At 46.3% G+C, this 116,074-nt stretch overlaps 7 protein-coding genes across 9 annotated transcripts; 1 reads left to right on the top strand and 6 right to left on the bottom strand.

The window, feature by feature from the left end:
* Positions 1-2,356: 2,356 nt before the first annotated feature.
* slx1b (SLX1 homolog B, structure-specific endonuclease subunit) lies at positions 2,357-9,443 on the bottom strand. The gene is made up of 5 exons (XM_056300724.1): positions 8,979-9,443; positions 8,705-8,756; positions 8,274-8,606; positions 7,944-8,153; positions 2,357-2,971 (listed from the first exon to the last, which is right to left on the bottom strand). The coding sequence occupies exons 1-5, from the start codon at positions 9,152-9,154 to the stop codon at positions 2,942-2,944; spliced, it is 801 nt and encodes a 266-aa protein (XP_056156699.1). The 5' UTR covers positions 9,155-9,443; the 3' UTR covers positions 2,357-2,941.
* A 412-nt stretch (positions 9,444-9,855) lies between these two features.
* On the top strand, positions 9,856-13,101 carry zgc:112271 (uncharacterized protein LOC553698 homolog). The gene is made up of 3 exons (XM_056300514.1): positions 9,856-10,054; positions 10,744-10,841; positions 10,944-13,101. The coding sequence occupies exons 1-3, from the start codon at positions 9,992-9,994 to the stop codon at positions 11,041-11,043; spliced, it is 261 nt and encodes an 86-aa protein (XP_056156489.1). The 5' UTR covers positions 9,856-9,991; the 3' UTR covers positions 11,044-13,101.
* Positions 13,102-20,023: 6,922 nt separating this feature from the next.
* LOC130130529 (protein C-ets-2-like) lies at positions 20,024-27,731 on the bottom strand. Its single transcript, XM_056300237.1, has 8 exons — positions 27,590-27,731; positions 25,994-26,119; positions 22,683-22,886; positions 21,872-21,961; positions 21,592-21,783; positions 20,794-21,018; positions 20,387-20,505; positions 20,024-20,239 (listed from the first exon to the last, which is right to left on the bottom strand). Exons 1-8 carry the CDS (start codon positions 27,729-27,731, stop codon positions 20,024-20,026), a joined length of 1,314 nt encoding a protein of 437 aa, XP_056156212.1.
* A 460-nt stretch (positions 27,732-28,191) lies between these two features.
* Positions 28,192-32,951, bottom strand: LOC130130287 (zinc finger protein 853-like). The gene is made up of 3 exons (XM_056299942.1): positions 32,308-32,951; positions 30,501-30,836; positions 28,192-29,829 (listed from the first exon to the last, which is right to left on the bottom strand). Exons 1-3 carry the CDS (start codon positions 32,867-32,869, stop codon positions 29,249-29,251), a joined length of 1,479 nt encoding a protein of 492 aa, XP_056155917.1. The 5' UTR covers positions 32,870-32,951; the 3' UTR covers positions 28,192-29,248.
* An 8,224-nt stretch (positions 32,952-41,175) lies between these two features.
* Positions 41,176-45,732, bottom strand: LOC130130288 (zinc finger and SCAN domain-containing protein 5B-like). The gene is made up of 3 exons (XM_056299943.1): positions 44,808-45,732; positions 42,983-43,318; positions 41,176-42,564 (listed from the first exon to the last, which is right to left on the bottom strand). Exons 1-3 carry the CDS (start codon positions 45,367-45,369, stop codon positions 41,984-41,986), a joined length of 1,479 nt encoding a protein of 492 aa, XP_056155918.1. The 5' UTR covers positions 45,370-45,732; the 3' UTR covers positions 41,176-41,983.
* A 7,290-nt stretch (positions 45,733-53,022) lies between these two features.
* Positions 53,023-89,589, bottom strand: LOC130130285 (glycogen phosphorylase, muscle form-like). Of its 2 annotated transcripts, XM_056299940.1 has the most exons (20): positions 89,202-89,589; positions 85,353-85,454; positions 78,245-78,323; positions 77,962-78,065; positions 77,583-77,714; positions 75,462-75,573; positions 75,228-75,310; positions 74,904-75,047; positions 74,589-74,681; positions 66,179-66,325; positions 64,808-64,971; positions 63,936-64,050; positions 63,678-63,779; positions 61,870-62,017; positions 61,726-61,784; positions 59,889-60,030; positions 56,301-56,508; positions 55,500-55,634; positions 55,319-55,385; positions 53,023-54,228 (listed from the first exon to the last, which is right to left on the bottom strand). In XM_056299940.1, exons 1-20 carry the CDS (start codon positions 89,442-89,444, stop codon positions 54,079-54,081), a joined length of 2,529 nt encoding a protein of 842 aa, XP_056155915.1. In that variant the 5' UTR covers positions 89,445-89,589; the 3' UTR covers positions 53,023-54,078. The 2 variants fall into 2 exon arrangements, with proteins under 2 accessions (XP_056155915.1, XP_056155916.1); XM_056299941.1 differs by lacking the exons at positions 78,245-78,323; positions 85,353-85,454; positions 89,202-89,589 and having other exon boundaries at positions 77,924-78,013.
* A 6,033-nt stretch (positions 89,590-95,622) lies between these two features.
* sf1 (splicing factor 1) lies at positions 95,623-108,524 on the bottom strand. Of its 2 annotated transcripts, XM_056299995.1 has the most exons (12): positions 108,133-108,524; positions 107,675-107,806; positions 105,772-105,847; positions 103,392-103,544; positions 101,845-101,934; positions 101,567-101,750; positions 100,647-100,762; positions 100,344-100,451; positions 99,991-100,186; positions 97,265-97,487; positions 96,859-97,023; positions 95,623-96,631 (listed from the first exon to the last, which is right to left on the bottom strand). In XM_056299995.1, the coding sequence occupies exons 1-12, from the start codon at positions 108,389-108,391 to the stop codon at positions 96,300-96,302; spliced, it is 2,034 nt and encodes a 677-aa protein (XP_056155970.1). In that variant the 5' UTR covers positions 108,392-108,524; the 3' UTR covers positions 95,623-96,299. The 2 variants fall into 2 exon arrangements, with proteins under 2 accessions (XP_056155970.1, XP_056155971.1); XM_056299996.1 differs by lacking the exons at positions 105,772-105,847; positions 108,133-108,524 and having other exon boundaries at positions 107,675-107,798.
* Positions 108,525-116,074: the final 7,550 nt, after the last annotated feature.

Raw genomic sequence — 116,074 nt, 5'->3', positions numbered from 1 at the left:
CTGAGTTCCAGTATACGGTATGTTCCAAAATGTGCCAAGTGTGGGCGTCCAGGTAGCGTAGCGGCCTATTCCACTGCCTCATGTTACCGGACGTGTCGCCAGTTCGAATCCCCGTGTTACCTCCGGCTTGGTCGGGCATCCCTACAGACACAATTGGCCGTGTCTGCGGGTGGGAAGCCGGATGTGGGTATATGTCCTGGTCTAGCGCCTCCTCTGGTCGGTCGGTGCGCTTGGTCGAGAGAAAGGGGGAACGCGCTACGTCCCCCTGGTGAAACTCCTCACTGTCAGGTGAAAAGAAGTGGCTGGTAACTCCACATGTATCGGAGGAGGGATGTGGTAGTCTGCAGGCCTCCCCGGATCGGTAGAGGGGATGGAGCAGCAGCCGGGACGACTCGGAAGAGTGGGGGTAATTGGCCGGATACAATTGGGAAGAAAAAGAGGGAGGGGGGGATCCCTAAAAAAGAAAAATGTGCAAAGTGGCTCGTGCGTAATTATGTACATGCGTACTCCTGCTTACCAAAATCCACACAGAAGAGCTAGTAGCTAGCTAGCTAGCTACTAGCGAAGGGTCAAGACTTTGCACAGTAGAAAGCCTGCAATGTGCCTGTGATGCAAGTAGAACTTTCTTATTCATTTGACTAATAATCAGCCTATACACTCGAGTTTTGTGTTTATAAGACCTATGCACAGACATAAATAATGTAACGATCACAAATGACTAGACTTGCTAGCCCTTAGTTGCGATGGGGTGAGGTTCACCACTTTGTGAACAACTGCGTGAGCAAACAGTCCAACAGTTTAAGAACAACGTTTCTCAACGTACAACTGCAAGGAATTTAGGGATTTCATCATCTCCAGTCCATAATATCATCACAAGATTCAGAGAATCCGGAGAAATCTCTGCACGTAAGCGGCAAGGCCGAAAACCAACACTGAATGCCCGTGACCTTCGACCCCTCAGGCGGCACTGCATTAAAGAGCGACATCATTGTGTAAAGGATATGACCACGTGGGCTCAGGAGCACTTGGGAAAACCATCGTCAGTTAACACAGTTGGTCGCTACATCTACAAGTGCAAGTTAAAACTCCACCATGCAAAGCCAAAGCCATGTATCAACACCACCCAGAAACGCCGCTGGCTTCTCTGGGCCGAGCTCATCTGAGATGGACTGACGCAAAGGGGACAAGTGTGCTGTGGTCTGACGAGTCCACATTTCACATTGTTCTTGGAAATCATGGACGTCGTGTCCTCCGGGCTGAAGAGGAAAAGGACCGTCCAGATTGTTATCAGCGCAAAGTCCAAAAGCCAGCATCTGTGATGGTATGGGGGTGTGTTAGTGCCCATGGCATCATGGGTAACTTGCACATCTGTGAAGGCACCATTAATGCTGGAAGGTCCATACAGGTTTTGGAGCAACATATGCTGCCATCCAAGCGACGTCTTTTTTAGGGACGTCCCTGCTTATGTCAGCAAGACAATGCCAAGCCACATTCTGCAGGTGTTACACCAGCGGGGCTTCGTAGTAAAAGAGTGCGGGTACTGGACTGGCCTGCCTGCAGTCCAGACCTGTCTCCCATTGAACATGTGTGGTGCATTATGAAGCTAAACATATGACAACGGAGACCCCGGACTGTTGAGCAACTGAAGTCGTACATCAAGCAAGAATGGGAAAGAATTCCACCTACAAAGCTTCAACAAGTAGTGTCCTCAGTTCCCAAACGCTTAATGGGTGGTGTTAAAAGGAAAGGTGGTGTAACACCGTGGTGAACATGCCCCTGTCCCAGCTTCTCTGGAACGTGTTGCAGGCATCAAATTCAAAATGAGGGAATATTTGTAAAAAAACAAAGTTTATCAGTTTGAACATTAAATATCTTGTCTTTGTAGTGTATTCAGCTGAATATAGGTGGGGAAGGATTTGCAAATCATTGTATTCTGTTTTTATTTACATCTTACACAGCGTCCCAACTTCATTGGAATTGGGGTTTGTATAATACATGGTGTTTTAACCCCTTGCAACATCAAACATACATACACATAATAAGTTAAAATATGCAAAACAATTCTGAGAATATCTTAATCTCAACAAATCCTAACGGTGGTGTCACACCATGTCATGGAGAACCACATGTATGCATGCCTTGATGCATGCTCAACAATGCAGGTAAGAAAACAGAACGGTGAATCAGTTCATGTGGACACAACGTGTACTGACCTGGTAACCTGGTGAGTCTCAGCTGACTGTAGGTGTCCCACCCTTACAAACAATACAGTACAATACAGCTCCTAACGATGGAAACCAACGGCCTATTTCATATGCAAATATGAGCGTGAACATGCCTGAACGGGGGGGGGGGCTAAGAGTTCAATTCAGTGATGCTTTATTGGCATGACTGCATTAATTACAATGTTGCCAAAGCAAAACAGGTCAACAGAGTAAACAAAAGAACAAAAAAAAGGAAAAAGGAAGACATAGATCTGGCAGAAACATAGAAAAGCAACTGACAGTAACTGACAGTGTTCTGGTCACTCACTGACCCTTAGGCTACGAGTACGTGTCGCCATCCTACAATGCTGTGATTACAACTATTCCCCAACCCTCTGTGAACAGTACACATGGTCAATGGTCACAGCCATATTTGCACATGAAACTGTATTGTTTATAATGGTGGGATACCGGCAGTCAGGTGACCCTGTATTGTTTATAAGGGTGGGACACCGGCAGTCAGGTGATCCTGTATTGTTTATAAGGGTGGGACACCGGCAGAGGAAGATGCAGAGGACAGGAAGAGATGGAAACGGATGATCCACTGTGGCGCCCCCTAACGGGAGCAGCCAAATGTAGTAGTAGTAGTAGTAGTAGTAGTAGTAGTAGTAGTAGTGGTAGTAGCCTCATCTTGCACTGCAGTTGATTCAGGAGGATACGAAGTTCACAAGCTCCACTTAGATCTGCAGCTCATCTGCCCAGTGGTCCTGTGGAAGATGAACATAAAGAAAACATCCTGAGTAAAGCCCAACAACCCAACTTGACACTTACATTTTTGCGGAGTATGTGCCGCCATGTTTCATTGGCGAGAACAACCTCCAAAAGAACACCAAAGCACAACTGTAAATGTTTTGTATTGTACCGGTGCTCAGGCGCCCCTCAGACGACGCTGAGGAAAGGCAAACCTTCTGACCGCCTTTTAACCCACCACGAAGCAACATCTCGCTCCCATTTCCTCGCGCAGGTTTGACCGCTTGCCTGAAAAATGAACAAGCGAATTTCGTGCCACGTCACAGGAAGCATTTCTAACTACCCCACCGCTGCTAGCAGGTTTGCTAGGAGACCGCTGAGCTTCAGTGATGGAGTCCCAGCTCCTCTTACTGAGCCGGCTCGTTTGGCTCCGCTCAATAAGAGCCAAATGATGCACGATGTTAAAACATCAAACACCACTGAATGTTTTATTTACATTGAATTTATCTATATTTATGTACTATTCATATGTATTTATACAGAATTTACATTTTGTAAGTTGGTGACCAGTGCAACACACACGTCTCACCATGCTTGGCTCTTCGTGTTATTACCACAGTCAGAAGATTCTGGATCGTTTTTAACAAACACGTTATAGGATCATCCTATTATTTATTCCTTTTGTCCATCTTCTGTTTTTAAGTCCTTATCCAGCCACTGAACACAACAGCAAACAACATACAATGGCACAAGACTAGACATCAGACTGATGAACCGGTGCAGGCTGCTAGGACACCGAGTTGATGCTGCAGCTGATGCTGGAGACAGAACGGAGGACATTTAGTCGGCTAAATGTCAGAAATCCAGGAATTGTTATACACCAAAATAACGTTAGCTGTATTTACAAATGACTGTTCTTTGTGGTGGTAGGATAATTATGATAATAATGATGATGATAAACCACTTGTACACCACTGTGCAAAACAAATCTCTACAAAGTCCTTCATACAATACAAAGAGTAAAAGCACGGACAGAACAACAGCAGAGCAACAGCCACACTGATGAGTAGAATAAGGACAGTGAAGTAAAGATGTCCATCCATCCATCCATCCATCCATCCATCTGTTATCCAAGCTGCTTATCCTGCTCTCAGGGTCGCGGGGATGCTGGAGCTTATCCCAGCAGTCATTGGGCAGCAGGCAGGAAGACACCCTGGACAGGCCATCAGGCCATCACAGCCCCCCCACACACACACATTCACACCTAGGGACAATTCAGTATGGCCGATTCACCTGACCTGCATGTCTTTGGACTGTGGGAAGAAACCGGAGCCCTGGAGGAAACCCATGCAGACACGGGGAGAACATGCAAACTCCACACAGAGGACGACCTGGGATGACCCCCAAGGTTGGACTACCTCAGGGCTCAAAACCAGGACCTTCTTGCTGTGAGGCGACCGCACTAACCACTGCACCACCGTGCCACCGAAGTAAAGATGTGAAGGTCATAATAAAAAAGAATATAATAAAGAAATGATAAAAGGCTTACAAAGTAACGGGGAGTCCAGAAGAGAGGTGAAGAAGAGAGTGCAGGCAGGGTGGAGTGGGTGGAGAAGAGTGTCAGGAGTAATGTGTGACAGAAGGGTACCAGCAAGAGTTAAAGGAAGGTTTACAAGATGGTAGTGAGACCAGCTATGTTGTATGGTTTGGAGACAGTGGCACTGATGAAGAGACAGGAGGTGGAGGTGGAGGTGGCAGAGATGAAGATGATAAGATTTTCACTGGGAGTGATGAAGAAGGACAGGATTAGGAACGAGTATATTAGAGGGACAGCTCAGGTTGGACGGTTTGGAGACAAAGCAAGAGAGGCAAGATTGAGATGGTCTGGACATGTGTGGAGGAGAGATGCTGGGTATACTGGGAGAAGGATGCTGAATATGGAGCTGCCAGGGAAGAGGAGAAGAGGAAGGCCAAAGAGGAGGTTTATGGATGTGGTGAGGGAGGACATGCAGGTGGCTGGTGTGACAGAGGAAGACGCAGAGGACAGGAAGAGATGGAAACGGATGATCCACTGTGGCGCCCCCTAACGGGAGCAGCCAAAAGTAGTAGTAGTAGTAGTAGTAGTAGTGGTAGTTGTAGTTGTAGTAGTAGTTGTAGTTGCAGTTGTAGTAGGAGTAGAGATAAAAGGCTTACAAAAAGGCCAATCTAGAGTGAAAAATTGATACAGATTTTGATGGTCTGAGCTCCACTTGAAGTATGCTGTTGAATTTAGGGGCCAGCAAGAGTACATTCAAATTCATGGAGAGTTAAAAGACTCATTGTGTGTCCATGGGCTGGATCTAGACAAGCTTTAAAAGTAATAAAATGATTAAAAAAAAATCAATAAATAACTATACAATTGGTTTTGGTTTTTTTTTTTGGTAAAACATAACTGATAAAAAATGACCATTTGAAGATGGGCCTGTAGTTAAGGGGATTTAAAGGATGGAGGTTGAGCTTTACAGGTGGTGCTTATCTGCACCCTGCATGGGCAACTTAGGTAGCCGAATGAACAGGTTTCCTTTGCAGCACACGGGCCGCTGAAGACTACCGTCACGCAAAGCAGAACTTGTGCGATTGCATATTTGAAGCTAGACTGAAAGGAAGCAGCTTCCTGTAGCTGATGAACCATAAATACTAGATAGGCTAGTAGGCAGGGGAGTAGACTCAAGTCACATGACTTGGACTTGAGTCAGACTCGAGTCACATGACTTGGACTTGGGTCAGACTCGAGTCACATGGCCTGGACTTGAGTCAGACTCAAATGAAGAGATTGTCGGTATTTTAATTAAAGGTATTTGAAATACACATTTGAATTTGTACCGTTTGAGTACTGTATCGTTTGTATTTGATCAGTCTGGAAAAAAATAGAATGTAATTTTCAGATGTTGCTTGTAGGAGCAGTATTTTGTATTTGAAAATACTCAAAAAATACTTTTTGGCAGAGATCAGACTTCAGGTCAAAGATCTTTTTTTCAACCTATAGTCTATAAATCTGAGTCAGGGTAATGAGAACGATACAAAGACAGTTAACAGGGGGCACCCGGGTAGTGTAGCTGTCTATTCTGTTGCCTACCAACACGGGGATCCCGGTTCGAATCCCCGTGTTACCTCCGGATTGGTCGGGCATCCCTACAGACACAATTGGCCGCATCTGCAGGTGGGAAGCCGGATCTGGGTATGTGTCCTAGTTGCTGCACTGGTGCCTCCTCTGGTCGGTCGGGGCACCTGATCAGGGGGGAGGGGCAACTGGGGGGAATAGCGTGATCCTCCCACGCCCTATATCCCCCTGGTTAAACTCCTCACTGTCAGGGGGAAAGAAGCGGCTGGTGACTCCACATGTATGGGAGGAGGCATGTGGTAGTCTGCAGCCCTCCCCGGGTCAGCAGAGGGGGTGATTGGCCAGGTACAATTGGGGAGAATGGGGGGGATGGTTAGCAGAACCACACACGATGGCATGAGTCAGTGCTGTGATGTGGGCTTTCCTCAGCCTGCCCGACGAGGCCGAAGGCAGCCTGTTGAACGGCTGACTGAAAAACAAGCACGAGTGCTCTTCAGTGCTGTCTTTAACTACGTCATTTACCGTCTCATTGTCAAACCCTGCCACACTCACCTGACAGGTGATAACAGCCCTGCAGATTGTTGGCTAAAAGAATGTCAGCCTACATTTTTTAGGAACACCTCAAGTACCTTCTTAAGTACCTTCTTAAAACCCTTATCTTATCTTACCTTACCTTACCTTGTTAAAAACACTCAGTACCTTTCTGTGCAGAAGTGGTCTTTGAAGAAATTCTAGCACTCCAGACACTAAGAATTGTTCTTTTTTTTAGCATTTCAAATACAAAATGTGTACTTTAATTAAAACACATTTTGGACACCGATATTATGTAGTTTATTTTGACACATTTGAAAAATATGTAATTGTATTTTATAACATATTAGATTATGAAGAATATTTGTCAATTTTTTGGTCAAGTCACAAATTTGATGACTTTGGACTGAAAAAGACTTGCAACTCGACTTGACTTGAACATTAATGACTCATGACTTTGCCTGGACCTGAGCCTTCTGACTTGGAAGACTTGATATCCTCTCCAAGCCCAGAGATAAAATGCTTTCAGAAAGTGTGCATCCAATCAACTCTTCATTTCCATAATTGCAGATCCACTTCGAATCATCCATCCATCCATCCATTCATTATCCAAACCGCTGACAGGCTCCAGCACTTTGAATCAATCCGTCATAAATACAAATTTTAAAAACGCATTCATGACTCATGTGAATTTAGTATATCAACTGTTACTCTGTTGTTAAAATGATGACTTGGCATTATATTTGATGAAGACCGCATAATGACTTGTATAGGACTTGAAACTCAAAAGTTGAGGACGTTTAGGACTTGCGACTTGGGATTTGTCAGTTTTGACTTGAGACTTTATATGGAACTGTTTTTTGGGACTATATTTTGACATGTTTTGACTTGAGACTCTAATGCTAAGACTTGAGACTTACTTGTGACTTGGTTCCATTACTGCTACTAGGCCTCATATAAACTCTTTAAGGGAATGAGTGTGAGGTACAACTAGGGGGCATGTTGGTTTCATGTGCTTTTTTGTATAAAGTTATTTCTTTTGTAAAGAAATCGCATAACATACACCTGGCAACAAATGCATCCCTTAACTTCAGCACTCAGAACTTGTCTTGTTTAATGGACAATGGCTATAAAATGTGTCCACCCTCATGCCTTTGTGCAAATTCTGCTGTGTTACAATATGTTTTTGGGGGCCTGAAATTTATGCAAAGTAATGTTTTGGATGAGATGAATATCTAAAAGTCAAATGAACATAAACTGCCTTTACCTTTTGACTACTTTAGAAACATCCCTATACCACCATGATACATACAACCGCCCCAAACACACAGTACATACACACACTCACACACACTCACTTGGGAGGACGAGCTTGCGATCTCTTCTTCAAAGCAACCATTTTTATGACGGATCAGGCTCCCCCACAGCAAAGACTGATGACAGACTGGACATTCCCCCTCAACAGGAAGGAGGTAGGAGGGCTCAGCCTTGAGAAAGTGCTTGGCTAAGCATATCAGATGACTGGTCATGCGACAGGATGAGTGGAAGCATGTCAGCTTTTCCACAGGCTGTAAAGAAACGATCTTTAGTAGTATACAAGCCAAGCATCTTCACTTCTAAAGAAGTTAATATCAATGTCAGGTGTTTTCAACCTAAGTTACAGAGTGACGTCGAAGACATTTGACTACCTTGACAGGCCCTTGACAGAGCGAACACCTCTCCAATCCCATTTCTCGCCCTTCTTCCTCCATAGACGGAGGCTGTGGCTGCAGTTGCTTCTTTGCTCTGACGCTTCCAAAAGCTATTGGGATGTGCAGCGGTGGCTGCAAAGTGGGTTCAAAGTCCATCCTATACTGTTGTTTGAGCCAGCGAGCAGTAAGTGGCAGGCGGCTCCACGGTGGCACACGGAGCATATTTGACACAACGCGCCAGTGGAACTGAAGGCTGGACTCCTTTCTGGAGCGCAGAGAAACGTGAGACAGGCGCCTGGAGGAGTGAGGGTGCTGCCACGCCCATTCAAACTGACATGACAAATAAAATCAAACACTGATGGGGGACTGGGGGATAATTATGCTGAGCCTGCAATAACACTCCAGTATCGGCTGTGGATCTTACTTACCCTCAAGGCAGCAATATCTGAAGGGAAGCCATGGATGATCAGCACCATCTCCCTGTGTGCAAAAAAAAATGAACATATAGGTCACCTCCAAAAAGCATCTATTGCTGCTTTTTTTGTTCTGTTTTGTTGTTATTTATTATTGTTGTTGCTGCAGTGTTGAGAAGCCAAAACACAAGAATGTCACTCTCTTGTACTTGGATAATGAGACGTAACAAATAAAGCATCTTGAAAATTGGGTAATATACGTTGCAGAGTGTCAAAGCTGATAAAATACCATGGTCCTCTTCCACTCGTCCTCTTGGCGCCCCCTCTCCGCAGGCCGGCGTTGTGTTGCACTATCCGCCGCTCGGGGTTGACAGTAAACCCAACGTAGACGCGACCTTTAAACTTAGGATTGGTGCAGTACAACATGTACACGCCAAAAAAGCCCTCCACCTCAACTACCATCATGCATTAAAGGAACCGTCAACCTAACGAGAGATTAATTCCTCATTAACAACCGATAGATACCCTTTATGTCGCTTAATAACGTCCCTTTCATAGCCACACATCAGCTGACCCAACACGTACAGGTACGTTAGGCAAACCCAAAACAGACAGCTCCGCTGGAGAAAGCTAGCAAAAGTTAGACTAAAGTTAACCTAAGAAACAATTAAAATGTACACATAATTACAATTTAATTACTCTAATGTTACGGAAGTATATGGACCCTTCACACGCCGGTTTGAAACGTTCACACACACACACACACACACACACACACAGCTGACAAAGCGCAGGGGCGAAGCTAACAGCTGTGAACGGCTAGCCGCCGTCACGCGGAACAGCGCGGCCTGTCCGCCGCTCTGCCCGAGGCAATCTCACGACAAACAAACATGAAACTATGCTCAAATTAAATATAATGGTTAAAATAAACCGTCAGTAACTACGTGAAATGTGATTTCATAATGTCAAAGAGAATAAACTCATATTGCACAGTTTCTCTTTATCTTTATTATTCAGGCAAAAATCGTTGGGTTCGCCTTGTCGTCAGGACCCCCAAACGCCTCTGGTGATTGGCCACTTCAAAAAAAAGGTTCGGCCCTCCTCTTCTCAGATTGGCCAGACTTGCGGGTGCTGTTTTACGATTGGACGTATTCCCTCCTGGTTAACGGAACCCGTCCCCTCTTGCGCAGGACTATATATATATATATGTGTGTGTTTTATTGGCAGCGGAACCGAAAGTCGTCCCGGTCTGCATGAACGACCGATTTGCTTGAAACAAAGAGCTCCCCTGTCCAAGTTAGCATGGCCGTGACGGCGCAGCACATCCGCGAGAAGCTCACCGAGGAGCTTGAAGCGAGCCATGTGGTACGTTGCTAGCTAGCTGCTGCTGGAAGCGCATGCTTCCCCAGTGCAGACAGGCTGTCGTGAGCTGCAGTGAGGTAACGACAGTATACAACACCAGACATAAACGTTAGACTTTAACAGAAGAGGAGATGTAACTTAGCAACGTGGGGCCCTGTTATATAAAAAAAACTGCTTATATTAACCAATCACATCCTCTCTGCAGAAATCGGCATATTTCAAATTACTCCCCTTTATTCTTGTTTGAATGAAAAAGCTGACCAAATAGCCTGCATGCCCAGGGCTGATGGCATCCCTTTTGCTTGTCAGGATTTAAGAGCTCATAAATGTGAACTTTTCTGGCATTCTTTCATTTAAGTGGCTTTAAATGTCCATCGGTCAACTGAGGTGACAAAATCAACCAAAGATAGGGTGGGATGTAATGTCATCATCTCCGGTCTGGAATTACTGGGTGTGATGGAAGTAATGGTTTTCTTGACTGGAAAGCAGACTGTTTCAAATGAAACTGAATTAATTTGCTGCTATACTCAGTGCTGGGAGGAAAAGACATACTGCTGCAAAACGTGTTACCACCCTGATGCTTTAATAAAGTACCACCGTGAGGTAACCTTGGTCTCCTCAGTGTTGTGCTCTGAGAAAGGTCATGTCACCTGGCACCGGACTGTACCAACATTTAAACTTTCCCTTAACAGGACGTCGAAGATACCTCACCCAACAGATGTGCGGCAAGTTTCAAAGTGTTGGTCGTGTCGTCCCAGTTTGAGGGCAAGCCTCTTTTACAGAGACACAGGTACGTAGTGTGTGGGGAATCTCGCAGGTGAATTTCGCATTGTGGGTTTGTATTCAGACTGAAAAATCCTTCCGAACCGAACCTTTTTCTCTGCCTCGTCAGGATGGTGAACAGCTGCTTAGCTGAAGAGCTGAAAGAGATCCACGCCTTCGAAATGAAGACCCTCACACCGGAGCAGTGGGAGAAACTCAAACCACAGTGACAATCTGACACGGGCTGCAAGAAACGCACGTCAATCTGCAATGACATGAAGAGGCGTTGACAAATGCATCACACTCCTCAGCTGATAGCTTATTCTGAAAGAAAGTAAGCTGGCGCTTTCTTTCATTTTCTATATATATATCAGCAATATGGGAATACATGTGACAGGAAATGTTGGCAATAAAACTCGTGCAGATTAGGGGAAACTCAAAAGCTTCTTTATTCTGCTGGTCTTGAAGATATACATGTATGCCTCTGTCTATATTCATGTTTAGTACTCGAGGTTACCTGAAGTGGGCTAAGATCATTGTAAGTGTGTCCTAACCCATATTGCCTTCATTTGGAAGCTGTCTGTTCAGTGCTGGGTTGTTCTTCGTGACATGTATGTAGTGTGCAGCGAGCTGGGCTGTGAGCCATTAGGTCACCTGTTATAGCCGAGGCATCTGTGGCAGTAGCTCAACGTCATAATTTGAATAAGCCCAATGTCTTCACGATGTCTTAAAAGTGTTTATGTAATTGTCAGACAAACTACAGTGATTTTAGTGACGTTTTATACGTAGTGGTTTTTATAGCACCACATGATGGCGCCCGCAGCAAGTATGATGGGTATTACAAACGAGGACACATTTAAAATGCTCCTGATCTTCCACTGCAGGGATGCACCGATACTGGTGTTGGGTATCGGGCTGATACCAGGCTAAAATGTAGTATTGGTATCGTGAGATTTTCCCCAAGACGTGTAATAGAAAAGCCACGCGTAACATGTCGGATAAAAGCAAAGTGGTGGGATTTAGTATGTTTTGGGACATGGAAGCCCGTGTTTCTTAGATGATAGGAAAAAAAAATGCTTCCGTCTCTTTTATTTTTCCCATTGATTCCAAACTCACGGTCTGTGTCTGCACAGTTCAGCAAAAGTAACGGGTCGGATTGGTACTCGGTATCGATCAATACTAAGATTCGTACTTGATCTCGGTATCAGCGCTGAAAAAGGTTATATCGGTGCATCCCTGTAGAAACTGAGGGTATATTCTTGAAGTGTGTAGAGGAACCTGCTTCATGTATTTCCATGTAGAGATTCTGTGCTTTATAGCCGTGTGTTATGTAAAGACTCCGCTCCTGCAGTGCTCACAGTACATCTCAGAATGTATTCACACTACTCTGAGATCACAGCCTGCTGTTTCCTGTGCAAAACCAGTCCCCGAAGCCACGGCGCCCACTTCATGAAGACTTTAGACGTTAGCTCAGGTCAAGAGTCGTCATACGACAGTGTTGGATGCTGGATGGAGGAGATCGCCCAAGAACTCCCGGAACCGTGCAAGACGTCGAGAAGCAATCGGTTCTGTCATTTTATCGCCATGGCGCTGCCAATTTTGTCATGTGGATTGCTGTGTGATTTATGTGGTGGTGTTTTTTTTTCTTCTTTTTTTTTTCTTGGCTGGTACCCAACAGAAAGGGCAAAGGGTGACGGGGCATGTGTGAGATTTGATTATGCACCATTTTAAAGATGCTGACTGAATTTAAATGACATGAATAATTCACTGAGCACATTGCTACCAATTCAATAAACATGCAGATAGATGCACATGTGAGTCCGCAGAGCAGACGGTGTGTTCTTGGGCGTGCGTGGACGGTTGGTGCAGACGTGCACGGAGGCGCTGGCGTTCCCATCGAGTGGAAACAACACAGCACTCTCACCCGGACCTCCTGCCTGCAGAACTTTCAGGCCAGCTGCTTTTCAGGAGGGCAAGTTAGTGGCGCTCCCTTTGATCACCGAGCCTACATCACCACACACTGTGCAGCCATTATTGTCAGCGTATAGATTTATTCTCCAACACCCCAGTCATCACTTAAGGCGCCGGTCATATTAATATTCCTCTGAAGTGTCAGTGACTGATGAGACTGTTTTATTTTAGAGCTACAGTCTTGACAACTACTTGTTAAATGTCTGTATGTAATCTGTTTGTATGAACAAGCCAAAACCCAATCATCGATTTATAATTGACAAATTGGATCGATCTTTTTTTTTGATAATAATGATGAGTAATATACATATACTATATAAATATATCTGTGTGTGCGTGTGATTTGATAGTATATATAATATCTATATAATATAATATGTGTTCTATATCCATCTTATTATAATTATAATAATATATACAGTAGTATATAGTATATACTATGCATTATATATAATATATATTACATAATAATATATGAGTAATAATGTTGTAAACTTTATTTATATAGCAACTTTCATACATGAAATGCAGCTCACAGCACCTAACATTAGAAACAAACAACTCAAAACAATCACAAGCAGAAAAAAATACAACCTCAAAAACAATTTAAGAGCATTTAAGATAATAAGATATTACAAGACAGGTGAATGTATGAAACATTAGCTAAATTGAATAATGATTTATTAAATCCAGCGAGTTCCGGGTCTACCCCGGGGTCTCCTCCCAGTTGGCTGTGCCTGGTAAACCTCCAAAGGAAGGCGCCCAGGAGGCATCCTAATCAGATGCTCGAACCACCTCAACTGCCTCCTTTCGACGTGAAGGAGCAGCGGCTCTACTCCAAGCTCCCTCCAGATGTCTGAGCTCCTCACCCTATCTCTAAGGCTGAGCCCAGACACCCTACGGAGGAAACTCATTTCAGCCGCTTGTATCCACGATCTCACCCTTTCGGTCACTACCCAAAGCTCATGACCATAGGTGAGGGTTGGAACGAAGACTGACTGGTAAATTGAGAGCTTTGCCTTCCGGCTCAGCTCCTTCTTCACCACAACGGTCCAGTACAACATCTGCATTACTGCTGATGCTGCACCAATCTGCCTGTCAATCTGCTCCATCCTACCCTCACTCATGAACAAGACCCCGAGATATTTGAACTCCTTCACTCGAGACAACAACTCATCCCCAACCGGTAGGGAGCAATCCACCATTTTCCAGTAGAGAACCATGGCCTCAGACTAGGAGGTGCTGACTCTCATCCCGGCCATTTCACACTCAGCTGCAAACCGCCCCAGTGCGCTGGAGGCCACGTTCTGATGAAGCCAACAAAACCACATCATCTGCGAAGAGCAGAGATGCAATGCTGAGGTTCCCAAAACGGACACACTCCTCACCTTGGCTGCTCCTTGAGATCCTGTCCATGAATATCACAAACAGAATTGGAGACAATGGACAACCTTGGTGGAGTCCGACACCCACTGAAAACATGTCTGACTTTGTACCAAGAATGCGGACACAGCTCTCACTATGGTTATACAAGGACCAGAAGGCTTGTAGCAACTGCCCCGGTACCCCATACCCCCACAGTACCCTCCACAGAGTGTCCCGGGGTACACGGTCATAAGCCTTCTTCCGAGTCCACAAAATACATGTAGACTGGCTGGTCAAACTCCCATGCCCCCCTCAGCACTTCCACAAGGGTAAAGAGTTGGTCCATTGTTCCACGGTGGCCAGGACAGAATCCACATTGTTCCTCCTGGATCTGAGGTTCAACAATCGGTCGGAGCCTCCTTTCCACCACCCTAGAGTAGACTTGCCCAGGGAGGCTGAGCAAAGTGTTTGTCGTTTGGCCTCTAACAACAAACAATCCAAATACCCCAGTGACAGGGGCACTGCTGTAGGAGACGCCGTCCTTCAGGTGAGACGTTAAACCGAGTTCCTGACTCACTCTGGTCATTAAAGATCCCATGGCACTTATCACAAAGAGTAGGGGGTCCCCGGTGTCCTGGCAAAACTCCCAGCCTGCCTCTCTCCATCTGGCCCCCTAACCATCCCCCTGTGTGATTGGCTCAATGGTTCCTCCCTCTCCGCCTCAAGCTGGTGTGTGGTGAGCGTTCTGGTGCAAAACGGCTGCCGTGCATCACCCAGGTGGTGCTGCACATTGGTGGTGTTTGAGGTGAGTTACCCCCTTCACTGTGAAGCACTTTGGGTGTCTAGATAAAGCGCTGTATCAATGTAATCCATTATTATCAATATGGGCGCCCCTGGTCTTGTTTTCTGAAACCTGTAGGAAGACCTCTGAATCCGTTCTTCCCCATAGAGAGGCTTTGTTACAATTTACCCCCTTGTTGTTTGGTTTTTGTTTTTTTATTTCCATGTCGTCCATCCTGACGTCCATGATATTAAGCTCAGGTGAACGTTTTGCCACCACACAGTGACGGGACCGTCCATATTGCAAGATGCATTTGAACGTACACTTGGACAAGCCACACAAAGGGGAGATTTTACGTTTGATTACAAATGTCTTCAGACAAAATGGTTCACTCAGGTAACGGGAACGGGTTCAAGGATTTCAGACCCCGTATCAGATTATCAATCAAATTATCGGTCAGAAAACTTTGCCCAACCCAGGTCAAAAGTGCAGCAGACTGTGCAAAACCAGTTTTCCAGGAAATTGTTGATGCATTTTCCCAGGACTAGCACACACTCGGTGGTTTATACTGGTCCCGGACGGGGATAGGGGTCTGTGAGAAACCGTTTTGGAGCTGGGAGAGCACAGCGACTAATGCTTGTGATGTGTCGTCACTGAGGCAGGTATAACTGGTTTAATGAATGAATTTAAGCATTTTTGAATGCCGACCCCGAGCCAGTTACGGTGTATGTATCACATCCACTCACATCGGGGTTGTTAAAATCTCCTTTTTCTTCCGCTGAGCCTTCCAGTGTGGGGAAGATGGCAGCACAAATTCACTTTTGCAACGGCCTCACCCAGTACCAGTGTGGGAAGATGGCGGCACGAAGTCACGTGTGCGGCGACCTCACCCAGTACCGCCCATGCAGTGTTTTTGTCCACGTCTGTGTCTAAATTTGTCTTCGTTTGATGGCTGGGAGAGCTAGTGTTTGATCGGCTGAGGGGGCTTGGTCTGCTGCGTTCTGTGGGCCTGGGGACCACGGCCCTGACTGGAGCTGCACCCAAAGAGGAAACACCGAGGGTGGTCTGACAGGACATGGAAGCGGGGCAGGCATAGCTAACTGTTAGCCCATGTTGACCGGTAATTCCGACAGTCATCTTGGCTGGTGTTCGTTCCCCTGGACAGTGATTTTTTTTTTAGTGTGGATATATGTGTTAGTGTGGATATATGTGTTAGTCTAGATATATGTGTTAGTTTGGATATACACTCACTGGCCACTTTATTAGGTACACCTTGCTAGTACCGGGTTGGACCCCCTTTTGCCTTCAGAACTGCCTTAATCCTCCGTGGCATAGATTCAACAAGGTGCTGGAAACATTCCTCAGAGAGTTTGGTCCATATTGACATGATAGCATCACACAGTTGCTGCAGATTTGTCGGCTGCACATCCATGATGTGAATCTCCCGGTCCACCACATCCCAAAGGTGCTCTATTGGATAGAGATCTGGTGACTGTGGAGGCCATTTGAGTACAGTGAACTCATTGTCATGTTCAAGAAACCAGTCTGAGATGATTCGAGCTTTATGACATGGCGCGTTATCCTGCTGGAAGTAGCCATCAGAAGATGGGAACACTGTGGTCATAAAGGGATGGACATGGTCAGCAACAATACTCAGGTAGGCTGTGGCGTTGACACGATGCTCAATGGGTACTAAGGGGCCCAAAGTGTGCCAAGAAAATATCCCCCACACCATTACACCACCACCACCAGCCTGAACCATTGATACAAGGCAGGATGGATCCGTGCTTTCATGTTGTTGACGCCAAATTCTGACCCTACCATCCGAATGTCGCAGCAGAAATCGAGACTCATCAGACCAGGCAACGTTTTTCCAATCTTCTATTGTCCAATTTTGGTGAGCCTGTGCGAATTGTAGCCTCAGTTTCCTGTTCTTAGCTGACAGGAGTGGGTGCTGAGAGGTGTGGTCTTCTGCTGCTGTAGCCCATCTGCCTCAAGGTTCGACGTGTTGTGCGTTCAGAGATGCTCTTCTGCATACCTCGGTTGTAATGAGTGGTTATTTGAGTTACTGTTGCCTTTCTATCAGCTCGAACCAGTCTGGCCATTCTCCTCTGACCTCTGGCATCAACGAGGCATTTTCGCCCACAGAACTGCCGCTCACTGGATATTTTCTCTTTTTCGGACCATTCTCTGTAAACCCTAGAGATGGTTGTGCGTGAAAATCCCAGTAGATCAGCAGTTTCTGAAATACTCAGACCAGCCCGTCTGGCACCAACAACCATGCCACGTTCAAAGTCACTTAAATCACCTTTCTTCCCCATTCTGATGCTCGGTTTGAACTGCAGCAGATCGTCTTGACCATGTCTACATGCCTAAATGCATTGAGTTGCTGCCATGTGATTGGCTGATTAGAAATTTGCATTAACGAGCAGTTGGACAGGTGCGCCTAATAAAGTGGCTGGTGAGTATATGTGTTAGTGTGGATATATGTGTTAGTTTGGATATATGTGTTAGTGTGGATATGTGTGTTAGTGTGGATATATGTGTTAGTGTGTGTATATGTGTTAGTGTGTATATGTGTGTTCTTGTAGTTCTGGGATGTGTATGTGTCTTTGTGTTGCACTGCTGTGTGCTGGGGAAACAATGTTTCGTATCATTTCATGTGTGCAAAGTGTTTGTGGTTGTGATTCTTCGTTCTCAGAGACACCTGCATACTAAAACACAACGTGTCTGGAATTCAACACTCAACACTTGGGCAGTCATTTACACCCGGGATCAGCAGCCCCGCAGTAAGAGTCCATTTGGAGAGGATGGATGATTGATTGATGATGTGCTTTTACTCTTCAGTGAGTTGGTGTTGGAGAAAGGGAGCGAGGGAGCAATGTGCACTGTTTGCACCTGCAGGTGTGTGAGGATTACTTCCGCCACTTTCCCTCCCGTGGCCGTGCTGCTAATGGAAGACCCAGTGTGGGGGCGAGGAGAGGAAGGTGTGTGTGTGTGTGTGTGTGTGTGTGTGTGTGTGTGTCTGTGTGTGTGTGTGTGTGTGTGTGTGGCGGTACACTTGTACAAACGGGTCGAGTAGAACAAACATTTATTTCTCAGGTCAGCTTCCGTTTTGGACAATAGTCCGAGAGCTAAAAAGTCGTGAGACGCTTCAGCTGACTTATTTCACCTGTCACTTATTTCACCTGTCACTTATTTCACCTGTCACTTATTTCACCTGTCACTTATTTCACCAGTCACTTATTTCACCTGTCACTTATTTCACCTGTCACTTATTTCACCTGTCACTTATTTCATCAGTCAAGTTATTTCACCTGTCTCTTATTTCACCAGTCACTTATTTCACCAGTCACTTATTTCACCTGTCACTTATTTCACCTGTCTCTTATTTCACCTGTCACTTATTTCACCAGTCACTTATTTCACCTGTCACTTATTTCACCTGTCTCTTATTTCACCTGTCACTTATTTCACCAGTCACTTATTTCACCTGTCACCTATTTCACCTGTCACTTATTTCATCAGTCAAGTTATTTCACCTGTCACTTATTTCCCCTGTCTCTTATTTCACCTGTCACTTATTTTACCTGTCTCTTATTTCACCAGTCACTTATTTCACCTGTCACTTATTTCACCTGTCTCTTATTTCACCTATCACTTATTTCACCAGTCACTTATTTCACCTGTCTCTTATTTCACCTATCACTTATTTTACCTGTCTCTTATTTCACCAGTCACTTATTTCACCTGTCACTTATTTCACCTGTCTCTTATTTCACCTGTCACTTATTTCACCAGTCACTTATTTCACCTGTCACCTATTTCACCTGTCACTTATTTCATCAGTCAAGTTATTTCACCTGTCACTTATTTCACCTGTCTCTTATTTCACCTGTCACTTATTTTACCTGTCTCTTATTTCACCAGTCACTTATTTCACCTGTCTCTTATTTCACCATTCACTTATTTCACCTGTCTCTTATTTCACCTGTCACTTATTTCACCAGTCACTTTGTACGGACAACGTTCGATTCTCTGAAGCGTACGCTTGCTTTATTCATTCATGGTTTATTCACAAGACAGCTGGAATTCTTGGGGTTTTTCAGGGGAAACCGCGTCAGACTCGAGGGCAGCTGAAGTCCACCGGAGTAGAAAGAACGCTCCCTGCCGGACGGTGGGCTAGAAGGTATTTAATCAATAAACAAGCACCATGTGGCGTCGGACATGTGAAATGGGAATGCTTGATTTGTCTACGGGGGTCCGTCCAACAGCTCCCCGTTCACACGCCTTGTGAACTGCAGGGTTGGATGAGCGCGTCTGTTGGTTGCCAGCGAGACAGCCGCCAGCTGCTCACCTCCTGGAGTCCGTTGGTCCGGGTGAAGCACACCAACACCAGCATCTTGTCCTGTCCCATTCAGCTGAACGGACCGTATATTTATGTGTGTACATAAAACAAAGACACAACTTGCTGTGATTTCGTGGTAATCCCAAATCATCCCATCCCGAGTGCTCCACTCGCTACTCAGGATCACAGAAGTACAGCTAAACTGTTGTGCGTCACACGCACAACCTTATCCGATGGCCAGGGGAGCCGTTTCAAACACACTTCTTTTCTGACCCTGTTTTTGTTGTGATTTCTCCCCCCTTTTTCTCCCCGACTGTACTTGGTCAATTACCCCACTCTCCCCGAGCCGCCCCGGTCGCTGCTCCACCCCCTCTGCTGATCCGGTGAGGGATGCAGACTACCACATGCCTCCTCCCGTACGTGTGGAGTCACCAGCTGCTTCTTTTCACCCGACAGTGAGGAGTTTCACCAGGGGGACGTAGCGCGTGGGAGGATCACGCTATTCCCCCTAGTCCACCCCCCCCCGGACAGGTGCCCCAACCAACCAGAGGCGCTAGTGCAGCGACCAGGACACATACCCACATCCAGCTTCCCACCCGCAGACACGGCCAATTGTGTCTGTAGGGACGCCCGACCAAGCCGGAGGTAACACGGGGATTCGAACCGGCGACCCCCGTGTTGGTAGGTAACGGAATAGACTGCCACGCTACCCAGACGCCCCCTTTCTTGCCAGAGTCTGCGGATGTCACTCCTGACCCTTTTTACTGACGTCCAGCATGGCGTGCAGCTCGCCGGGCTCGTATCCCAGCAGCTCTTGCAGGTTGCAGACAAAGTGGTAGACGTAGCGCTTCCCCGCCGTCTTGTGGATGATGTTCTTGTCGTAGTAGTAACGCAGACCACGGCTCAACTTCTCATAGTTCATCTTGGGTTTGTTCTTTCTTCGGCCCCACAGCAGAGCTACCTTGGGGGCAGAACCATAAAGGGACATGAGAAAATTCTGCGGCAGCACTGTATGCCCACTAGGGCTTCGTTATTAGTCGTTCCCTTTATCAAGTGACAAACAAAAGTCATATTAACAACTTCTGACACGTAAGCCTGTCTGATCTACCTCATCGGGGTCTGTCAGCTTGAACTCCCAGCCGTTCCCTGTCCAGCTGATACATGACTGACAACTTCTGTCGGTCAGAAGCTCCAATAGAAACTGCCATAGTTGAATGGGGCAACTTCCTGTAAAAAGATAATGGAGGGATTAGCTTTGATACCAGCTGAATAGACCTCCAGATGTCTGAATAGAGCTCCAGATCTCTGAATAAATGTCCAGATGTCTGAATAGAGCTCCAGATCTCTGAATAAATGTCCAGATCTCTCATTAGAGCTCCAGATCTCTGAATAAATGTCCAGATCTCTCATTAGAGCTCCAGATCTCTGAATAAATGTCCAGATCTCTCATTAGAGCTCCAGATCTCTGAATAGAGCTTGGTGAGCGTTGGCCTCATGTATATGACCACCACTCACCAGTGTAACCAGTTAAAATGGCTGCTGGGATCGCAGCTCTGCCCAGATCCACTTGGTTCTCCACAAACTCTTTGGTGCTCCTGTGTGGCTGCTGTAAGGCGAAGGGCTCTTCACATAGGGTCTCCTCCACCCTTTGCTCTTTATCCAGGAGTGGATCAGGCCAAGACAGCAAGCCTGTGATGTCAGAGTCTTCGTAGTGCATAATCTCTACATTGGAGCCGGTCTCTGGAAGAGATAGTAGGCATGGAGACATGGGGTTTGGGTTACAAGACAAAGCATAATTACAGGCAGAGAATTGGGGTACCGCACGATTTTTTTCCGCCCCCCCCCCCTTTGTTTCCCCCAATTGTACTTGGCCAATGACCCCACTCTTCCGAGCCGTCCCGGTCTCTGCTCCACCCCCTCTGCTGATCCGGGGAGGGCTGCAGACTACCACATGCCTCCTCCGATACATGTGGAGTCGCCAGCCGCTTCTTTTCACCTGACAGTGAGGAGTTTCACCAGGGGGACGTAGCACTTGGGAGGATCACGCTGTTCCCCCTCCCCCCTGAACAGGCCCCCCGACCGACCAGAGGAGGCGCTAGTGCAGCGACCAGGACACATACCCACATCCGGCTTCCCACCCACAGACACGGCCAATTGTGTTAATAGAAACGCCTGACCAAGCTGGAGGTAACAGGGGGATTCGAAGCACCGATCCCCCTGTTGGTAGGCAATGGACTAGACCACCATGCCACCCGGACACCCCCTATTTTGCTTTTAAAAGTGTAAAATTTGTGTCGAATCTAGTCCACTAACCTCTGGTTCCCACTGGCAGTTGGAGCAGAGTAGCAGAGGCCATGTTCACATGAGGGCCCTCGGGCTGGACGCAGCAGTAGTCCTGATGTTGGACGGTCACGGGGTCCATGGTGTAAAATGGCGTGCTTTCACAGGGATGACTGGCAAACTGAAGGAGGAAGCGCTGCTTGTCTGAACATTGCTCAACGTAGTCTGGGTACGCACAAGAGAACCACGAGATCAGAACAAGCCACGACACTGGTTTTGATATGAGAGTAAAACGTAGGTTGGAGTCGCTCACCTGAGCTACAGTTACCTTTGTTGATTGGAGACTGGCAGTAAGACGTTATTGTGCAGACGGCGAAAGAGGAATCGGCGTCATATTCGCAGTCTGTATGAAAGTAAAAAGAAATGTTGAGGAGATGGTCGAAGTCAACAACAGCTCACAGATACGCAACCATAATTTTTCAACCAGTCTTAAAAATGATGATGAGCATGGTAGACATGGGGGATGCTGCCCGCTCCCCATTATAGTGACGAGTCTTCATGGGTTATACACCGTCCTCTCCCCCGCATCCCAAATATGATGAGGGTCCCCACTCTGTCTCTCTATTGTAGATAATAAGATGGAGTGTAAGGAATTAGCCAGTCTAGGACAGAACCCTATAACATATGGGGGGCCCGGGCAGTGTAGCGGGCTATGCCGTTGCCTACCAACACGGGGCTCGCCGGTTCGAATCCCCGTGTTGCCTCCGGCTTAGTCGGGCGTCCCTACAGACACAGTTGGCCGTGTCTGCGGGTGGGAAGCCTGATGTGCTGCACTAGCGCCTCCTCTGGTCAGTCAGGGCGCCTGTTCGGGGGGGGAATAGCGTGATCCTCCCACGCGCTACGCCCCCCTGGCGAAACTCCTCACTGTCAGGTGAAAAGAGGCGGCTGGTGACTCCACATGTATGGGAGGAGACGTGTGGTAGTCCGCAGACCTCCCCGGATCAGCAGAGGGGGTGGAGCAGCGACCGGGACAGCTGGGAAGAGTGGGGTAATTGGGGGGGGGGACCCATAAGATATGGGAAGCCGGACAGTAGTTGTTTTCGAGTGTTCATTTGCGGGTTTACCTCTTCGCATGGTGTCCAGGTGTTCCCACAGGATCTCTCCAGCAGTGCAGTCAGAGGTCAGGGCCAGAAAAGACTCTCTGTCTAAGGCACAGAGTTCTTTCCCTTGCAGGCCCCTCAAGTCAGGACCCAGGCTCAGGAGGCCAAACTCCGCCTGGCACCAGTCAAGCCAGTGGTTCACCTCCCAGTTAGACCACAAGCTGGGGTCTAAACCAACAACAAAGAAAAAGAGATGCACAACTCCGCCGCTCACTCGGCCATCCGGTAGTTTATCGTCATACACATGTTGTTGCCTGTCCTCGCTGGGCTGCAGGCAACAACATCTTACACACACATTTCCGTTGCTAAGGAGGGCGTCTGAAAGATTTAAGGACTCTTGTGTCCAGAGGGGTGCGCTCGGCACATCACACGTGGAATAAATCAAAATATATAGGATAACGCAATGAGATTCATTTTGTAAATGCTTCCTGATATATATTTTGTGTACTTCCATTACGTTCGAGCCGCTGCAGCTGAGTTCGTGTGATCTGAGCCGTGCAGTCGCCACGCCGGGTATCGTGCAAGAACGGGTCTCTCGGGTTTCTCTCCCGTGTTTTTGTAAGACCAGGAGAGTTTCTCGAAACCTCAGAAACCTGGATTTGATTCCTTCTGCTTTTAGGTCCTTCATTTGGCAGGAAGTCTTGACTTTTTTATTCGTTGCACGCGACACACATTTGGGGGATGGGAACTGAGGATGAGCACGTAATTGATGCGATTTTCGTTTGAGCGTCCGTGTCACGTGTTGCCTTGTGAATCACCGCCGCTCTCATCTTCCATATCTTTGAGAAGAACAAATAGGACCACGAACGGCGAGGAATCAGGAACATTTATTCGTCATCTCATTTCAAATATTGCTTCCCCCCAGCCCACAGCAGTGCAACACAAAGACACAAACACATATCCAAACTACAAAAACACACAACATATCCAACATATCCAACAATAATTTAAAAACAGACATTTTCACTGTTCAAGAGAACGAGCACCAGCCAGGATGGCTGTTGGAACCGCCGGTCTGCATTAGCTAGCAGTTAGCTTAGCCTGCCCCGCTTCCGCGTCCTGCCAGACCGTCCTCGGTGTAACACCCCCCCCCCCTCAGCCTCAGTGTTTATCTCTTGTGTGTGTTGGTTGCAGTGCGCTCCCCTGACTCGCCGTGCAGTTTCCCTTGCTTCCAAAGCAGCGGTCAGCATCTGATCTCTGTTAGGTTTGTGTTGCATTCGCTGATATCGTACGCAAACATGCACGTGTGTTAGGGTTGTCCTCCAGCACTTTACTGATGATACATAGGTTGCATGCAATTTTAAGGTTGAGCCCCAAGTTAAGTTCACGCATGCTAGGAATTTTTCGGTCATGTGTTTTATATAGAGTCAAAAAGGCCAGAGACACGTTTTTCAAAACCAGAAAATCAAAACTTTAGATCAACTAATTTAAAAACACAGTAAAAGGACACGTCTCAGTATCTAATTTGCAAGTACTTAATATTTGGGAGTAGATGGCTTCCTATACCCTGCAAAATGTAAACATAATACTTTTTTTATATTAAGTTGTCTTCTCTTACTGGCTACTCCCGTTAGGGGGCGCCACCGCGGATCACCCGTTTCCATCTCTTCCTGTCCTCTGCATCTTCCTCTGTCACACCAGCCACCTGCATGTCCTCCCTCCCCACATCCATAAACCTCCTCTTTGGCCTTCCTCTTCTCCTCTTCCCTGGCAGCTCCATATTCAGCATCCTTCTCCCAGTATACCCAGCATCTCTCCTCCACACATGTCCAAACCATCTCCATCTTGCCTCTCTTGCTTTGTCTCCAAACCGTCCAACCTGAGCTGTCCCTCTAATATACTCGTTCCCAATCCTGTCCTTCTTCATCACTCCCGGTGAAAATCTTATCATCTTCATCTCTGCCTCCTCCAGCTCCGCCTCCTGTCTTTTCATCAGCGCCAGTGTCTCCACACCATACAACATAGCTGGTCTCACAACCATCTTGTAAACCTTCCCTTTAACTCTTGCTGGTACCCTTCTGTCACACATCACTCCTGACACCCTTCTCCACCCGCTCCACCCTGCCTGCACTCTCTTCTTCACCTCTCTCCTGCACTCCCCGTTACTTTGGACAGTTGACCCCAAGTACAAGATGATCAACATTATAATAAATATCAACAGCACAGCCTGTATCTAGGATACAAAAACTGTAAAGCTAATTCCTTATTCTACAGGATATCTGTGACACTGCCACAACTGCCAGTCAATTTACAATCATCTCCTGGAGGTCATACGAACATTGCACTCTATGCTAGAAGGCACATTGGATGTTCTAAGTATTTAATTGACTACTTAATTAGTTGATAATCTGTATCAATTAATTAGTCCAACAACTGCTAAAACTGAGGCAAATCTGATGGCAAATGTTCGATATTTTTTTTGTAAGTGATCCTGAGCAGACGTGAATAAGAGCCGGCTGTATTTTGAAAACATCCTGCAGAAGAATCTGCGCCCTAACTTCTACCAAAGAGGTTCACGAAAGGAAAAAACTGATTGACAGCAAGAAAGGACCAATAGAGAGGCCCGCTTGCAAAGCACTCTCCTGATTGGCTGGCTGACAAGGCGCGGCGTACAGAGAACGTGTTCTGTCTGTTTTCAGCGTCCAGGGCGGCAACGGACGCCGGGTCTCTTTCCTCGGTGCGCCTACTTACTTGACAGCTGCCGGGATGCGGAAAGAGTTTGACCAAATATTTATAAAAACTTTTTACATTTGAATCACTGACAGCCTCTTTAAGATTCTCCCGGTTGCTGTTGCCAGTTCTCTAGGGGGAAGAGGTTGTTTGGGCCGTTCCACTTCTAACAGCCTGATTCTCAGTTCCCATCCCCCATGCACTCACGTCATTAAAGAAGGGTTCACTTATTAGTGAATCAAATATCATCGCCAGAAGGTTCTCGAAGGAAGAGGGCTAAACCATAACTGAATGCGGCTGCACAGCATCCTCAATATTTGCAGCAGGGCAAGTTCCCACGCTGGCACTTCAGCGGTTGTGAGATGCTAGTGGAAGTGTTGCTACAGTGTGCACTAATTTTATCCACCAGCGGTATTCAGCATAATTAGAGGCACGTGTAAAAAGAGACGAGGACGTCTCGGAGCGCTCAAGGAGCCGATGTTGATATCTCTTATGTGCTTCTTGAGAAAAACTAAGGAGAAATCACAAGAGAAATGTGGGAGCGCGTTGTTGCATTAGGCCGCATTTTTGCTTTTTGAATATCCTAGAACCCGACCGTCCATTACCTTGAGGGAAGTGCCTGCTGTTTCTCTCCTGGGCAAAGCCGGCGAAGGTGGCCCTCACAGCCTGGCTCAGGACTTCTTTACTGGTCGGGGTGAGAGGGGGCACCTCCAGGGGATCTACCTCTTGGCCTGTGACAACATAGGAAGAAGATACACAAGTGGATATCCAAAGTCTTCACACCGGGGTGGGGGGGGGGGCAGGCTAAGCTAACTGCTAGCCCATGCAGGCCGGCGGTTCCGGCGGTCCTCCTGGCTGGTGTTCGTTCCCTTGGACAGTGATCTTTTTTGTTTAGTGTGGATATAGTATATGTGTTGTTGTAGTTTTAGTCTTTGTGTACGTGAGGTGAAATGACCAAGTGCTCCTGGCTCGTGATACGGCTGTGGGCTGGGGAAACGACAAAGTGTTCTGGTCCTGATTCCTGATGAGGGTTACATGAAAGAAGATTTTAGACCAAGGCCAACGTTGACTCGGAAACGACTGCATCCGTCCGTGGTAGAGCCATGCCACTCCATGTGTATTTATAACCTCCATGTGCTGCACTCTTCACATTTCTGGGCTGTTGGATCAAAAGGCCAGATGCAGGCAGTTTGGGACAAAGAGCAACATCCAGCTCTGTCTGGATTATACACCAAAACACAGCCTTCCAAGACCAACTGAGAACGTGGTTTATGCCATGAAACTGACGTACAAATGTTTACTCTAAAACCCAAAGGACAGTTTTGTTTTCTAGATAGAACCCAGTGCCCCCTACCACCAAAGAAGACCACCTACTATCATCACGGTCGTGTCATTGATCCGTTTCTCAACCTGAGGCGTTATTCATGGTCGCTCGAGTAGCTGACTTGTGCAACACAGGACCAGTAGTCGTTCCTTACAGTCTTGTCTAATAAGAAAGTTTAAAAGACGAGGAGAAATGAAACCGACGGAACCCGTGGAAATCTTTGGTAATACAGTAACAACACAATCCATCCATTATCTGAGCCGCTTATCCTGCTCCCAGGGCTGCGGGGATGCTGGAGCCTATCCCAGCAGTCACTGGGCGGCAGGGGGGGGGACACCCTGGACAGGCCGCCAGGCCGTCACAGGGCTACAACACAATCCGCATCGCACAAAATAAGTCAGACCGGTAATTCCAAGGTCAGCCTTCTGTTTCGATAAAATTACTTGACGTTTGCATCAGTGTGCATCGACTCTTTTGCAGCAACCATGGTGGACAGTTCCCAAAATCCAGGTCTTGCTTGCCTGGGAGAGACTAATCCAGCCATCCCTTGTGCTGTTCTATGCAAGCTGAGTTTTATTTGTCCACATCTAACACACTGTCAAAAGTGAGCCGCCGTGTTAATCTAGAATATTTTGGGAAAAACAAATTGAAAGTGAAGTCCAACACACTCGGCTTGCGTGCCAGGCCTCGGTGCGTTTAAAAGTAGATGATCTGAAAAGGTGAAGTTTGACATCCGCTGTCAACAGACCTCCTTTACAGCTTCCACCGAGTTCGATATCTAACACCCAACGCTAACAAATGTGAAGAAACGGGGAATCCTTTGGAAATGACTGAGTGCTGTCATCATGTTAATGCAACAAAGAGATACTTGTCTTACCGTAGGCACTCCCGTCCATCCCAAGGCCTTGGGGAATGGTGATCAGGTGGCATAAACTAAGCCGCCGGGGGAGGAAGGGGGCTCTAATATAATGGATGGCCACGAAGGAGGAGACAGGCTGTGACGGATACGTGTCAGTCATGGCTGCATGGGTAGGGCCGTGGCCCCTGGTTTGATGGAAGCACCTCAGGAACCTACTATTGGATGAAATGAGAAATGATCTCACTCATAGGGGCTGACTGACAACATGTGTGACGAGGACTGGCTGAGGCAGAAGTACTTGCCTACACATGGAAACGAGGAAAAGCTACCCCGAGAAATCCCTTTAGCCACCATAACACGGCACACATGACAGATTAAAATGGCATGTGCTGTGTATGATTCAAGGACGGCATCCCTCTCTATTAAATTACATAATTAGATCCACAAAAAGGGCAATAAATGTTAGGGTATCAGAACTAAAGATGGCCTTCAGCATTTCTGAAAGACATTCTCATTTAAGAAAAGGTTTTTAACAATTACAGACTACATTTACAAAATGATACCTGAAATGGTGACCCTTTCTTTCACATGACAGAGATGAATAGAAACACGTGGCTTGTCAAAAGACGTTTATTAATAGCTGCATACTACAACACGTAATAAAGCGATGGCCCTTAATAACATTTTACAAAATAGCTCCACAAACGACTGCGTTCAAATTAATACAACAAAACACCGGTACCATCGGCTATTTGGAAAACTAGTAAGCGGGAAGCGGCACAGTGAGGAAATCCAGCCAGTACTTTTTCCCCTCCGGTCTTTTCCGCTTATCCTCCCATTTTTGTCCTTCGTACTGTGGAAAGGTCCACTCATCTTTTTTTTTTCTTTTTTTCATAAATTTATTTCTGATTTTTTTCATTTTCTCCCAATTTAGTGGCCAATCGATCCCTATTTTAATCCAAACACCCACCCTCGTACTGCATGCGTTCGCCGCCTGCACCTCTCCGGCCGGCAGTCTCGAAGGAGACGCCTCGCCACTCATCTTTAAAGTCAAGTCAGGTTTAAACAAAACAACTCTGCACACTTTTCTCTTTTTTGAGCCCACTTGAGTCTGTTCCAATGGTAGGCCACTATGAAAGAGGCCTTCTGATTTTGCTCTTACTCATGACTAAATATTAAGTTCCATTTCATTTTTCTTTTCTTTTTTCTGACATACGTTACTGATCCCCGTAGGGAAATTACGCTCTGCATTTAAGCCCCCCCAGCTGTGCAGCTAGGAGCAGTGGGCAGCCGCCTTGCAGCGCCCGGGGACCAACTCCAGCTCGTCTTGCCATGCCTCGGTCAGGGGCACAGACAGGAGTATTAACCCTAACATGCATGTCTTTGTGATGGTGGGGGGGGGGGGAACCGGAGCACCTGGAGAAACCCACCGCAGACATGGGGAGGACATGCAGACTCCACACGGAAAGGAACTGGGATTTTAGTTTATACACATTGTTCAACCGCTTTCTTGACAAGGCCGCTCATGAAAAGAAGCCCTGTAATAATCTCTAATGGAAAAACCTTATTAAAGACAAACTAAAAAAGACTTAAAATGTTAGATTCAACATCATGGCTTGCCACGACTCTGTGAAGATCGAATTCTTCCATTGCTCTCCATTCAATTTCCAGGCGTTGTCATTGGGGGCAGTGGGAACGCTGGTGGAATTTAAGTCCTCCGTAGTTCCGAAAAGCCTTCCCACACTGTCCACACGTGTAGGGCTTCTCCCCGGTGTGGATGCGGAAATGCCTGGTCAGAGCCCCGGAGTGCCGGAAGCGCTTGCAACAGACGGAGCAGACATAAGGCCTCTCCCCTGTATGGATGCGCAGGTGGGTCTTAAGGTTCTCAAAACGGTTGAACTCCCGGTCACACTCTGAGCACTGGAAGGGGCTGCATCCTGGTGCGAAGAGCTGTCGCTTATTCCTTCTCATGCCCCCCACGGGCTGCTGGCAGGACTGCTGGAGCTTCTGTTGGCACTGGCTGTAGTGCCGGCGCAGCATGCTGGGCTGGTGAAAGGTCTGGCCACAAAACTTGCAGGTGCTGAGACCCCCAGACGGGTGGCTGGAGTTTTGAGTAGTCCTGATGTGGACTCTACATGCCTGAGGTGGCGCTGGGATGGTAGCTGGCTCCTCTGGCTGGTAGACGTGCGGGAACACCGAAGAAAGGGGCTTTAGAGCACCGACTGATGGAACACTGTTGTTCACTTGTGAAGGAGAAGCTGTAGGAGAAAATCAAAGACAATTCATTAGTGAGGTCCTTTATGTTACTTCCCTACCGAGGAACCACACTGAATGAGTTGATATATGGGGACATCATGTGCCTGTTATCATTTGGCTTTAAAGGTGAAATTCTGCAATCTGACGTTCATCTGGACATGCAGATTGCATGCACACTGAATGCAGACTGGATGCACAAACACTGACGTTCACTCTATTGTACGCCAGCAGGAGAGCCCACAAGTATCTCACTAAGACTGAACTTCATACTGATCCACCTGTGGGTGAGTTTCAGTGGCTTCATTAGTGTATGAATGTGTTGTGTGCATGAATGGGTGAATGAGGCATACACTGTAAAAGAAAGAAAAGTGCTTCGAGGGCTCGGTAGACTAGAACAGCACTATATAAAATGCAATCCATCTGGACAACACAGAAAGGAAGGTAGGATGGGATTTTGTGAGGGGAGGGAGTTTGATTTGACTAACAGCCGGGTACCAGTTTGGTGGTAGGAGATCATTCATAGTCATCCTAATCACTATTCCAATTCACTGTTGTACGCCTGCAAGTGCAGGGTGACATTAACTTGAACATTTTTGTATTTTTCCAGGAAGGGAAAATATTTTTTATAAGCTTAAAAAATAAAATTTCATGTTTGTTTTTTTCCCTCACTCACCCAGAGCAAGGCTGCTGAATGGAAGCAGACTGTCTGCATCTCGGTTCTGAATATCCAACAGCGCTGGTTTCCACTCCTCCAGGATTTTGGACTGGACTAGAGGCAGACTGTCAGGACCAAAATCCTCCACTCTGATGGACTCGTCAAAGCAGCAGTCTGGACCGTCTCCCACTTCAAAAGCTTCCTCTTGTTTTACTCTAACTTGCTCCGATGCAGGGTTCTCAACCCCACAGCGAAGGGATGGCGAGTCGCTGGGCTGAAGTGTCATGTCTCGACATGGGTGCTGAGGGTTTTCCATTTTGACCACACATAAACTGGAGACCTCTTCATCCGATTCTTTACAGAAAAGAAAGTCAGAGTTAAGGCCAGCCCCATATGTGACCCCATTTCAGAGAATGTTACGAATTGATGGGGTAGCTTCCCGTTGACAGAAGAGCTTCCCATAGACTTAAGAGCGTCCCATAGACAGAAGAGCTTCCCATAGACAGAAGAGCTACCCATAGACAGAAGAGCTTACCATAGACAGAAGAGCTTACCATAGACAAAAGAGCTTCCCATAAACAGAAGAGCTTCCCATAGACATAAGAGCTTCCCATAGACATAAGAGCTTCCAATAGACAGAAGAGCTTCTCATAGACAGAAGAGTTTACCATAGACATAAGAGCTTACCATAGACATAAGAGCTTACCATAGACAGAAGAGCTTACCATAGACAGAAGAGCTTTCCATAGACAGAAGGGCTTCCCATAGACAGAAGGGCTTCCCATAGACAAAAGAGCTTACCATAGACAGAAGAGCTTCCCATAGACAGAAGAGCTTCCCATAGACAGAAGAGCTTCCCATAGACAGGCATGAGGAACAAAATTTTTAGCCGTTTTCAATAATTTATTGCATCTTTGAAAGTAAGCCCATGTTCCCAAGGTCTCTGGAGTCCTGCCAGCGGGGTAAAGTGTTTAGCAAGGGTGAAACAGATCTTAAATCACGTATTTCGACAGCCTGTGCTACTGATGAAGATGGCTCCGCCTGCTGCACTTCTTCGCTGGTTGTTATGGTAACGTACAGCAAAGTTCGAGGACAGTGTTGTCTGCGGCACTTACATTACCTTAACATACAGGGAAGAAGTGAAGCAGGTGGAGCCATCTTCTTTTAAAAACAGATTTTTAAAAAAGGGGGACTTTCTGCTTTATTCCTCATGTCCGTCTATGGCAAATTGATGTGACTCCATCTCAGGGCAACACATTATGAAGAGGTGGGGTCACAAATGGGGCTGGGTACATGCAGGGTCTGTCAGGGATTGGTTCAACAAAATAACAATGGGTCACTATCTGTGACATACAAGAGTTAAAGGGAAGGTTTACAAGATGGTAGTGAGATCAGCTATGTTGGACGGTTTGGAGACAGTAGCACTGATGAAAAGACAGGATAAGATTTTCATTGGGAGTGATGAAGAAGGACAGGGTTAGGAACGAGTATATCAGAGGGACAGCTCAGGTTGGACGGTTTGGAGACAAAGCAAGAGAGGCGAGATTGAGATGGTTTGGACATGTGTGGAGGAGAGATGCTGGGTATACTGGGAGAAGGATGCTGAATATGGAGCTGCCAGGGAGGAGGAGAAGAGGAAGGCCAAAGAGGAGGTTTATGGATGTGGTGAGGGAGGACATGCAGGTGGCTGGTGTGACAGAGGAAGATGCAGAGGACAGGAAGAGAACAGGAAGAGATGGAAACGGATGATCCGCTGTAGCGCCCCCTAACGGTAGCAGCCGGAAGTAGTAGTAGTAGAAGTAGAAGTAGATTATCTGTGACATACCTTTAAGCAAGTGATCAAAGGCAGTTGTGTTTTTGGAGGCATGTTTGGAGTACCCCTGAGAGACGACCGGAAGGTTTTCCTGAGGGCATCCATCTCGCTGCTCTCTTCGCTCTTTCTCTAGATCCGATGAAGCGTCTCGGCCAGGCGGCCCCATGGCTTCCTCCTCGGCGGCTTGTCTGGGATCTCTGGCGGGGTGGCGGTCCGGCTGACAACTTCTGGACGGCTGAGTTGTGTGGCTTTCGTCGATCGTGTGTTGTGTCGTCGACGCACAACTATCGTCTCTCTGGCCGAGGAACTTGCGCACCGAGTCCAGCTTCTCCTCCGCTTTCAGCAGACGCTGTTTGAGGGACTGGTTCTCGCTTTGGTTCTCCAGCATCTGGCGGCGGAGGTCTCCCATCGCCTGACCGACCAGCTTGGTCACCTCCAACACCGCGATGTCCACCGCCACATCAAACGCTCCGTGGATCGTGGCCGCCAGTTCGTCCCTGAAGGACAGAGAAACCTCGTACTCGCCGGTTTTGGCGGCGGCAGGCAGCGTCTTACTCTTGGCCGGGTGAGACATGGCGAGCTGGAAGTAGTCCGTCGACTCTTGGCGGAGCGACGTAACCCAAAATAAACAGATCGCTGCGGCTTCAAGTTGTTTCTGCTTTTGTTTCTTCTTCTGCTTTTTCTGCCGCCTGCCTTTTCTTCGTGTTAATTGGCGGAGCCCAAACCAACTTTAAAGACGCACACCGCCACCTGCTGAATGGGAGTGTGTAGATTCACGGCCTTGGATCGTCAGAATGCAGATTGTCTATTTTTAAAAAAAAAAGGAGGGGGGTGTCACGTCCTGTTTCCTAACCCTGCCTGTATTATATAACGGTAGAGGCTAGTTCCCATCGATGCAGAGAACGGTCAACTGAGCATGCGCAAGTACTCGTTGCCTCCGTTGTTTGGGTAGGTTAAGGTTAGGGTTAGGGTGGGGTTAGGGTTAAAGTTCGCTAATCAGACGCAGAGTAGGGGCGGGTCTTCCTAGAATCCCAGCGCCTGGATGCTACGCGGGGCGTGCGGAGGCGTGGTGGAGGCATTTCGCGCATGCTCAGTTGACCGTTCTCTACGCCGTTTCCGTTCTCTGCATCGATAGGAACTAGCCTCTACATTTATATAACCTATCAACTCCCTTCTAGTTTCCTTTACATCCTGCCCTGTCTCACCTGCTATGTTTCTTAACGTCTCCCTCTCTGAAGTATAATCACTACAATGCACGATGACGACTATTACACCACGGACACAGGTTTGATGACCTTTCTGCATTATATGTAATGTGGAGTGAAAACCTGCATTCCCGAACCGTGTAATGATTACTTCCTCTCTGCAGACACGATATCCTCCTTTAAAGTGTTCAACATGGACTGACTCCTGTGTATTCTGATATAGCGAATTCGGGGGCAGTCCGGGAACCGCCACAGTCGGGACGCGAACCCGTGTCGCACACTCCGCAAGCGACAACGTTAACCAAGTCGACTAAAGCGTCCGACCCGTTAGTCAACGACCAACGTGTCTACTTATCCATGCACGTTACAATAATAATGTCTCCCTTTATCGTCTGTAGCCCCTTCCTTCTGCCAGGCATGTTCTCATTAATGATTTTGCCTCTCCCATCCACTCCTCCTTTGCCAGTTTATCTGCTTGTCCGTTACCTTTAACACCCACATGAGCAGGAGCCCAACAAAACTGCACTTCTGTACCCATCATTTGTAATCTAAAGAGACTTGGAAGAGACGACTCCAGTTAACTCTTTTTTTAACAATATATTTATTGGCTTTCAGTTCGCAAATCACATCAGATTATACAATGAGTAACAGGTATATAAGACACAGCAAACATTCTTCACCCTGTTGTCCCTCCCATAGCTCATCCCTGTCAACTGAGTAGAGGCGTAAGAAAGAGGGGGGGGGAATAGTAAAAAGTAAATCGATAAATAAATAAATAAAGGGTGTTTCTTATATCAGTGTACAACATCTCGATGGTACCCTCCTCCCTCAGAGCTTGTTCCTAGTGAAACAGGTTACCAACATTAACATTATGCCTTAAGAAGTACATAAAAGGTCTCCAAATATCAAGTTTACGTCTAAATACTACTACTACTCTCGGCTACTACAGTTAGGGGGCGCTACAGCGGATCATCGGTTTCCATTTCTTCCTGTCCTCTGCATCTTCCTCTGTCACACCAGCCACCTGCATGTCCTCCCTCACAACGTCCATAAACCTCCTCTTTGGCCTTCCTCTTCCCCTCTTCCCTAGCAGCTCCATATTCAGCATCCTTCTCCCAATATGGTAATAATAATAATAATAATAATAATAATACATTTATTTATAAAGCACTTTTCTAAAACAATGTTACAAAGTGCTTTACAAAAAATAAATAAATAAAACCAGACAAGGCAAAAATAAGAGCCAGACCAAACAAGTAAGAGTAAAAACGGGTCAGACCCTTTAGTCGACTGGTTAACGTTGCCGCTTGCGGTGTGGGAGCCATGAGTTCGCGGCCCGGCTGTGGCGGTTCCCGTGGCTGCCCCCCGAATTCGCTGCAGTATAATCAAATAAAAACAAACGTTTGTTAAAGCTTTCATAAAAATAAAAGTTTTAAGACGAGACTTATAGTAGCTGGAGACTTGGTTTGTCTCAGTTAAGTATGAAGAGAGGTCCATAGTGTGGGGGCTCAAACAGCAAAAGCCCCATCACCCTTTGTGACAAACCGAGACCTGGACTAACCAGCAGGGCTCCATCTGCAGATCTTAATGGTCATGTGCATCTCTCTTCCACACATGTCCAAACCATCTCAATCTTGCCTCTCTTGCTTTGTCTCCAAACCGTCCAACCTGAGCTGTCCCTCTAATATACCCGTTCCTAATCCTGTCCTTCTTCATCACTACCAGTGAAAATCTTATCATCTTCAACTCTGCCACCTCCAACTCCACCTCCTGTCTTTTCGTCAGTGCCACTGTCTCCAAACCATATACCATAGATGGTCTCACTACCATCTTGTAAACCTTCCCTCTTGCTGGTACCCTTCTGTCACACGTCACTCTTGACACTCTTCTCCACCCACTCCACCCTGCCTGCACCCTCTTCTTCACCTCTCTTCTGCACTCCCCAGTTGGCCCCAAGTATTTAAACTCATCCACCTTTGTCACCTCTACAATTCAATTCAATTCAAGTCATTCTATGTATTGTCATTAAAACAATGTGCAGGCACATGTTAAAAATGAAATGAGGGTTGTGGCTTCACCAAACAGTGCAAGACAGACAGACAACACAACAAACACAGTATAAGATATACACAGATGAAGACCAAAAGTGAAAAATAAGTTAAAAAAGAGCAAGAGTACAAAATATTTAAAAATATCTAGACATTCAGTGGGTGGCCAGGTTCAGGTGAGCAACAGCTTGGGGAAAGAAGCTGTTTTTGAGCCTGGTAGTGCGGGCTCTGAGGCTCTTGTAGCTCCTCCCAGAGCGCAGGGGGGAGAACAGTCCATGGTTGGGGTAGGTGGGATCTCTGCTGATGCTGAGACCCCTTCAAAGGCAGCGTTTGTGATAAATGTCTCTTATGGCTGGGAGCTGGGTACCGGTGATATGCTGGGCCGCCTTGACGACCCGCTGCAGAGCTTTCTGGTCTACTGAGGTGCAGCTGCCATACCACACTGAGATGCAGCTAGATGCTCTCTATGGTGCAGTGGTAGAAGTTAGTAAGAATTTTGGGGGAGAGACGGGCGCTTCTCAGCCTCATCAGGAAATGCAGGCGTTGTTGGGCCTTTTTCACAAAGGCCTGGGTGTTGGATGTCCAGGAAAGTTCCTTGCTGATGTGGACTCCAGGGAATTTAAAGGTGGAGACACGCTCCACTTCCATCCCACTGATGTGTATGGGGGAGTGGCTGCAGCTTCTAGACCTCCTGAAGTCCACAATCAGCTCCTTCGTCTTCTGCACACTGAGAACAACATTGCTGGTAGTGCACCATGATGTGAGGTGCTGAATCTCGTCGCTGTAGGCCGTCTCATCATTGTCAGTGATACAGCCAATGACTTTGGTGTCATCAGCAAACTTAACTATTACATTTGAAGGGTGAGTTGGCAGGCAGTCGTGGGTAAAGAGGGAGAAAAGGAGGGGGCTCAGAACACAGCCTTGAGGGGCACCTGTACTGAGGGTCAAGGTGGAGGAGGTGTGGTCACCTAACCTAACAAACTGCTTGCATCCTTAACATTCTGCTGTCCTCCCTCTCATTCACGCACAGGTATTCCATCTTGCTCTTACTGACTTTCATTCCTCTTCTCTCCAGTGCATACCTCCATCTCTCCAGGCTCTCCACAACCTGCACCCTACCCTCTCTACAGATCATAATGTCATCCGCAAACATCATAATCCATGGAGACTCCTGCCTGATCTCGTCCCTCAACCTGTCCATCACCATTGCAAACAAGAAAGAGCTCAGAGAGGATCCTTGATGTAATCCCACCTCCACCTTGAACCCATCTGTCATTCCAACCACACACCTCACCACTGTTGGTAGGGTCACAGCACCTAGGAGTGACCCAACGTTTATGCCAGCCCCGGGAAGAGGAAAGGACAAGAATGCGAAGGAAACACATAGTCTATACTAGGTACACAAAATACAGATGACTGACAGGATCTAAAAAGAGCAGTCCGTGCTTGACAAAGTCTTGGCTTGAAAAGTCGCGCTTGCCGTTGTTCACTCTAGCCTTCGTTCAACCTACGCTTGTTTGCCTGATGGTTGGAAGCTAATGCTTCTAAGTAGCAGCAGTGATTTAAAGAACACTGATTGCTAATTGTCTGCCATGAGTGCAGGCCACACCCTGGCCACTTAACACCCAATTGGCCAAAGAGGTACACTGAAAATAGGCTTATTGCCCAGAAACTGGACACTTATGTAAAACTCTATCAAAACTCACACGATACTATTAAAACTGCAAACAGCAAGTTACCAAGGAATATATTTATAAGCTAAAAGGATAGCTAAGTCAAAACAGTTAGGCAACAAGAAATATTTAAGGGCACACTAGGTGAAAAAAAAGAAGCTACAGCTAGATTAAGTAAATAAGACCAGTAAGTAAATAGAATAAGACAGCTACAGCTAGAATAAGATCCCACTAGGAACCAGCAGCAGATTTATAGAGAAAAGGACTAATACTCAATCAGCTGGAATAAGACTAATAGCAACTTGTTAAGCAAGAAAGGTGATACTTACTCTATACTAGATGAACCAGCAATTCAGAATCACTCCAGAAGTTAAAATGCACACTGGATTGAAACTGAATGAGGCCAGACTTATAAATCCCTGTGATTTTCTGGCCACACCCTAGCCACTTAACACCCAATTGGCCAAGGGGGTACACTGAAAATGGGCCTATTGCCCAGAAACTGGTCACTTATGTAAAACTCTATCAAACCTCACACAATAGTATTAAAACTGCAAACGGCAAGTTACCAAGGAGTATATTCATAAGCTAAAGGGATAACTAAGTCAAAACAGCTAGGCAACAAGACATTTAAGGACACACTAGGTGAAAAACAGCTACAGCTAGATTAAGTAAATAAGACAAGTAAGTAAATAGAATAAGACAGACATATTTGGCCAATTACCCCACTCTCCCGAGCCGTCCTGATCACTGCTCCACCCCCTCTGCTTTGCCCCAAACCCGATGGAGCTTCATCCAAGCCTGCACCCCTAACTAAAATGGCTACAGCTATTAATAATTTCTTTACACAATATGGAATGGTAGAGGCGTGGTGATTACATTTCCCTACAGGTCGGGCTTTTTCCTTCTTTTCTTCTGTTCGCCATACTTTCTCTAGAATGACTACTTTATTTTAGATGCAAAATGTATACCTTCTTCTGGTCCGCTCACCTATCATAGCATAGTGATTTCTGATCACAGCACTTTGTCCTTTGAATTAGACTTCCCTGGTGTACCCGCCCCATACAAAATATGGCGCCTGAACCCGCTCCTTCTTTCTGATGGTACTTTTGTGAAATACATTCAAACACAAATATCACTTTTTATAGAGACCAATGCATCTCCGGAAATATCCCATAGCACCAAATGGGAGGTGCTAAAAGCATACTTACGTGACCAAATTATTGGCTATGCGTCAAATACAAAAAAAAAGAAGTGGCCAAATTAAAAGGACTCACAGCTCAAATTTCGCAACTACCAGCATGCCTTGAATCCTTCCCCGTAATTATACCAAGAGTGTCACGTATCAGGAAAGAACCCAAAAGCAGACGGGACAACCAGGTAAGGGAAGAATCAAGTCTTTATTGAAGTAACCGATCTCAGGGGTAGAGCAGGAGTTGGCTCAGTGGCAGGTAGACAGGCAGGCAGAAGTCCATGAAAGGCGACGTTCCAGCGAAGACTGGTCCACAGTGGAGGCTTTTTAAGGGTGATGGCGATTGCTTGATGGCCAGCTGGCGTGCCGGGGTGAAGGAGGGGTCAGCAGGTGTCAGCTGGTGTAGCAGGTGTAGCAGGTGTCAGCTGGTGTGGCAGGTGTCAGCTGGTGTAGCAGGTGTCAAGGGCGATCGCTTTGATGTCAAGGGCGAGAGGCTGTGACAGTACCCCCCCTCCGAGGGGCGCCACCGGGCGACCTACGAGACCCATCAGGGTGCATCCTGGGGAAGTCCCGGATGAGATTCGCGTCCAGGACAAGGCGACGAGGGACCCAACACATCTCCTCCGGGCCATATCCCTCCCAGTCCATGAGATACTGCAGGCCGCGACCGCGGCGACGAGAGTCCAGGAGACGACGAACGGTGTAAGCCGGATGATCGTTGATCATACGAGGAGGTGGGGGCGGGGGGGCCGGAGGAACTTGAGGGCTGGTAGAGACAGGTTTGAGGCAGGACACATGGAAGGAAGGGTGAACCCGGAGAGTGCGGGGCAGCTTCAGACGGACCATAGAGGGGTTAATGACTTTGACAATGGGAAAGGGACCAATATACCTGGGGGACAGTTTTTTAGCGTCCGATTTCAAGGGTAGGTCCTTGGTAGAGAGCCATACCTGGTCACCGGGGGAGTAGTCCGGAGCAGGGGTGCGATGACGATCCGCCAAGCGCTGAGCAGTGCAGCACGGGCTCGCCGCCAGGTCCGACGGCACCGACGGACATGGGCCTGGACCGACGGAACCGGAATGTCTACTTCTTGAGAAGGAAAAATGGGGGGGCTGATAGCCGTAAAGGCATTGAAAAAGGGACAACCCAGTAGCAGACGATGGCAAGGTGTTATGGGCATATTTTACCCAGGGAAGTTGTGAGGACCAAGAGGATGGGTTGGCAGACACCAGACAGCGGAGAACAGTCTCCAATGCCTGGTTGGCCCTCTCGGCCTGGCCGTTGGTCTGAGGATGGAACCCCGATGACAGGCTGACGGTGGCACCGATGGCAGAGCAGAAAGCCTTCCAGACAGCAGAAGTGAACTGGGGGCCACGGTCAGACACTATATCACGGGGAAGACCGTGGACCCGGAAAACCTCCCTGACCAGCAGATCCGCAGTCTCTCGGGCCGAAGGCAGTTAAGACAAGGGCAAAAAGTGAGCAAATTTCATCCTATTTAGGATTTAATACTAGTCTCAAAGGTACCATCTCCTGAATATATGATGTAATTAACACTATTAACCCACAATCTCTAAACAACCTAAGGACAATTTGGGAACAAGACCTGTCTTTTGTAGAGGACCGGTGGACTTCAATTCTCGACCTAGTACACTCCTCTTCTCCTTGTGCTAGACACGGTCTAATACAATTCAAGATAGTTCATTCCCTTCATCTCACTAAGGAGAAACTGGCAAGGATATACCCAAACATTGACCCCACCTGTGACCGATGTAAGACTACCACTGCAAAGTGGTTGCACATGTTTTGGTCATGCTCAAGCCTTCAGACTTTTTGGGAAAAGGTCTTCGACTCCCTTAGTGAAATGTGTAATGTGACAATTGTACCTCAGCCCATTATTGCCCTGTTTGGATTGAGGCCAGAGGATGCAGTGTGGTCGACTGAAATGTGCAATGTGGATGCCTTTACTACTCTGTTAGCATCGACGTCTTATCCTCCTCAACTGGAAGAGAGCGGTGCCACCATCCCATACAAGATGGCTTAAAGAGATTATGTTTTACCTGAAGCTTGAAAAAAAATCAAAATTTATATTGAAGGGGAATGCAAATCCCAGTGATGGCCTGGCGGCCTGTCCAGGGTGTCTCCCCACCTGCAGCCCAGTGACTGCTGGGATAGGCTCCAGCATCCCCGCAACCCTGAGAGCAGAATAAGTGGTTTGGATGATGGAGGGATGGAGTCTGGAGGCCTTTTCTTACCTATGATAATCTAACCCAAATAAGAGACTGGGACAGTTCATAACCAAATTCTTTCTTGGTTGGAGAACTGTCGCAGTCTAATTAAGAATCAGTTTAAAAATATAAAAATTTGTCTGTGTTTATGTAAGTGAAGTCGTTTTATGTCTGTCTGATATTTATTTGTACTTGACGTCATTTCAGGGGATGTTGGGGGGGAGACATGCTAGGGAGCAGGGGAGGGACGGGGATAATACTGATAATACTTATTTAATGTGTTGATTCTGTGATTTGTAAAATGCAAAATTCCAATAAATGTAAGTTTTTAAAAAATTACATAATTAGATCCACAAAAAGGACAAATGTTATGATGGTATCAGAACTATTGATGGCCCTCAGCATTTCTAAAAGGCATATTCTCAATTAAGCAAAGGTTATTAACATTTACAGACTACATTTACAAAATTATATCTGAAATGGTGAAACTTTCTTTTACAAGACAGAGATGGATAAAAACACGTGGCTTGTGAAAAGACATTTATTAATAGCTGCTTACTAAAACACATAAAGCGATGGCCCTTAATAAAATTTTACAAAATAGCTCTACAAATGACTGCATTGAAATTAATACAACAAAACACTGGTACCATCAGATATTTGGAAAACTAGTAAGCAGGAAGCAGCACAGTGATGAAATCCAACCAGTACTTTTTTTCCTGTCTTTTCCGCTTATCCTTCAGTTTTGTCCTTGGTACTGCAGAAAGGTCCACTCATCTTTAAAGTCAAGTCAAGTTTAAACAAAACAACTCTACACACTTTTCTCTTTTTGAGCCCACTTGAATCTGTTCCAATATTAGGCCACTATGAAAGAGGCCTTCTGATTTTGCTCTTACTCATCACTAAATGTTAAGTTCTATTTAAGCTTATATATATATATATATATTGTTCAATTGTCCACAGGGTCCATAAAAAGTCCATAGGGTTAGCGGTTGTGTCAGGTAGGGCGTCCAACGTAAAATTTTGCCAAATCATTATTCAGCTTGACAAGACTGCCATGGGTGCTGTGCCCTCACAGGATACCAATGGAAACTATCAAATCCACTCCGGGGACCCCTGGGAAAAAGGCAGCAAGCCAAAAGAAGAAGATATTCTTCAATTGCTTTCTTGACAAGGCCTCTCTTGAGAAGAAGTGCTGTGATAATCGCTAATGGAATACCGTATTAAAAACAAACTGAAAAGGCCTTTGAAATGTCATCATGGCTTGCCATGGATCTGCAAGGGCTACTGCTGCCAGCTGGATCAAATTCTTCCATTGCTCTCCCATTAAATTTCCAGGCATTGTCATTGGGAGCAGTGGGAACGCTGGTGGAATTTAAGCCCTCCGCAGTTCCGAAAGGCCTTCCCACACTGTCCACACGTGTAGGGCTTCTCCCCGGTGTGGATGCGGAAATGCCTGGTCAGCACCCCGGAGTGCCGGAAGCGCTTGGAGCAGACAGAGCAGACATAAGGCCTCTCCCCTGTATGGATGCGCAGGTGGGTCTTAAGGTTCTCAAAACGGTTGAACTCCCGGTTGCACTCTGGGCACCGGAAGGGGCTGCATCCTGGTGCGAAGAGCTGTCGCTTATTCCTTCTCATGCCCCCCACAGGCTGCTGGCAGGACTGCTGGAGCTTCTGTTGGCACTGGCTGTAGTGCCGGCGCAGCAAGCTGGGCTGGTGAAAGGTCTGGCCACAAAACTTGCAGGTGCTGAGACCCCCAGACGGGTGGCTGGAGTTACGAGTAGTCCTGATGTGGACTCTACATGCCTGAGGTGGCGCTGGGATGGTAGCTGGCTCCTCTGGCTGGTAGACGTGCAGGAACATAGAAGAAAGGGGCGTTAAAGAACCGATTGATGGAACACTGTTGTTCACTTGTGAAGGAGGAGCTGTAGGAGAAAATCAAAGACAATTCATTAGTGAGGTCCTTTATGTTACTTCCCTACCGAGGAACCACACTGAATGAGTTGATATATGGGGACATTATGTGCCTGTTATCATTTGGCTTTAAAAGGCTTAAAAGGCGAAATTCTGCAATCTGACGTTCATCTGGACAACACAGAAAGGAAGGTTGGATGGGATTTTGTGAGGGGAGGGAGTTTGATTTGACTAACAGCTGGGTACCAATATGGTGGTAGGAGATCATTCATAGTCATCCTAATCTCAATTCCAATTCTCTGTTGTATGCCTGCAAGTGCAGGGTGACATTAACTTGAACATTTTTGTATTTTTCCAGGAAGGGAAAACATTTTTTTTTATAAGCTCAAAAATAAAATTTCATGGGTTTTTTTCTTTTCTCTCACTCACCCAGAGCAAGGCTGCTGAATGGAAGCAGACTGTCTGCATCTCGGTTCTGAATATCCAACAGCGCTGGTTTCCACTCCTCCAGGATTTTGGACTGGACTAGAGGCAGACTGTCAAGACCAAAATCCTCCATTCTGATGGACTCGTCAAAGCAGCAGTCAGGACCGTCTCCCACTTCAACAGCTTTCTCTTGTTTTATTCTGACTTGCTCCGATTCAGGGTTCTCAACCCCACAGCGAAGTGATGGCGAGTCGCTGGACTGAAGTGTCATGTCTCGACATGGGTGCTGAGGGTTTTCCATTTTGACCACACGTAAACTGGAGACCTCTTCATCCGATTCTTTACAGAAAAGAAAGTCAGGGTTAAGGCCAGCCCCATATGTGACCCCATTTCAGAGAATGTTACGAATTGATGGGGTAGCTTCCCATAGACAGAAGAGCTTCCCATAGACAGAAGAGCTTACCATAGACAGAAGAGCTTCCCATAGACAGAAGAGCTTCCCATAGACAGAAGAGCTTCCCATAGACAGAAGAGCTTACCATAGACAGAAGAGCTTACCATAGACAGAAGAGCTTCCCATAGACAGAAGAGCTTACCATAGACAGAAGAGCTTACCATAGACATAAGAGCTTACCATAGACAGAAGAGCTTCCCAGACAGAAGAGCTTCCCATAGACAGAAGAGCTTCCCATAGACAGAAGAGCTTCCCGTAGACAGAAGAGCTTCCCATAGACAGAAGAGTTTGCCATAGATTTAAGAGCTTACCATAGACAGAAGAGCTTCCCATAGACAGAAGAGTTTACCATAGACAGAAGAGCTTCCCATAGACAGAAGAGCTTACCATAGACAGAAGAGCTTCCCATAGACATAAGAGCTTCCCATAGACATAAGAGCTTCCCATAGACAGAAGAGTTTACAACAGACAGAAGAGCTTACCATAGACAGAAGAGCTTCACATAGACAGAAGAGCTTCCCATAGACAGAAGAGCTTCCCATAGACAGGCATGAGGAACAACATTTTTAGCCGTTTTCAATAATTTATTGCATCTTTGAAAGTAAGCCCATGTTCCCAAGGTCTCTGCAGTCCTGCCAGCGGGGTAAAGTGTTTAGCAAGGGTGAAACAAATCTTAAATCACGTATTTCGACAGCCTGTGCTACTGATGAAGATGGTTCCGCCTGCTTCACTTCTTCGCTGGTTGTTATGGTAACGTACAGCAAAGTTCGAGGACAGTGTTGTCTGTCTAACATATGGGGAAGAAATGAAGCAGGTGGAGCCATCTTCTTTTAAAAACAGATTTTAAAAAAGGGAACTTTCTGCTTTATTCCTCATGTCCGTCTATGGCAAACTGATGTGACTCCATCTCAGGGCAACACATTATGAAGAGGTGGGGTCACAAATGGGGCTGGGTACATGCAGGGTCTGTCAGGGATTGGTTCAACAAAAATAACAATGGGTCACCATCTGTGACATACAAGAGTTAAAGGGAAGGTTTACAAGATGGTAGTGAGATCAGCTATGTTGGACGGTTTGGAGACAAAGCAAGAGAGGCGAGATTGAGATGGTTTGGACATGTGTGGAGGAGAGATGCTGGGTATACTGGAGAAGGATGCTGAATATGGAGCTGCCAGGGAAGAGGAGAAGAGGAAGGCCAAAGAGGAGGTTTATGGATGTGGTGAGGGAGGACATGCAGGTGGCTGGTGTGACAGAGGAAGATGCAGAGAACAGGAAGAGATGGAAACGGATGATCCGCTGTGGCGCCCCCTAACGGTGGCAGCCGGAAGTAGTAGTAGTAGTAGTAGTGGTAGTAGTAGGTGATCCGTGACATACCTTTAAGCAAGTGATCAAAGGCAGTTGTGTTTTTGGAGGCATGTTTGGAGTAGCCCTGAGAGACGACCGGAAGGTTTTCCTGAGGGCATCCATCTCGCTGCTCTCTTCGCTCTTTCTCTAGATCCGATGAAGCGTCTCGGCCAGGCGGCCCCATGGCTTCCTCCTCGGCGGCTTGTCTGGGATCTCTGGCGGGGTGGCGGTCCGGCTGACAACTTCTGGACGGCTGAGTTGTGTGGCTTTCGTCGATCGTGTGTTGTGTCGTCGACGCACAACTATCGTCTCTCTGGCCGAGGAACTTGCGCACCGAGTCCAGCTTCTCCTCCGCTTTCAGCAGACGCTGTTTGAGGGACTGGTTCTCGCTTTGGTTCTCCAGCATCTGGCGGCGGAGGTCTCCCATCGCCTGACCGACCAGCTTGGTCACCTCCAACACCGCGATGTCCACCGCCACATCAAACGCTCCGTGGATCGTGGCCGCCAGTTCGTCCCTGAAGGACAGAGAAACCTCGTACTCGCCGGTTTTGGCGGCGGCAGGCAGCGTCTTACTCTTGGCCGGGTGAGACATGGCGAGCTGGAAGTAGTCCGTCGACTCTTGGCGGAGCGACGTAACCCAAAATAAACAGATCGCTGCGGCTTCAACTTCTTCTTCTTCCGCGTTTGCTGCCGCTTCTTCTTCTTCCTCCCTTTTTTTCCCCCCTTCTTCCTCGTGTTCATCGGTGGATCCCAAACCAAAGACGCACAGCGCCACCTACCGCACGTGTGCAGTCATGGCATTAGATCGTCCGAACGCCGATCGTCTTATTTCAAATAAAAGGCAAAAATCCCACCCTGTTCCCCAATGCTGCCCGTATTATATAACCTCTCGACCCCCTCCTGGTTCCCTTTTACGTTTATTGACAGATACGTTTCATCACTCATCCAGTTAACTTTTTTTGACGTAGTGACGTATCTGTCAATCATCCAGATGACCTGATTCAACTTCCTTTGATTTTCCTACCTGGATTATGGAGCATGCATAAACACATCTAAGTCCTGTCCTGTTCTCAGTATAGTGATTTTAAACTCCATTCCTGCCTGTCTCATGTCTAGACGCCTTAACGCAGTGTTTCTCAACCCAGTCCTCAAGGACCCCCCTATCCTGCAGGTTTTCATTGTAACCCTGCATAGGTAGCCCTGCTTGTACTTACTCGACCAATCATCTCGCAGCACTTAATTATGCAAGGTGTGCAACGTCTGACAAAATTCATTGCTGATTGGTTGAATAACCACAAACAGGTACCTATTCAGGGTTGCAGAGACAATATGCAGGATAGGGGGTCCTTGAGGACTGGGTTGAGAAACACTGTGACTTAACGCCTTCCTCTCTGGATGATAATTACTACTACTACTACTACTACTATTGCTGCTGCTAGTACTTCTACTGCTACTACTACTTACTCTTATTCCTGCCTTGTCTGGTTTTATCTGTTTTTTTTGGGTGGGGGTTGTGAAGAACTTTGTAACATTTTTTAGAAAGGTGCTGTCGTGAACACAGAGACTGGCGGACGCAAATGCAGGCAGGCAGACGGCAACCAGTTCTCAGGGTCTTTCATTCGGTCCAAAGGTCAAAATCAGGACAGGCAGAGGTGCAAAATCGGCAGGCAGAAGACTTCAACAAACAGGCGACGGTACCAAAACAGGAGACGGAGACTCGGAAAGCAGGAACGAAACAGTCAGACACGGGGAGACTCTCCAACATGAAACGCTGGACTGCTGCTCTAGGAGACTAGACAGGGGAGCACTGGTTAAATACGCACAGGAGGGGAGGGATAAGGAGGCGCAGGGGAAACACATAAGGGCGGGGACAGGTAATCACATGGGGAACAGGACGTGAACACAGAGACAAGACTATCATAATAAAATGGGAAACTGACACATGACAGACCCTGACAGGTGCTATATAAGTAACATTAGTAGTAGTAGTAGTAGTACTGCATCGGTTGCTCGCTCCTGCAGATTTCTCCTCTATAACATCAGGAGGATTTGCCCATTCCTCACCGACGAGACGGCACAGGTGCTCATCCAGGCTCTGGTCATCTCCCGGCTGGACTACGGCGACTCCCTCCTTGCTGGCGCCTCGGCGTCGGCCATCAGACCTCTGGAGCTTGTTCAGAAAGCTGCAGCTCGTCTGGTGCTCAACCGCCCTAAGTTCTCCCACACAACTCCCCTTCTCATGTCCCTACACTGGCTCCCAGTAGCTGCTCCCATCCGGTTTAAGACTCTGGTGCTGGCCTACAGGGCAGTGAAAGGAACAGCTCCTTCCTATTTCCAGGCCATGGTCAAGCCCTACACCCCCGCCCGACCACTTGGCTCTGCTGCCTCGGGACGCCTGGTTGCCCCGTCGCTCAGAGGCCCCTGCTGCCGATCGACCCGGTCACGGCTCGGTTCTGTCCTGGCCCCCCAGTGGTGGAATGAACTCCCCACTGATGTCAGGACAGCCGAGTCGCTTCCCATCTTTCACCACAGGTTGAAAACTCAGCTCTTTAAGAACTACTACCCTGTTACTTGTTCTTAGCACTTGTTGTATTCACTCATTTAAAAAAAACACAACTCTTTCTTGCACTTTTACTTTAGCACTGGTTTTGCTCTTAGATTCTTGTTTAGATGAACTTATGACCTCTGATGACTAGTGGTTCTCCTGATGTCCTACGTTAAATGATGCACTTATTGTAAGTCGCTTTGGATAAAAGCGACGACTAAATGACTGTAATGTAATGTGACGTAATGTACTACTACTCTCGGATGCTCCCGTTAGGGGGCGCTACAGCGGATCATCCGTTTCCATCTCTTCCTGTCCTCTGCATCTTCCTCTGTCACACCAGCCACCTGCATGTCCTCCCTCACCACATCCATAAACCTCCTCTTTGGCCTTCCTCTTCTCCTCTTCCCTGGCAGCTCCATATTCAGCATCCTTCTCCCAGTATACCCAGCATCTCTCCTCCACACATGTCCAAACCATCTCAATCTTGTCTCTCTTGCTTTGTCTCCAAACCGTCCAACCTGAGCTGTCCCTCTAATATACTTGTTCCTAATCCTGTCCTTCTTCATCACTCCCAATGAAAATCTTATCATCTTCATCTCTGCCACCTCCACCACCTCCAGCTCCACCTGCTGTCTTTTCATCAGCGCCACTGTCTCCAAACCATATAACATAGCTGGTCTCACTACCATCTTGTAAACCTTCCCTTTAACTCTTGCTGGTACCCTTCTGTCACACATCACTCCTGACACTCTTCTCCACCCACTCCACCCTGCCTGCACTCTCTTCTTCACCTCTCTTCTGCACTCCCCGTTACTTCAGACAGTTGACCCCAAGTATTTAAACTCATACACCTTCATCACCTCTACTCCTTGCATCCTCACCATTCCACTGTCCTCCCTCTCATCCATGCATAGGTATTCCATCTTGCTCCTACTGACGTTCATTCCTCTTCTCTCCAGTGCATACCTCCACCTCTCCAGGCTCTCCTCCACCTGCACCCTACTCTCGCTACAGATCACAATGTCATCCACAAACATCATAGTCCACGGAGACTCCTGCCTGATCTCGTCCGTCAACCTGCCCATCACCATTGCAAACAAGAAAGGGTTCAGAGCTGATCCTTGATATAGTCCCACCTCCACCTTGAACCCATCTGTCATTCCAACTACACACCTCACCACTGTTACACTTCCCTCATACATATCCTGCACCACTTCTACATACTTCTCTGCCACTCTCGACTTCCTCATACAATACCACACCTCCTCTCTCGGCACCCTGTCGTATGCTTTCTCTAAATCTACAAATTCACAATGTACCTCCTTCTGGCCTCCTCTATACTTCTCCATCAACATTCTCAAAGCAAACATCACATCTGTGGTGCTCTTTCCTGGCATGAAACCATACTGCTGCTGCTGATCATCACCTCTCTTCTTAACCTAGCTTATATGACCAGATGTTACATGATCTATATTGACACCGTGCTTGCCTATAAAATAACTCATTACACTAACATAGCGTCTTCTGCAGCCTGTAGTTCCACCAGATTTGAAAGCAGAATATATGGATATCTGATGAGCCCACTGAGGTAGCATCATTCATAATAGTGCAATATTTGCTTTTGCTGTTGTCTTGTTTCTTGTCTAGTAAGCAGCAGGATTATGAGGGAAATGTTAATGTTGAAGAGTTCTGGGAGTCTTTGTCATTAGAAATGGTCAGTCATGGATCGGTGCCAAGTAAGTATGAACTAAATCCAGAACAAGAATTTGTCTACATCCAGAATTTGCTTGGTGGGACATTCATGATATTACTGTATGTGCTGCAATGGGGGGTAAGGTATTGCATACTACTATTTCTGAAATGTTCCTACAGGTAATGGGCAGAACCCATTTGTGGTAGGCCCGGTTACCATAACTGGGCATCATGGATTGGTCTTGGTTTCAATGTGGTCTTAAACACAGAACACTGCAAAGTCCATATACCAAGGGACCCAGTTGAAGCATCTGACTTGTGTATTACAGAGGACGGCTCACTGATGAGGTTCTGAAACTTAAGGTATTTGCACACTGTGGTGTTATTTGTATGGGTTTTCTCATGATTGAATCCATCAGGTCTGTAATGTTTGCTACTGGACATCATAGATGGAAGCTGTGTGTAGTCTCTGCAGGGAGCGTGGCATAGACTCCAAGGGCTCCAGGTTGGACCTAATTATGAGGCTCCGCCAAGAAATGTAGAGCCGGTCAGCATATGACAAAGTGTTTGAAAAGGTCTGGGGGGCTTCTGGTGAGTAATAACTTTTAGAATGAATACTTCTTACTTTAAATACTTACTGATAACGGTTACAATAACTTTCTTTCACCAGGGGGGGTGGGCTGTGGTCACATGTTGTTTATGGAGTTAAATTTAACCTAAGGGCCGAGAGCCCGAGAGACTTTGCTGATCAGCTGCTATCAATGAAGCATTTCCCCAGCGTGACCTTGTGTGATTTTGCAGGGGGACTGGCAACACATATAAACATAAGAGCGCCACAGGCCCTGCCCTCCAGCCCTCATGAGGGCAGACTACTGGATCCTACAGATGAGAACATCAGATTGGCCTCCGCAGGGCAAGTGAAAGTCAGCTTGCCTTGGCTAACTACAAAGAAGCCAGTGCCTGATGAAGATGGCCGCCCGGTGACAAGGGTCATCAGAGCATTATGCTCTTTATGACCACTTTCACGAGGCAAACACCAAAGACAAAAAGGATCTGTTGCGGGTAAGATAGACCTTGTTCCTGAGTTATGTGGCTGGGCCAATAGCCAGTGTGCCGAGCAGCTCTTCAGTGGGATGAGGAAGAGCGACCACTTCTTAAATATGACTCCCTCGTCCCATACATTTTTAATGGGGAACATGTTGCACCATTGTGACAATGGCTGCAATTCAAAAACGACTGACAACATGAAGAAAACATTGGGGAGTGGACTGCAGATCCAGTTGAACTCCCAATGAGCAGACAGTCTTAGGAACCGAAGCAACCACAACCCCTGGTATCGCCACAAGAGCGGGCCCTGTCATAAACACAGCAGCTGCCTTCACCACACCATCGGCCCCTGCCTTTAATACCATCGGCGCCTGCCTTCACTACACCATTGGCCCCTGCCTTTACACCATCGGCCCCTGCCTTCACTACACCATTGGCCCCTGCCTTCACTACACCATCGGCCCCTGCCTTTAATACCATCGGCGCCTGCCTTCAACACCATCGGCCCGTCTTCACACCATCGGCCCATCTTCAACACCATTGGCCCCTACCTTCAACACCATTGGCCCCTACCTTCACACCATTGGCCCCTGCCTTAACACCATTGGCCCCTGCCTTAACACCATCAGCCCCTACCTTCACACCATTGGCCCCTGCCTTAACACCATTGGCCCCTGCCTTAACACCATCAGCCCCTGCCTTCACACCATCGGCCCCTGGCTAAGTAAGCAAGTATCTCTATGGATAGAACACCGCCATGCCAATATTTTTTAATGTGGTAATCCTGTGGGTCTACTCTGCGAACTCGCATGCTGGCTTCTACAGTCACTTCTGCTGCCAGCTATGTGCAGGGTCCGCAGAGTAAATGGCCCATGTCGTTACATCATGCACACCTTACACTCCTGATTCCACTGATCCCCACACTCCATGTTTAACAAAACACTTTTCTTAACCGTTCATATGGTGCGTCTCCCTAGTGTCCTGCTATTCCTTATGGTTTGCTTTCTCAAGGGCCGAGTGGAAGTGCTGTGTGTTCATGTATGCAGTACTACCAGTAAACATATACACGTGTGTGTGTGTGTGTGTACACGGTAACATGAGTGCAATAGCTACATTTACGTATCCTACCTAATACAGAGTGTGGTAGTAACTGCTATAAAGCAGTCCTGTTTATTGTTTCGGGGCTGGACCTGTGTGGTAAAACTTCCAATCAAAAGCACGGTGAGTAATCGATGTGGGCTGGGGAACGAAGCACGGTGACGTAATTAATGTGGGCGGGGCTGGTCGGGCTGGATGGTCCTACTCCGCCTTCCCCCAGGCTGCAGCCGATACTACTTGACCTGGGATGACCCCCCCCCCCCAATGTTGGACAACCCCGGGGTTCGAACCCAGGACCTTCTTGCAGTGGTTGCCGCACAGCGTCACCGTGCCTTGTATTGATATTTCATCTCATAAAAATGCATACCGGCATGTACACAGCTCAAAAACATCCATGGTTTATTGAGACATTGTGAGGGACAACAGAAGTCAGCTCCTCAGCAGCAACGGCTGGTGTGATGGTGGACTGCAACAGTTCACATAAAGACTGCTGGAGGTCCGTTTAGATTCACCGTGTTGCATGTAGACAAAGCTCTGAGAGGTGTTTGCAGTGGCAGATGGCAACTGGACACCGGGGCCTGGATCATCAGTCACGCTTTTTTATAGTCATCAAGATGGGCAAGTATCCAACCAGATGGACCAAGGATGGCCAGAGACAAAACAGTCAGGGCAACCAGAGATCCCTGCAATGACAATACTTTTGTTAGCTTATCGTTCATTTCTCGGGGGAAATTGGAGGAAATCCACTCTGTGCATAACTGTAGCCTACTGACTTCCGGTTTCTACTGCAGCGGTCATACCAGTTTCCTGTTTATTAAAAGTTTCAAGTTGTACATAAAGTCCACGTAACTTGATATTGTAGCGAATTCGGGGGGGGGGGCAACCACAGGAACTGCCGCGTCCGAGACGCGAACCCATATGACCCGCAACGCAGGAGACATCGCTAACCGCTCGACTAAAGGCTCAGACCCTTCAGCTAGCGGCCAGCGTGTCTACTTATCCATGCACGTTACACTACCCCCCTCCCTCCTTCGGGAAAGCGCGCCCGCGCGTATCCCACTTCTGACACCAATGTAACGAATTAGGGGGGCAGTCCGGGAACCGCCACAGCGGGGACGCGAACCCGTGTCTCCCGCTCCGCAAGCGAGACGTTAACCAGTCGACTAAAGGGTCCGACCCGTTAGCCAAGGGCTAACATGTCTACTTTCCAGCCGTGTGCTGGCAGGTGCAGGTGAAAGTGTGTGGACAGTTGTGTGCATGTGGTTGACATGTATCCATGGTAAATCTTGCAGGCATCGCCAAAAAATACGCCAATGTCAATAGCACGCGCCAACAAACAGGAAACTGGTATGACCGCTGCAGTAAAAACCGGAAGTCGGTGGACTAGTTATGCACTATAGTACTAGAACCAAAAGAAATAAGGTAAAAAGGTGCATTGAGCCGGTCAACTTACCAAAGCGCCAGTTTCCTCTTTGGGTGGCTTGCCGGTGACGTTCTTTGCATGTTGCTGAAACGTCACACGCCCTCTAGTAGCACGAGCCCATCGCAGCCTCGACAAGCCCCGAAAAACCCCACTCATGTTTTAGCACCGGAGGACCACAAAGAAAGCGCACTACCAGTACAGAGGTCCAGAAGGCTTCCGAGAAGTAGTGGCGGGGCAGTAGCTTTTAACCCAGTTGTGGAGCAGCAGGTGGAGGTACACTGCTGGTTTTCTAGTTCATTGCGTTCAGCCGATGTTGCAGGTGGAGCAGCGGGTGGAGGTAATTAACCGCCTGATGGATGGCCGCAGGCGCCTGTGTTCGCCCTGAGAACTGCGCTGCCACGCGTCACTTGGAACCAAAGAAAGAAGCAGTGTCCTCGTTTTACCTTTATTCTCATTTGTTTATTGACCTGAAGGAGTGACTAAAAAATAACATGTCAAAGAACGCTCAACACGGTGATATAGCAAGACTCGTCAAAGTGCACCCGAACCTATCCGACCGTCCGGAGCCTTCATTAAACACCTCTGCAGTGGCGGTGGAGCACAGTGATGCAGTAGTTGAACACAAAGGCAAGTTAGAGTCACAACACAGCGATGCTTTGCTTGGGGTTAAACACACACACAGCCGCACACGGGTCAGGGAAAGGCTCTGATCTCTTCTAACTAAAGAGCTCTTCCGGAACAAGGAAACCGAGACACGAGTCATGCTGGACAGAACACGAGTCAGGAGACGGTGGGTCAATAGGTCACAGCTCTGCACTGCTACGGCGACCACAAATGACGTCACACAGAAATGAACACGTCCAGAACACACCATAGAACAGTTGTCGAGACAACCTAAATCATCACCTAAACCGAGACGTGATGATGACCTGTGAGCCGCGCAGCATATGAACGACGATGGAAACATTTAAAGGCGTTTCTTCTTCTGCAAGCCGACGCCAGCTGATCACAGTGCCCTGGTGAGAAGGTGCCCATCTGGCCACCTTCAGTTGAACCACACTTGAACTTGGTGTCTGGTTCATGGAAGACCTGTTTTGTTTAGTTTTTTTTTGGTGTCGTAACAGTGATGAGGTTTGTATGTTTTCGCAGGTTGTTTGCATGTTTTCGCAGGGTCCATATAAGCTCATAGGTGGAAGGGGAATGTATGCAGCCTGTCAGAACAGCAGCCGTGTCGGCCGCAGCTGGGGCATATGCGTTGCTGGTGCAGGAAAGTCCAGATTCTGAATAGGCCCACTTTTGATGGAAGTCGTTACCAAGCCACTTGGGAAATGATATGGGTGAATGGTCGTCAAGATAAACAGGGGTTAAACTGTTAAATGATCTCCACAAATACTGCCACGTCTCACACAATGAACAAGTGATGGGGTTTATCTGATCATGAACAACATATCATGCCGAACTGGAAGTGGTAGAACTTCATAAGGCCATGATCCTTAGTGGGGATCATCGGGAGCTCCGATTTTCTCCAGGCTGGGCTCCATGCCCCAGATTTCCCTGGCGTACTGGGAAATGGTGCGGTCGCTGGAGAATTTACCACAGGCGGCAATGTTATGAATCACCATCTTGGTCCACTCTTTGGGATTCTGTCAGCAGAGAGAAACGGGTCATTACACAGTAGATAAGGAAAAGTAACCCAAGTCTACGCTCAGACAGAACCTTAAACCCAACATGATTTTTTTTGTAATGTGACGGATCGGGGGGGGGGGGGTTTCCAAGCAGTGTGAAAACACACACACACACACATAAAACACAGGAAACACCTTTTCCATTCAGATTTGGACCACTGTAATATGTGACGAGATGAGATAATATGTGATCCTAGATAAAACCAGACATGCGGCTACGCAGCTTGAGTCTGACTGTTAAAACTGGAATTCATCGGGATTTTATAACACTGTCCATGCCACACATCCCTGTCCTCAATAATCTGCATTTTTGGGTTTAATATAGTGTTATGTAACCCCCCCCCCTTTTCTCCCAATTGCACTCAGCACCCCACTCTTCCAAGCCGCCCCAGTCACTGCTCCACCCCCTCTGCCGATCCGGGGAGGGCAGCAGACTACCACGTCTCCTCCGATACATGTGGAGGGAGTCACCAGCTGCTTCTTTTCACCCGACAGTGAGGAGTTTCACCAGGGGGACGCAGCGCGTGGGAGGATCACGCTATTCCCCCCAGTTCCCCCCTGAACAGGCACCCAACCAACCAGAGAAGGCGCTAGTGAAGCGACCAGGACACATCTGGCTTCCCACCCGCAGACATGGCCAATTGTGTCTTTAGGGATGCCCGACCAAACTGGAGGTAACACGGGGATTCGAACTGGCAATCCCCGTGTTGGTAGGCAACAGAATAGACCGCCACGCCACCCGGACGCCACGTTATGTAGCTTTGACCATACAGCAATGAACGAGGTCGGCGGAAAGACAGCAGAGTCGGTGGATTAATATCTATTTGGCTTCTACATATACTGTTATTGTGTATGGGGTCACTGGTGAAGATTAACGTGAACACAGACAAAAAAAAACCGTCCAACAAAACAGATGTATACACAATACACAGAAATTAAGGCCTGCGGTGTGAACATGTTCCTAGACACCTTCGCTGTGCTGTATTCAGGCTGCATCTACCACTGATGAAAAAGAAAATTCAAAGACCTTCCATCAGTCACCACTGACCTTGTAGAGAGCACTGACTTTTTCTTGGCATTTGATGTACTCTTCATAATCAGCAAACACCTTAAACCTGTGGTACAGACAAACAAACCTTTAAATTTCATAATGTCATGGCTAGCAGGACATCGCTGTCAGCTGACCCGAGATGCCTGGTCATACATGTCAGCATCACCGTGTGGCTAACCTGTCATGGTACATCAGCATGTTGATGATGTCTTTGAAGAGGTCATGGTGATCGGGGCTGAAGAACCCTCCAGAGATCTGGTCTATGGCCTGCTTCAGTTCAGGGATGCGGTTATAATACGACAGGGCATCATAACTGAGGAGGAAGTGTAGTTCAGTCAGCCAGTTATTTAAAACTCACCCCTGGAAATGTAACAACATTGTTTCTGTGTATTAGATCTACACAAAATAAAGAGATCTTTACTTGAATAACACTCAGAGACAAGTTGCCTTTAGAGCAGGATATCTACAAAGTCTTAATTTGGTAGATATCCTGCTATCCTTAGCTCTCCATTTGATCTTCTATTTCACTTTTATCTGTCATGAAACCCACCCCCCCTTGTCTCCCCAATTGTACTTGGTCAATTACCCCACTCTTCCAAGCCATCCCAGTTGCTGCTCCACCCCCTGTGCTGATCTGGGAGGGCTGCAGACTACCAAATGCCTCCTCCAATACATGTGGAGTCACCAGCCGCTTCTTTTCACCTGACAGTGAGGAGTTTCCCCCCTGAAAAGGCACCCGACCAACCAGAGGAGGCACTAGTGCAGCGATCAGGACACATACCCACATCTGGCTTCCCACCCGCAGACACGGCCAATTGTATCTGTAGGGACACCCGACCAAGCCAGAGGTAACACAGGGATTCAATCTGGCGATCTCCGTGTTGGTAGGCAACGGAATAGGCCGCTACGCTACCCGGACGCCCATCTGTCATGAATATTGATCATAGTTGTCATCTGATCACACAATAATGGCTCTCACCCCTTTTTGTCCAGAGCTTCCACGTCGGGCACCCTCATGCCGAAAATGAAGAGGTTCTCCTCTCCAGCCTCCTCGGCCATCTCCACGTTGGCACCATCCATGGTGCCTATGGTGAGGGCACCATTCAGCATGAATTTCATATTACCAGTGCCAGAGGCCTCGGTGCCTGCTGTGGAGATCTGCTCTGACAGGTCAGCCGCCGGGATGACTGAGGAGAGAGATATGCAGCAATGGCAAGAAAGCGCAAGAAAGAGAGTGGAGGGAGCAAGGATTTTTCTCTGTAACTGAACCAGAAGAATAATTAATACAATTATGAGCGACAAGAATTAAACTATCAGCGATTTTAAATTGAAACACCTTTTATTACATTTAGTAAAATTCTTTCTACACCCCGCCAGCTATCAAGTAAGGAGATGTATTGATAAAAGAAAAAAAAATCCAGCCTCTGTGGCCGCCCTAGGCACTGTAAACAGAGACAGAACATTTTCTCTGTATCTGCTCCTTATCAGCCAAGCAGGACAGTTCTTTGCAAGCTGGTGTCTCCATTGGTACTTGCTGTCAATCAGTTTTTGCGTTCATGAGGCTCTTAGGCAGAAGTGAGGGGGTGGGTTCTTTTGCATTATGTTTTCTGAAATATAGCTAATGCTTGCTAACTTCCATCCAGAATCGCTTAACCATACTTTAGGATTAAGGAAAGAGAATATGTTCATTCATTCATTTATTCATCATCAGCTGCTTTTCCGGGGTCGGGTCGTGGTGGCAGCAAGCTAAGTAAGGCACTCTAGATGTCCCTCTCCCCAGCAACACCTTCCAGCTCCTCCTGGGGGATCCCAAGGCATTCCCAGGCCAGATTGGACATGTAGTCCCTCCAGCGAGTTCTGGGTCTACCCTGGGGTCTCCTCCCAGTTGGCCATGCCCGGTAAACCTCCAAAGGAAGGCACCCAGGGGGCATCCTAATCAGATGCCCGAACCACCTCAACTGGCTCCTTTCGATGCAAAGGAGCAGCGGCTCTACTCCAAGCTCCCTCCTCCGGATGTCCAAGCTCCTCACCCTATCTCTAAGGCTGAGCCCAGACACCCCACGGAGGAAACTCATTTCAGCCGCTTGTATCCACGATCTCACCCTTTCGGTCACTACCCAAAGCTCATGACCATAGGTGAGGGTTGGAACAAAGATTGACTGGTAAATTGAGAACTTTGCCTTCCAGCTCAGCTCCTTCTCCACCACAACGGTCCAGTACAATGTCCACATTACTGCTGATGCTGCACCAATCCGCCTGTCAATCTCCTGCTCCATCCTACCCTCACTCGTGAACAAGACCCCGAGATACTTGAACTCCTTCACTTGAGGCAGCAACTCATCCCCAACCCAGAGGGCACAATCCACCATTTTCCGGTAGAGAACCATGGCCTCAGACTTGGAGGTGCTGACTCTCATCCCAGCCATTTCATACTCAGTAGCTGCAAACCGCCCCAGTGCACGCTGGAGGTCACGTTCTGATGAAGCCAACAAAACCACATCATCTGCGAAGAGCAGAGATGCAATTCTGAGATTCCCAAAACGGACACATTCCTCACCTTGGCTGCACCTTGAGATCCTGTCCATGAATATCACAAACAGAATCGGAGACAAGGGAAAACCTTGGCGGAGTCCGACACCCACCGAAAACGTGTTTGACTTTGTGCCGAAAATGCGGACACAGCTCTCACTTTGGTTATACAAGGACCGGATGGCTTTGTAGCAACTGCCCCGGTACCCCATACTCCCGCAGTACCCCTCACAGAGTGCCCTGGGGTACACGGTCGTAAGCCTTCTCCAAGTCCTCCAAGCCCTGCTTCCCCTTCCTGAGTCGCCAGATGGTTTGCCAGAACTTCCTTGAGGCCAACCCAAAGTCCTCCTCCATAGCCTCACCAAACTCCTCCCATACCCGAGTTTTTGCTTCCATGACCGCCAAAGCAGCTGCCCTTCTGGCCTCCTGGTACCTGTCTGCTGCTTCAGGAGACCCCTTGGCTAACCAAGTCCAAAAGGCCTCCTTCTTCAGCCTGACGGCTTCCCTCACCGCCGGTGTCCACCAACGGGTTCTTAGGTTGCCGCCTCGACAGGCACCGATGACCTTATGACCACAGCTCCTGCCTGCCGCATCTACAATAGAGGCTTTGAACATGGCCAATTCAGACTCCATGTCCCCAGCCTCCCTCGGGATACATGAGAACTTCTTCTGGAGGTGGGAGTTGAAGACCTCACGGACAGGGGCCTCCGCCAGACATTCCCATTTCTCACTACACGTTTGGGTTTGCCAGGTCTGTCTGGCAGCCTTCCCCACCATGTGATCCAACTCACCACCAGGTGGTGATCAGTTGACAGCTCTGCTCCTCTCTTCACCTGAGTGTCCAAAACATACGGCCGCAGATCTGATGATAAGACCACAAAGTCTATCATCGATCTTCGGCCTAAGGTGTTCTGGTACCAAGTACACTTATGAACTACCTTGTGTTTGAACATGGTGTTTGTTATTGCCAATTCATGAATCGCACAGAAGTCCAATAACAATGCACTGCTCAGGTTCGATCGGAGAGGCCGTTCCTCCCAATCACGCCCCTCCAGGTTTCTCCATCGTTGCCCACATGAGCATTGAAGTCCCCCAGCAGAACTATAGAGTCCCGAGCCGGAGCCCTATCCAGGACACCACCCAGAGACTCCAAGAAGGCCGGATACTCCAAACTGCTATTCGGTGCATAAGCACACACAACAATCAGAGCCTTTCCCCATCGACTCGCAGTCGTAGAGGCAACCCTCTCATTCCCCGGGGAGAACTCCAACACAGCGACGCTCAACCGGGGACCTGTGAGTATCCCCACACCTGCCCGGCGCCTGTCACCTTGGCCAGCTCTGAAAAAGTAAGGAGTCCAGCCCTTCTCCAGGTGTTTAGTCTTGGTGTTTGGTCACCTCCACGCATAGCATGGGCTATGCGTGGAGCCCAACTATATCTAGTTGGTACCGCTCCACCTTCTGCACCAGCTCAGGCTCCTTCCCTGCCAGAAAGGTGACATTCCACATCCCGAGGACCAATCTGTGATGCCGGAAGTCAGCATGCCCCGGTTCCCGCCTTTGCCTGCCGCCTGGCCTGCATTGCACCCTACCGCAATGCTCATCCCCGCGTTTGGTGGCTCCATCTTGTTTTTTCGGGCTGGCCCCAACTGGGCCTCATGGGCCAAGGCCCAGCCACCAGATGCTCACCAGCAAGCTCCCCTCCCAGGTCTGGCTCCAGGAGGGGGCCCCGGTTTCCCTTTTCCGGGCAAGGTGCTGTAACTCTGCTGATGTAAAATGCACTGGGTTTTTTGGGAATCGCTCTTAGTCTGGCCCCTCCCCTGGGACCAATTTGCCTTGGGAGACCCTGCCAGAGGCTATTGCCCCCAACAACACAGCTCCCAGAATTACTGGGACACACAAACCCCTCCACCATGTTAAGGTGATGATTCTTGGAGGAGACACAGCTCCCAGGATCACCGGGACACACAAACCCCTCTTCCGAGAATAGTCACCTTAACGTGGTGGAGAGAATGTCCTATCACGTAAATATTTCTTACCTTTTTCAGCTAGAGTGACCCTGTAGTTTTCAAGGAAGATGACCTTGAGGCGATCTCCCACAACAGAGTCGTTATTGACTATGTCTCCAATGGCAGTGATCAGCCTGATGATCATCTTTGCTGTGTGGTAACCTGGGGCCGCCTGGGGAGAATAGGTACCAACATCAGAATCCGAAACACTCTTGTCATTTCATTTCATTTCATGCACTTGCACACATGAAATGAAATGTAACATCGTTTCCCCCAGCCCACAGCAGTGCAACACAAAGACAAAAACACATATCCAAATACTACAAGAACTACAAGAACACACATATCCAAAGTAACACATTTATCTAGACTACAAAAAAAAAAAAAAATCACTGTCCAGGAGAACGAACGCCAGCCAGGATGATTGTCGGAACTGCTGGTCTTCTTGGGCTAGCAGTTAGCTTAACCTGTCCCACTTCCGCATCCTGTCAGGCCGCCCTCTGTGTTTCCTCTTCGGGCACAGCTCCGGTCAGGGCCGTGGTCCTTTGGCCCACAGCACGCAGCAGACCAAGCTCCCTCAGCCGATCCAGCGCCAGCTCTCCCAGTTAGACACCTTTGACACACCTCCCCGCACTCCACACTAAAAACACAGTCAAGGGTAGGCGAGGCTGCTGCCAGACCACCCTTGGTGTTATTGGAACTGCTGTTCTGCATGGGCTAGCAGTTAGCTTAGCCTGCCTCGCATCTGCATCCTGTCAGACTGCCCTCGGTGTTTCCTCTTCGGGCACAGTTCCAGGCAGGGCTGTGGTCCCTGGGCCCACAGGATGCAGTAGACCAAGCTCTCCCAGCCAATCCAGCGCCAGCTCTCCCAGCCATCAAACAAAGACAAACTTAGACGCAGACGTGGAAAAAGACACTGCATGGACGTTACTTAGTGAGGCTGCCACAAACGTGAATTTGCGCCGCCATCTTCCATCAACATGTTGGCAAAAAGGTGACAAAACCCTCATTTCAACAACCAAGTAGGGGATTACCAAGACATCATTTTGCACTCCAGTCGGAAGAGAAATTGACAACTGAAAATTCTGTTGGTTCAGTTGATATTAAAGGATAATTCCATATTTTTTTTTTATAACCTGAGTCTTAGTTTCCAGTTATAATTTGCACACAATTCCCCATTATCTTTGACTGTTCAGTTGTGCTGGTGGGGTAGTTTATGGATGGTTACTACTAACTACAGTAAGCAAGACGGTCATTCCTGCAAGTTGAACTAGGACGTAGCTCAGCAATGTGATGGACCATTGATAATACTGGACATTTCTTGTCATAATGTTTAACTTCTACTTTCATTTTCACTTCCAAACACATGGTTTAGATTATTGGGTTGAATTGGACTTGTTGAAACATGTCTGATGCTTGTGTTCTGTTGCACCATACGATGCCCATGGAAAGCTTTGTCAAACGGTGGTCCCATATTCACAATCTCCAGAATGAAGCCGGAGAGTAAAATTACATCATAACCAATATGCACAGTGAATATAACTACACAAATAAAAATCAAGTTGTATAAAACAAAACAGGATTACCCTTTAAACCCAAGAAAGGTCATCATTATAAGCCACTTGCCAGACCAAGTTCTCGACTGGAATTATAATGTGCTCAAATATTCTGGACTGCTTTTTAAAATGGTTGATGCTGTAGTCAGTAGCAGAGTAAATGTAAAACCTTCAAAACCAAGTAAACAAGTCACTGTGCCAGTTACTTTTTGTGTTGATATTAATCCGTGCACAATCAGTAGAACAAATCATATGCCACGCTACAGGTAATTCAGACATGTACTGTTGTGACATCCTGCAATGCTGCTCACCTTTCCTCCAATCATAATAGTCCTGGGAGTCCAAGGCTTGCTGGGGTCCTTCTTGATGCCTGATTTTAAAAAAAATGTCTACCTCAATTCTTAGATCATTGCGTCAAAGAAATGTTGAACTAAGTCGAAAGAGCAAATACCCACGGTTATACAGTGTGATGATATGCAGGCAGTTGAGCAGCTGCCTCTTGTACTCGTGGATCCTCTTGACCTGCACGTCAAACAGGGAGTTGAGGTTGATCTTGACCTTGTAGTGCTCCTCCAGATGGACGGCAAACTTCATCTTGTTCTCCTGAAACATAAAGTCATAGGGAGGGATGCGATCAGAAGCACAGAAAGTGGAAAAATGCAAAAATGAACAAGTGTCTTCCATCATGAGTAGGGGTGTCGGCGTCCGGGTGGCGTAGCGGTCTCTTCCGTTGCCTAGCAACACGGGGATCACGGGTCGAATCCCCATATTACCTCCGGTTTGGTCAGACGTCCCTACAGAAACAATTGGCCGTGTCTGCGGGTGGGAAGCCGGATGTGGGTATGTGTCCTGGTCGCTGCACTAGCGGCTCCTCTGGTCAGTTGGGGCACCTGTTCAGGGGGAGGGGGAACTGGGGGGAATAGTGTGATCCTCCCACATGCTACGTCCCCCTGGTGAAACTCCTCACTGTCAGGTGAAAAGAAGCAGCTGGTGACTCCACATGTATGGGAGGAGACATGTGGTAGTCTGCTGCCCTCCCCGGATCAGCAGAGGGGGTGGAGCAGAGACCGGGGCGGCTCGGAAGAGTGGGGTAATTGGCCGGGTACAAATGGGGAGAAAAAGGGGAGGGGAAGAATAGGGGTGTCACGATTCTCCAAATCCACAATTCGATTCGATTTAAACTTTTTTTTCAGCATTGACGGCGATGCCATTGTTAGACGTTGTTAGACTACCGAGTGTTGACTTGTACAGATCGCTGGCTTTATGCCTGACAAACTGTTTCTGTCGGCCACATGACGGTTGTTGCCATAACTCTCGGGAAAGGCAAACTGCTGTCACACCCGTGACTTCAGGGAAGCAGGCAGATTTTCCAGTTCTATTACTTCTCTCTGGTGTCTGGAAAAGTGCAGCTGCAGGCTACAGACGGGTACTGAGCCCGGGAGGTGACATGGACATAACGTTTTTATGAAGCGCACGTGTGCGTCAGTAAAGCTACGCGTGCGAGTTGTAAAACGGACGCTAAAACAAATGATGTCATGTCCCGGGCTCCGTTAATAAGCTACGCTGTGTTGATGTGATGTCCACCCGTCCCCCCTCAGACGCACACAAATAAGCGGGGGTGGAGAGGAAAAAAAAGTACTGGGAGGGAAGTCTGGGTCGCGTGGTGGTCTATTCCGTTGCCTGCCAACACGGGGCTCGCCAGATCGAATCCCCGTGTTACCTCCGGCTTGGTTGTGTGTCCCTACAGACACAATTGGCCGTGTCTGCGGGTGGGAAGCCGGATGTGGGTGTGTGTCCTGGTCGCTGCACTAGCGCCTCCTCTGGTCAGTTGGGGCGCCTGTTCAGGGAGGAGGAGGAACTGGGGGGAATAGCGTGATCCTCCTGCGTGCTACGTCCCCCTGCTGAAACTCCTCACTGTCAGGTGAAAAGAAGTGGCTGGTGACTCCACATGTATGGGAGGAGACATGTGGTAGTCTGCAGCTCTCCCCGGAACAGCAAAGGGGGTGGAGCAGAGACCGAGACAGCTCACCAGAGTGGGGTAGTACAAATGGGGGGGGAAAGGGAGAAAAAAAGAAGTACTGGGAGAACGGCCGATCCTGATCAATTTTCGATGTACAATTGAAACTGTCACACCCCTACTCATGACTCATGAATGAATGCCAGATGCATGTCAAAAAATCACAAGGCGGTGGAAACCCTCCCCCTGTACTTATGGCATGATATGAGATAGTCAAGCCATCTTGTTAAAATGTTTTGCTCTTACTTGCTTGACTTTGGCAACCTCACGAATGAAGGCGTCATCATTCACAAACTTGAGAAGCTTCTTCAGCTGGTCCAGGTCACGGATATAATCCTCACCAATCCTCTGAACATAACACGTTGACACAGGAGCAGTAAGTCTCGGCACTTTGTGCCGCCACTCAAATCTTACCTTTCAGGATAAATGGATATTGAACATGCACCAAAGTTTTAGCCGTGTCAGATCTGTCCTCCGATACTTTTTGCAAGTGCAAATACACACCTCTGCAATGACCTCAGCCAGGCCAGGGTTGCACATCACCAACCAGCGCCTGGGCGTGATGCCATTGGTCTTATTCTGGAACTTCTGAGGGTCAATATCGTAGAAGTCCTTGAACCTGGTGGATGAAAACGATCATCAGAGACCACTGAAAACAGATTCCATACACAACAACGCCTAACTGGCAACAGCTTCCATCCATCCATTATCCGAACCGCTTAACCTGCTCTCAGGGTCGTGGGGATGCTGGAGCCTATCCCAGCGGCACTGGGCGGCAGGCGGGGAGACACCCTGGACAGGTCACCAGGCCATCACACAGGGTCGACACAGACACACACACACACCTAGGGACAATTTAGTAATGCCAATTCACCCGACCTACATGTCTTTGGACTGTGGGAGGAAACCGGAGCCCCAGGAGGAAACCCACGCAGACACGGGGAGAACATGCAAACTCCACACAGAGGACGACCCGAGATGACCACCCCCAAGGTTGGACTACCCCGGGGCTCGAACCCAGGACCTTCTTGCTGTGAGGCAACCACGCTAACCACTGTGCCACTGTGCTGCCCTGGCAACAGCTTCTACTACAAACCTTATCCTACATTACAATATAGTGTACTACAGTACAGTATACTACAGTATAGTATACTACAGTACAGTACACTACAGTATAGTATACTACAGTACAGTACAGTACACTACAGTATAGTATACTACAGTACAGTACAGTACACTACAGTATACTACAGTACAGTATAGTATACTACAGTATAGTGTACTACAGTAAAGTATACTACAGTATAGTATACTGTAAAGGCATGCAGTCACAGTGGACATGAGCAGTGGTGTGATAACAGGGAAGGCTTTCCTACACAGTGTTCTTGATGATTTCCGAGTGGATGCGGGCCACTCCGTTGACAGCGTGAGATCCTACGATGCACAGGTGCGCCATGTTGATTTTCTTGCTGCCGCCCTCCTCGACGAGGGACATGCGGCGTAGACGATCGTGGTCTCCAGGATAGAGAGCAGTGATGCGCTGGAGAGGTTACAGAAAACATCTCATACAGCAGGTTGTTTGTCACACGTTAACGTAAAGGGTTGGGACTCAGGTGACGAGCATGTCGTTTTTGCATCTTAATGCCTCATTCACACCAAAGGTACAAGACTTACATACACAGCCTGAATTAAGGAAGCATCAGTGGAAGGTTTCAACTAGTGGCTTTGTTGCTCTGGGGTACTTTGTCGTGCCAGGCAACTTTGTGGCTTGAGTTACAAAAATGTTCAACTCGCACCAGAGTCACTTGAGCAACAAAGTGACAGCCCACCATCTTTGTTTGGCATCACAAGCCGAAATGAAGGCTACTTGATCAGTATCGTTTCTGCATGTCCCCAGTTGTGTGATACCACTTTGGTATCATACATGAAATGAAATAAGAAGGAATTAGCATGGTGAAAGGTCCGCAAGGTTTCTGGGTTCTGTGTTACGGATGCTAGTGCTGTATGATGCTGTCGTCAAACGAACCTGTTGGCATGAAACCGTGGCGCTACTCGTAACTGCTTCATAGCACTACTTGGTTTATAGCGCGAGTAAAGCAACAGTTATCTGTTGTTGTTTTGGGGTTTTTTTTTGCATTTTCCCGCCTTTTCTCCCCAATTGTATCTGGCCAATCACCCCACTCTTCCAAGTCGTCCTGGTCGCTGCTCCACCTCCTCTTGCCAATCCGGGGAGGGCTGCAAACCACCACATGCCTCCTCCCATACATGTGGAATCGCCAGCCACTTCCTTTCACCTGACAGTGAGGAGTTTCACCAGGGGGACATAGCACATAGGAGGATCACGCTATTCCCCCAGTTCCCCCCCCCCGAACAGGCGCCCCAACTGACCAGAGGAGGCGCAAGTGCAGCGACCAGGACACATACCCACATCCAGCTTGCCACCCACAGACACGGCCAGTTGTGTCTGTAGGTACACCTGACCAAGCTGGAGGTAACACGAGGGTTCGAACCAGCGATCCTCGTGTTGGTAGGCAACGGAATAGACCGCTACGCTACCCAGACACCCGCATTCATCTTTTGATATGAATGCAGCATAATGATCAAATATTATCACCGTTGAGTTTGTGGAGGCTCTGTCCATCTCAAGACACTGTCCATCTACAAAGGAACGATGCTAACTAGTGCTGTGAGCTGCGGAGCGCAGGACTGTAGGGAGGCAGCAGGGGGCATCCTCCCGTCCAGCTTACCTCCAGGTGCCGCCTGTTAATCTCATATATGATCTCCAGGTGACGGGGCAGGAGGTTCTGGAACAGATCGATGGGCCAACGCTCAAGGGCCTCAGGCAGAACAGTGTGGTTGGTGTAGGCACAGGTACGCACCACGATGTCCCAAGACTGAAGATGAAGGGGAGATGAAGGTGTGATTGTTAGGTTTTACAGGTTTTTTTTGAATATATTTTGAAACTAGCCGTCATTTTCTTTGACATTTCTCCAAGAGTCCACCACCAAGATCTGTTTGTTTTCTTCATTCATCGAAGACTAACGTTTCTTACTCAACAATCCGTGATGAAAAACTGATGAAAAGTTAAAAAAAAAAAACTTTGTTAAAGGATGTAGGCAATGGAAATCTCTAATTTGTTTGCACATAATTTCTTTTCATTTACTCGAAATATTGTGACACTACTTTTCATTTCAGCGACAGTGACACTCCAATCCGACATTAATGGACGAGTAGCAGTTTCTAAACCACATCTTCGACCTCAACACAAGTCAAAACGGTTAGTGGGGCCTAAAGGTGACAGAAATGTCACTGTTAAAGACCAGAGGAAAGCTTTTTTCCATTTACATTTATTTAACCAGGTTAGTCCCATTGAGATTAACATCTCTTTTACGAGAGACCTGGCCAAGAGTGGCAGCAGTACACCGGTTTCAACACACACTCACATGAAGGCAACAGAACAGCTCAAAGGGCAAAACAGCACAAAAATGAAGGAAAAGATACAAACCTGTTATCAACTGAAACATTTACAGTTTCCAATAGACTCAGATTCCACAGACTTAACCACACCTTTAAATTCGGATAGAGTAACCAAGTCCTGGAGTTTAAGTCCATTCTGCAGGCTATTCTGGGCAGATGGTGCAGAAAACATAAAGGCCTTCTTGCCCGGCTCAGTCCCAACTTTAGGAACAGTCATTGCAAGGTGTCCTGAGACCGTAACCCATAAGTGCCATGTTTTATGGACAGAGAGATACATAAATAACAGGGGAGGGTACCCAGAATGGCCTTATAGATAAAAACATACCGGTGACTCGGTTGCCGTGTTGATAGAGCAGGCCAGCTGACTTTGGAGTAAAGGACGCAGTGAAGAGTGAGGGCTGTACAGTTTGTAACAAACCGCAATGCTCCATGAGACACAGTGTCTAACATATGGAGACAATAATGCTCCATGAGACACAGTGTCTAACATATGGAGACAATAATGCTCCATGATACACGGTGTCTAACATATGGAGACAATAATGCTCCATGAGACACAGTGTCTAACATATGGAGACAATAATGCTCCATGAGACACAGTGTCTAACATATGGACACAATAATGCTCCATGATACACGGTGTCTAACATATGGAGACAATAATGCTCCATGATACACAGTGTCTAACATATGGACACAATAATGCTCCATGATACACAGTGTCTAACATATGGACACAATAATGCTCCATGATACAGTGTCTAACATATGGAGACAATAATGCTCCATGATACACAGTGTCTAACATATGGAGACAATAATGCTCCATGATACACGGTGTCTAACATATGGACACAATAATGCTCCATACGGTGTCTAACATATGGAGACAATAATGATCCATGAGACAGTGTCTAACATATGGAGACAATAATGCTCCATGATACACGGTGTCTAACATATGGAGACAATAATGCTCCATATGGTGTCTAACATATGGAGACAATAATGCTCCATGATACACGGTGTCTAACATATGGACACAATAATGCTCCATGAGACACAATGTCTAACATATGGAGACAATAATGCTCCATATGGTGTCTAACATATGGAGACAATAATGCTCCATGATACACGGTGTCTAACATATGGACACAATAATGCTCCATGATACACGGTGTCTAACATATGGACACAATAATGCTCCATGATACACAGTGTCTAACATATGGACACAATAATGCTCCATACGGTGTCTAACATATGGACACAATAATGCTCCATGGTGTCTAACATATGGACACAATAATGCTCCATGAGACACAGTGTCTAACATATGGACACAATAATGCTCCATGATACACAGTGTCTAACATATGGACACAATAATGCTCCATGATACACAGTGTCTAACATATGGAGACAATAATGCTCCATGATACACAGTGTCTAACATATGGAGACAATAATACTCCATGATACACAGTGTCTAACATATGGACACAATAATGCTCCATGATACACAGTGTCTAACATACGGACACAATAATGCTCCATGAGACACAGTGTCTAACATATGGAGACAATAATGCTCCATGATACACGGTGTCTAACATATGGACACAATAATGCTCCATGATACACAGTGTCTAACATATGGAGACAATAATGCTCCATGATACACGGTGTCTAACATATGGAGACAATAATGCTCCATGATACACAGTGTCTAACATATGGAGACAATAATGCTCCATGATACACGGTGTCTAACATATGGACACAATAATGCTCCATGATACACGGTGTCTAGCATATGGACACAATAATGCTCCATGATACACGGTGTCTAACATATGGACACAATAATGCTCCATGATACATGGTGTCTAACATATGGAGGCAATAATGCTCCATGATACACAGTGTCTAACATATGGACACAATAATGCTCCATGATACACAGTGTCTAGCATATGGACACAATAATGCTCCATGATACACGGTGTCTAACATATGGACACAATAATGCTCCATGATACACAGTGTCTAACATATGGACACAATAATGCTCCATGATACACAGTGTCTAACATATGGAGACAATAATGCTCCATGAGACACGGTGTCTAACATATGGAGACAATAATGCTCCATGATACACGGTGTCTAACATATGGACACAATAATGCTCCATGATACACGGTGTCTAACATATGGAGACAATAATGCTCCATGAGACACAGTGTCTAACATATGGACACAATAATGCTCCATGATACACAGTGTCTAACATATGGAGACAATAATGCTCCATGATACACAGTGTCTAACATATGGAGACAATAATACTCCATGATACACAGTGTCTAACATATGGACACAATAATGCTCCATGATACACGGTGTCTAACATATGGACACAATAATGCTCCATGATACACGGTGTCTAACAAATGGAGACAATAATGCTCCATGATACACAGTGTCTAGCATATGGACACAATAATGCTCCATGATACACGGTGTCTAACATATGGACACAATAATGCTCCATGATACACGGTGTCTAACATATGGAGACAATAATGCTCCATGATACACGGTGTCTAACATATGGAGACAATAATGCTCCATGATACACAGTGTCTAACATATGGACACAATAATGCTCCATGATACACGGTGTCTAACATATGGACACAATAATGCTCCATGATACACGGTGTCTAACATATGGACACAATAATGCTCCATGATACACAGTGTCTAACAAATGGAGACAATAATGCTCCATGATACACGGTGTCTAACATATGGAGACAATAATGCTCCATGATACACGGTGTCTAACATATGGACACAATAATGCTCCATGATACACGGTGTCTAACATATGGACACAATAATGCTCCATGATACACAGTGTCTAACATATGGACACAATAATGCTCCATACGGTGTCTAACATATGGACACAATAATGCTCCATGAGACACGGTGTCTAACATATGGACACAATAATGCTCCATGATACACAGTGTCTAACATATGGACACAATAATGCTCCATGATACACGGTGTCTAACATATGGACACAATAATGCTCCATGATACACGGTGTCTAACATATGGACACAATAATGCTCCATGATACACAGTGTCTAACAAATGGAGACAATAATGCTCCATGATACACGGTGTCTAACATATGGAGACAATAATGCTCCATGATACACGGTGTCTAACATATGGACACAATAATGCTCCATGATACACGGTGTCTAACATATGGACACAATAATGCTCCATGATACACAGTGTCTAACATATGGAGACAATAATGCTCCATACGGTGTCTAACATATGGACACAATAATGCTCCATGAGACACGGTGTCTAACATATGGACACAATAATGCTCCATGATACACAGTATCTAACATATGGAGACAATAATGCTCCATGATACACAGTGTCTAACATATGGACACAATAATGCTCCATGATACACGGTGTCTAACATATGGACACAATAATGATCCACGATACACGGTGTCTAACATATGGAGACAATAATGCTCCATGATACACGGTGTCTAACATATGGACACAATAATGATCCACGATACACGGTGTCTAACATATGGACACAATAATGCTCCATGAGACACGGTGTCTAACATATGGACACAATAATGCTCCATGATACACAGTATCTAACATATGGAGACAATAATGCTCCATGATACACAGTGTCTAACATATGGACACAATAATGCTCCATGATACACGGTGTCTAACATATGGACACAATAATGATCCACGATACACGGTGTCTAACATATGGAGACAATGGGCTGATGCCTTCATGTACAGTAAGTCGCCATAGTCAAGAACATTTAAGAATGTTGCTTCAGCTAGTCCTCGCCTGACACCGAGAGAAAAACAAGACTTGTTCCTAAAATAAAAACCTAACTGTAATTTCACCTTTTTCACCAGACTCTGTATATGGGGCTTAAAAGGGAGGTGGTCATCAATTAAAAACCCCAAGTATTTGTTGGTGGAGACTGCCTCAGTTTGTTTACCATGAGTAGTAACAATGCTCTGATTTAACTCTAACTTCCTAGTGTTTGAAAACACCATAAGTTTGTTTTTTGTCAGCATTCAAGACAAGCTTCAGCTGATACAGCTGAGCTTGCACTCTGTTAAAAGCATTTTGCAGATACTCAAAAGCTCTGCTGAGAGTTGCCACATGACAATATTGGATTCATCTGTAAAACATTTTTTACAGATGAATCCAACTGAGTTTTCGGTTGTAATCGTGAGGCTTATGTGAAGAGACGCCACATTAACAGTTAATGCAACGACAATCTCAGAACCCAGAGGCTGACCCAGAGGGTGTGAAAGCAACCGAGATGCAGTGTTGGGAAAATATGCATCTCAACTGTTCTGAAACTCCCACCACATACGGAATCACCACTGGTTTATGCTTCGGCAGCTGGTGGCCTTGTCCTCTCTTTGATTGGCTGGTGCACTGTTTGTCTTCCTGGCTTTGACAAACACCCAGTTAGGATAACCACACCTAACCAGGGCCTGTCTAATGTGGGATATCTGCCCTTCCCCGGCCGCTGTGTCGGTGGGGACATTGTCAGCTCGGTGGTACAGCGTCCTGATGACTCCTAGTCTGTGCACCAGTGGATGATGAGAGTCAAACCTTAAGTACTGATCAGAATCAGAAACACTTGGTCGTTTCATTTCATGCACTTGGGCACATGAAATGAAACGAAACATCATTTCCTCCAGCCCACAGCAGTGCAGCACAAAGACAAAAACACATCCAAAAACTACCAAGAACACACATATCCAAACTAACAAATATATCTAAAAAAACCTTTTTTTTAAAAAAATCACTGTCCAGAAGAACGAATGCCAGCCAGGATGACTGATGGAACTGCTGGTCTGCATGGGCTAGCAGTTAGCTTAGCCGATCCCGCTTCCACGTCCTGTCAGACCACCCTCAGTGTTTCCTCTTCGGGCACAGCTCCAGGCAGGGCCGTGGTCGTCCCTGGGGCCACAGGACACGGCGGACCAAGCTCTCCCAGCCAATCCAGCGCCAGCTCTCCCAGCCATCAAACGAAGACACAAACTTAGACACAGATGTGGACAAAGACACCGCATGCACGGTACGGGGTGAGGCCACCGCAAACGTGAATTTGCGCCGCCATCTTCCCACACCGGAAGCGGTGTGGGACGATGATCTGTGCGGGTTTACGGTAAACATCAACAATCAAATGTCCCCCATCACTACTTGCAATTTCACAGTCCAAGAAGGCCAACCTGTCATTTTTCACATCCTCCCTAAACTTGATGTGGCCTCCACGGAGTTAATGTGGTCAGTGAAATGTGGTACGTCCTGAGATTTTAATTTTAACCCAGGTGTTGTCCACAAATCTGAACCAATGGCTTGGTGGTGTCCCTGGATAGCACATCAGAGCCCTCTTTTCCACTTCCTCCATATACAAGTTGGCCGCTTTAAGTGAAACTGGCGAACCCATAGCACACCCATACTTCTGCCTATAGTACTGCCCCCTGTATGTGAAGTACGTGGACTGAAGATACAGCTTCAGGAGCAGACACATTTGGTCAGTGTTAAGGGTGGTCCTTTTGGTAAGGATGGGGTCATCTCACAATTTCATTTGGACTACCTCCACTGCGTCTTCAACAGGAATGGATGTTACTTGGAACAGTTGCCAGAAATTGGTCCACCCCAAGGATCGCATCCCGTGGCACAAACAGAGCAATATAGTGTACGCTGTTAAGTGCCAGGAGGATTGCCTTGACTTGTACATTAGGGAAACTAAACAGACACTGGCCAAGAGGATGGAACAACACAGGATAGCTAACACGTCAGGCCAGGACTCCACAGTCAACACCATCTGCAGGCCAGGACTCCACAGTCAACACCATCTGCAGGCCAGGACTTCACAGTCTACACCATCTACAGGCCAGTGGCCACTCTTTCAAGGATGAGGATGTGCACATCCTTGATAGGGAGGAACACTTGTTTGAACGGGGAGTCAAAGAGGCCATCTATGTTAAGATGGGACGACCATCCCTGAACCAAGGAGGGGGCCTAAAGGCCGTGACACACCAGGCCGACGGTCGGCCATCGACCAATGTTCGGCCGTCGGTGAGCGTCTGTGGCCCTAGCTTTTGCAGTGTGTCCCGCACCGTTGGCACTAGTCAGACCCCTGTAAGCAGCTTTTTGGACGATTCAGCATGTTGAATCGGTGGCGGAACCCGTCGGTGAGAGAGATCACTCTGATTGGCTGTTCAGCTTAGCGAATCAGTGCACGAGAAGAGAAACGGAAGTTACGGAAGCAAGCAAACGACAAAGTCAAGAGGCCACATACATAAGGCTCTTCTCATTTTTCATCTTCGTCTCACCTGAACATTTCAAGAAGCTCATATTTTCACAACGACACGGCAATCTGGAATGAAAAAAACTGAAGACCAGCTGATCAGCATGATTCAGGAGAGGCCGGCACTGTACGACATTACAGAAAAACGTTATGCCAACCGAGTGATGAGAACAGAACTCTGGCATGAGACTGAAAATAAAAGTTGTTATATCAGGTAAGATTTTCTTTTTGGCCATTGAGCTCTTTAGAAACTGTCCATAATTGTTTGTGTTATTGTTCACTAGCGCACGGTAAATATCATTCGTTCGTTCTGTTTACCAAAATAATAAAGAAATAATAACAAATGGTAAGCAAATGCTGCTTTGTTTACGGTTTGTTTATCCGCAGTCCTGGGTCTTCCGGTTTCAAATTTCGAATGCTGAATACAGACTACCGTCACCTGCTGGTATGTAGAGTTATTTCTTCTCATGCAGAAGGTACATGTTAGTTGGCCGTTGGCTGGAGTCTTTGCAGTGTATTCAAGTGCTACTTTTTGGCCCAGATGCAGACGATGTGAGGCGACGCAACAGTCGACCTTCGTCGCCGATAGTTCTCTGATGTCAGTTTGGGCCCTTAGATTACATCTATCGCCATCTTACAAGACTGTAATTGCAACTTTTCCCCAATCCTCTGAATAGCACACATGGCCACTGTAACTCTAGTCAATGGTCATGGTAATTTGCATATGAAACCAATCCTTTTTTTCAGTCGTTACGCAACTGTATTGTTTATAAGGGTGGGGACACCTGCAGTCAGTCGAGAATGAAGAAGTGACTTAGATGAGTGATGAAACATTTCCCTTTCTGTGACTTCCTTACCTGGATTATTTAGCACGCACAAAGACATTGTCCAACTGTAATGTCACAGGTCAAATACTCTCAAAGACTGCTGGGACAATTTGGATTCTCAAATTCTGTGCAAACTAGAAGCAATGCCAGACGGAGTACAATCTGTAACTACACCAAAAGGTGGAGGTACCAAATATTGCGAATTCTGACTTCTTGTCAATATCAATCAAAATGTTTTGACTTGTGTTGATAAATTTTTTTTTAATCTTTTTTCAGATACATCAACTGAATAAAACTTTTGTGTTGGTTCTTGATGGCTGATGAAAATAAACAGATCTTAGTAGTGGACTCAAGGCTTCTTAACCTTACTGTACGTTTACGCTCAAGCTAGACAGCACGAAGTGTGCAACTGAGGCGTTGTATACCTTTTCCCATGGCAGCTTCTCAGTGTCCACCAAGATCCTCATCAGCTCAGGGATGGCCAAAGCAGGATGAGTGTCATTCAGCTGGATGGCAACCTGCACACCAGAGAAAGAAACAGCAATAGAATTATTAAACACCATTGTAAACAGATGACCTACTCCACACAAAACGTGCCCTCTTGTGTTGTATTGTGTAGATGACCTAAAACAGCGCAAAGCAAGGGGAACTTGCATCTCAGGAATCCTCTAGCTCATGACCAACAATACTTTTCCCAATCACACAGTGATACCATGATTGATTCGTTTGCTTTATCTCACTTTTTCTGGCAGAGTGGACAGGTCCATGCGCACAATCTCCGTGGAGCCAAACTTGGAGGACTTGAAGCGGCGAATGATGTCCTGAAGAGTGGCTGCCACCACAAAGTACTCCTGCTTGAGACGCAGCTCTTTGCCCTCAAAGAACTGAAGTGGAAGAAGATGAACGAGACAGATGTAGAATATGTTCAAATAAATCTCAACTGCTTTAAATCGAACTTCAGTATGTTAAAGGGTTGGTAATGAGAGCCATGCAGTGGCTGTCTTTTCATTTAAATACTATCATTTTTTAAAAATTATATAGCAGCGATGTCCACTCTTACTCACGTTGTCATTAGGGTAGAGGACACGAGAGATGTTCTCGGCCAAGTTTCTATCCAGCACTGCTTGGATGTAGCCACCAACATTAACTAGGGAACATACATATTGTTTATGTCAACATTAGTTATATGTCAGTGTGTGTCTGCTTTTTGGCATATGTTCCTCCTGAATGACATATAGATTTATATTAGCATGAAAATTAGTCACAGATTCATTCAGCGTCCACATTTTAACACTCACAGTCTTTGAGGTTGAAATCACAAGGGGCCTTGGCAGACCACAGTCTCATGGTGTTGACTATGTTGTTACGATAGCCTGGCACTGGAGTGTCATATGGAAGAGCCAAAACCACCTAGACCCAGCCATAAAGAAGTGCATGATTAGTTCAATTGATAATTAACTGGACCCAATGGACTAGCGATAGATAGATAAGATAGATAGATATATACTTTACTGTCCCCATGGGGAAACTGGACTCGGACTAGACAAAGCTAGACCCGCCAACACATATGGGAACACAACACCAGCAAACAGAAGACAGAGAGAGTACATATATAGGGGAATATATATATATATATATATATATATATATATACACACACACACACACACACACACACAAACACACACACACACACACACACATATATATAGAACCTGAGGTATCAATCAGTTTGTGTTTTTTGTTTTTTTTCCTCCCTTTTTCACCCCAGTTGTACTTGGCCAATTACCCCACTTTTCCGAGCCATTCCAGATGCTGCTCCACCCCTTCTGCCAGTCCGGGGAGGGCTGCAGACTACCACATGCCTCCTCCAATACATGTGGAGGTGCCAGCCGCTTCTTATCACCTGACAGTGAGGAGTTTCACCAGGGGGACGTAGCGTGTGGGAGGATCACACTATTCCCCTGAGTTCCCCCTCCCCCTGAACAACCAGAGGAGGCGCTAGTGCAGCGACCAGGACACATACCCACATCTGGATACCCCCCCACAGACACGGCCAATTGTGTCTGTAGGGACGTCCGACCAAGCCCAAGGTAACACGGGGATTCAAACCGGCGATCCCCGTGTTGGTAGACAACGGAGTAGACCACCACACCACCCGGATACCCCATGAAGAAGTTCTTAAATTGATACAATTTGCACCGTTGAGCTCTGTATCGTCTGCTGATGGTAACGGCTCATACTAACAGTAGAGTATGGAATGGATCACAGAGGATTCTCTTTACCTGCTTAACTATGCACTCGTCAAACAGCCTGAAGATTATAATGATACCGCTGACCGATTATTTTCATCTCAGTCTGAACTAACTTTGATAACTTTGATTTTGATGACACCGAAGCTTCCCAAATCATGCAGTCATTCCATACATGATTACACTTTCTAAAACAGCCTGATAAAACAAAAACATTGTTTTGTTCGACTCCATACAGACACAATCTACACAAAAAATACATTCTCTGGAGGGGTCGAGAACATACCCAGTCAACATGAATATTCCAGGATAAAGTGCGATGAATGTGGACACCAAGATACTTATAGGACTGAACTTGTGTAATTGGCTGGTTATGGATAACCACTGGACTGTGATCACCAACTTCTTTGGGATTATAACGAATTCGGGGGGCAGCCCGGGAACCGCCACATTGGTGTCAGAAGTGGGATGGTGAGACTGTGAGGCCATCGGAAGCACGTGCGCCCAGAGGCGTGAGGGAGCTGATATGCTGAAGTACGAGGACGCGCTTCCAGAAGGAGGGGGGGTAGTGTAACGATCACGAATGGCTAGACTCGCTGTCCCTTGGCTAATGGGTCACACCCTTTAGTTGACTGGTTTAGCGCAGTCTCCCGTGGTGCAAGCGACCCGGATTCGTGTCCCGACCGAGGCGGTTCTCGGGCTGCCCCCTGAATTCGCAACAGGGATCAAAAATAATTTCTGTTTTATCTATATTTAAAATTAGGTGATTTGTGTCACACCAATCAACACACTCCCTTACTTCTGAATGCTAGATGTTTGTAAACTTAACATGGAAAAACTGTCTGAGTATTTGAAAATATAGTTCAGAGTGCCTGAATGAGCAATCATTTGTGTACAGTGTAAAAAGAAGAGGTGAGCTGACAGAGCCTTGTGGCGCTCCAGTACTGACTGACAGACTGTTATTCACCTTAACCCGCTGAGTTCTGTTTGTTACAATGTTTCAAAACCAAGTGCACAATGGCAGTAATGGCATTATCTGTACTCTGTCTACAAGACAACTGTAATGGGTCTTACTTGCTTTTCCTGTCCGATTTCAACATAGACACCACACATTTCTCAAGGCCTTTCATCACAACTGATGCAAGAGCAACGGCTCTGAATCCTAACCTGTGTGTCAACCCATTTCACTCCATCAGGCGTGTGCTCCACTCTTCCATAGAAGTGGACGGGACGCATATACTCAGGGCGAGCCTTCTCCCAGGGATTGCCGTAGCGCAGCCAATCATCAGCTTCTTCCACCTTTATTCAGAGTACAAAGATTATCAGTGTGAATCATTTCTGTGTGATATTATAGGTCATGCAGTGATGCAACATTTGAAGTTGTTAATTATTTTAATACATCTACGTAATGCAGACTCACTACAAATGTGCAATGGTTTCATTCAACCATTTACACCTGACTAAGAACACATGATGCCATCCAAAGCCACAGGGTTAAATTTGTTTACCAAACCAGGAATATAATCCATGTGGCAGGTTGAAATACCTGCCAGCCATTGACAATTTTCTGGTTGAAGATGCCAAACTCATAGCGGATGCCGTAGCCATAAGCAGCCAGGCCCAGAGAAGCCATGGAGTCTAGGAAGCAGGCTGAGGTAACAGGTTGGGTAGTAGGGTGGGGGGATTGGAAGACGAAGAGGGGGGAGAGACTCTGTAAGATAAAAATGTCCAGACCACTGAGCGTCACGGTTCGTGGCTTGGCTATTTTGAGCAGGGAGGGAAGTGCTAGCCTGACAATGAAAGAAAAGCAGGAGAAGATGGGAACTCACCAGCAAGACGACCAAGCCCTCCATTGCCCAGACCAGCGTCTTCCTCCATGTCCTGTAGCTCCTCCATATCCAGACCCAACTGATGAATACAGAAATATTAAACCTATTAAGAAGATTTATCCCTTAGTGGGCTCACTATGAAATAACATCCAAATTACAAAAACCATGTAATGTACTTGACATCTACCTCTAAAGACTTAATATGATAATCTTATTCTCTGTTGACGTTTGCGTTAATGTGGACACATCCTTTTAAAAACGCAATGCAGAATGATTTTTTAAAATTACTTCATTAATCCCCGTGGGAGAAGCCCTTTCTCTGCATTTAACCCATCCTAGCTTTGTAGCTAGGAGCAGTGGGCAGTCACCATGCAGCCCCCGGGGACCAACTCCAGTTCGTCTTGCCATGCCTTGCTCAGGGGCACAGACAGAAGTATTAACCCTAACGTGCATGTCTTTTTGATGGTGGGGGAAACCGGAGTACCCAGAGAAAACCCACCACAGACACTGGGAGAACATGCAAACTCCACAGAGGACGACCTAGGATGACCCCTAAGGTTGGACAACCCCAGTGTTTGAACGCGGGACCTTCTTGCTGTGAGGCAACAGTGCTAACCACTGGGACACCGTGCCGCCCATTTTATGGGTGTACGTTGAAAAAGAGATTCTACCACATATTTCAACCACCAGAGATAGTCACTTTATGGAACACTACAGTGCATCGAGATTGAAAAGCCAAATTTTGATTTAGTTTGCATGGCTGTTTGAACAGCAGGGAGAGCCAGCACTAACAATTGTCAATAGTCCTGTCAATGCTGGTTCTTTGGCACACCTACATCCAACAGAGCCATAATAAACACTATTATCTGCAACTGTGTTTAGCCTGCTATGCTAAAATCACAGCGTACCAAGAACAGCCTGCCGTGGTTTTTTTTTGGGAGGGGGGATTCTTCCTCTCTTTTTCCTCCCCAATTGTATCTGGCCAATTACCCCACTTTTCCGAGCCATCCCGGTCACTGCTCCACCCCCTCTGTCGATCCAGGGAGGGCTGCAGACTACCACATGCCTCCTCCAGTACATGTGGAGTCACCAACCGCTTCTTTTCACCTGACAGTGAGGAGTTTCACCAGGGGGACGTAGCACGTGGGAGGATCACACTAATCCCCCCAGTTCCCCCTCCCCACCAAACAGGTGCCCAACAGACCAGAGGAGGAGCTAGTACAGCAACCAGGACACATACCCACCCGCAGACATGGCCAACTGTGTCTATAGGACGCCCGACCAAGCCGGAGGTAACACGGGAATTCGATCCAGCGATCTGCGTGTTGGTAGGCAACGCAATAGACCACTATGCTACCCGGATGCCTGACACCTGCCATGTTTTTAACCTTTGCATGGACTTTAACCTGTAGATGTCAGCAAACTGACTAAAATGGTCTAGGTCAGGGATGGGCAACATGATCCAGAAAGGGCCGGTGTGGGTGCAGGTCTTCGTTCCAACCAAGCAGTTACACACCTGTCTACAAATCAAGGTCCTTAGCAAAGACTATTGGCTGACTAATAGAATCAGGTGTGTAACTGCTTGGTTGGGACAAAGACCTGCACCCACACTGGCCCTTTCTGGATCATGTTGCCCATCCCTGGCCTACGCTTTAGTTACTTTTTAATCAAGGTGACGGACCAATGTGTGTCAAAACACGCTCCACATCATCACACAACCACCAGTCTGCAATGCTGATGTGGCCTGGATGCATGGACCCATGTTGTTATATCTCCATACCATAGTCCTTCTATCAACATGAAACAGTAGGGTTCCAATCTTCCAGTGTCTTGTGTTTTTGTCCTGCAGCCCATTGCAGTTTCAGCTTATTTTTGCTTTATCAAAAGAACTGCACCTCTTTATGACTGGCGGCCACACCCCCATAATAAAAAAAACGCTGGCCAGGATCGTCGTAACAGCAGGGAAAGTAGGCCATCAGCCAGAGTCCCTGGATGACCTGTACAATATAGCTGTACACGGAAAAGCTCTGTCTATTATTAATGACCCTAAACAAGCCCTCTGGTGCGAGTTTAAGTTACTCCCCTTGGGTCATGGTCAGGACGACGCAACAGAACATCCCTGACAAACAAAAAGATCTACAAAGGACCTTTTGTTCACAGTGCAATTACAATTAACAAACTGCACTAATAAATTCTTTCTTGTGATTGCATGTATGATGTATACTGTATGGTACATGGATTGTTGTGATGTTTTGTTACTGATGTGATTTTTGTTTTACCTGGTGAGACCAAAGAAAATTTTCCAGTCTTGGCTTGACAGTAACGTTATCCATCTATCTTGCACTAAACTGTAGGCACGTTTCCATTTCTTCCCGTCCTCTGCATCTTCATCCAAGATGGCCACCATGAGGCTTGCCCCAGTTCCTGCTCTGCTGCTGTGTCTTGCACTTTTGTCTATGGTTTATGTCAGAAAAGCATCGAGTCTATGCTGTACATCAGGAGGACTACATTTGGCGATTTGGGACTATCTGCCCACATTCCAGAGGATATACTGGTTGTAAACAACACTGGATCACCAGCCTGGGGAAATATACCTATAGGGAGACAGAGAACAGCGGTGCTCTCCCAAGTTCAGGAGACGGCCCTATCGACCCCCACTACCGGCACTGATCTTATCCGACATGCCAGCCCTCAAAAATGAAATGGATGAACTTTTGTCTTTAACACAAACTGACAAGACTACAGACTGCTCAGCCTTCTGCCTTACCGAGACATGGCTGGATCAAGCGGTCCCTGATCAAGCGGTAACCCCCCCCCCCTTCACTATCTTCAGAGCCGACAGGTCAGCTAAACTATCTCACAAGTCAAAAGGTGGCAGTATGTTTTTTTTGGGGGGGGGGGGGTTCCCCCCTCTTTCACCCCAATTGTATCCAGCCAATTACCCCACTCTTCTGAACTGTCCCAGTGGCTGCCCCACCCCCTCTGCCAATCCGGGGAGGGCTGCAGACTACCACATGTCTCCTCCCATACATGTGGAGTCGCCAGCCGCTTTCTTTCACCTGACTGAGGAGTTTCACCAGGGGGACGTAGCGCATGGGAGGATCACGCTATTCCCCCCAGTTCATCACCCCCCCATCCCCGAACAGGCGCCCCAACCAACCAGAGGAGGCACTAGTGCAGTGACCAGGACACACACTCACATCCGGCTTCCCACCTGCAGACATGGCCAATTGTGTCTGTACCGACGCCTGACCAAGCCGGAGGTAACACGGGGATTCGATCCGGCGATCCCCGCGTTGAGAGGCAACGGAATAGACTGCTACGCTACCCGGACACCCCCAAAAGGTGGGGATATTTGTCTCATGGTCAATCAGCACTGGTGTAACAACTCAACAATCCTTTATCGCTACTGCTCTTAGGATCTTGAATTAATCAGTTTGAAATGCAGACCATATTACCTTCTGACAGAATTTTCTTCAATTGTATTAGTTGGTGTTTAGATTCCACTACAAGCTAATGCTAACGCAGCCATTAGCAAACACTCACAACACATTTCCTCTTGAAAACACCAACCCTGACACGTCTGTCATTGTGTTAGGTGATTTCAACCATATGAACCTGTCCCTCAAGCTGCCGAACTATAAGCAACAAGTCACTTGCCATAGTAGAGAAAACAAAACCCTGGATCACTGCTACATCTCAATTTCAAATGCTTACCGTGCATTCCCGAGGGCTCCACTGGGGAAGTCTGACCACACTGTGTTTTTCCTCATCCCAAACTACAGACAAAAGCTTAGATCCATCAAGAAAACATCCAAATCAGTCAAGTCCTGGTCCATGGATGCCATTGAGAGGCTTCAAGGGTGCTTTGAATGCACTAATGGGAATACATTTAGTGCAGCTTGCGGCTCCCTCAATGAACTCACAACACAGTGATATCATACATCAAGTTCTGTGAAGAAATGTGCTCCCTACCAAAAAGTGACATTGTATGGAAAACCCTGGTTGCCCAAAGAATTACACCCACTACACAAAGAAAAAAACTGGGGATACAAAAATGGAAATAGGGATCAATACAGAGCAGCTAAATTGCATGCTGCCATAAGAAAAGCAAAGTCCAGCTATGCAACAAAATTGGAACAATTTTCTTCCAGTAACTCCAGATAAATATGGAAAAAATCTTAAGGAAATTACAGATTACAAAAACCACCCCTGCTCTCATCTCCAGATAATGACAATAACCTCCCAGACAAATTAAATAAGTTTTATGCAAGGTTTGAAAAACCTATTCCACCATCCATCCCCCCTACTCCCACTCCAATGCCACCCTTCAGCATCCAGGAAGAGGAGGTGAGAGCTACATTCAAGTTGAACATTAGGAAAGCAGCAGGGCCAGATGGCATCAGACCTGCTTTGTTGAGCCACTGTGCAGCACAATTGGCCCCAATATGTTCCACCATATTTAACACCTCTCCAAGTCAATCTACAGTCCCACAGTGCTTCAAACTCTCTACCATCATTCCTGTGCCAAAGTCCTGAAAGATCACCTGCCTCAATTACTTCAGACCAGTCGCTCTAACATCTGTAGCCATAAAAGCATTTGAAGGTATCATTCTGTCATACTTGAAATACACCTCCCCAATGATGGACCCATATGAATGTGCCTATCAAGCCAACTGGTCTGTTGAGGATGCAGTTAGCATAGCCCTGCAACACCTGGAATCGCCAAACACCTAGACATGCATCCTGTTCATAGACTTTAGTTCCGCCTTCAACTCCATCAACCCACTCAAACTCTTTACCATACTCTTGGATATGAACATTGACCCAGCCATATGCCAGTGGATTTGGAGATTCCTGTGGAAGAGGCCACAGAGGGTGAAGGTTAATAACCTAACCTCACACCCTCTTACCCTCAGTACAGGTGCTCCTCAGGGCTGTGTTCTCTCCCCCATTGACTTCCAATGCATACCGAATCCCAAAAACACCCATACAAATGAACGGAGACCCCATCACCACCACTGACTTTTAAATCCTTGGAACGTACATCAACAATAACCTGAAGTGGAAAATTAACACTGAACACATCATTGCAAAAGGTCAACAACGACTTTACTTTCTTAGGCAACTTAAAAAATACTGGATCAAACATCAACTGCTTGTTCTGTTTTACTCAGCCATTATCGAGTCCATCATAACATCTTCTATTACAGTATGTTACAGCGGCACGGACAGTCAAACGCGGAAAAAACTGCAGTGGATTGTCAACAAGGCATCCAGAATCATAGGCAACCCACTCCCCTCAGTTGAATCTCTACATACTCACTTGACTGTAAAGCGAGCAAAGAAGATCATCTCTGACCCCTCACATCCTGGCTCATCACCTCTTCCAGCTCCTCCCTCAGGGAGACACTACAGGTCACTGTCCACTAAGACTAAACGCTTCACAAACAGTTTTTTTCCCCTAGCTATCAGGACTCTGAATTCCTCCCTATAGTCCCCTCCTCACACACCATTAGCGTGCATACTATCATTTCCCTAATTGTTGTATGCAACATTATTTGTTTTTGCTATTGTGTAACTGTATTGCTCATGATAATATGTGGAGTGTCTGCTGTTGTCCATGGATGTATTGTGCTGCAGAGTTTAATGTGTACTGAAAACAAATTCCACCGGCATCGGTCGTGTGGCTCTAATTAGTCATTTTCCACCTCTGGTCTCACACTGGCTCATTCCAAATGCACACAGGAAGCTGCTGGATGTGGAAAAACCCTGCAGCGGTTCGTTCTCCACTCAGACCTGCACATCTTGCACCTCCTATCAAACACCATTCAAAGGCAGCTAAACCTTCTTTTCTGCTGATTTTCCCAGACATACACTACGCATTTATCAAATGCCTCAACTCAGGAAAATTCTGTTACTGATGGCCTCCCCTTCATCTTCCCTGACTGCAGTGGACTTAAAGAGGTAAAAATCAATGGGTTCCCCGTTGGTGCTGCAAAAAATGCACAAGAGTCCCAACGCTGGGATTCAGTCCCAGGGAGTCCCAGAGAGCACATTTGGTAGTGGTCCTGGGTGGGAAGCCTGAAGGTGAAATATGGCCTGCCATTGTTAACTGGTGACAGTGTACTTGTACAGTTGTGGACGGATCTGAAGGAAACAGCATGAGCCCCCACACGCATTCTGTTCTCTAGGAATACCAGGAATCACGCAATGACAGGACCTTGGGGAATTCATCATGCCAAACTGGGATGAAAAGAGGCTAAATATGCCCCAATACACACATAAAAGACAAATCAACAAAGGATCACAAAGTTTTCACGGGAATTCAACAGGTTGGTCTATTTCAAAGAAGGACCTGGTGACCTAGTGTTTTGAACACATGTGATTTTTTTGGTTTTTATTTGTTTTAACATGGCGATACTGGTTGCATGGCTTGGGTCCTGAGCTGTTCCGGTGGCGTCTGGACACTGCTTGGCATCCTCCTCATCATATTCTTCATATATTTGATGATAATTCCATTATAATTCTGTTATCCTCGTTGTACTGTGTAAATTGTGTAACCACAACATCCATTGCACGTTGTCCATCTTAGGAGAGAGATCCCTCCGCTGTTGGTCTCCCTGGGGTTTCTTCCCATTTTTTCTCCATGTTAAAGGGTTTTTTAGGTAGTTGTTCCTTATCTGATGCGAGGGTCTGAGGACAGGATGTTGTGTTGCTGTAGAGCCCCCTGAGGCAAATTTGTGATTTGAGACATTGGGCTATACAAATAAAATTGACTTGATTTATGATGAAGATGAGGTTAAAAGAGTGACATGATATAAATAAATACAGACTTGTAAGAGGTGATTTAATATGCATAAACCGGCTATTTATAGGTGGTTTTGGTAGATACAACTTGTCTATAGTGAGCTGCTTCACCTGAAAGAAGACAAGGGATATGGATAGATATGGTGGATGTGTCCCCAAGAGGTTTTGTCATGTATGATGGAGCATGTGGCCAGCATGAACTCCAATGGTGAAACATAAAGTGATTTAACAAGTTTTATTCTCTCTGGTTTCATACAAATAGATGGCTGTGACTCATCTCCATGGCTCTGTTGCTCACCTGGTAGGTGGCCTCGTCGCAGGCGTTCTCCAGGGCCAGGTTGACCATGGTGTTCTGAAGAGTGCGGCCCATGTAGAACTCCAGGGAGAGGTAGTAGACACGCTGCAGGCAGAGAGAGAGAGAGAGAGAAATGCAGCTGTGTGGATCAACAGGACCCGACACGTAGACAATACATCTATTCTGGGAGATTACAGAACTTGCTGTTTGGGTCACATTGCCAAAGGTCTATCAGCTGTGAAGGACATTCTTAAAGGGAAATTTCACCACTCCTAATCTTCACATCCAGAAGATACTGATGGTCAACGCTGTCTGTTAAAACTGGAACCACTTTGGTGTAACTCGCATTTACAGCAACAACAGTATTTTCCTATTCAGAGAACTAGTCCCCTAGTTGCATCTACCAAAAAAACTTTGTGCGAGGACGCAACCATCTTGACAAATTGCTACAGCCATAATGCTAACATACTCTCTCTAATATAATATCCCTATCTATTATCTAATATAATCATATATTCTTCTTTCAGCTTGTTCCATTTCCAGGGGTCGCCACAGTAGATTTTATAGTTTCCATCAGGATGCTGTGAGGGCACAGCACCAATGGCTGCCGTTGTTAACCCAGGTCTCGACCGATCTGGCATGGTCTTGTCAATCCGCATACTGATTTGGCAAAAAGTTACGCCGGATGCCCTTCCTGACACAACCACTAACCCCATGGACGGGGGCACAGGTGAAGCGCTGGATGCCATCCCAGTATTCCTGGACTTGCGCCTATGCCTGTTGCTAAATAATAATAATATTATACAATATAATAAAATATGCTAATATCCCACTCTCTCACTCTCCTTGTAGTCTGTTATTGGTTTTTTACTTCCCAAGTATGTGACGTCGTGTGACGTGTTATCCTTAGACAGTGCTAACAGAGAATGACGTAGTCCATGTGGATGGACTAACTTTGGTCGAGAAAATCCCCATCATCAGTGTGATTGTACAGTGCTGAGCCTGGTGTTTCTGGATGCAGTCTTCCCTTAAAATGGAGTACCGAGGAACAGTCCCTCTCTCTCAGCCATGCCCAAGTGACCAGGGATCGTTGTTATAATCACTGTTATATTTATGATTATCTTAATGACACAACCTGCCGTGGACTACAAAGTATAATTAGCCATCACAGAGGGCCTAAATGTGGTGGAGTCGAGTTACCCTGTAACAAAATCCGTATCAAGTTACCCTGTAAAAATACCCATATTAAGACAACAGCTGCTGTCAGACACAACACCACAAGTGCTTTTCCTGGCAGCCGTTCAAACCACATTTCTTCCGAGTGGTTACTAGGGGTTAATGTGCGCCCGAAGGCTCATTGATAACATGCATGTGTTTCAGCAGGTTGAATAGCTCACATATAACTCACATGTAACTCATATATAACATATATATCTTATATATAACTCATATATAACATATATAACTCATATATAACTCACACATAACTAACTCATATATAACATATACAACTCACATATAACTTATGTGGCTCTTCCACAAGCGTCTGAAATGTAAATCTATAGGGACGGTGTACTTTTATCAAGTCATTGTGGATATTTAAGATAATTAATGCTTTGAATAGAGGATAGTGAAAATTGTAACTACCGGTGTCTGTGTGTGTGTATATATATATATATATATTATATATATATGTGTGTGTGTGTGTGTGTGTGTGTCTGCCTGATGTCCTGACTGGCATCTGGCATTTAACCCACGATGACCTTGGGCTGACCTCGGGCATTTCCCCCCTCATTCTTGAACGCAGGACAAAATAAGCGTGTGACAATGACATTCATATGCGAGTATAGATCGGGCGGTCTGTGTTCTATTTAAAAGGAGACGGGATGCCTTCACCTGGCTGGGATGAAATGTACACACACAGAGTAGATATGATCAGTAAATGACTTCGTGTTATTTGTGAAGTATAATCTCATCCCTTGGAGAGAGTATAGCCTAGGTTTTAGGACCCGGGGCTGATTTGATGTCATTTACAGTATACACATAATACTTCCTACAGGATGGTAGTCAAGAGTCTACATTACCAACAGCTTTCATTTGCTGACAGAAAGTAAACATTTACTCATTAAATCTGTCAAACCAGCCGTTGGAAAGGAATGTAAACACATAATGGGGGTACCATGGCGCAGCCTACATGTGTTTAACCAGCAGTAGCTGCTTTAGTTCCCTGCTTTCATCTTTTTAATATCTTTTTAAAATGTATTTTTGTCTTATTCTGTATATCCTCTTGTGTCTTTCCATGCCTTATGTGAAACATGTTGAACTTCCTGTGTGTGAAATGTGCTACACAACTTGCCTGGCTCCAAGTCTTTACAATTAAACCAGAGCCAAGAAACCCAACAGATAGTTTGACCTTTGCATTTTAATAATAATAGTTTTATTTGTATAGCACTTAAATACATGAGTACTTAAAAGAAAAGTACTTAGAAAACTAAAAAAGTACTTAGTTTTTACCTTGATTTTGCTGAATATGTCCAAATTAAAGCGAAAAAAAAAAGCAGATTTTATAGGATTTTATCCTGGGCCGCTAAGTTGTCAAATTACAAACGTTCGAAGGGCTCGTTGACTATCCACCGCATGATACGAATCTGACCAAAGCATCAGACAATTAATCCACAAAAATCCACATATGGTGAGATTTGCATTTTGGTGCCGTGGCACATTGTACGTCCCACCTTAAGGGGCCTTAACTACTGCCCTGCGTAACGCCTACTGACTAGCCGAGTCTCTCCGGATTACCAACGGCAGTCATTCCACAACTTACAAAAACGTGTCTCTCAAGTCATTTCCGTTTCCCTCCAATGAATTTCTTAGATGAAGGCTCAACCTTAAAAACACTGGCTGATCCTTCTGCAGGTCAGACTCTGAAACCACGGAGCACAGTTTCTACACATGTCGCCTCCGCCGACTACTAGGAAACAAGCGGAAGATGGTTTAAACAACACAACGATCTGCTGAACCCAGATCACTGTGCGGACTGCTGATGAGAGAGTAACACAACTCTCATAATGGCAAAACATTACATACACACATCTAAATATATGACCCCCCCCCCCCAGTGTTCAGTGCTTCTGTAGTGAATGCAGACTGCGTTGTAAATGTGTGGGTCTAAAAGCTGCAGAAATGTGCACAATCTTACATCCGAGTGAGTCAACCTGTAACCGGTATTGAAGACCCACTTGTGTGAATTTGTCATCTTGGCTTTATTGCTTGTGTGGTACTGTTGGATTTACATACATCTTAATTCACTTCTGTTTTTAAGAATTCTGATTGTGGATGTTTCCCCCCCCCTCCCCCCTCTTCCGTTTGTTTGTTGTGTCTTACTCGGACACACGACTGAGTGTGCTTTATACTCGCCTTGCTGTTTATAAAAATATTGTGCAAATAAATAAAAAAAAACTTCCATTTCCGCCAGACATCCTCCTCTTCCTCCTCCTCCTCGGCACGGGCCTAACACGGGCATTTTCGGGGTGGGCGGGGCTTATTACAGATGCGCAGGCCCTGCTTATGTAATCAGCGGCTGACTCGTCAAGGACTCTATAAACAGTGATGCTTCAAGACATCCGCGCGCGCGCGCGCACGCACGCGCAGCAGCACCCTCGCACCCTTCCTTTGTGTTAACGCAAACAAACAACAACACAAAACATGGCTGAATCATCAAACCTGCGCATTTGGCATCACTTGATACTGCGCCATCATAACACTCAGCAGGGGTGTCCGGGGAGGGGGGGGGGGGGGGAGGAGGGAGGGGGGTGTGTGCGCAGGACTGCGGCACCGACTTAAACGGCTTACTTTGGGGTCTTTCTCATAGTAGTGCTGCTGCGTCCGGATCCAGCGGCCCACCAGGTGGTCCCGGACGGTGTTGGCCAGGGCGAAGTAGTAGTCCCGCTTGGTCGCGACGTTGCGGTCCTTCACCAGCGTGAAGTGCAGGTGGCGGTTGAAATTGGTCTTCAGGTCGGCGACGTTTTCCACGCCGGCGAGCCCGCGAACCGAGATCTGCTTCCTTTTGTCCTGGTCGGTCAGCGGCGCGGCCATTTCTGCGATACCAACGTTTCCGCAAAGGCGGGCGGGCGGGCGGAAAACAACGGCGGCAGCGGTGCGGATGAGCGTCACACCCCGTCAGCCTCCGCGCTCGGACTCCGGCGCTCGGACGCGCTGCTCCGAGCTTTTCATCCCCGGCTCGTCAGCTCGCGCAGAGGGGGCGGGGCTAATCAAGTTCCGGTCCAATTCGAAACGAGACTCGATTCGGGACCTTAGCGCACGGGAGCAGTTTGCCCCTCCGGGCTGGCCTGCCAGGAAGGTCAGGGGCATAGGCGTTTCTAGCCCATTTTTTGGGGGGTGCTGCAGCACCCCTAAATTGAACCCCAGCACCCCTAAAATTGAAGAGATTTTTTTTATTTTTTTACTGTATGTCCATGTTTACTAAGCTGAAGAAATGTCAAAACCATATCCGGTATATGGTTTAAACGTAATATTTTAACAACAAAAATACAGCACCCCCCGTGCTTCGGAAATGGTTTGATCCACCCCCCCCCCCAAATTTATCTTGCCAGGCCGGCCAGCACTCTGGCTGCTCAGCACCCCTAAAGCTCTGATCCTAGAATCGCCCCTGACTCAGGGGTTCGGCCAAATTCATCGAATCTGCTGCCTAGACGTAACCCGGCGTTACGTAATCTTAACCCAACTCAACCCAACGTTAACCTAACTTTGACCAAACACTTACCCCCAACTCAACCCAACGTTAACCTAACACTTACCCCCAACTCAACCCAACGTTAACCTAACTTTGACCTAACTCTTACCCCCAACTCAAACCAACGTTAACCTAACTTTGACCTAACACTTACCCCCAACTCAACCCAACGTTAACCTAACACTTACCCCCAACTCAACCCAACGTTAACCTAACTTTGACCTAACACTTACCCCCAACTCAACCCAACGTTAACCTAACTTTGACCTAACACTTACACCCAACTCAACCCAACGTTAACCTAACTTTGACCTAACACTTACCCCCAACTCAACCCAACGTTAACCTAACACTTACCCCCAACTCAACCCAACGTTAACCTAACTTTGACCTAACACTTACCCCCAACTCAACCCAACGTTAACCTAACACTTACCCCCAACTCAACCCAACGTTAACCTAACTTTGACCTAACACTTACCCCCAACTCAACCCAACGTTAACCTAACACTCACCCCCAACTCAACCCAATGTTAACCTAACTTTGACCTAACACTTACCCCCAACTCAACCCAACGTTAACCTAACTTTGACCTAACTCTTACCCCCAACTCAAACCAACGTTAACCTAACTTTTACCTAACACTTACCCCCAACTCAACCCAACGTTAACCTAACACTTACCCCCAACTCAACCCAACGTTAACCTAACTTTGACCTAACACTTACCCCCAACTCAACCCAACGTTAACCTAACTTTAACCTAACACTTACCCCCAACTCAACCCAACGTTAACCTAACTTTGACCTAACACTTACCCCCAACTCAACCCAACGTTAACCTAACTTTAACCTAACACTCACCCCCAACTCAACCCAACGTTAACCTAACTTTGACCTAACACTTACCCCCAACTCAACCCAACGTTAACCTAACTTTGACCTAACTCTTACCCCAAACTCAACCCAACGTTAACCTAACTTTAACCTAACACTTACCCCCAACTCAACCCAACGTTAACCTAACTTTAACCTAACACTTACCCCCAACTCAACCCAACGTTAACCTAACTTTAACCTAACACTTACCCCCAACTCAACCCAACGTTAACCTAACTTTTCCCTAACACTTACCCCCAACTCAACCCAACGTTAACCTAACACTTACCCCCAACTCAACCCAACGTTAACCTAACTTTGACCTAACACTTACCCCCAACTCAACCCAACGTTAACCTAACTTTAACCTAACACTTACCCCCAACTCAACCCAACGTTAACCTAACTTTGACCTAACACTTACCCCTAACTCAACCCAATGTTAACCTAACTTTTACCTAACACTTACCCCAAACTCAACCCAACGTTAACCTAACACTTACCCCCAACTCAACCCAATGTTAACCTAACTTTGACCTAACTTACCCCCAACTCAACCCAACGTTAACCTAACTTTAACCTAACACTTACCCCCAACTCAACCCAACGTTAACCTAACTTTGACCTAACACTTACCCCCAACTCAACCCAACGTTAACCTAACTTTTACCTAACACTTACCCCCAACTCAACCCAACGTTAACCTAACACTTACCCCCAACTCAACCCAACGTTAACCTAACTTTGACCTAACACTTACCCCCCACTCAACCCAACGTTAACCTAAGCTAACCTAACACTTACCAAAACTTTCTGTACCTTCAACAACAATAACCCTTGGTTCACAGCAAAACTCAGACAGCTTTGTAAGGCCAAAGAGGAAGCCTACAGGGGTGGAGACAGAATCCGGTATAACAAAGCCAGAAATACACTCACAAAGAAGATCAGAGTGGCAAAAGGGTGCTACACTGAAATGTTGAAAAACAGGTTTTCTGCCAATGACCCAGCATCAGTCTGGAGCGGTTTGAAAGATATTACCAACTACAGGTGACCATCCCCCCTACACTGCAGGGAGCCATCAACTGGCTGACAATCTAAATAGCTTTTACTGCAGGTTCGATAAGCGCACTTTCACATCCCTCACCCTCTCCAGCAAACAACACACAACCAACTGCACCCCTTGCCAGCCCATCTCCCCTCCCCACCAACCCCCCACTCGCACTGAGGATCTGTGTTGAGGACGTGTGCCAACTCTTCCAGAGACAGAAGACCAGGAAGGCAACGGGCCCAGATGGCTTGTCACCCTCCTGTCTGAAAGTCTGTGCTGACCAGCTGGCCCCATTTTCACACTGATCTTCAAGAGATCTCTGGAGCTGTGTGACGTCTCCTCCTGCTTCAAGGGCTCCACTATCATCCCAGTCCCCAAGAAACACCATATCACAGGATTAAATGACTACCAGGCCCATTGCCCTAACGTCTGTGGTCATGAAATCCTTCGAGAGACTGGTGTTGGCCCACCTGAAGGAAATCACAGGCCCCCTGCTCAACCCCCTCCAGTTTGCCTACTTAGCAAACAGCTCAGTGGATGATGCAGTCAGCATGGGATTGCACTACATCTTCCAAAACCTCAACTACCCAGGGACATGCACAAGGGTCCTGTTTGTGGACTTCAGCTCAGAATTCAACACCATCGCCCAAGATATCCTCCACTACAAACTCACCCAGCTCACTATACCAGCCCCCATCTGCCAGTGAATTAAAAACTTCCTGACAGACAGGAGGTAGCAGGTGAGGCTGGGGGAAATCACACCCAGCACACGGACAATCAGCACTGGTGTCCCCCAGTAATGAGTGCTCTCCCCTCTACTCATGACTGTACCTCAGGAGACCCTATCTGTTAAACTTCTGAAGTTTGCAGATGACACAACCATCACATCAATACCAGAATTTAAGAGCACAAATACAAGGTCAGACATTTCAAGTAACCTGGGGAGCAAACAGGAATTTCACGTCTTGAAGCAACAAACACTGCACACATCCACATGTCAAGAGCAGGGAAACAAATGAAGACTTGGTATTCAAGCAGTCCTTGTTGCAATAAGTAAGCAGTTAAGAACGCTGCATGAAGTTCCCTTTTCAGTACGGAACCAACTGAAAGATAACATGGAATGAGTTTAATAACCAAGATGATGATGATAGCCAAACGAAAATCCAAAACTTCAGATCCTTTAAAACTGATCAATTAGTTGTTACACATCTTATCTTATCCAGGATGGTGACGCGTCTGCATATAGATCAGAGGTTGAACAGCTGGCCCTCTGGTGCGGCCATTACAACCTGGAGCTGAACACGCTCAAAACTGTGGAGATGACAGTGGACTTCAGGAGGAGCCCCTCAACACTGCCCCCCCCCCACCATACTCAATAGCACGTTGTCTACAGTGAAAACCTACAGATTTCTGGGTTCCACAATCTCCCAGGACCTAATGTGGGCATCCAACATAGACACAATCATCAAAAAGGCCCAGCAGAGGATGTACATTCTCCGCCAGCTCAGGAAGTTCAACCTGCATCAGGAACTGCTGATTCAGTTCTACACTGCAATACTCCAGTCTGTCCTCTGAACATCCATCACTGTCTGGTTTGGATCGGCCACCAAACAGGGCAGAAAGAGACTACAACGGACAGTTATGTCTGCAGAGAAAGTCATTGGTATATACTGTACTGTACATGTTCTATATACTGTACTGTACATTGTACGTATACCGGTACACTGTCATCTCCATCTACCTCAGGCATGTATGTAAGTAAGCTGCTAACATCTATTTCAGCATCTCATATATTCTCTGAGGCGGCACGGTGGAGCAGTGGTTAGTGCGGTCACCTCACAGCAAGTCCTGGATTCGAGGCCCAGGGTAGTCCAACCTTGGAGGTCATTCCGGGTCGTCCTCTGTGTGGAGTTTGATGTTCTCCCCGTGTCTGCGTGGGTTTCCTCCGGGTGCTCCGGTTTCCTCCCACAGTCCGAAGACATGTAGGTCGGGTGACTCGGCCGTATTAAATTGTCCCTAGGTGTGAATGTGTGTGTTGGCCCTGTGCTGGCCTGGCGGCCTGTCCAGGGTGTCTCTCCGTCTGCTGGGATAGGCTCCCGCATCCCTGTGACCTGTGGTTTGAATAATGGATGGATGGATATATTCTCTGCACCGTTGCACTTTATCGCCTCTTACTTCACTAGTCAGTCCTTGTGAAGGTTGCTGTGTTGTCATTCTATGTGAAGAACACTGAGAGGGCCGCGAAACCGGAGTCAAATCCCATGTGCAGACCCACAGGGCCAATAAACTTGATTCTGAAAACCGGTCTTGGTTGTGTGGCAGCTGTCATCCCACCAAGATGAATTTCCGGTGTTCTCAATGACTGATTAGAATCACTTGAGCAATTTGATGTGGTCTTTTTTTTAAATTTCCTAATCAGCTCGTGTCCTCATTTCCATTTTCGCTCTCAGCCACCGGGACCCTGAAGACCACCTTCCCCCGTGTGCCCAACTTCAGAGCCGACTCTCATGCGACGAAAGCCTTCGCATGCCTCTGATTGGCTGGCCCTGACCAATCAGGCCGCTCCCCGGAGTGCGGTTGGACAGAAGTGCAGAGGCGCGGACGGAAGCACGAACGGGGCGCATTCGCAAGTACGCCACTTGTTTGAAATTGGCTGAACGCGCACCAGACTAGTCTGGACCGACCCGGACTCAGCAACCAAGCTGGCTTACAGCGCGGATTCGGCGATACGCTTAAGCGCAACGTACAATGACACCTCTGATGGAGACAATGTATACAGACGACTCGTGCGTGCAGGGGTTGCTAGGCAGCAGCAAACTAAAACCAGTCATCGGCAATCTGCAGACACCCTCCTCGCCTGAGGTGGCGGAAGTGCCCTTAGCTTGGAAAAACACGTTTTTGGCTGGCGTGCTGCCTCGCTCAAAAATGACCCAGCATCCGTTGCTACCAGTGGTGGATCTAGAGATTTTTTCCTGGGGTGGCAGCTGCCACCCCTTTGCCACCCTGTAGATCCGCCCCTGTGAGGGGGGGGGGTCCAAATCGGTGACTTCTGTTTGAGATGAGTTTGGTGCGGGGTCTCCTTGACCTTCACCATGCATGTACATAAAATATACTTTAAAAACATATCTGATTTATAAACGGGGTGGCAAGACTGTGTCCCAGAGGTGGCAGCTGCCCCCCCCTTGCCACCCTGTAGATCCGCCCCTGGTTGCTACTAATGGAAACACGACCTCCCAAAATTAAGACAAAAAGATGGCATTATTTTTAATGGTAACCCAAGATGTTCAACGGCTATCAATAAAGGCTAGAACCCATGAAAGGAGACAAACCAATACCAGAAGTTAAGAGCACAAATACAAGGTCAGACATTTCAAGTAACCCGGGGAGCGAACAGGAATTTCACGTCTCGAAGCAACAAACACTGCACACATCTAACAGGTCAAGAGCAGAAGGACACGCAGGCAAACAAATGGAGCCTTGGTATTCAAGCAGTCCTTGTTGCAGTAAGCAAGCAGTTAAGAACCCTGCCTGAAATTCCCTTTTCAGTATGACAACATGGAATGAGTTTAATAACCGAGATGATGACGACAGCCCAACGAAAATCCAAAAATTTCGGATCTTTTAAAAGTGATCAATTAGTTGTTACACATCACATCGATACAAAAATATTCATCCTATTCAAAACGAAATGGTAATTAACACAAGTTTCAGCTTGTCACACAGGAACAGGCAGAAGAATCTGGTATCATGCAATTTCAGGATTTACCTTAAACCAGTAAATCCAACTGACCTTCAATAATGGTTTATCTCCAGAACACGATTAAAAAAAAAAAGGTGGAAAAAAGATGGGGGGGGGGAAACGGTTCAAGAAGTTGAAGGTTACGGCTATTTGACAATTTATTTTATGCCCATGTAATGCACTGCAATACCTGTACAGTGCAAATGCATTTTCTACACCAAGAATAACAATGTTTGTATAGACACAAAGACCTTTGTATTTATTGATACAAACTTTAACAGAAAAATTAAGTTAAGCAAATTTACAAACAAATTCACCTACATAGCCTCATCGTTTCAAATGTTTTCACAACTCGAAACCAAATAACCAAAAGAAAATGAGCAGTAGTAGATGCTTTGTGTAAAATATTATCGGTCTATTGGTTATCTGGTGAACAATATGGTGTGGGCTCTTATTTGGACCGACATCTGGAGGACACTTCCGTCTGTGGCTAAATGAGACCTGAAAGCTTTTAGGAGGGCATGGTGAAGGTCAATTCTGGGGTGGAGGTGGAGGTGGGGCAGGAGGCATACCAAAGGGAGGCATGCCTGGAACCCCCATTCCCATCATGGTGACAAAGTTGGAAGGGTCCATGGGTGGTGGGGGAGGAGGGGGAGCATACATCATGCCTGTTGAGCCTGGGGGAGGAGGTGGTGGAGGAGGTGGCGCACCGGGGGGAAGAGGAGGCTGAACTCCTGGTGGTGGTGGCACCATCGATGGGGTGCCCATTGGTGGTGGAGGCTGCGCCCCAGAGGCTGCAGGCTGCTGAGGCTGCTGCCAGGGAGGCAGGTTGCCAGTGCCAGGGCTAGAAGTAGTGGTGGTGTCTGTATGAGAGGGAGGGAGAGAGGGAGAGAGACAGTTAGCAATTTGAAAACAAACAATATACACTTTAATTTTAGCATTAAATTGAAAGTGCTACCCAGAAAATACCGCCCTGTCCCTGGCAGTTGCAAAGTACTTCTTTGCTGGTCACTTAGACCTACTGTCAGGTGACAGTCAGTGCCTTATTTTGTGGGAAAGCTTTTGAGAAGAAAGTGTATACTGTTCTCACTCTGTTGCCATGGCAGTGGTGCACTGGTGGCCATGCTGCTGGTTGGAGGGGGAGGTGGGGCCTGCTGTTGCCATGGTGGCAGGGGCCCAGAAGGGGGTGGAGGTGGCTGGCTGCTGGGGGGTGGAGGAGGAGGTGGCATCATGCCCATGGGAGGAGGCAACAATCCTATAGTGAAACCAGGACATCGTTATAAAACCACAATGATAGCACCTTTGTGGGCTACACAAGAACGACCTTTTTAATTCCTCAGGAAGCACACACACACACACACACACACACACACACACACACACACACACACACACACACACACACACACACACACACACACACACACACACACACACACACACACACACACACACACACACACAAACTAACTTTGGGAACCATTGTTGGCTCTTACCCATAGGGTGTCCATGAGGTCCTGGACCTTGGCCCATGGGGGGAGGTGGGGGCTGCATCCAGGGGGGAGGCAGGCCATTTGGGTTAGGGGGCATTGGAGGGCCTCCCATATTGGGCATTGGAGGGGGGAAGTTGTGGTGTCCCCCATGGCCTCCTGGCCCACCATGCATGCCATGGAAGTTCCTGTTCTCAGACGGGCCAGAATTAATCCAAGGAGGCCGATTCTGCTCCAGAGAAACAGAGTGAGATTTTTGCAGTTTTTACATACACACGAGGCACTATACCCTTGACCTTTAATACCCCCAGGAGTTAGAGCACACGATGAGATTCTCAAGCAAGGCCCCCCTGACCATTCCTTAGTCCTGGTTAAATAACTAAAGAACCAAACTTTGGCGGCCAGGGTCCCCAAGCTATGGAACATCTGTATGAAAACCTCAGGCTTGCCAGCTAAGTATCCCTTTTTAGGCTACGGTCACACATGTGCGAATGCAGGCGAACGACAATTGCCTGCCAAGGCGAAAATCATCTGTGGTGCTGAATGTGAGCAGTTCACGATGTGATGCACATGGAAATCAGCTTGCTGGTTTGTAGTCCATCTGACTTGATGATCACACATGAGCATTGTGTGGCGGTGTGTCGAGGGTGTCTGGCTGGGAGAGCTGGCGCTGGATTGGCTGGGGGAGCCTGGTTTGCTGCGTCCAATGGGCCCAGGTACCACGGCCCTGCCTGGAGGTGCGCCTGAGGAGGAAACGCCGAGGGCGGTCTGACAGGACACGGAAGCGGGGCAGGCTAAGCTAACTGCTAGCCCATGCAGATCGGCAGTTTCAGCAGTCACCTTGGCATTCGCTCTCTTGGACAGTGAATTTTTTGTGTGTGTGTGTGTGTGGATATATGTGTTTTTGTAGTTTTTTGTATCGGATGTGTTTTTGTCTTTGTGTTGCACTGCTGTGGGCTGGGAGAAATGATATTTTGTTTCATTTCATGTACGCAGCTGCATGGAATGAAATGACAAATAAATGTTCCTGATCCCTGAGCAGTTGTTGGTTTTGCGGCTGAAAAATGTACAGTGAAGTCCAGAGAAAGACGAAGAAACGTTTTCACTTGTCTCGCCTGTTCATGTTATAGTTTCATGGACAAATACAGAGGGAGAACAATAGTGTACAAGTTATATTTGTTAGCTAGTTTAGCCAAGTTAAGTTAGCTGGCAAATACCACAAAATATGAATTGATGTTATTAATGCACTTTCCATTTATTTATATTAATGCCTGTCTCCCGACTCACTGGCAGCCAGGTAGCATTTCTCTTGTGGGGCAGTTTGTAGTTTTCATGGGCAATGTCGTACAATACTGACTGGTTAGACACAGCAACTACCAAAGCCTCCTCCATCCTGGCTCACTAAGAGAACGACAGCCATTTACGGTGAAGTGGGATCAACCACACACACTTCTTTGCTATTGGTTGAGGCTGCGGATTCGCCGGTCAATGCTCACAAAGCTCAACTTCAGACGAAGATGCAAATTTCCTTTGCCACCACAAGCAAATGTTTTATTTGCCCCTTCGCTCGCATAAGATGGAAATTAACGGGAGGCAAATATTCGCCAATGTTAATTTCACACGTGTGACCGTACCCTTAAGGCTCTCCTCAAAATGTAGCTACAAATGACATTCCTATCATTTGTGTTCTTGTTTCATCCATTATTTAATTTCCCTTTTGGATCAATAAAGTATCTACTCATATATTTTTGTAATGTGTGTGTGTGTGGTGGTAGTGTGTGTTAGTTAGTGTAGATAGCGGGACCGAAAACTACAGCATTTATGATCTTAATTCTTTTTGGAGGTGGTAGGTATTGTCTCAGAGAGTAAGGGAAAAATCACAGACCATTAAAATTATGCATAATTATGCAAAATATGCATTTTTCTAAAAATGGCTAAAAACCACTTTTCTTGGCATTTCAGGTGATTCTGAGCATCTTTGATTTTTTTCACCTATATAAAAATGTTTTTCTGGGGCTTAGAAATGTTTTGGCATTATGCAAAATATATGCATTTTTGCAAAAATGCACTTATGATCCTAATTTTTTTTGGAGGTGGTAGGTATTGTTCAAGAGAGGACCAGAAAAATAGCAGAACATTAAAATATAATTATAATAATTATGCATAATTATGCAAAATATGAATTATCTAAAAATGGCTCAAAACCACTTTTGTCGGCATTTCAGATGATTCTGAGCATTTGGGGGGAGGGCGGTTAGCTGGCAGGATGAAGAGGAGGGAGATTTAGACGGGTGGATAACCAAACTGCTACATTGTAGCGGGGTTCTTCTAGTATTATATATAGATAACTTTGTTAAAAGAAACACACAATTGTATGGAAAGTGCTCAACAAGTAAGGAGCAAAATAATCCAGTGAGTCAAGTAAATTCTTTGTGATATTCTTAAAGAATTTACTTGACTCACTGGATTATATTATCTATTGTACTTGCTATCTTATTGTATATTTGGCATTTCCTCTAGTTATGCTACACACTTTGCAAAATTTTATAGACTATAGGCAGGCAAAGTGCCTATATAAATAAAATCTATGTATGTATATGTATGTATAAATGTAAAATGTATTATGTATGATCTGGAAATACATGGCTGAATTGGACATCTGTCAAGTAAACCATCACATTAAAATTGTATGTTTAACACCATGCTGGAATAAATGTCGAACAGGTACTGACCGGTGGCGGCTGGTTATTACTGGGTGCTGAAGTTCGAGGGCCTCCTCCTTGATTGTTGTGGTGTCCTCCACCAGATGAAGGAACAGGGGCTTCCCCAAGTTCAGCCATGAGGGACAGATATTCTTTGTCCATACGAGCCTTGTCTTGGGCTGACTGAGGTGGCTCACCACCAGTTGTTCTATGGGCTGCAAAGGAACTAAGAAGAGCAAACATATATAAAAGGCATGTACAAATACACACACACACACGCACGCACGCACATATATATAGCACATTAGGATTTCCCAAACATTTCAGTTTATATTTTGTACTTTCTTGTACTCTTCATGAAATCAATTCTCAATATTCATTACCTTGTGTACTTGCAATCAGAGGAGATGTGGCCTGCTCCACCACACTTGGTACAGAGGGTGGTGTTGGTTATGCTGCGTGGTTCAGAGTTCTGCCATGGACGAAGGATTCTATGGAGAAAAAAGGAAAATCCTTTGCCTTTAGTGATAGTAGCAGAGGCAATGCAAATAACGGCAGGCCACAGATTCCAGTCCTAGTTTACATTCACATTTATCCTAAGTTTAAAAAATCTAACTGATCAAAACATGTCAAAACAGTTTCCAACTCCTTGAAAAACCCTTCCCTTAAAAGACTGAGAAGCTGACCTATTGTCGTCTTCTCTCAGGGTGCCATTGAGCCTGGCAAGCTCCCTCAGCTGCATCTTTCGCAGATCATTCTGATCCTCAGGGGTCTCAATGCCCTGCTTCAGGATGTTGCGGATCTGTGGAAGCACATTTCTTCAACTCAGTAAAGGATGGAGGTGGAAAATTGCTTGCAGCGAAAAAGCAAAGAACAGCAATGCAAAACTGCTAACAAACACTGTCAGTCTAGTCAATCGGGGTTCAGACAGATGAGTCTCAAATAGGAATGTCAACAGGGCTGGGCAATATTGATATCATGATATATATATATATATATATATATATCGCACATATATATCATGATATATTTATGTGCCCTCACAGGGTACCGATAGAAACCATCAAATCCGCTGTGGCGACCCCTGGGAAACAGGGAACAAGCCGAAAGAAGAAGATATTGATATCATGATATATAAGGGTAGATACCATCTAGGATTTTTGGATATCGTAATATTGTGATATGGTGTAAGTGTTGTCTTCCTAGTTTAAAAGACTGCATTACAATAAAGGGATGACATTTTCTGAACAGTTGGGACGGTTAGCTGTTCTACAATTTGTGCTTGGTCACCATATCCACATTAGTAATGACTGTTATCACAAATCTCTTGTATGTACACATCTTATGAAAAGCACCAATAGTCATCCCTACAATATCGCCATTTTATCAATAGAGGTATTGGATCAAAGATAGTGATATCTGATTTTGTCCATCTCACCCAGCCATAAAGGTCAATACATAAAAGAAAAGACTTGGATGAGAATGATGCATGAAATCATGTGCCTTCCAATGCTGATGGAAGGAAATTAAAAGGTTTTATTGCCAGATTAGAATATGATCTATGATCTGACAAGAATGTGGTGCAGTCTAAATATTTTTGTCCAACCTGCTCCACAGCTTTCTTGACGTTATCCATCGTGTTCGCGGTGACCAAGGCATGCAGGGGTTCATCCTCCCCTGGCAGCATCTGTCCATCCTTACGTCCCACCTTGCCCTCCTTCACAGAGCCTTTGCCACGGATCATAATCTTGGCACAGCACTCCTTCTCGATGTTCTTCAGGGTATTACCACTAGAAAGACAAAGAAGTGCAGTAGTGAGATGATTTGTTACATAAAAAAGCATAATTTGAGGGATGCTTAGTCTATAACAATATTCTTATTTACCGTGGCCCAATCAGTAGGCCAACAAAGTTGATCTCGGGGTATTCGTCCTGGGGAATCATGACCTTGTCATTGACTCTGGTGGCTGGGGGCCTGCCCAAGACAAGCACAAGATAAGAGACACAAGATAATCTATGTAGGGCAATGGTATGAAAACGTCAAGACTATGAAAGCTACAAACAAAAGTACAGAAGAAACTACAAATAAGGTCACAAGAGAACAACACTGTTAAGAGGTAAGACCGAAGATTTATTTGAAAAAACAATGAATTATTACATTAGGGTCAGGCTGAGGCACTGATGGTATCAGGGGTAAATAGTCTGCAGACTGCCAGAAGATTAGATGGTGAGATTCTGTCTGAAATGCCTGCACCATTTCAGACCAAAACTCATTACAAAAAGGACAGTTCACCCCATAATCAAAATACATGTCTTTCCTCTTACCTGTCATGCTATTTATCCATCTACATCGTTTTGGTGCGAGTCGCTGAGTTTTAGAAATATCAGCCATAGAGATGTCTGCCTTCTCTCAAATACAATGGAATTGGATGGCAAGAAAATAGAAATATAATTGAAAAACTCAACAGCAACGTCTCTTTCCAGAAATCTTGACCCTCAAGATAATCACTCAAGATAATCCAGACCTTGTTGTGAGCAGTTTCATGTAGGTATAGCTCGATCTAAGAAAATACTTCCTACATGAAACTTCTCACAATAAGGTCTATCGATCATCTTGAGTAACCAGGTCATGATTTCTGAAGACATTACTGTTACGTTTTTCAAATGTTTCTTTTTTACTCTTAAAAGGCCTAGGAGTACATCCGTCGCCATCTTACAATGCTATGATTGCAAACATTCCAAAATCCTCTGTCAATAGTACACATGGCCGTTGAAACTGTAGTTAATGGTCATGCCTATGTGCATATGAAACTGATAGTTCTTTTCGGTCATTATGCCACTGTATTGTTTATAACTTTCTTTGAACATTAATTGCCGCATTTTGGTTCTGGCAAGCTTGATTTTCCAAGATGAACATGCAGTTGCATGAAAGCGTAGCTATCGGCAGCATTATTTACGCTTCAGTTGTATACAAACCCACCTCTGAAATTCCAAGTCTTGGCATAAATACACATAATATTAAAGAGGCATTCCCATTCAAAAATAAAGTCTCACTTAAACGACCCTCTCAGAATCAATCTTGAAGAGCGATATTCTCAGACCCGCCGCCTAATCATCGGATTGACTGCAGAAGCTTACCCCTGAGAGTGTCATCGGTGGCACCACAACCATCTTAACTAATGGCAAGAGAAGTTGGATAAACTCAGAAATGTTCAATATGCTCAAATTTGAGATGAGCTAAACTAGTTTGTACATCCACTAAAAAGTGAACCAAGTATCAGCATACCCAAAATAAATAAATATTGCAGAATTTAAAACTGCTACCTATTTGCTAACATGTAATGTCCATTTGATAAGGATTTATTAGTCAACGTGTAGGCGAAGTCTTCAAACAAACTATACAACAAACAAATATGAGGGGGGAGATCATACTTGTAATCTGCTGGTGGTTTGAACTCAGGATTAAGTCCCACCATCTCTGTAATAAGGGAGTGGCGCTCCTCCTCCAGCTTTTTGCGTGTGCGGTACTCGCGTGTGTTCAGCCTCTTGCCCTCACTGTTGTAGATGGGCTCTGGAGAGGGGGACCTGAGAACAATGGCAGAGAACAAAAAAGAAAGCAACATTCAGCATCCTCCTAAAAGCTGAACCACACCATTTAAAGTCACACAAGTTCCCTAAGCCTTTAAAAGTTGGACATTTTCAAAAGACTATTTCAGTAATATCAATGAATTGCCTTAAAGTAGTTTGTTTTCATAAGTAACAAAAAATGTTTTCAGATTAACTGTCTGAGAGATAATTTTTAACAGAAAATGGAAATTATGTAGAAGCTCTGCACTAAAATTTCATTTAGAGTCCCATTTATCACACACTAAGTCAAAACTGGGGCAACCAAATCTGTATAGTGGTCAATAATCCAAAATACTGGACAGGCATCAACCACAAACAAAAATAAATGGCCATAACTAAACCTGCGTACAGGATTGTTGGCCTACTAGAAAGGAAGGTTGGATGAAAATAGAAAGGGGGGGAAAAAAGAAAAAGAAAAAAAGAAAAATCGAACTCCTAAACAGAAACGCTGGCTTTGCAAGTTGCCTGGTGTTGACGTGGAGGCAGAGGTCCATACCACCCCATGGATGCTGAAAACCTGTGTAGCTGCGTTAAAGAGGCTCTGCGTTTGAAAAAGGGTTAGGTTGATGTTGGGTAATTTGGGTTAGAGAAAAGGAATTAAGATTAGATGTTCACCTTTTCCTATGCTCTCCCATCTGAGAGCCACATTTGTGACCACTTGAAGGATAATTCAAAGGAGGAAGAGTAGAAAAAATAGGAGGTATTTCATTTTATGCTCGAAACTTCCAACGGCGACAGCTTGAATCACCCCCAGCTGTTTGAATCACTTAGGGAGTGATTTAGAAATGTCCCAGAATGACCTTTTTTGTCACTGTGAAAATGTCTGATTAAGATTATTATTAAAAACTATACCATTTACAGACCACAGGGACTTTAGCTAACAAAATAAATCTCACACACTCTTGAGAGCAATGGCATTTCCTGTGGGAATAGATCCTTATGGAAACTATGTTATCAAGCTGGCCATTGCTGTTCCAGAATACACAGGATTCTGGGAGTTCTCTTCCAAAACCCAACAGTCCGCTTGGAAAACTGGCCCCCAACCCTCAACGGAAATGCTGAAAGCCACATTGTGGGAAAAAATCAAATAACCATGGAAGACATCCAACGGTTGTTAATTTGTCAAGCCTTGGCATACTACTCGTTGGCATTTTATACCAGGAAGTAGTAGTTCTGGCATTACATACCAGGAAGAGGTAGTAATGGTATTACTAGACAAAATAACATCTCATCAAGAACTGGAATAGCCAGATAAAGGAGGATCAATCCATGGGACTTTATATTTCTTTCTGCTCCATCTCTTAACAAATAAGAGACATGACTTTTGTAGAGCTACTAAAACTAAATAGCTAGTAAATTATGCAGGGTCAAAAATATCGTCACAAACCTGCTTCAAGTTGAGGAAAAATGTCTTCATACATAAACTAATCATCATAAATAGTGCACTCATTCACAAAAACTCAATACCAAACAAATACCAATAAAGTACTCAAGGCTAATCAAGATGCATACAAAAGAAAAAAAAAGCCAAGTTGGCAAGTAAACTTAAGTGGTTGAACTGTGCTGCAAGATAATTTCCAATAAAGTTGTGGTTCTGACATGAGAATTTAAAATAACGTGCAAAATTGCTTAGTTTGAAACACACCTAAGCTAAACTTGAAAAAAATTGAAGTTGGCCTACATACCTGTGGAATCTACTTAAATAGACAAATTTTATCAAAACTCGTCAGATGTTCATCCCTAGACTTAAGAAATATCAAGTAGAAATTATGAATTATAAAAATTATGAATTATAAATAATAATAATAATAATAATAATAATAAAAACAACCCTCACCAGTAACTGAGTCTTCAAGTAATTTATCAACAGCAATTCAATACAGGTTGATAAGTCATAAAAACTGTGTAAACTACAAGTCCTAGCTATCTGGAGAGATGGACGGAGGAATTATGTTCTAGCTGCCACACAATAGATTTTAGCACTTGATCTATGCACAAATGCCTTGCCTTAAAGGTTCTGCATAATCTAGGAACTATCTCATGTAGGACTTCAAGTGTCTGAGACTTTGGCTAATTACCACTAATACACCAAAACAAAAAAAACAAAAAAACATATTTGACTTCAAAAGAAACGTCAAGAAGGTAGAGAAAATGTTACTGTTGGTGGGTTTAATCTTTTTCCGACCTGTCCTCAGGGTTAACAGGGATTCCCAGGTCTCCTGTACGCAGTTTACGAGTCAGGTCTTCGATCTGCAGTTGGACTGGAAGAATTCAGGTTAGGAAGGAAAAACAAGGATGGAGAGAAATGTGGTTATCACAAAAACATCTGGGAGACAGTGCACATCTAGTTAGAGCACCATCTCAGGTCATTATGAGGCAAAGACATGACAACTAAATTAACACAAAATGGACATCCCAATATCTTATCAATCACAACATTAAAAACCTCACTCCTTTCTGGGGGGAATCAAGAGGAACAAATCATTGAATATAATTAATTCTGGAGTGAATAACAAGCCGTAACTCTGAAAAGGCTCAAGGGCTTTCGGCTAATTCAATTGAACTAGACAACTAACCGACCTTTCCAGACATTACGGAACATACTGTAAGTAATACGAGTAGATGACTAGACCTGGGTTCCTCAAAATGCCTGCAGATCCATTGATATTTGACAGTTAACTTTAAGTACATATTTTTTCAAAATACAAGGCTGCACCTACTGCTTCATATAGAAGGATGTTGCTCTGGCATTTGAAGGACACACCAGGTCGAAATCACAAGTTTTACTAGTTTTAACAGTCCAATCATAAATCCAGTGATCAGTGATTTTCCCCCAATGCAGATCTATAGCCGGGGGGCCACAACAGCACACAAGCAATTCTTACATTCAAAAGTAAATGAATAAGCAATCACTCATCTCACCCACACTTTGAACTTAATAATAATCCCCACCAGCCACAGATTTACTGGTTTCTGGAATGATTACTCTGAATTCACTGAACTGTGTGCAGTCCCTGTGAATTGCAGTTCACAGCAGTTTCATTTTAAAATGTTTTGCTTGTGTCGTTTTAGGGGTCTACAGAATGAGCAAAAGAAAAGTAACAAAAAGGTAGGCACAAATGGATGTTTGCATACCAAGAAAGACTAACCATTAACAATGAGCGGACATCATCAATAACATGTTCAGTTATTGACAAAACCTATGTGCTTCAAAAAAAAACACCCAACGGAGGGTCTATAAAAGCAGCACATGGGTGCCACAATACTGCTGGAAGGCAATATTCCATTTACCACTCTAATTATGACAACCCAACAAATGTCCACACTTCAACAATTTACAGCACAGATCCACATTACTCAAAAGATTTGAAATCCAATAAAAACATCAAACAGGTACGATGGGTTGCTTACTGCTGCCACCGAAACAGCATTGCTCGCATCTTTTAACATTGTAAACAGAACCAACTTTAGCATGTTAGAAAGACATGGGTAACTCTCATGCAAGGTACAACACTAATCATGTACAGGGGGAACAGGCAAGACGGCGGGTGACCTGAAGCTCAGGACAATAGTGTGCAAGCAGTGGTGTCCAATCATTTATTTACACAGCTTGCTAATGGGATACTCAATGGTTTGCGATCCCTAGCGCCACAGATACGTCGCTTCGGCACAAACCCTTCACCTCCGATGGAGAACAACCATTTTAATTATCACGACACCCTAAAAAGTCAAACGTGTTGGTCATTGGGTTTGATTGCTGAATTTCAAGAGTTGCAGCAAATGCACATTGCATTGTTCACAATCAGGAGAGAGAATTAAAAAGGGAACCGATGGTGCAATATTAATGTGGAGGTTGCCATTAAATGGTCTGAACCTCTTGCTACGTAAAAACGCTATGATGGGTGGCTTGTGGGCGCCATAACCGATGACAATTCAGCAAACATGACATGTGCGTGTGTGTAAAAAAAAAGCAAACCTACAAGAACCCCCTGCAGATGGGATTAACTGGCAACGCCACAATGGAAAACGACACCCTTACTGTACGTTAAAATCCACGTTTCAACACGGGACACTTGGAAGTCATTTACCTATATAGGCTCTTTCTTGATCCCGGGTCAGGCCAGGCGGGATAACAGTGGGCATGCCTGGTATCACCGTCTTCTGATCGGGCGTTTCGCTGCTCCAGCGGCTCCTCTTCCTCGCCTTCTTCTGACTAAAATCTGCCACAGAAACAAGAGGGTGCTAAAACCGCCATGGCTGACCACCAGATATCAACGGCGCATCACCTTCCGCTTCCCACTAAAACCATTAAGGTGCCAGCGCCGGGTCGCGGCTAATAACATTGGCGCGGAATCAGGCCGAGCTAAATAATTCAGGCGCTTTCCGAGGCGTCTAAGGTTTCGAGCGAGGCCTTTATCCGCTTCTCGGGCCTTTAGCCCAGGCTATTTAGCCACGTTAGCTCGGCTAGCTAGCCGCTGCCTAGTTAGCGGACCGTCGCTAATTATAATGCGCGAGCTGGTTATTGGACCAGTACCGGGGTACTTACCATTTTGGGACAGCCCGATCCCGGACGGTGGCTGTGGAGCCTGGGCAGAAAACCCAGGTGCTGCGCTAAACTGGTGGGGCTGCGGAAAAGTGACGGTGGGCATCGGGGGCTGGAAGTTCGGCAGCGCGGGGAAAGACACGGGCGGCCCCGGCGTGGGCATAAGCCCGTTACCCGCTCCGGGCCCGGAGTCAAAGCCTCGTTTAGCGCCAATGCTGGGGTGCAGCTTCCCCAGAGGGGTTGCGTTTGCTCCCGTGGCCATTACAAGCGGTGTCGGGAAAAAAGAGTTTAGCTTCTGTCGAAATTCACCCGGGTCAGGCCGAAAATATGGGTTTTAGCTGAAGCAGGAAACGGCGGGTGTGCATTCCGGGAGCGCACGGCCCTCCTCGACTATCATCAAAATGGCGTCCGCTGGAAATCACAAAGGGCGAGCCAATTTAGTGTGAAACGCCGCTATTGGCGGAACCAAGCCCCGCCTTCCGCAAGCCCTCTCTTATTGGACGAGAAAGCGGTTTCCGAAGGCGCCGTGCCCAAGTTTGTCGAGAGTTGATTGAACGGCTCCATTGTCAATCGTTTTCGGTTAACGTTTAACTTTTTTGTCAAGGGGTGCACCTGATCTCCCGACGAGTCCTGCTTTTAATGGAAAGAAATGGCGTAAAAATCGTGCGTTCCGAATGGCTTGAGTTGTACAATCCTCTGACCCAGCTTGTAGAGGCTGCAAAACAATGGCGCACAGCCGCAGGTACTGTGTAAATGTTAGCCTACTCTTTTCTATTGGCCTGCACCCACGTCACGTCACTGTCAAGTTTCTCCAAAAACAATAATGGCGGACGTTCCTTTTCTCAGCGAAAAATCCAATATTTCAAGAGACTTTTGACATTAAAATGCTTTTTGAACATTTCTTGTGAGAAATGTACATTTTATTTAATTATTTTCCTTCAGTGGTTATGTGCGAATGGTGGAGATTGTATCCAAGGAGGAGAGAGTGCTGATTGGAACCAGAGGTGGGTACAAATACATCAAAAAGTATCTTGATACAAATTACAAATACTTGTTCATCAAATGTCTAAAAATGAAATACAAAATACTGGTATGAGAAAATGTACTACTACTTTCGGCTGCTCCCGTTAGGGGGCGCCACAGCGGATCATCCGTTTCCATCTCTTCCTGTCTTCCGCATCTTCCTCTGTCACACCAGCCACCTGCATGTCCTCCCTCACCACATCCATAAACCTCCTCTTTGGCCTTCCTCTTCTCCTCTTCCCTGGCAGCTCCATATTCAGCATCCTTCTCCCAGTATACCCAGCATCTCTCCTCCACACATGTCCAAACCATCTCAATCTCGTCTCTCTTGCTTTGTCTCCAAACCGTCCATCTTGAGTGGTCCCTCAAATATAATCATTCCTAATCCTGTCCTTCTTCATCACTCCCAGTGAAAATCGTATCATCTTCATCTCTGCCACCTCCAGCTCCACCTCCTGTCTTTTCATCAGTGCCACTGTCTCCAAACCATACAACATAGCTGGTCTCACTACCATCTTGTAAACCTTCCCTTTAACTCTTGCTGGTACCCTTCTGTCACACATCACTCCTGACACTCTTCTCCACCCACTCCACCCTGCCTACACTCTCCTCTTCACCTCTCTCCCGCACTCCCCGTTACTTTGAACAGTTGACCCAAAGTATTTAAACTCATATACCTTCATCACCTCCACTCCTTGCATCCTGACCATTCCACTGTCCTCCCTCTCATTCACACATAGGTATTCTGTCTTGCTCCTACTGACTTTCATTCCTCTTCTCTCCAGTGCATACCTCCACCTCTCCAGGCTCTCCTCAACCTGCACCCTACTCTCACTACAGATCACAATGTCATCCGCAAACATCATCGTCCACGGAGGCTACTGCCTGATCTCATCCGTCAACCTGTCCATCACCACTGCAAACAAGAAAGGGCTCAGAGCCGATCCTTGATGTAATCCCACCTCCACCTTGAACCCATCTGTTATTCCAACCACACACCTCACCACTGCCACACTGCCCTCATACATATCCTGCACCACTCCTACATACTTCTCTGCAACTCCCGACTTCCTCATACAATACCACACCTCCTCTCTTGGCACCCTGTCGTATGCTTTCTCTAAATCTACAAAGACTCAATGTACCTCCTTCTGGCCTCCTCTATACTTCTCCATCAACATTCTCAAAGCAAACATCACATCTGTGGAGCTCTTTCCTGGCATGAAACCATACTGCTGCTCGCTGATCATCACCTCTCCTCCTCTTAACCTAGCTTCTATTACTCTTTCCCAAATCTTCATGCTGTGGCTGATCAACTTTATACCTCTGTAGTTGCTACAGTTCTGCACATCACCCTTGTTCTTGAAAATCGGTACCAGTATGTTTCTTCTCCACTCCTCAGGCATCCTCTCACTTTCCAGGATTGTGTTAAACAATCTAGTTAAAAACCCCACTGCCATCTCTCCTAAACACCTCCATGCCTCCACAGGTATGTCATCAGGACCAACTGCCTTTCCCCTCTTCATCCTCTTCATAGCTGCCCTCACTTCCTCCTTGCTAATCCACCACACTTCCTGATTCACTATCCCCACATCATCCACCCTTCTCTCTCTCACTTTCTCATTTTCTTTATTCATCAGCCCCTCAAAGTACTCTTCCAACTTCTCAGCATACTCTCTTGCACACTCTATTTAATCAAAATACAAGTAATTTGAAAATACAAAACTACACTCAAAACAAGCTGATACCATGTTTTAGGCATTTAGTTGCCTCAATATGGGTCTGACCTTAACCCCCCTACATTGAAACGATGAGCTCTGCTAATTTCCCCACGTCATTGATTTGAAGCGGCCAATCAGGATATCTTGGAGATGGGAGGCTGCGAATTCAGGGGTGCATGCTGGGTGGTTTCTGTGAGTGAACAGCCAATGGAAATGCAACGCGAACCTGGGTCTCAATCAATCTATCAGTCAAATCAATCAAGTTGCATTCTTACAGCGCTTTTCTAGCTGCAACAGCCACTCAAAGCGCCGTTAAAATAAATAAATAAATAAATAAAAATGCGGGTCTCCCGCACCAAGGGCGACCGCGTTAAACCAGTCCACTGAAGGGCCCGACCTGTTTAGCCAAGGGCCAGCGAGTCTATCATCTGTGATCGTTACAATACGTCATAGGCTGTGACGTCATCCTGCACCCCATTATTGGAACAAAGTAAAATATTTCAAAACTGGTCTCGTCTGTTTGTGCCCGTTCGTGCTGTAATGCTTGCGATATTACGCGTTATGTGTATAGGCTGTGACGTCATCCTGCACCCCATTATCGGTCAAAACTGGTCTCGTCTGTTTGTGCCCGTTTGTGCTGTAATGCTTGCGATATTACGCGTTATATGTATAGGCTGTGACGTCATCCTGCACCCCATTATCGTTCAAAACTGGTCTCGTCTGTTTGTGCCCGTTTGTGCTGTAATGCTTGCGATATTACGCGTTATATGTATAGGCTGTGACGTCATCCTGCACCCCATTATTGGTCAAAACTGGTCTCGTCTGTTTGTGCCCGTTCGTGCTGTAATGCTTGCGATATTACGCGTTATATGTATAGGCTGTGACGTCATCCTGCACCCCATTATCGTCCGAATCGTTCAAAACTGGTCTCGTTTGTTTGTGCCCGTTTGTGCTGTAATGCTTGCGATATTACGCGTTATGTGTATAGGCTGTGACGTCATCCTGCACCCCATTATCGGTCAAAACTGCTCTCGTCTGTTTGTGCCCGTTCGTGCTGTAATGCTTGCGATATTACGCGTTATATGTATAGGCTGTGACGTCATCCTGCACCCCATTATCGTCCGAATCGTTCAAAACTGGTCTCGGTTGTTTGTGCTCGGTTTGCGCCGTTAAAAGAAACATTTGCGCGCCTTTAATATTTCAGAAATAAACAATTTCTGTAGCGAGCTGGCGTGGAAGAGTGAGTCGAGAGGCAGCGACGTGTTCCTGGGCGGAGCCGCCGACAGGCGGAGCCACCGCCTCCTCCCCCCGCTCGCTGCAGCGTTTTGCTGAAGGATGACGCAGTTCTGAACCCCACTGTGGTGAAAGTCGTCCCAAACTCGTGTCGTTCGTTTGTGCAATTACAAGCAAGGATTCAACGAATTTGCCTTGGAGTCAATTCTAATTATTTCAACAAAATCAGAGCAACAAAAAGATTGAATTCAATTTTCCAAAGCTCACAATCTCATATGTTACAACCTCTAAAACCTTTCTGGATGGGCAGCATGTTTGACACTGCATGTTAGAACAGGAGTGAAAACTGCTTCAGACTGCTGGTCATTTGATGCCTGGTGTTGTGAAAGCCGCTACTCTGTCGACCTGCACTCTGACATCTCACACGTTTATGCTCATATAACCGGTTACTTTCTTGCCCGGTGCGGGATTCGATACGAGGTGTACCGCACCACAAGGCGACGTCACTAACCGCTCAGCTAAAGGGTGAGACTCGTTAGCTAGGGGCTAACGTGTCTTATTGGTAGTTTACAGTCGTCACTCTCCCCGGAAGCGCGCCCTCGCGCTTTGTTCTTCCCGCGCTCCGAAGAGACTTCTGAGGATCTGCACACTTCCGGATCCCACCGCTGCCGCCAATGTAACCGGTTATGTTCTTGCCCGGTGCGGGATTCGATACGGGTGTACTGCACCACAAGGCCACATCACTAACCGCTCGGCTAAAGGGTCAGACGGGTCTTATTAGTAGTTTTATATTCCCAAAAGTCGAGCCTTTGTTGCCCATTTAAGTTAAGAGTGCCAGACCGACCCAAACCACACACTGGCTTGGCACTGACCAACACTTACTCAGAACATACTGAGCCTTTCAACTTCCGTGTAAATGTAAACATCCGTCCATGGTGCTAAGCTAGAGGACCAATGGCAGGCTTGAAATGATGTGCGTGTGTAATCTGTGTTTTGAATCACCTCACATATGTTGTATTGTCAAGTGATGGTTAAAATATCCGGCCCATTGGCCAACACTCGAAAGTGATTAAAATCCTAATTTTCTGCATAACTAAAAAGATGAAAAACAAGATTCAAGATTCTTTATTTGTTACGTCTTAATACATGTGCATATGTGTATGTAGTTGTTTGTGTATTTGTCTACGTCTGTGTGTAAACTGATAAGCTGAAGACCATAGGTCAGTACCATCAGTCTGGCACCAGGCTTCGTGTCTTTAATGTTCTTTGTTCAAAATCTGGTTGCTTGGTGGAAAAAGCTGTTCTGGGGCCTACTGGTCCAAGCTTTGAGGCTGCGGTACCGCTTCTCTCATGGTAGCAGCTGGAACAGTCCATAGTTGGGGTGGCTGGGGTCTAGGATAGTCCCACAGGCTTTGCTGACACAGCGTCTGCTGTATATGTCCCGGATGGAGGACAGCTCGCATCCACTGATGTCCTGGGCCATCCACACAACCCTCTGCAGTGTTTTGTGGTTGTAGGCAGTACAGTTCCCATGCCAGGCCGTGGTGCATCCAGTCAGGATGTTCTCGGTTCTGCCTCTGAAGAAGGCCCGTAGAATCCTGGGCCCCATGCCGAACTTCTTCAGTCGCCTGACGTGAAAGAGGCATTGCTCTGCCTTTCTCACCACATGGCTGGAGATATCATTGCTCATATTTCATTTTGTTTGACAAAGTTGGATGTACATTGGCACAGATGTTAATGGGATCAGGAGGTTTACTAGGAGAGGTTGCTAGTACTACTGTTAAAGCTATTACTTGATGTTGTGTTGCTGTAAAGCCCATTGAGGCACATTTGTAATTTTTGAGATTGGGCTTTATAAAAAAACAAAACTGATGTGACTTGACTTATAATACTAAAACGATTACAGCTAAGACGTAACAATACAAAAAACAATACACTAGAAACTATTAACACGAAAACTCTTAACATGAAAAAATCTTAACGCTAGAACCCTTAACAGTAACAATGCTCAACACTAGAGCTTTTAACACTAGAACTATTTATACTAGAACTCTTAACATGAAAAATCTTAACAGTAGAACTCTTAACAGTACCAAGGCTCAACACTAGAGCTTTTAACACTAGAACTATTTACACTAGAACTCTTAACATGAAAAATCTTAACAGTAGAACTCTTAACAGTAACAATGCTCAACACTAGAGCTTTTAACACTAGAACTATTTACACTAGAACTCTTAACATGAAAAATCTTAACAGTAGAACCCTTAACAGTAACAATGCTCAACACTAGAGCTTTTAACACTAGAGCTTTTAACACTAGAACTATTTACACTAGAACTCTTAACATGAAAAATCTTAACAGTAGAACCCTTAACAGTAACAATGCTCAACACTAGAGCTTTTAACACTAGAACTATTTACACTAGAACTCTTAACATGAAAAATCTTAACAGTTTGAAGCTACATACGAATTAACTATTTGAAAAAACCCTTCCTTTCTTGGTAAAGAAAGAAAGAAAGAAGTTCTTCGTTTTCTTGGGCATCTTCTTGCCTTCTTTCTCCTTCTCAAACAGCATTTTCTCCTTCTCTCTCTTGGCCAACAGTTTCTGCTCCTTCTTCTCTTTCTTCGCTGACTCCTTGTCCTCCCGACTCTTGTGTGCCTTTGTTGTTGAGGCCAGCGAGTCGGTACCTGGGACCTGCGAGGGCTCCTCCTTCAGGCTAAGAAGAGCAGTCCATTTCAGCTCTGCCTCCTCCTTGCTCTGTTTTAGCAGCTGAACTTCTTCTTGAGCCTGAAGCAGGAGCAGCTTAGTCTCGTTGTTTTCTTCAAGGATACAAGCTTTCTCCTTCTGCCACTGCTCAAGATTACACCTAAACTCCTGCTCGACCAGACTGAGGGCGGCCGTGATCCTCTGCTCACTTTCCTCCATCTGTTGTGAAAGCTCCAAGGTAAAGCGCTTGTTCAGCGCTATCTGCACTTCCACATTCTCTTCAGCGAGCCTTCTTTCAAAGTCCTTCTCTTTACGGAGCCCTTCTGTTTGCAGGAAGTTTAACTGCTGCAGAAGTGAGTCTTGGTCCTTGAGGAGAACTTCTTTTTCCTTCTCACAGGTCTTAAGGCATGTCTCATTATCATAGAGTGCTTCCTTCAACATGTTAGCACTGACAAGAGACTCTTCTTTGAGAATCTTGTTCATTTTCTCAACTTCTTCATTGTCTTGGAGGAGAGACTCCCTCTCCTTCTGCCAATTGTTGTGGCTGACCTCCCTCTCTTTGAGAGTCCTCTGCAAGTGCAAGGTCTTGTTTTGGAGCTCCTTCAGGAGCTTAGACAAGTCCTCCACCCGGCTTTTCAGAAGAGCGACTTCATCTGGTTTCCTGACATTGTTGCTCCTCCTCTCGTCTGCCTCCGTAACAGTTGAGGATCTCTCCATCCTGTTGTCTTCGTGCTCCCCTCTATAAACATACTGCAAAATAGAGGGGGAAAAAAAAGTTGAGGTTACTTAAAACTTTTCTGGAATCTGATTTCAGCCAACTGAAGGAATCTAAATTTACTGAGTGCGCATTGCTTCAGAGTACAAACTTGTCAACATTAAAGAGTTATTTTTGGGTACTTGTAAGACTCCAAAGAATTAACTCAAATGAGTTAGTTCATATATAATTAGCTCATTCCTTTGAATGGCAGTTTCTGACACGTCAATATGACACAGATCACATGAATCCAAACCCTACGGAAGACATCAGGTAATTCTATGTAACCCATCCTATAACTATAATAGAAACGCTGCACTTGCTTTTAATTACCTCCATTACTTTAATTACTTTATACAGCTTTAAGATTGCGGATTATTTTCAACATTTATATTTTTTATGTTACAATAACAAAAACTGAATTTTGATTTATGTGGAGTCCATTTCTTGACAGCTCATATAAAACCAGCAAATGCATTTCCTGCAGAAAAGGCATGTGAATGCT

The sequence above is a fragment of the Lampris incognitus genome, chromosome 20 (assembly GCF_029633865.1).
Source record: "Lampris incognitus isolate fLamInc1 chromosome 20, fLamInc1.hap2, whole genome shotgun sequence".
Lineage (NCBI taxonomy): Eukaryota > Metazoa > Chordata > Actinopteri > Lampriformes > Lampridae > Lampris > Lampris incognitus.
The sequence above is the reverse complement of the archived record's forward strand: the minus strand, read 5'-3'. Positions and strand labels throughout refer to the sequence as shown.

Excerpts from the sequence above, each read along its gene's own strand:
- slx1b (XM_056300724.1), bottom strand. The coding sequence starts at position 9,154 with ATGATGGTAGTTGAGGTGGAGGGCTTTTTTGGCGTGTACATGTTGTAC. Across the intron at positions 8,607-8,704 it reads CAGATATTGCTGCCTTGAGG|TTTGAATGGGCGTGGCAGCA; the intron begins GTAAGTAAGATC and ends TTGTCATGTCAG. Across the intron at positions 2,972-7,943 it reads TCGCAAGCTCGTCCTCCCAA|GACCACTGGGCAGATGAGCT; the intron begins GTGAGTGTGTGT and ends CATCTTCCACAG.
- zgc:112271 (XM_056300514.1), top strand. The coding sequence starts at position 9,992 with ATGGCCGTGACGGCGCAGCACATCCGCGAGAAGCTCACCGAGGAGCTT. Across the intron at positions 10,055-10,743 it reads AGCTTGAAGCGAGCCATGTG|GACGTCGAAGATACCTCACC; the intron begins GTACGTTGCTAG and ends TTCCCTTAACAG. Across the intron at positions 10,842-10,943 it reads CCTCTTTTACAGAGACACAG|GATGGTGAACAGCTGCTTAG; the intron begins GTACGTAGTGTG and ends CTGCCTCGTCAG.
- LOC130130529 (XM_056300237.1), bottom strand. The coding sequence starts at position 27,731 with ATGACTGACACGTATCCGTCACAGCCTGTCTCCTCCTTCGTGGCCATC. Across the intron at positions 26,120-27,589 it reads GATGGACGGGAGTGCCTACG|GCCAAGAGGTAGATCCCCTG; the intron begins GTAAGACAAGTA and ends ATGTTGTCACAG. Across the intron at positions 20,240-20,386 it reads AGCTGACAGACCCCGATGAG|GTAGCTCTGCTGTGGGGCCG; the intron begins GTAGATCAGACA and ends TCTGCCCCCAAG.
- LOC130130287 (XM_056299942.1), bottom strand. The coding sequence starts at position 32,869 with ATGTCTCACCCGGCCAAGAGTAAGACGCTGCCTGCCGCCGCCAAAACC. Across the intron at positions 30,837-32,307 it reads CTTTGATCACTTGCTTAAAG|AATCGGATGAAGAGGTCTCC; the intron begins GTATGTCACAGA and ends TTTTCTGTAAAG. Across the intron at positions 29,830-30,500 it reads ATTCAGCAGCCTTGCTCTGG|CTTCTCCTTCACAAGTGAAC; the intron begins GTGAGTGAGGGA and ends TTTCTCCTACAG.
- LOC130130288 (XM_056299943.1), bottom strand. The coding sequence starts at position 45,369 with ATGTCTCACCCGGCCAAGAGTAAGACGCTGCCTGCCGCCGCCAAAACC. Across the intron at positions 43,319-44,807 it reads CTTTGATCACTTGCTTAAAG|AATCGGATGAAGAGGTCTCC; the intron begins GTATGTCACGGA and ends TTTTCTGTAAAG. Across the intron at positions 42,565-42,982 it reads ATTCAGCAGCCTTGCTCTGG|CTCCTCCTTCACAAGTGAAC; the intron begins GTGAGTGAGAGA and ends TTTCTCCTACAG.
- LOC130130285 (XM_056299940.1), bottom strand. The coding sequence starts at position 89,444 with ATGGCCGCGCCGCTGACCGACCAGGACAAAAGGAAGCAGATCTCGGTT. Across the intron at positions 75,311-75,461 it reads TGATTTCAACCTCAAAGACT|TTAATGTTGGTGGCTACATC; the intron begins GTGAGTGTTAAA and ends TATGTTCCCTAG. Across the intron at positions 60,031-61,725 it reads CTATTATGATTGGAGGAAAG|GCGGCCCCAGGTTACCACAC; the intron begins GTGAGCAGCATT and ends TATTCTCCCCAG.
- sf1 (XM_056299995.1), bottom strand. The coding sequence starts at position 108,391 with ATGGCCACGGGAGCAAACGCAACCCCTCTGGGGAAGCTGCACCCCAGC. Across the intron at positions 100,187-100,343 it reads TCTGATTGCAAGTACACAAG|TTCCTTTGCAGCCCATAGAA; the intron begins GTAATGAATATT and ends TGCTCTTCTTAG. Across the intron at positions 97,024-97,264 it reads ACCTCATGGACACCCTATGG|GATTGTTGCCTCCTCCCATG; the intron begins GTAAGAGCCAAC and ends GTTTCACTATAG.